Source organism: Hemicordylus capensis, chromosome 1 (assembly GCF_027244095.1).
Source record: "Hemicordylus capensis ecotype Gifberg chromosome 1, rHemCap1.1.pri, whole genome shotgun sequence".
In the NCBI taxonomy this organism is placed as follows: Eukaryota; Metazoa; Chordata; class Lepidosauria; order Squamata; family Cordylidae; genus Hemicordylus; species Hemicordylus capensis.
The window spans coordinates 19,034,369-19,156,264 of NC_069657.1; the positions used below are offsets into that span (position 1 = coordinate 19,034,369).

Here is a 121,896-nt window from a genome sequence, read left to right on the forward strand (position 1 = left end):
ATCTGAGCAGACATTTAAAAAACCTTGTCTGCACATGCACATGCACACACTTTAGATGAAAGACTGGTCCCCAGATGCTATTGGACTACAACTCCCTTCAGCCAGAGTCCCAGTGGCCAAAGGCTGCTGTAGATGATCATAGTTGTAGTCCAACAACATATGGGGTCTCAAGTTTGAGAAGCTCTGCCATATTACAAGACTGCAAGGTTGCTCCTTAACCAAAAGCTGAAATTCCCCCTGCCTTAGTAGAGTGATAAACCTTCAATGTATGTGGCACAGAGGGGAAATGCTTGACTAACAAGCAGAAGGTTGTCTGTTCAAATCCCCATGGATACTATATCGGACAGCAGCAATATAGGAAGATGCTGAAAGGCATCATCTCATACTGCACAGGCGGAGGCAATGGTAAACTCCTCCTGTATTCTACCGAAGAAAACCACAGGGCTCTGTGGGCGCCAGGAGTTGAAATCAACTTGACAGCACCCTTTACTTTACAATTTAAGGAGCACATTCTCATGATCAAACTAATGATCAAAATCAGGAGGAGTATCTGGCCAAGATTCAATCCCCATGCATTGAGGGAGGAGGTGGAGGGGGGAGGAGGAAGAGGAGGAGGAGGTTATGTGCTAGCCCTGATCTGGGTAGGACGGTGGCCAACCCACCTTATGTACCCAGCAGTGTAGCGATGGTGAAGGAGGAGCATGTCTCGCCCTGCCCTGCCCTGCCCTGCCCCGTCCACCTTATTCACATTTGCTGACACACAACCTCAAAAAGCCTGCACACAGCTCAAAAAGGCTGCTGGGTTGACTCTCCTCCTACCCACCGGTCAATTGTGAGAACAAGCCCTATGTTTTCCCCTAGATTACCTTCCTCCTTACTCACACAATGGAGGGAATGCCTCTACCAAGCGGGTTTCTGCTGTGGCATAGAGTTTGCATCATCTAAAGGGGGGGGGAAGAATTCTTTCCCCCTTGAAATTATTTTATTCACATGCTGTTGTATGTAGATTTAACTAGATAAAGAACTGATTAACCTCTTATCATTTGTATGATTAATTGAGCGAGTTTTTTTTTAATTGGGTGACAGTCCTACTACTAACTAGTCTTCCAGTTAATTCATGGGCCAGGTTCCCACATAATGGCAGCAAGGAAGTACAGAACAGTTGTCTGCTCCCATTGGGCATGCACTCCCGCTCCTGCAGCCGTTTCTGTATCATCAGAACCCAAAAATCATCAGAACCCAGTTGCAGGGGAGTAACAGCAGGAGAGCGGGCATGCCCTCAACTCCTGCCTGTGGCTTCAAGTGGCAACTGGTGGGCCACTGTGTGAAACAGGATGCTGGACTAGATGGGCCTTGGGCCTGATCCAGCAGGGCTGTTCTTATGTTCTTATGTTAAATGACGGGTGGAGAATGTTGGGGTTTCAACCTCAGCCCGACATTCACCCAACATTCTTAACTAACATTTGAAGTTGGCTTGACAATGCTGGGCTGAGATGAGTCACCGACATTCTCCATCAGACATTTCTAGGTTCAAATGATATTAAAATGGCAGCAGGAATAAAAGTGTGCTCCCGGTGGAAGCCAGCAGCTCTTCTGTGCTTGCTGCCGTTATGTGGGAACCCGGCCATTTTGGAAGGAGCCAAGTTCTATAGTCAGGCAGCTAAAAGCAAAGGTCATTCTCTGAAGAGGTAAATGGGGTTCTCACGACCATTTTTGGCAGATGGGGAGGGTGCGGGGGGGAGGCAAGATCAAGCCTGCCTTCCCCCAGAAGATTTTGTTGGATGTGTGGGACACACTGCTCATGTGCCCACACAATCTGCGCTGCTCCCAGCAGCACGGATCTCTGGAGGTCATGACAATGAGTCCAGGCCTCCAGGAATCCCACAATGCACCACACGAGCAATGCAGTGCATTAAGCTAATCCCCCTCTAGGCACCTGGCTCTGTGATGGGAACTCAACTGAATGGGGTCAGGCTGCTGGAACACTGAAAAGTTCAGTTTGTCTAAGATGTTGTCTAAGATATTCAGGACTAGAGCTCAGCTGGAAAACACTCAATCTCTGCCAGTCCGGGGAAAGTCAGTCAGTCAAAATCTAGAAGGTTCTAAAACCGGGTTGCACAACCTGGCCCTCCAGCTGTTTTGGGACTACAACTCCCATCATCCCCAGCCACAGTGGCCAATAGTAAGGGATGATGGCAGTTGTAGTCTAACATCTGCTGAAGGGCTGAAGTCATGGAACCCTGTTCCAGAACAATGTTCCAGAGCAATGTTCTAGAACAACAGGCAAAGTTGGGAACTCTCAGTCACTCGAAGAAATTATAGCTTGTGGCTCAGGTTCCTGAACCTACCAGGCCCTCTTACATACACAGAGAGAAATACACTTCCCTGAAGCACCATAGCAACAAAGTTTTTTACACATACAGCTGTAATTTAAAAATCCAAGATGGGGATAAAAATAGCCAAGTTCCACAGACATTTGTGCTACTATGTGGCTGCAGTTCACTCTGAAATCATTTCCAGTGGTGTGAATGATCCCTAATTTTCATTGTCTGTATCTTAGGCATTCAAAACAGCTACATTTCCAAGATCCTCCCACCCTTCAGTATACATTCTCCTCACAACTTGCTGACAACATGAGGAAGTCTTGCACTTACCTGGTGAAGCAAAAAGACAGATGGAAGCAAGGTCATTCAGAAGCAGCCACAGCAAATAGTCTGTTCACTAGGGAAGAGGAAAGCAGGGAAATTTGTTTGCCATGCAGAGTAAATCACCTCATTTCATTCCTTACTGATTGGCAGAACTGAATATTTTTATACTTTGGAGCATGGCTATATCCTCCTTACATAGGAACATAGGAATCTGCCATATACTGAGTCAGACCTTTGGTCTACTTAGCTCAGTATTGTCTTCACAGACTGGCAGTGGCTTCTCCAAGGTAGCAGGCAGGAATCTCTCTCAGCCCTATTTTGGAGATGCTGCCAGGGAGGGAACTTGGAACCTTCTTGCTCTTCCCAGAGTGGCTCCATCCCCTGAGCGGAATATCTGACAGTGCTCACACATCCAGTCTCCCATTCATACGCAACCACAGCAGACCCTGCTTAGCTAAGGGGACAAGTCATACTTGCTACCACAAGACCAGCTCTCCTCTTGTTCCAGGGCATTGTAGGGGGAAATACAGCAGCCACACACACACACACACAAAGGTAGGTCCCACTCATGGAATGCATCCCCCCCCCACAGTGCCTCTGAATTATGCCATGTTCAGGCGATTGCCAAAAACAAAATGGTGGCCACTGGAAAAGGAAGCCTGCCCCCACAGCCTGTTTAAAGGGTAAACAAGATTTTTAAAAGAAAAAAAGCCAGCTGCTGCTTCCGTGCTATAAGTAAGACCCTTTAATGAAAACCAATGTCATTTTAATGCATGAATAACTAAACAAATGTGATTTTAAGAAATGAATAACTAAATAACTTAATTAAGAATGAAGTGCTTAATGATAAAATTGAATGGAGTAATGGGAGATATAAGAGACACAACATGCAAGCATGACAAATGATTTTAACATACAGAGCTTTTAAACTATTTGAGTAACACAACAAACACGTGCTTTCCAAATCCCTATGAACTCCTTTAACTCCAGTGTTTTAGTGGACTGCACATTGCGAGCCAACGGTGTGATGCAGCTGCTAAAAAACCGAATGCAGTCTTAGGTTGCATTAACAGAGGCATGCCAGAGACAGAGGTGTAGGGACTGTGGAGCACGAGGGGATGGCACGCAAGGGTGCTCACTTGCCCCCCCCCTGCACCCAGCAAGCAAACGAAGTGCTCACCAGTTGGGAGTGTGAGGCACACCCTTCTCCTCCCCAGCTACATTTTGACTGAACCGCTGGCTGGGCTGGGGAGAAAAGCCCAGCCAGCCAGCTAGCCAGACTGGGGAGTATACGGACCCTCTCTGCGACAGAGGCCCTGACCCTGCATCGGACGTCGGACACAGGGGCAGGGCCAATAGCAGTGATGGGGCCCATCAGCCCCTGAAGAGCTTCCCCAGTCAGCGGTTCATGGAATCTCTAACTGGGAGCTCCTTTCTCTGCCTCCTCCTCCTTCCCCTGCCTCCTCACTTTCCTGTAGGGTCTGACGGGGCCCCATCCCTGTTATTGCCCCCACATCTGATCTCAGCCACAGGGGGCGTGGCTTGGGGTGCTGCTTGGCGGTGGGGGGGCTGCTGGAGGACTCCATCCTCCAGCTACCAAAGAGCTTCCTACACCCCTGGCCAGAGATCATGAGAAGTAATAGTTCCACTCTCTTCTGCACTGGACAGACCTCACTTGGGAAACTGTGTCACATGCTGGGCACCGCATTTTAGGCAAGACATTGAAGCTAGTCTCAAGATCACTGAAAAGGGAGCTTAGCCCGCTTTCCAGGGATGGTGGGAACCACCGGGCATCGCAGGCGAACCCGGTGCTCCCAAGGCAGCTAGACGAGGTTAATGGAGCAAGCGTTCTGTTAACCTCATCTTTTTGCTTGTGATGTTGCTGCGGCGAGACATGAGTAGACCCCTGACCGGGAGGCTTAAAGCAGCCTCCTGGCCTCGGAGGTCTCTCCAGGATGCCCCGCATGCTCGTGCGGGGCATCCAGGAACTTCCGGGGGCCGCGCAGCCCCCGATCGCCGCAGCCCCCACCCCCGGCTCCATGACAGAGCCGGCAGTCATGTGGGCGGCCAATCCAACTGCCCAGGGCTGCCTCTTGATCATCTGCAGGAAGAGCGGGCTGGGTCCGCTCTCCGCAGAACCCCCTCCGGTGCTTCACACCGATCACGTGAAGCACCTCATTGCTTCATGGGAACTGGTTCAGAGGAATGCAATGAAATGGGAATGGGGCCATAGCTCAGTGCAGAGCATCTGCTTTGCATGCAGAAGGTCCCAGGTTCAGTCCCTGGCATCTCCAGGTAGGGCTGGGAGAGACTGCTTCCTGAAACCCTGGAGAACTGCTGCCAGTCAGAGCAGACAATACTTAACGTGGTGAACCAATGCTCTGACTCAGCAGAAGGCAGCTTCCTATGTACCTATGAGATATAAACGTAACCACAACTTTTCTTAACATACACCGATTCTCTTCTGCAATTTGAATAGATCCCCAAGCATGTTTTTGAGCCTTGCTCTGACTCTTAACCAGAGGTCCAGTCCTCCAAGGTCTAGTGGGGAGGGGCTCCAAATGGGCCAGGGGGAGGCTAGATAGCCCCGCTGTGCCCCACCAAATCTCTCCTGTTTTGTTTTTCAAATTCTTACCATGGCCAAAGGGTGGCTGTAGTGGGGAGTGGAGCAGTCCTTCTCCACTCTCCCCCCTCCCCTGGCAGCAGTGGGGACTGGAGTGACGCTGGGCCCGTCCATTCAGGCCAGCATCTTTTACCAACTGCGAGGTGCACCTGTGCAGTTTTGAGATCGCCGCAACCCTGTGATGTTACGGGCTTGCGACAGTCTTGACTGCGCGGGCACACCTGGCAGTTGGTAAAAGATGCTGGCCCGAACAGATGGGCCCAGTATCACTACGGTCCCCACCTCCGTCGGGGGAGGGGGGAGAGGGCAGAAGGGAGAAGGACTGCTCCGGTCCCCCCGCCCCCGTGGCCACCCCTCGGCCGCAGTAAGAATTTTAAAAAACCGGCGGAGGTTTGGCAGGGCAAGGCCCCCAAAGGAGGTTTCGGGGGGCTTGCACATGTGGGAAGGAGCTCGTGGTTGGGTGTTTTGAGTGCCCAAATTACCTAGGTGCACCCCTGCTCTAAACCCTCCTCACAGAAATCTCCTTCCCCGGCACTAGTGAAATCTGAAATGAAGCCCCTGAGCTCCCATGCTGCTGGGGAAATGACAGAAGAGATCTTTAGGTGAGTATAGCGACACTCTCTTACCCCTGGACTTCGCGTCCGAAGTCCAGGGCCTCCACACGTCCTGGGACCCCGCAAATTAGTCTGTGCTGGGTGGTGTGGTTTGTTCCCACAAGAATCTACGTGTAAAAAAATGGTGCTTAACTTGCAGTAGGGGGGTCTCCAAAGGCCTTAAAGATCGGGCTCCAAAATTACATAGGTGCACCTCTGGGCGAGTACACCTTAGAATACAAGGCACAGAGACACCACACTCAATCCCATATCTACTAATCATAAGCTCTGAGGGAGAGAAACAGTCTATTTAAACTGAGAGGCACCAAGTGGATTTCTAAACAAACTGTTGTGTTTCATTTTAGTTTTCAGATTGCTAATGTGCAAGATAGAAAAATCTCAGAATGATTCCTTTTTCTTTTTTTTTTAGCAAGCATGAGAGAGAGTAAGAGCAACAAGCTGTGGTGATATATTAATTATCTACTTAGAATACAGCATCTCTTCAACGGCTGTCATGTTTAAATCAACAAAGAGTTCAGCCGAAGAAGCCAGGAAAGGAACTGATTGCGACTTGCAAACAGCCGTGATGAAAGAACAAAATTCGCATCGCTATGTAAAGAAGAATAAAACACACCAGAAAGCACAGCTAACAGCCAACATGTAACAAAACACAGGGGTAGGAATGGGGCTTTCTGGTTCGCCAACCTTACAGGTGGTGGGATGTTATCCTTGTTTTAAGAATGGCAGATGTCAGAACAATGGGGAGGTGGATAGGAATGGGGCCATAAGGAAGGGTAGGTGGAGATAGGGTCATAGTTCAGTGACAGCACATCTGCTTTGCAGGCAGAACGTCCCAGGTTCAATCCCTGGCATCTCCAGAAAGACCCTGCCTGAAACTCTGGAGAGCTTCTGCCAGTCGGTGTAGACAATACTTAGATGCACAAATGGACTGATGCATTGGCCCATGGTGACATGACCCAGCTGGACCTCAAGAAGGTCTCCTCCACAGAGCAGAAGGAGGATCTACACTGGGGTGGGGGTCAAACTCTAGCGATCCACCAAAATCCCATGGAGCTGGAGTTTGCCCTTCCTGAGAATGTTCCCCTTGAAAAGCTGGTGGTCCTGGGGGATCTGACCCCCATTTGAACCTCTGACCCCACTCCAAACCCTTCTTCACCACCGCTGAGACTCCAAGAATATCAGCAGTGCAAGATCAGGGGTCCAAGGCTCAGAACTAATGAAGGAGTGCTTTTCAGGCTAGTTTCTTCTTGTTGTCCAAAATCATGGGGCAGAAAAGACTGGGGTGAGGAGAGATGTAAGTACTGATCAGCTGAAATCTGCAGGGGAGATGATCCTGCATATATGGGCTGGGTTTAGTCACAGCACGGAATTGTGGGTCCAATGGACCCGCAGTTCCGCTCTCCCTGCCCCTGCTCTCCCGCCCACGTTCAGACATTGGGGAGAGGGGCCTCTCTGCAGTCAGCAAGACTGCAGAGAGGTGGGGAAGCTGGCTGTGTGGGCTTACTTTGTGACAGAATGACAGCCTGCACAGCGAATTGGGCCCGAGTGAGGGAGGAGCTTCCTCCTTCAACTCCGGTCCCATCGGGCCCAAACTGTGGTGCCAGCATTCAAATGTAGCAGTAGCACCGCAGAAATGGAGTTTATGGTGGTGAAACTCCACTCAGACTGAAGGTTCAGAGTAGAGTTTGATGAGGGAAACCATGGGTCGCTTATCCCCGCAAATTCTATTTCCCTGAATTCAGACATTCGGGTTAGGAAACCGGAGGTGAAAGGACCTCCAGTTTCTTATTTCATCTGAACTTGGCCAATGTCTCACCTAACTCAGTTCCTCACCAGGAAGGAAACTGAAGGGTTGGCCTGGCTCCAGAGAGGCTGGAGGATCCACCTGGGCACACTGGGTTCTGCTCCTTGTTTTGGGGTTGAGGAGTGAGAAAATGAGACTTCTTTAAACAGTGGAGGCCTTTTAAAATGATTTAATCAAGCTAAAGGACCATAAAATACTGTGACACTTTGCTGTCAAGTTCTACACTGGTGGATGAGGGAGAGAAAGTGAGCATGGGCTATATATTTGGGGGAGCAGCCTCTAACCCTTGCTACCTCCTGGAGTTATCTCTGATCCTGGACATGATGTCCAACTCCTGGACTGTCCACGTCAGTCCTGAACATGTGGCAACCCCACCACTACAACACACTGGCTCCCACAGTAAGCATGTGGTCACAGTACACACTGCTTCCACTTTTAACTGTCTCTGAACCCAAAAGTTTTCTAATCTGTTGAACCTTCTTTTTGCATGCTGCAGCTTCATTCTCCTAGTCTGTTTTGTATTAATCTGATCAATTAAAAGGCTCTCTTTTCCCCCTCCGCCATCCATCTCGACAATTTCAATGAATGTGTTTGGGTTTGTTTAGCTGTGGTTCATTGATCACTTTTATCGTTTTAACATTAGAAATGCAAAGCTCTCTTTTTTTTAATTTGAGATTGATTTTAATGAATTTTGTAATTAAAAGATTTTTCACTTTTTTATCACAGGCCTTCCTTCATGCTTGATAGCAAAAAGCCACCCTGTTAATGCAATGTTTATTTATCAAAGTGGCAAATTGCTGATAATGTATGCAGGGTGTTTCTATGCACAATGAGGTTGGTGTCACAGTAACAAATTTTAATTAAGCAGTGATAAGTTAGGGACCGAACGTGTGGTGGTGTAAGCTGTATGAGACCAGTATTTCATTATACTCCTGTCAGTTTTTAATGTCACGAAGTCGCTGAAAATTAAAATCATAAGTGGTTGGGACTCATGCCTCCTCAAAGACGTCAGTTAGATTTGGCTACCATACTAGGAGGTGTCTGTACATGTTCTTATTGGTCTCGGATGGCTTTAAAAGGGACTTAGACAAAGTCATGGAGGACAGGTCTAGCAATGGCTACTAGTCTGGTGTCTATAGGATACCTCCGGCCTCAGAGGCACGATACCTCTGAATACCAGTTTTAGGGGAGCAATAGCAGAAGAGAGGGTATGCCTTCATCTCTTGCCTGTGGGCTTCCCAAGAGAGGAGAGCTAGTCTTGTGATAGCAAGCATGACTTGTCCCCTTACCTAAGCAGGGTCTGCCTTGGTTGCATATGAATGGGAGACTAGAAGCGTGAGCACTGCAAGATATTCCCCTCAGGGGATGAAGCCGCTCTGGGAACAGCAGAAGGTTCCAAGTTCCCTCCCTGGCAGCATCTCCAAGATAGGGCTGAGAGAGATTCCTGCCTGCAACCTTGGAGAAGCCGCTGCCAGTCTGTGAAGACAATACTGAGCTAGATAGACCAATGGTCTGACTCAGTATAAGGCAGCTTCCAATATTGCTATTTTCCAGAGGCATCTGGTGAGCCACCATGAGAGAGAGGATGCTGAACTAGATAGGCTTTGGGCCTGATCCAGCAGGGCTCCTTTTATTTATTTATTTATTGGCAATCAGTCATGAAGGTGGAGAGCCAGTCTTGCAATACTGAACATGAATTGTTCCCTTTGTTGAGCAGAGTTTGTCTGGATGGGGGATGACACGTGAGCACTGTCTGCTATAAGATATTCTCCTTAGGGCAGTGGTTGGCAAGTTTTGGCTCTCCAGCTAATGTTGCCTACAACTCCCATCTTCCCCAATCCCAATTTATTTTGTCCAGGGACTTTGGGAGTTGTATTTCAACTATAACTGGAGAACCAATTTTGCCTACCCCTGCCTTAGGGAATGAGGCTGTAGATCCATGGCAGAGCGTTGGCTTCCTATGCAGAAGGCCCCAGGTTCCCTTCCTGGCGGCATCTCCAGAGGGCTGAGAGAGATTCCTGCCTGCAACCGTGGAGTAGCTGCTGCCAGTTGCTGTCCCCTTTGCTAAGCAGGGTCTGCCCTGGTTTGCATTTGAATGGGAGACTACAAGTGTGAGCACTGTAAGATAACCCCCTCAGGGGATAGAGGCCATTTTGGGAAGAGCACCAGCTGGCTTGCATGCAGGAGGTCCCAAGTTCCCTCCCTGGCTTATCCAAGATCGGGCTGAGAGAGATTCCTGCCTGCAACCTTGGAGAAGCTGCTGCCAGTCTGTGGAGACAATACTGAGCTAGATGGACCAGTGGTTCTTCAGTAGAAGGCAGCTTTCTATGTTTCTATTCATGGGCCAGATTGCAGAATACATCTCCCTAGGAACATAGGAAGCTGCCATATACTGAGTCAGACCTTAGGTCCACCTTGCTCAGTATTGTCTGCACAGACTGGCAGCAGCTTCTCCAAGATTGCAGGCAGGAATCTCTCTCAGTTCTATCTTGGAGAAGCCAAGGAGGGAACTTGGAACCTTCTGCTCTTCCCAGAGCAGCTCCATCCCCTGAGGAGAAGACCTTATGAGCGTGTAGTCTTACAGAAGACCAGCTCAGACACACAGAGAGAAAAGCACACCTCCCCTCCCTACCCACTTAGTGCATCTGCCCTCCCTACCCAGTACACCCAGAGGGGCACCTAGGTAATTTTGGAGCCTGGACCTAAAGTCCTTTGGAGCCCCCTGCTGCAAGTTAAGCATCCTTTTTTAACATGTAGGTTCTTGAGGGCACAAACCACACCACCCAGGACAACCTAAGGAGGATTGGGGGGTCCCAGCGGGTCTGGAGGCCCTGGACCTTAGCCCTGAAGTCCAGGGGTAAGAGTGCCTCTTAGTGCACCTGCTCCCCACCCCCATCTAGTGCTTCTTCCTGCTGTTGCCTACCTTTCCATGGCGCACTTTGCGTTGCCCATAGGAGAGTGCAACTGCTCAGTACAGCCTCCCAGCAAAAACTCCAAATCCCTTCAGTAAGTAGTCTGAAAGAGGAGGCTGGGGTTGCAGTTTCCCAGGACCTGAGGCTTACAGGGACCCCAGGCTCCAGCACAGCAACACAGACTCTTCTAGCTCTGTCAGGGATGCATAGTGGTTAGAGTGCTGGACTAGGACCGGGGAGACCCGAGTTCAAATCCCCATTCAGCCATGAAACTAGCTGGGTTACTCCCTGGGCCAGTCACTTCTCTCTCAGCCTAACCTACTTCACAGGGTTGTTGTGAAAGAGAAACTCAAGTATGTAGTACACTGCTCTGGGCTCCTTGGAGGAAGAGCGGGATATAAATGTAATAATAATAATAATAATAATAATAATAATAATAATAATGCTTATTGATTCATAAGAACATAAGAACAGCCCTGTTGGATCAGGCCCAAGGCCTATCTAGTCCAGCATCCTGTTTCCCTCTTAAAGTCATCCAGGTTGTTGGCTATCACCACATCCTGTGGCAGAGATGTTCCTTGTATGTGCTGAAGTGACAAGCAACTTAAACTGCTTGGCTCTTTAGCAGGACAAGTGGCTATGGAAACCTAGAAGCATGAAAGGGTTATTAATGGTGCCACAAGGTCATGGTGGGACTAAACAAGGGCTAACAATGAAGAGGTGGTAGGGACCAGGTGATGTCTGAGGAGCTAGAAAGCAAAGCTAGAATGAATCAGGAAAAGCTCTGAGAATCAGACACCTCTTTATGTGGATTGTTGCCTTGGTTTGTCTTACTACGCGGAGGATCAAACTGAGCAGAAGGGCAGCATCTGAACAATCCTAAACTCTGAGCAGTCAGCTTGAACTGGGATTTGGAAAGAACCTCTGAACAAATAATATCGTGGAAATATAGTTGGAAATTTCCCTGGAATGCAGTGGAAATATAACTGAGCCAATTCTAGAAACTGCTCAGTAACAGCTGGTGTTTTCCTCCTGAATTCAACATCCTGCCTGCCTCAATTAATTCAAGGAAACATCTTTATTCCACCTCAGAGCACACATTCCCATTGGGTGGTATATTGCATACAATGGACTGGGGTGGATAGAGATTGCTGAAGACCATCTAATAGATGACCTTGGTGTACCTTTGTCTTGAAATTTAGTCTCACCCCCCCCCCTTTTGGTGTTCAGAGGCCCCTCATAATGCGAGGCCCTAAGTTGAAACTTCCTTAGTGTGTTTGTGTCTAAATCCGGCACTGTCTGGGCTGAAGTGAAGGGCTATTGCTAGCTTGTGCAGGGCCAAGGTTGAAAATAGTTTGTGCCCTGTCCAAGATGAATCTTGGACACAAGATTGCCACAAGATGTGGTGACAGCCAACAACCTGGATGGCTTTAAGAGGGGTTTGGATAACTTCATGGAGGAGAGGTCTATCAATGGCTACTATTGGGAGGGCTATAGGCCACCTCCAGCCTCAAAGGCAGGATGCCTCTGAGTATCAGCTGCAGGGGAGTAACAGCAGGAGAGAGGGCATGCCCTCAACTCCTGCCTGTGGCTTCCAGCAGCATCTGGTGGGCCACTGTGCGAAACAGGATGCTGGACTGGATGGGCCTTGGGCCTGATCCAGCAGGGCTGTTCTTATGTTCTTATGTAAGAAACCTGGGGGCAGTTCAGCATTTTTTATCTATTTCCAAATGAGCTTTAAAAGTTATGCTCCTTATGGATATATACTGTAACTGGAACACCTATGAGTGAAAGGGAGGTATCAGCAGATTCAGGATAACCCACAGATATGTCAGTTTCCTTCTAGCTGTTGGAGATGTAATTTGTATGAGGGTACACTTATGCATATGGTTTCTTCCTGACTGGTTCTTGTGCCATTTTGGCTTGGAATCTGTTAACATGACTATGCAGCAATCATTGCCTGTCAAAAATGTTCATGTTCTGTTGGGGTACATCATCATCATCATTATCATCATCATTATTATTAATTTGATTTATTATTATTAATTCGACATCCCCAGCATATGGAATCTAGAATTACTTCAAGAGTTGTGGATTCTTCATGCTTTTGGGGGGGGGGTCATCAAAAGGACTATAATACAGTACTGGAAGGACAAATTTACTCCTGAATTGCAGCTTTGGATAACTGATAAGTGTTCCATCCTTGTCAGCATTTGAACTGGTCTTTTTCCAACAGAAAGGTAAAGAAGAGAAATTTTCAGCAATTTGGTTGAATTTTAATGAATTACTTCTGTTTTGGAGGGGGAAAAATATATATATCCTTAGAAGAAGGTGGGGCTTGTTGTTGTTTTCTCCCCACCACCACCACCACCTTTCCCCCCTTCTTCTTGGTAGGTTGTATTTTATTATGTTAAAGTTATGCTTAAGGGATCCTCCCCACTCCTTTCTTTTCTTTTCCAGTTATACACATATATAATTGTTATCCTTGATTCTGTCATACACACTTCTTTAGTCTTATTAAAAGAAAAGGTGGGGAACAGATATGTAGGCTTCACAAAAATCTAAAGGAAAAAAACTTTAGGGCAAAAACAACAACAACAACCCAAACAGCCCCAACATAACTCAGTGGAGTGGAATGTTTGCAGACTCACAGAGCACTGAAGAGGCAACTGAGCAGGTAGAGCTCAGTGGCAGGGAGAGGAGAAAATGGGCTTGAATGAAAAGAGCAGGAAGGTTCTCAGCTCGAAAAAAATATCCCCTGAAGACAGTCACAAATCTTTCTACTTCTGAAGGGGAAGGGTGTTATACTCTTCAGTTTTCTCACCAGCCACTTCATACCTCTGTGTTTCTGAGGAGGGAGGGGGTCGACACATTTAAACTCTTGGTGGGAGTGGGGGGTTAATCCCATAAAATATCATGAAACATTGTATGTGTGTGAACTCTTTTGAGGAACCCCGCCCAAGGATTCTTCTCCTGAATCTGCTGATCATTGCTTGTGTTCCGATGCACATACAGTCACAATAACCTCACAACATGTAGCATTGGTTTCACATTAGGGATAAACTGCAAGATTTTGCTGTGGGTACATACTTGTTTTCCTCTACAGTTTTCATCATAAGAACATAAGAACATGAACATAAGAACAGCCCTGCTGGATCAGGCCCAAGGCCCATCTCGTCCAGCATTCTGTTTCACACAGTGGCCCACTAGATGCCCCCGGGAAGCCCACAGGCAAGAGGTATGTGCATGCCCTCTCTCCTGCTGTTGCTCCCCTGCAACTGGCATTGAGAGGCATCGTGTCTCTGAGGCTGGAGATGGCCCACAGCCATCAGACTAGTAGCCATTGCTAGATCTGTCCTCCATGCATCCATCTAAGCCCCTTTTAAAGCCATCCAAGCTGGTGGCCATCATCACCAGAACTCAGGTGGTGGCCATCACCACCATCATGATGGCTAGTGGCCATCAACTCAGCTGGTGGCCATCACTACCATAAACTCAGAGAATAAAGACTGTTGATATTCTTTGGGCCATACTTCAAGAACAACTGATGTTCATACTATCCAGGCCACTCTAACTAATATTTGGGGTTGCCATTTCTACTTGTATTGAATGAAACATGTTCCTGACATCAAATAACATTTCCACAGGACACTGGCTGCATTCACACGTAACTCAAGACCGGAGGTTGACAAACGCTTGGTTTCAATTTCAAATCATAACTCACATTGCAGATGTGCGGTCCAGGAACCTCTGGTTTCAAGAGAGGGGAGCCCCTTCCTCTTCCTGGTCCGCCGAGGCTGATCCCAGCAAGCCCCATAGCGCTTGCGTCACCAGACTGTGGGCAAGGCATCAGCAGGTCACCAGAGCAGTTGACCACTGGCCACAATCTTAAAGGGGAGGTTGTCAAGAGTGATCATGCCTTTTCAGAACTGTCCGCCCACCCTCAGCATAGGAAGGGCATTGAAATTCTTTTAAAGGCCATGCCATGACAGCACTCCTTCTGACAGCAATAACACTGTCACCCTCCTAAGAGCCCTGCAACAAAACTGTCCTGCACAAGCATGATTTTGGGGGTTGGGGTCTCTTGGGGAGGCATTAAATCCATGCTACTCGGGAAATGAAATGAAATGAAATATGATGACTTCCTAGGAGGGGATATGTCTATGAGGGAAGGCAAAGGTTCCTGGAGGGATCTGTGGTCTGTGACCTTGAGTGGTCTCCCCCCTCAGGGGCGCATCTAGGTCATTTTGGCACCTGGACTGCCCCTGGCAGGAGGCCTCCCCAGCACGAACCCCCCCCCCACCTACTTTTGGAGGCCTCCTGTGCTCACCCTGCCGCAACGAACATTCATTTTTTACAAAATTTGAGCCGCCACACGGCCAAGGGGTGTCTGCTGGGAGGTGCCAGCAGTCCTCCCCCCCCCCACCGGTGGCGGTGACCAGGGAGTGATGCTGGGCCTGCCGTTCGGCCCAGTGTCTCTAACGAACTGCGAGGCATGTCTGTGCAGTGGTGAGAGCTTTGACAGCTTCTTTGCAGTGGTCACCAAGACAGAGAGAGCTGTTGGTGGGGTACCCACCCCAACTGCTAGTTTGTATAGAGCAACCTGGCTAGGTGGCATCCGCTGTCTTGCCCCCATGGCCTGACACTCTCATAGGAACATAGGAAGCTGCCATATGCTGAGTCAGACCCTTGGTCTATCTAGCTCAGTATTGTCTTCACAGACTGGCAGCGGCTTCTCCAAGGTTGCAGGAAGGAATCTCTCTCAGCCTTATCTTGGAGAAGCCAGGGAGGGAACCTGAAACCTAGATGCTCTTCCCAGAGTGACTCCATCCCCTAAGGGGAATATCTTAAAATGGTCCATAGGAGAAGGGTATTGTTGTTGTTGTTGTTGTTGCACATTACTAGCAATCCTGACCAACATCCCTGCCCCACTGACAGTTCTTCTCAGAGGGTGTCCCCATGGCCGGACACTATCATGAGTAAGTGGTCTGCTCAGGCTCAGCATCCATTGTCATCACATATGTTGAATCACTCCTTTCACTGGGGCAATGCTGACCCTGCTGCCTGGTCCTTCTCATTCTCTATGGACTGCACAATTACACCCCCCCCCCCGGCCACTTCCCCAGCTTATTTGTGAAAAATAAAATAAATAAATAAATTGGCTTTTCAAGAATCCCTGGTTGGGGCTGCCTTTTAAACCCGACCCTGGGTATCCCCACCCTAACATATGTGCCCGTCACAGTGCTGTAATGGGGTGCCCTTGTTATGTTGCCCCCTGGAGTGTTCGTACTTGTAAACATACATAATTGTCACTTCGTTCTTGGGGAGCAAAGCATTTTGTGCCTGTCCTGTAATCCCATCACCTTTCCCTCCTGCTTGCAAGGAGGTGGGAGCAAGGGACAGAGTGGGGAGAGGGAATGCCCCTGTGTGACTTTGTCGTTTGATCGGCTGACAAGCTTGGGATGGGAGGTAGCGGCATCCCTGTTGCCAGGCAACTGCTTTGTTGGATTGGAGACAGGAGGGCCGGGGAGAGTGCTTGGAGGCGCAGCAAGCAAGAAGCCCTACAGGCATGGAGCAGGTGCAACCCTTGGTGGGTCTGTATCACCTTTTCTATGATTGTAGTTCCAACTATCTCATGGTACCACGGCTGTGGTGGCGTCTGCATTTGGACATAATGCTTCCACAGGTCGCTTTCAGCTCAAAACCATGGTTGCACGCATTCGGACATAACGGAGTTCCAACCTTTGCCCCATTTAACTCTGGTTTCATGTTATATCTGAATTCAACCTTTTTCTTTTTGTTCAAATGTATGTCACTTTTATTCTCGCACTCTGACATGTGTAAGTTTGCCAGAAATTCACCATGAATAATTCAGTATTGATCAAAGAGAGAGACAGTCTTCACTCAAGCAAAACCCAGAGCTTTTATTATGCAATCATTTGGAAAGTTAGATCTAAGTATTCCTTCATTCTGTTCCACATATGAGATATCGCCATATTAGAATTTGGGAGAAGAAATGTATGCTTGCCATTTTGCATTTCACATTTTTTCCCAATTTTAAAAAAACCACCATGCTTTTTTTCCCTTAAGAAAATCAACTGCTTTTAACATTGCTCTAATTAAATTTCTAGAGGACTTTCCCCCCCTTTTTGCTTGTGTGAGAGAATTCAATTAGGTTTTAATCTCAGTAATCAAAAATGCACTGGTGCTTTGAGTATTTGATTTTTAATTTAAAAATTTGACATGGCATTCCAATTAAAATGTTCAACAGTTGCATCGTAGCATAAAAGTCTATTACCTCTGGTAATCAGGAGAAGCTGGAGACCATAAAAAAATACAAGTAACATTCTGAGCAACCCCCAGGTAATTGCAACACTTAGCCCATCTGAGGCCATGCTACTACAGCTGCTACAGGATACCTGGAAATGAATCCTATTCACAGGGTTTGAATTATGAACCAGATTATGCGTCTCACTACATCTGGAATGCCCTGATTCATCCACCAATGTTAGGCGGGGATGCATGCCCTAAATTCTGCCACCCACAAGGTTTTTTCAATTCATAGACGAACACAGGAGGAGACCTGGTTGTGTGGTAGCAAGCATGACCTGTCCCATTAGCTAAGCAGGTTGCATATCATTGGGACACTAAATGTATGAGCACTGTAAGATATTCCCCTTAGGGAAGGGAGCCGCTCTGGAAAGAGCATCTAGGTTCCAAGTTCCCTCCCTGGCAGCATCTCCAAGACAGGGCTGAGAGAGATTCCTGCCTGCAACCTTGGAGAAGCCACTGCCAGTCTGTGAAGACAATACTGAGCTAGATAGACCAATGGTCTGACTCAGTATATGGCAGCTTCCTATGTTCTTGTTCCTACAGAAGAGCTCTGTTGGGCCAGGTGAAAAGGCCATCATTCTATTACTAATTGTAGTTGTACAGATTACTTTTGGAAGCTCATGAACAGGGCATAAGGCAATAGCCCTCTTTTGCTATTGCCTGCCACCAGCAGCTGGTATCCAAACTTAGGAATCCATCTGGAGATTTCAATTCCGCTGCCACCAGTATGCATATGACACACACCTCTAACTCTCATCTTCTTCTCAAAACCAAGGAGGCTGCAGAGGCCTTGAAGCAGCGTCCAGAGACGGTAAAGGGTTGGATGTGGCATACAAATAAAAGTTTAATCCAGGCAAGAGAAAAGTGGTGTTGATCTGTAGAAGAGCAAATCCAGCGACAGGTGTCAATTTGTTCTGAACTGAGTAGCACTTTCCTCAAAATATCAGGTTTTTCAAGTGGTGCTTCTGAACCCAGCACTCCTTTTAGATGGTCTCTCTTCATTCCTTGAGAGAGGGCAGATTTGGTTGCAGTCACAGAAGCTTTAGCAGAGATTATTGTAATGCACTATTTGTGGCCCTGTCCTTGAAAAGCATCCAAAAACTTCCACTTATTCAAAATACTGCTGCCAGACTTTAACTGGAACTAGTCCTGTAGAACCCATTACTACACTTTTGTGCCCCCTTTGCATTCATATTTTATCTGTCCATTGGATTCTGGGAGGATTCTAAAGTTTATGCTCTGTTCAAGCGAGACCCTTGTGAGCCTGCTGGGTCTGATAAGAACTAACAGTGGGCCTCAGAGCAAGTCAAATGTGTCCTGTGGCCTCACATTGAAAAGGAAGATAGGTATGGGGTGCACAAGCTATTTTCCTGAGAGCTTCGTCTGCTGCTACTGACCTTCTGAAGAACCCCAGGGTTTCTATGGACACAGTTTGAAAAACACTGTTTTATTGGCCAGCATAAGGTGGTGAGAAATATCAAAAAAACACCCTCCATAAAATGTATGGGTTGGAAATGCAGCCCGAACGAAGAGGCCAGACATCATTCAACGCTGCCAGAAGCGATATCAGAAAGTGCTGACCTTTTCTGTTTACTTACACATGGAGGAAGGCATCATTTTCTGCGCCCATAAAGCGATGCCAGACAATATCTTCCAACCAGGAGATTGCAACCCACTGCATAGCAATCTGATCCATTATCATGCTCTGTTTATTATCCAATTTTCCTGCCTGCTCCAGGCCTGTTGCTAGCCAGGTGATTACTACCTCCTGCATTGAGATATGCAGCTGGATTTGCTTCCAAACAGCTTCAGATCCTGACCTCTGTCTTCCTTACCTACAGCTGTTTCTTTACACATCCAGCTCTGTGATCCAGGCCAGATTGCTAGCTGATGAAAGGCCTCATAGCGCCATTGCCTCTAGTATATCTCTGTTGGCTTACACCAGCTGGAGATCTTATTAAGTATATTTCATTTTGTACCAGCCCTTTAGCAGTCCAGAAGATCATATGCAATAAGAGGCAAAATCGGGGCTACCCTGGAGCAACTAGTTGGGGAGCAAAGAACATTATCGGGGGGAGAGGATTTTGCTGTACACATACAGAAGCAACTTAATTAAAGCTGTTAGTTTATTTACCTTATTAATGAATCTAGGTATGCCTGTTGTGACAAGCAAATCTGCCTACTGCTTTCTTCTAATTAAGACATTTTGACTTTTTCCCCGTACCCATGATAGCAACGTCCCTTTGTTGTAACTGAACTTCCAGTTCCTGTAATTTACACATTGAACCACATTTACTTCTGCTGAGATGAAGTTAGCGGTGTATTCTAACAGACTAAAGAAGCATACAAGCATACAGCTAGCCTGCCTAATTCCCCCGCCCTTTAAATGACGTTAACCGAGCAAGCGCTCCATTAACCTCATCCTTTTGCTCATGTGCCGCCGCAGCGCGCAGTGACACACAAGTAGACCCCCGACCAGGAAGCTGCAGCCAGCCTCCCAGCCTTGGGGTCCCTCTAGAATGCCCCACGCACTTGCACGGGACGTCCTGGGACTTCCTAGGGCCACAGGGCCCTCGATCCCAACAGCCCCCACAGGCTCCATGATGGAGCCAGTAGTCATGTGGGTGGCCGATCCGGCCGCCCAGGGCTGCAGGTACAATCGTCTGTGGGGAGAGCGAGTTAAGCCCGCTCTCCCCACAGACCCGCCAGAAGCTCTTCTCACTGAGTGTGAGAAGAGCTTCAATTGTTTCCCCAGAAGTTTCCTAATAAATGCACATGGTGTATTCACATAGGAGCAGTACTCTCACTTCCACAAGCAATGCCAAAGTGGCAGCAGAATGGTGAAATAGGGCGGGGGGGGGGCAGGTTATAGGGCAGGTTCATCTCACTCAGCATGAGAATGGGGTATGTGGCCACATTCGACCCAGAAATTAACCTTTAAAGAAGGTTAAAGACTAAAGAAGCATACAAGCATACAACAGAAGCCCCTGATTCCTTGAGCCATCTTGTGACAAACGCACACACTAACAACAGGGGCAAAGCCACCACTGGGCGAACGGGTTCAAAGAATCCGGGCCACCACCCCTCAGGGGCCACGCCTCGCGGCCCTGACCCCCTCCCCCCGGCATCTGACATCAGACACGGGGTGGTGGTGGTGCTGGTTTAGCTCCTGAGTGGGGCCGTGGGGTCCTGTTCTGGAGTTAAATGGCCGGTGCTGCGTTTGTGGCGCGGCCAGGAGAGGCTCTTACCTGCCTTTAAGGCAGGGAAGAGCTGCTCCTGACTGTGCTGCAAACGCAGTAATGGCCCCAATCTAGCTCCTGAAGGGGGCCGTGCAGCCCTGTTCGGGAGTTGGACGACTAACGCTGCATTCTCAGCATGGCCAGAAGCCCCTGCCTCCTCCCCTGGCTACGCTGCGAATGCAGCGCCGGCCTGTTTCTAACTCCTGAACGGGGCCGTGCGGCCCCCTTCAGGAGCCAGACCACGCCCCCTGCATCTGACATCTGACACGGGGGTGAGATGAGCAGGGCCACCACAGCGGTCAGGCATGGGCTGACTAACAAGCAGATTATTCTTCCCAGACACCTATCATAGTAGAAGCCCCTCCTACAACTATTATCCTTTCAATTCCCACAGTTCTGTTAAATACACTTTACTACACCCTTAACTGGTCATATGACATGCAGTTCAAAAAATGGCCCAGATTCCTCTTAGAAAAATACTTTCTTTCTGAACTGAGCCAACCTTCCAGTTTGCTTTCCAGGCTAGTTTTTGCTTCAAGACCTCACGGCAGGGATGACTGGGGTGGGGAGCGAGGCCAGTCCCAGGCCAGTAGAAAAATCTGCAGGAGAAATAACCTTTAATGTAAACTGCCCTGAGCCACTTTATGAATGGTAGTATATCAACTGAATGAATAAACTAACTACCTAGGTTAATATTGCCTTAAACTTTTTTATTTATTCTATTTTTTTATTTTATTTTTACATTTATATCCCGCTCTTCCTCCAAGGAGCTCAGAGGAGCCCAGAGTGGTACATGGTTAGGAACATAGGAACATAGGAAGCTGCCATATACTGAGTCAGACCATTGGTCTATCTAGCTCAGTATTGTCTTTACAGACTGGCAGTGGCTTCTCCAAGGTTGCAGGCAGGAATCTCTCTCAGCCCTATCTTGGAGAAGCCAGGGAGGGAACCTGAAACCTTCTGCTCTTCCCAGAGCGGCTTCATCCCCTGAGAGGAATATCTTGCAGTGCTCACACATCATGTCTCCCATTCATATGCAACCAGGGCAGACCCTGCTTAGCTATGGGGACAAGTCATGCTTGCTACCACAAGGCCAGCTCTCCTCTCCTTGTGTTTCTCCTCACAACAATCCTGTGAGGTAGATTAGGCTGAGAGATACATGACTGGCCCAGAATCACCAGTGAGCTTCATGGCTGAATGGGGATTTGAACTCAGGTCTCCCCGGTCCTGGTCCAACACTCTAACCACTACACCACACTGGCTCTCCTTTGTTGTCTGGTGGATGGATAAGCAAAAAGGGGAGCAAGATTTATTTATTTTTAATCACCACTACCCCTTGCTACCCATTTGAGTCATCCTTGGGCAAACCACACATTACGTCTCTGATCTCCCATCACTTTTTTTTTTTTAAACTATGTGGAGCCGGTAGTGTGGAGGGCAGGTTACAATCTGATTGGGAAAGCACTGCAGGCATTCATAGCACTTTCCCCTGTGCCATTTTCACAAACAGAATAGCCCCCTTAAGCTGCTATTGGGTCCATGGGGGGAAACTACAGGCATAAAGGTTAATTTCTGGGTCGAATGTAGCCACATACGCCATTCTCATGCTGAGTGAGATGAACCTGCCCTACAACCTGCCCCCCCTGCCCCATTTCGCCATTCTGCTGCCACTTGTCATTGCTTGTGGAAGTGAGAGTACTGCTCCTATGCCAATATACCATGTGCATTTATTAGGAAACTTCTGGGGGAACAATTGAAGCTCTTCTCACACTCAGTGAGAAGAGCTTCTGGCGGGTCTGTGGGGAGAGCGGGCTTAACTCGCTCTCCCCACAGACGATCATACCTGCAGCCCTGGGCGGCCAGATCGGCCACCCACATGACTACTGGCTCCATCACGGAGCCTGTGGGGGCTGTTGGGATCGAGGGCCGTGTGGCCCTAGGAAGTCCCAGGATGTCCCGTGCAAGTGCGTGGGGCATTCTAGAGGGACCCCAAGGTTGGGAGGCTGGCTGCAGCTTCCTGGTCGGGGGTCTACTTGTGTGTCGCTGCGCGCTGCGGCGGCACATGAGCAAAAGAATGAGGTTAATGGAGCGCTTGCTCGGTTAACGTCATTTAAAGGGAGGGGGAATTAGGCAAGCTAGCTGCCTTGGAACCACCAGGCTCGCCCGCAAACCATGTGGTTCCCACGATCAGTAGAAAGCGGGCTAGGCTCCCTTAGCCTGCTTTCTACTGATCGTGGGAATAGCTTCATTGTGTCCACTATTTTTATTTTCTTTTACAATTGGATTGGCTCAGGAAAATTGGGTTTCATGAACATACCTTGGTTTATTTCTGAGCTTCCCTAACATGAGGGCAGTTCATATGAACTGAATTAGAGTAGACTTCGAGAGCTGTACGTGCTCCTGTTTTCTGGTTTCGTGTTAGATGAAAAAAAGGTTAGAGGTGGCGAGCGTGATCGTCTGCCAAGCCTTAGTTGCGTAGGATGGGCACACCATCCCCAGATCCCATCCCCAGCTTCTGAATGAGTTAGGAAGAAAAATTGTCTTGAACAGATGATCAAGCTCCTCATCTCCCATCTTGTTTTTATCTAACACACGATTGGCAAATGAGAGTGCATACAGCTCTCAGTAGAAATATTTCCCTACCCTAATTCTGATCGTGTGAGCTGCCTTATGCTTCCCTCCCTGGCATCTCCAAGATAGAGCTGAGAGAGATTCCTGCTGGCAACCTTGGAGAAGCTGCTGCCAGTCTGGGTAGACAATTCTGAGTGAGATGGACCAATAGTCTGACTCAGTACATGGCAGCTTCCTCTGTTCCTATGTCTTGATGGAGCTTGCCCATCTTTTTTCAAGGCAGTTCTCTTGATTCTTAAATAGCAACTTGAAAGTCCATCTGTTACTCTTAAGGGGTCAAGATTAGGCATGGGGTGTCCAGTGATTGATCACTAATTTAGGAGGTCTTAATACTAGGAGGAAACCAAGGCGCCATAAAGCCCAACTTAAATCAGAGGAAAATTGCCAAGAAGATTAAATCAAGTCTTTAAAAGGATTGTCAAAAAAATAAAAAATAAAAATAGACCAAGCCAAAGAATCATTTACATGCCTAATTAAGAGGGGGAAAGATATAATCTCAACCTATTAATGAGACAGCAGAAGGAGAAAAGGAAAATGGGTTTATTTCACCACAGGCAAAAATAACAGAGCTGCCCCACTCCAGTTTCTCAGGTTAAATTGCAGATCTTGCTATAGTCAGAATGAGAAAATCGCTCTATGAGCCACCCACATGCTGTCTACCATTTCAGACACAGGAATACAAGGATGTGTGTTTTTAAAGCAAACCACCTCTCAGCGGTTCCCGAAACTTTAATTTCTGAAGGGTGGGGGAAAGAAGGAAAGAATTGTAACGAGTGGCAACAGACGGCAATTTAACGAGCAAGATAGGCAGCTGAGAAATTTGAAAAAGAAACAAAATACAATTCAAATTGCCTTGGGCCATAATTTTCCTCTCAGGTTGGGCACAGAATAGTCAGAGAAAGCTGCCAAGTCAAATTTCTGAAGTGGGTCTGTGTGTGTGTGTGTGTGTGTTTTGCTGTGCATGCCAAAAGAGAGAGGAATCAAGTTCCTACTCCAAGTAAAAATTAATTTAACTGATGGGAGGGGAGGAGGGAGGGTGCTTGCGAGATAAGATCGCACAAAAGAAAACAACTTCATCTTTTATATTACAGTTTGGTTCTTCTGTGTTTTCTTTTGTAAGCACTTGCTAAAAAGGAGAAAGAAAGAAAGAAATGCTCCAAGGGCCTTTGAGATTGTTGTCTCTGTTGGAAGTGATAAGTTTTTCTATTCCAGGAGTGGGAAGAAGGGTTGTTAACTTCTAGTTTCAAAAATACTAGCTCAGTGGGAGGCGTTAGGACTGAAGTGTGGCTAGGCCAAGCAAAGCCAGGTGAGAACTCAATGAGGTCATTCACACAATCGAAAACTGTGTTCTACCCAGGTTTGGGAACTGTGTGTATTCCCAATTTTTGATTGTGTGGAAGCAAGGTTAGAGGAAAACCTGGGTAGCTTTTTCTCCTACCTTGCTTCCACACAATCATTGCTACCCAGGTTTTCCTCTAACCTTGCTTCCACACAATCAAAAATTGGGAGTACACAGAGTTCCCAAACCTGGGTAGAACACAGTTTTTGATTGTGTGAATGACCTCATTGGCACAGGGGGTGAGCCTGGAGCAGCCTGGTAAGTCAGGGGTTCTGAAATTGGGGTCCTCAGATGCTATTGGACTACAACTCCCATCATCTCCAGCCACAATGAACTCCAGCCCGAATGCTACAGACCTGTTCTCAGGTTATTTCCCCCTATGGTCTCTGAATGCAGGAAGGGGAAACAAGAGCCTTCTTATCAGTGGCTACTAGTCTGGTGGCTATAGGCCATCTCCAGCCTCAGAGGCAAGATGCCTCTAAATGCCAGTTGCAGGGGAGCAACAGCAGGATAGGGGGCATGCCCTCACCTCTTGCCTGTGGGCTTCTCAGAGGCAGCTGGTGGGCCACTGTGAAAAACAGGATGCTGAACTAGATAGGCTTTGGGTCTGATCCAGCAGGGCTGTTCTTATATTCTTAAGAGTATGCCCTGGTGCTGATGTGCCCACTGGCCACACATTCAGCATTCTTGTGGAAGCAGCCAGTGGAAACCCTAGATGATGTGGGTTTCTACTTCTGTGGTACACAAGAGTGTGGCCTCTTGGACAAGAACACTGAATGTGTGGCTACTGGATGTGTGTGGCCAGAGGATGTGTTGGTATCAGCAGGGCCAATGGGTACTCTTACTGACTTTGTGTGTTTCTCTTCTAATGGACCAACTTGGCCACCTACACATTTACAATCCAAACAGTGATGCTATGCACAGCCTAGACAAATGTATGAAAAGGGACTTCAGTGGATTCCTCTCTGTTTCACTCCTGTTAACAAAAAAATTACTCTAAAGCAAGACACACACATGGAACTGTTGTGACAGTGATGCATTTAGAAAAGGAACAGATGATTTCCTAAGAAGAGGAGCTGGAGCACACAGTTTTACCTCAACAGATAAAAGTTCAGCCCATGATTATGAGCAATCTGCATCAGAAGCAGGATGCAGAGAAGAGGAAAACTCGATTACACAACAGGAAGACTGATTCCATTAAGAGTAACAATTGTAGCAAACAATGAGAAAAAAAGAACAGTACACTGTTCTTTTAAAAACAATTGAACAATACACTGTTCAATTAAAACAACAACAGTACATTGTTTTACCCACACTGTGTATATACCACAACAGATACAAGATTTCATTCTGGGGAAAAACAGTAGCAATTCTGCCACTAAATTAGTCCATAAATCAGGGCTGCACAACGCCTTCCAACAAAACTGCAACTCCCATCATCCCCAGTCACAGTGGTCAACAGCCAAGGATTATGGGAGTTGTAGTCCAGCCATAGCTGGGAGCCTGAAGTTGTGCGGGTCTGCCATAGACAACGGACCAATCCCTTGGTTGGACCCTTGCATGCTTGGTTTCTCAATCATAAGTAGCAGCTCTGTGGGGCCCTGATCCAGATAGGGACTGTAACATCAGGGAGGGGGCTTTTAATTCTTCCCCCCACATTGAATCTGGATTGTTCTCCCCCCCGCCCCACCACCACATCTGCTATGTGGCAAGAAAGAAAACCTCCCACAGACATCAACAAGACATTCCTCCTGCCCTTGGCCAATAGCAGTGACATGGGGGTGAGTCAGGACTGGAACCATGCTGGGGATAGAGTTGAGAACCTCCTCTTCCACCCTGCAGTCCTGATCTGGATGGATGATAAAAAAGCTGATGTTTATATTTTTAAAAATCAAGAATGCAGGAGCTACACATGTGAAAGGAGTATTTAGTTTGAGCCTTGTATCATTGCTGAATTTGTGCATTTTGTGATCTTGGGAAAGAAAAAAAAGCAAGACTATGAGCCTATTCCCACAATCACTAGGAAGCAGGCTAAGGAAGCCTAGTCTGCTTTCTAGTGATCGTGGGAACCACTGGGCTCGCAATCTTGCCTGGTGCTTCCATGGCGGCTAGCCTGCCTAATTCCCTCTCTCCTTAAACAAGGTTAATGGAGCGAGCGCTCTGTTAACCTTGGGGTTTTTTTAAATCATGTGGTGCAGCGGTGCAATGTGGTCTTTTCAGTCTGACCTTCTCTAATCAAGTCCTTGGGGCATGTGTACAGGGGCCATTCAGATGAACACATGGTAATGGATCGGCCGGGGGTGGGGGCATGTGCCAGAATGTCCATAGAGGATGTCCCAATGGACATCCCAAATGGGATTCTAGTCAGGGGCGTAACTATAATAGCGCAAAGGGAGACAGTTGTCTGGGGGCCCACTGCCTCGGGGGGCCCCCCAGAAGCGAGTCACATGACTGATTCCCCCAGCCGCACACCCGCCCGGGCTTCCTTCAGTTGTATCCATCCTCTGAAATTGATGTGAGTGTTAAGACCTGGAGCTACCAGAACAGCGTGTCTTTCTCTAGTACCATTAAATGGCTTGCATCATCCACAATTTACAAAACCTTTAAAAAAATAATTTTGGATGATGTTCTATTGTGGCACATAGGATGGAGATAGATAGATAGATAGATAGATAGATAGATAGATAGATAGATAGATAGATAGATATAACACACATATATATAGCATAGTAAAAATTTTATATGTGTGTGTGTGTAAATATATATATATATATTTAAACACACACACATATATTTACACACACACACGTGTGTATGTGTGTGTGTGTGTGTGTGTAGATATATATATATAAAATTTTACTATGCTTTTTGTTACCACTATTCGGCCTCATTTAAGATTTCTTTACTTCATGAGCTGAGCTTCAGTGAGGGGGGCGTCAGTTTAAAGTCTTGTTTCTGGGCCCACTCCAACCTTGCTACGCCCCTGACTCTAGTCATGTAGGAAGCATAAGGTAGGAGTGTGCCTTCCCTCCAGCCCACTCCCATATGGTCATGAGAATGAGCCCGTTATGTTTTAGGAATCTACAGAGGTCTGTACATTACTACATGTCTTTGTGTGAATGACTGTACCTGTGTTCATGTTAAATGTGAGCCTGGGTACAGGCACCCTGAAATGCATGATACAGATAGAAAGTGTACTGCTCTACCTGTGTTCAATATAATGTGTCAACAACAGTGCCTGTGTAAGATTTGTACCTGTGTATGCTTTACACTCTTTGTATGAGTGTTGAACATAATGTCTGAATAGGGCTTATGTCACCAAGCTAGTCAGGGCTGGCAGGGGCATTCCTAGTTCAAGTCGGAGGGTAGGAATAAGAGCTGCTTCCCAGCAGGGCAAGGAGGAGCAAATGTGAACAGCATGGCCCACTAGGGTGAAGAAGCATGACAGCAATGAATGGTGGGGTGGTGGCAGTTTGGTGGGGTGGTGGCACAGAATGGTGGGGTGGTGGCACTTGTTGCCCCCTGCACTCCTCCCCTGTTCTGTGCCTGAGGCCACTGCCTCATCCTGCCTCATTGAAGGGCTGCCCCTGTGTAAAGGTGCATTTTTGGAACATAGACTAGATAAGGGGTAGGCAAGCGTGGCTTTCCAACTGCTGTTGAACTGCAATTCCATTAATAATAATAATGGTGGCTTTATAATTCCATTAATAATAATAATGGTGATTCCATTAATTATTATTCCATTATTATTCCATTAATAATAATAATGGTGGCTTAATAATAATGGTTATTAATAGTAATAAATGGTGGCTGGGGAATTATGGGAGTTGTAGTTCAACAGCAGCTGGAGAGTACGGATGTGCACATAACCGACGGGGGCCGGTTCGATGGCAGGGGGGTGGCTCTAAGGGCGGGGGAGGATGCACTTACCGCCCACCACTGCGTTTCCCCTGCTGGCGCACATCTCACTAAAAGCCCATCGGGGTGGTAGCGTCTCTCCTGCCACTCCACTCTGACGTTATCTGTTACACGAGTGACACATGCAGATGCAGTTGCTACTTCTGGTTACTTCTATATTATGTCGGAGCGGGGTGGCAGGGAGGTATGCTTCCGCCCCACGGGCTTTTAGCGAGACATGCACCGGTGAGGAAAATGCAGTGGGGGGAGGGGTAAGTGCATCCTCCTCTGCCCTTAAAGCCACCCCCCCCGCCATTGAACCCTCAAGCCGGGCAACGCTCAAACCGAGAGTCAAGGTTGTCTACTAGGGCTGTGCAAGGTCAGATTGGGAAGGTTGGACATGGCCTGATATTGCCCACTTTGGAGGGTATCCGAGGCAGTCCGACCCTGATCTGGAGAAGCCGCTTTGGGGTTGGAGTTATCTGACTCCATTCAGCTAAGTTTGAAGCATTTCAGAGCTCCAAATGGTAGTGAATTTCAGAGCTCCAAATGGCGGGATCCCGCTTTAAAGAAAAAAAGATTGTGGCTGAGGAAGAAAAAGCCACCTTTTGGCGTCTCTCTGCCTGGCTGCCCATGCATTTATTTCTTAATTTTTAAAAATATTTACCCAAATAGTTTACTTACAATTGAAAAACAACTGTGTCCGATTTCCGGGTTTCCCCTGAGATTCTCTGATGTTTTATTATGTTCTTCCACCTCTCTCTGGTGCAAGTACAATTTCTGGCTTACTTTTAAAAATTATTTAAAAATCAAGAGATAGCCAGATTCACCTGCAATTAAATGTGTGGTGTCTGGCCATCTGTACCTACTTGTGGGGCAACTTTCAGAACACCCTTTTAAGTGGTTCCCCCCAGCAATTCTTTTGCTTTCCCCATAGACCTCTATGGGGATTTTCACCAGAAAAGAATCAATCCTGACCTCGATCCCAACATTCTGAAGGGTCCAAAGGACCCCGCACCAACTGCCATGATTTTGGATTGGATTGGACCCAATTGTATCCAAATTTTGCACTGGTGCACAGGCCTCTTACCTAGCCCTGGCTGATATGGTCCTTGATAAGTCCATTGAATTGCATTAGTTTCCCCCCACTTCCCAGCTGCAACAACTGTGGCAGTTAACTTTGCCACAGAGAAGAAAGAAATGTTGAGTTGAGCTTTATAATGCCATTTACTGTTTTGTTCGACCTCAAATGCATAAGAAGTTATTAATTTTTAAAGCCCCTCAAGGACTTTATAGCAACCACACTTCCTCCCTCCAGTGCTTTTACAGCCTCTGCTGTGCAACATCACTTTGGTTTATGCCTGAAACCAAAACTGACTACAAAATGTTGTCTAAACAAAAGTGAAACAGACTGGATCATTTCAGTGGCGAGGGTTGGGAAAGGCAAACACGGTCGATCTAATGAAAAATAAATTAGGCTGTTAAAGTTCTTTCGCTTTAAATAAACTGAGAGGACCTCTTTAGTAACATAGGTGAAGTTTTTCTTTAATTACATTATGCCCTTGTAATGGTCTGCTGGACCCAAAGGAGATTCTATATATAGCCGTCCATGTCCTGATGTCATTTATGTATATTAGGCCTAGTGACCAAACTGTATTTCTGTCGAGGAATGTACAAAAACTATTGATAGATTCACAGTTTTACTCCCTCCAGCATGTCACTGATGACAATAAGATTCCTGCTTGTGAATGTGTAGGGATCATGGCCAAGTAGGCTGGGAGGTGGGGTTTCAGTTCTGACTGTAAGCATGTCCCAAAGGGGAAGCAGGGAATCACATTCACGGAGAGCACAGGATCCCAGATTCCCAATGCAGATGACCAAGCCCATAAGCTCCAATTTTGTTTGTTTGTTTGGCACATTACTATACTGCCTCATATATAAATCTCTGAGTGGTTTGCATTCCAAAACACACTGATGCACTTGTAATACATAGGGACATAGGAAACTGCCATATACTGAGTCAGACCATTAGTCTATCTAGCTCAGGATTGTCTTCACAGACTGGCAGCAGCTTCTCCAAGGTTGCAGGCAGGAATCTCTCTCAGCCCTATCTTGGAGATGCTGCCAGGGAGGAAACTTGGAACCTATATGCTCTTCCCAGAGCAGCTTCATCCCCTGAGGGGAATATCTTGCAGTGCTCACACATTAAGTCTCCCTTTCATATGCAACCAGGGCGGACCCTGCTTAGCTATGGGGACATGTCATGCTTGCTACCAGAAGACCAGCTCTCCTCTCCTAACCAATTCTTATACCAGGCATTATTGCCCTAGCCTCCCACTCACAATTACAAATGGCTGAAGACTGGATTCCACTCAATACATGCTGCACACACACCACATACGACCTTCACTCACTAAGACACAAAGCACCCACCCACCCACTTGGAGATTTCATTTCTAGAGCCTCTGGGGTGTGAGCTGAATCCTGAAAAGTGAGAACTCTAGCAACTCGGGTGATTGGCTACATTTGGGCAGCTGCCATGAGTTGGGAAGTGAGCTGGAGAGCAGGTCTTGCGGTAGCCAGCATGAATACATACTGGCTACCCCTTTGCTAAGCAGGGTCCATCCTGGTTTGCATTTGAATATGTGTGAGTTCTGTGAGATATTCCCCCTAGGGTATGGGGCCACTCTGGGAAGAGCACCTACGTGCTTACATGCAGAAGGGCACGCCTTTTCTAAGACAGGGCTGAGAAAGACTCCTGCCTACAACCTTGGAGCAGCTGCTGCCAGTCTGTATAGACAATGCTGAGCTAGATGAATCAAGGGAGAGAGGAGAGCTAGTCTTGTGGTAGCAGGAGAGGAGAGCTGGTCTTGTGGTAGCAAGCATGACTTGTCCCCATAGCTAAGCAGGGTCCACCCTGGTTGCATATGAATGGGAGACTCCATGTGTGAGCACTGTAAGATATTCCTTTCAGGAGATGGTTCCCCTCTGGGAAGAGCATAAGATTCCAAGTTCCCTCCCTGGCTTCTCCAAGATAGGGCTGAGAGAGATTCCTGCCTGCAACCTTGGAGAAGCCGCTGCCAGTCTGTGAAGACAATTCTGAGCTAGATAGACCAATGGTCTGACTCAGTATATGGCAGCTTCCTATGTTCCTAAGGGTATGACTTGGTAGGAGGCAGCTTCCTATGTTGCTATGGGTTGTCAGAAAACCATCAGAGAGGCTATTTGGACGATGGGAGAAAATCGGGCTAGCAGAGGCTAGCCCGATTTCCTCCCATCGTGAGAACCACTGGGCTCGGCTGCAAGCCTGGTGGTTCTTAAGCGGGTCACCCACTTAAATAACCCTCCCCTAAGCCCAGGTTAGCGGAGCGAGCTCTCCACTAACCTGGGCTCTATGATCGTGAGCTGCTGTGGCATGGCTCTGCACCACGGCAACTCACGAGTAGACCCCCAACTGGGAGGCTTGAAAGCAGCCTCCCGGCTCGGGGGTCTCTGCAGCATGCCCTGTGTGCTCGCTCAGGGCATGCTGTAGCTTCTGGGGGCCAGGCTGCCCCTGATCCCCCTGCAGACATGTGGGCAGCCAGTTCGGCTTAGTCAGCAGTTGGGTGGGTAGCTGGCTTAGCCCGCTCTCCCCGCTAACCCTGCCGAGGCGGTTCCCACTGATTGTGGGAACCGCCTCAATCTCAGTTCTCACTAGTGCCTCTAATGGAAACAGGGTTTTGTAAACATATCGTAAACATCAGTGCTGTTCACAAGGGGGAAAGCAGGGAGGAAGTCCCGCCCCCCCTCACTCGCCCTCCGTGCCCAATGACCACACTTAAAGCAGTGTTTGAATGTAAGCATGACGGCGGGCAATCCCATGAGTTGAAACCTCCAGCCATCACACTTGCATTTCTGCCCTGTTCAGACAAACAGCTCGTGGGTCGCAGAGTGTGTGTGACAGCAGGTGGTAAGATGTCCTCCCTGTTTCCCCCTCCATGAGCAGCACTCATGCTTATAATCTATGACATCTGAAGAGGGTTTTTGTATTCTAGTTTCTGTTTCTGACTAGGAGTTAGACTCCATTGGGACCCCTGGTTTGTCTCTTGACTTTGCTTCTTATCTGATTCTACTGGCTCCTGACTCTTCCCCTGGCAGACCTTTGGTGTGACTCTGACTACCAGACTCTGAGGCGGGTCTCACGATCTGTGAGACCCGCTTTTTTTAAAACTGCGGGGAGAGCAGGCTAAGCCCGCTCTCCCTGCAGACGAGTGGGCAGGGAGCCCTGGGTGGCCGGATCGGTCGCCCACACGGTTGCCAAGCTGGGGAAGACCCAGTATGCCCTGCGTGAGCACGCAGGGCATACTGGGGAGACCCCCAAGCTGGGAGCCTGCTTTTAAGCCTCCTGGCCAAGGGTCTACTCACGAGTAGCCACGGCTACTCATGAGCAGATAGCCCGGGTTTGCGGAGCGCTTGCTCTGCAAACCCGGGCTAAGGGGCGGGCTACAGGAGCGGGTTAGCCGCTCCAGAACCACCGGGTTCGGCTGCAAGCTCGGTGGTTCTGACGATCCTCAAATATCGGGCTAGGCTTTCCTAGCCCGATTTTTGTGATCGTCAGAATACCCCCTCTGACTGCTCCTGACCCTGCCTCCTGTTGTAACCCTCTGATTCATTGAAGGATCTGGCTGGTGTGTATTGGAACTTTGACTTCTGTCTCAACTACTTGATGTGATCCTTTGCCCCTCTGCACCTGTGTTTTTGGCCCTCTGGACCTTCACCCACAGGTATTGCAGCTCATGGCCCAGCTGCCCTAACGTGAATCCAGGGCCCTCAGAAGAGCCCACTACTGACCCCTGAGCCCACCTCTCTGCCCATAGCCTTTATGTGTGGTGGCAAAGTGACTCACTCGGGGCCCATCTAGTTAGAAAGGGGCCCATGGTTTGTTGAGGGCCCCCTGAAGCCTGAAGCTGACCCCGACAGAACTGCAAGCCATTGGAAATCATTCTGGGATTTTCTAATTGTTGCAAGACATCTTCTGCAGACTCATCGAAATGGCTGTGTTGGCAGGGGCAGAAGTAGAGAGTGGTCTGAATGCAAAGATAGCTAGGAGTCTTCCAGAGTCAGGGTTTTGGAACCAAAACTTTGTATGATCATGCCGTCTGTGTGTGTGTTTTCCAACATGGGACCCACTCTGAAGGAAGGATAGGGTTAACAATTTATTTGAAACTATTTGAAACCTTCTTAGCAAGTTCCTCAAGGCAATGATGATGCCCCCAGATTGAGAAAGCATTCATTGTACTGTAATTGCTAAATCTAATTAAAATCACATACTATTTTAATAATGATCTAAAGTATATTAATGATGCTTCAGTTATTTGGTACCTTGAAGAATACCAGCATGAATCTTCATGGCCTGAAATCATTTTTACCTTGTATAAATTAGTGAGGGTTGCTTTTTGGGTTGTTTTTGGGAGGTTGTGTTTTGTTTTTAAAGATTTGTTTCTTACTAGAGGGTAGGAAGATGAATCAAAATTAGTCATTCAAAAAGTGTCTTCTATTATTTTCCTGGCAATTTGCCAGATCAGATCTGGATGCTATTATCTTAGTTCTGACAACTTACTAAGTTGTTTTTCAAATAATCCTGTTCTGGGAACATGTCCAGCTTTAGGGTGATGGTAATATGTGAAGCATTTACACTACTACACTTAGGGAGGCACAGTACAATTCAGAATGAAGTGTGAAACACAGGTCTGATGGAGAGAGCACCAAAAAACCCCAATATGATTAAATCAAATGGAACTCAATAATTCTGGTTTCTTCACATTCATCAATTAGAACTGAAAACAATATTTCCATTATGTTGTGATTTTTAAAAAATGGTTGGAAGAAGTTATCTTTACGAAAATAAAATCCTGTGAGTTGTTAGCAATAAATAGTTGAATTATTAGAAGAATTATTAGAAGAAATGTGCTGTGTGCTCCTCTCATATATCCAGGGATGTCTAATCCATTTTAGGGATGTGCATAAAATCAGCCTGTCCTGTTTGATTCAAATTCAAACCAGCTTCAAACCAGGGTGGTTAGATTCAGTTTTAGTTTTGCTCACCCCCCTTCCCGTTCAATTCAAATTCGAACCCAATTTGAAATGGTTCTAAAAGATTCTACATAGAGTATAATGAGGACTCAAACTAGCCCATTATTCTCTATGCAGGGCACCTAGGGGCACAAAGCTGGGTTGGGTGGTAGGCACCCAGGGATTTCTACCACTCACCAAACCGCAAAGCAATCGGATACTCCTGTGATATTTAATTGTTTTTGAAGGGGTGTTTTTTTTTTTCCAATTTTTGCATTTCTCCCATAGGGAGTAATGGGGATTTGAGGCAGCCCCATTCCCAACCTTTGGGGGTGTGTTTGGGTACCCCAGATTTGGTTTGGGGGCATGGAAGGTTGTGCCACAATTCCCCCCAGGGAGCCCCAAGCCAGTAGGGTTTATGGATTTCCCCCCAGGATTTTTTTTTCCCGTTTCTGGCCTCTTCACAGTCTGTCTCTATCAGAGTAGATTCTCTGGGGGATGTGTGTGTGTGTGTGTGTGTGTGTGTGTGTGTGTGTGTGTGTACACACACACACACACCACACACATATTTATGAAAAGTTATTCATACGGATTCATTGAGACAACTCATACAGCCACCAGTAATCCAATTTGTGTTTGGACTTACTGTTGTATGAGTTCTCACAGTGACCTAAACTGGAGATGGAAAAGAAAGGGGTGGGGGCTCTTAATGTTTAACAAATACATATATACAAGTATATACAAATCCATCTATATACCTATAGTATTTACACACCAACTAGCTACATAAGTCAAAGCCTCCAAAACACTATCTACACAAAAGAAAGAACCCTCTGACACCCAGTCACCCACACAACAGAAACCTCCACACACGCACACGCATGCACACAGCACTTCTATTCTACACAAGCACATATTTACACCTTTACGGTTTGAAATATTTACAAATCTACATTTTTACAGTCCCCCCTGCTGCCTCCCCGCCGCAAGTCACCTATGTACACATTCAAACATTGATATACTTACAAATCTGCATGTTTACAAATATACATTTTCACAGACCCACATTTTTATAGTCCCCAGCCTGTCACTGCCTTCCAGCCCAAGTCACCTATGTACACATTCAAAAATTTACATACTAACAAATCAACACATTTACAAATATACACAGTGCCACACTGGCACAACTGCCTAGCGTCTGTGTGTGCACCCATGGCCCCCCCGAGTGATGTGGTCAAATGGAACCAGGGGCTTGTTCAGTATCAGGTTATGCCACTGGGTGTGTGTGTGTGTGTGTGTATGTACAATTGTCATGTCACAGTATTAGCAGGCACGCTGCGACATGGCATGGATGAAGGAGGACTGGGGGAGGGGAGGGGTGAGTGGAAGCAGGTGACCAGCACCATGGGCCAACCATGGGTCAATCACTCGCCCAGCTCAATGCCCAGCTCAGGATAGCCTAGCAGGGGGAGGCTGACCTTGAGGAAGACCAACAGCTCAACCAAGCCAGGGTCCAACCGGGACTTAGTGGGTGTTGCCACACCACCAGCATGTGAAAACACCCGCTCGCTCTGGACATTGGTTGGCGGGCAGAAGAGGAGGCGTGCAGCAATCACCACCAGGTCCAACCAGACTTGGCGGTGGCTTGCCCAGAACTGCGCATGGTCCATCTCAGAGTCTTCCTCCACAGATTCCTCCAAGTACTGTGAAACCCATTGCACAGCACTAGTGGGCCTGGCAGGCTGAGCCACCTGAAAACTGGGCAAGGTGCTAAGGCACGGCCGCTTAAACAACCGGGCTCATTTTGTGAGAGGAACTCCCTGTTGTGTTGGCACTGCTGCCTGGGATGCCACGCCATCAGACTGGGAAGAAGAAGGGGTGGGAGCTGAAGGGTCACCTGCACTGCTGCTACTGGGTGTGGGACATGCTCGTGCATGCTCGGGGGCACACCATCACTACCCTCCTGGTCTTTTCTGATCCTAATGACCTCTTCCTCCCTAACTCTATTGACCAGGAGTTTCCTCCACCTGGGCAAGTCATCCATGCAAACGACATTGCCCTTGATGGTCAGGTCCCAGAGACAAGACAGGATGTACTCCTCCCTGACACCCAACTCATCTACCAGCCTGTCGACAATCCCAGTCCTCAGCCTTCCAGCCAGAGTATGCCCCTCTGGCATGGTAAGCGACATCTGGAGTTCACCCATCAGCTTCTACAGGAGGAGAGCTGCTGGCAGGGCCTGGCTCAGAGGAGTGGTATCACCACACAAGCTCTTTGTGGCAAACATGAAGGGCTTGAGTACCGACACCATCTCAGACATGAGCTTCTACTCCACGTTAGATAGGTTGCACATGCCCAAGGCCTTGTTCCTCATCAGGTCATCGAGGGCCACCTCCTGGTCCAGCAGGCGCTGGAACAAGAGGAAGGTGGAGTTCCACCGAGTATCTACATCCATAGGGATGAGATGTTGAGGAAGCCCATGGACGCACTGCCGCTCATGAAGCAGGTACCTGGATTTCTCACTCCGGTGGAAATGAGCTGCAATCTTGTGGGACTTCTCCACAAGTACAGCCGTGGCAACAACAGTACTTACCATGAGGCAGCCATGTTCCCTGGACGCCTTCACCTCCTTGATACCAAGGGCGTCCCTGACAGCCAGGTAGAGCGTGCGTGCCATGCAGCGGATGTTCACTCACTCCAACACTGACTTTACTGCTGCCGTGAAGTTGGAGCCATTGTCTGTCACAATGAAGCCCTGGGTGAAGTGTGGCAACCCATCTATCCACTCCTCGATTTGGCGGCAGCTGCCACCTCCTCCTTGGTGTGCTTGACATCCAAGGTCTCTACATGTCAGATGGCCCAACTGTGCTGAAATGAGGTGTGGGATGCTCTGGAGCCAGAGGCAGCACCGGAGGCCCCCTTGCTCTCCGGGCCCCACCAGTGAGCAGTTAGGGCCAGGAAAGCAGCATGCATTGCACTCACAGTGTTCCACAGATCAGTGGTGAAATGCATGCTGGTGCCAGCCAGTGCTGCATGCAGCATAGGGCGGGGATTAAAAAGCCCTATTCAAAAAAATCTAGTTTAAAAAAAACCTACCCACCCGTGACAATACAATACAATACAATACAATACAATACAATACAATACGGGGGGGGGGGAGACTAAGGGGAACCTGTAAAAACAAGAAACAACCTGTAAAAAAAGACACAGAAAAAATACCTCCCCCAACCCAAACCAGAAAGGAGGCCCTATTTAACAAAAGCTAAGGACAAAGGGGGCATCAAAAAGAAAGCACACACACCCTCAGCATCCTGAAGATCTTCTGCCCCACACAGTGGTCAGGGAGGAAAAAAGCTTTCCTGATCAGTGGCAGCCTGGCAGGTGGGTTCAGGCAGGACAGGGGGAGGGCAGAAAGAGCAGCCTTCTAGCTGCCCACCCACCCAAACAAACAAATTAAAATGAACACTGAATAAAATAAAATAAAAAGCTGGTGGGGAAAGAAGGGCTGTGGGGAATAGGTGAGGGGGGAAGAAAGGGAGAGAAAGAGGACAGAGGGGAGGTGCTGCTGGAGTACTCTGGAGCAGGTGGTGTGCTAAGCACAGCAAGAAAAGGGTTAAAAAAGAAAAGCATCTGCTCCAGAGAAACCAAGTGGGGGGGGGGGACCTGTCCAAAATACCCAAGATAAACTAAAATACTGGCAGCTGATGAGCTGAGGACTCTAATCTTAACTCAGCCAAGATTTAAAAGCAGCAGCCACTACAGGGGCTAAAAGGTGGGGGGACAGTGGGGGTTAGGGGCCAGAGAGGCCTTTCAAGCCAAAGGGTCTGCCCCTCCATCCCAGAGCAGGAGAGCGGGAAGAGACAGTCACTCACTCGCTCTGGGGGCGAAAGACCAGCAGCAGAAGCACACACAGACACAGAGGCTATTCTGACAATCAGGCGAAATTGGGCTAGGAGAGCCTAGCCCGATTTCGCCTGACTGTGTGAGCCACCGGGCTCACAGGCGGTTAACTCTCCTAACTACCCCTCCCCTTAAACCGGGTTTGCAGAGCGAGTGCTCCGCAAACCTGGTTTTCAAAATTGTAAGTAACCGCAGTGCGGCTCCGTGCCATGACTACTCACGAGTAGACCCCCAGCCGGGAGGCTTAAAAGCAGCCTCCTGGCTCGGGGGCCTCTCCAGCACTCACGCAGGGCATACTGGAGCTTCCGTGGGCCACACGGCCCCCGATCCTCCCAGCCCCCGCCGGCTCCATCACAAACTCCCTAGAGGCTCTTCTCTTCAAATGTGAGAAGAGCCTCACAGAGAGAGAGTCATACCAGGGGGGAAAGGTTTAAAACAGAGGGGAGGTGGGGGGGGGAGAGAAACAGGCAGGCAGAGGGTTACTGAAGAGCGGGGGAAACACAGCACATGTCTGCAGGCAGATTTTCACCAGCCAGCAGCACTCAGAAAGTGGGGCAGGACTGCAGCAAGAGTGATTTTTCAGGGATTTTGCCTTTAAGAAGAACTTGAAATTCCCTCCTTTTGGAGTCCCCTTTTTTTTTTTGCCCTCCCCCTGGCCAATAGGGTGCCACTTCTCAAGGAGTAGAGAACTGTAGAGCCTACCAGAGAGCCAGACTCATCTGGGCAATCTGGGAAGCATGAGCTCGGCAAATGAAATCAAGCAACATAAGTGACACAAAATGAAGGATAGCACCTAAAATGGAGGCTCAAGCCGTCGAACCAATTTGAACCGGTTTGAACCGAACCAGGTTCAATTGGTTCAAACTCGGACCAGCACTGCCAATGCAATGCCCTGTTTGGTTCGAATTTGAACCTCCAAACTGAACCAGTTCAAACTCGAACCTGTTTGAACATCCCTAATCCCTTTTTTACTTGAACATTTGTTTAAATGGACAAACATATTGGACATTTTTGAAAAACTGAGAACAGCATCACTCAGCAGATTTCTTCTGATGATTCATCTATTTATTGCTAATGAAAATGTGGTTAACAACGATAGATAGAATCCAAATACAGTCTAAAGCATTGTCTCAGGAATAAAAATGTTCCAAGGCATTCAACAGCACCATCAATAAAACAAGGCCATCAGTTTGAAGGGCAACCTTAAAGCACACTGTAATACAGCCTGTTTGTTTGTTTGACTACATTTACTGAGGGCATGCACATAAGCAGTCCTACCCAGGCATGCACAGCCCTACCTGGTAAGGTCCCTGGTTGTATGAAGGCTTGGATTGCCTGTAGCCTCAGCGTTCATAGAGTTGGGTAGCTAGAGCACCCGTCAGTGGGGAAATCCCCCAATGCATCGCATTCATCGCATGGTGCATTGTGAGATTTCTGGAGGCCGGACTTCTTTCCCCTGGCCTCCAGATGGCCATGCCACTGCCGGCAGCATGGCTCATATGGTGTGCAAGCGGCACAGCCAAAGATACCACAATGATCATCTGGGGAGAAGGTAGGTGCGATCCTGCCCCCCCCCAGCCCTCCCTGCCCCAAGTTTCAAGGTCATGTGAACAACCTTACTGTATATCCTGCTCTTCCTCCAAGGAGCCCAGAGCAAAGTACATGGTTAGGTTTATCCTCACAACAACCCTATGAGGTAGGTTAAGCTGAGAGATAAGTGACTGGCTCAGGGTTACCCAGTGAGTTTCATTCAGGTCTCCTCATCCCTATTGCAGTGCTTTAACCACTATACCACACTGGTAAGTTAATGACCAGAAATAAACTTTAGGGACTTATTATACCAGTCTGAAAGAAGAAGTAATCATTAAAATCCCAAATTCTTCTCTGACTCAGATCAACCAGATAAGAATTCCTTGCTGATTCCCACACACTCAGCCCCACAACCCCCCTCCTTCATCCCTTTGATTTATCAAGCTGGCACTGCAATGGCAACTCTCTGGCCACAAGAAGAGGAGAGAGGAGGGAATGAGGGAGATCATTTGGATAAGGGCCAGGTTCCCAAGAAATCTAAGAACCTTGCACTATTTTTAAATACCAATAACATTTTGCTTGTAGATAATATCTGAAGAGCTGTTATTTGGGCTGTGCATCATGTCAGATCCGAGAGACAGACATGGACCAACATGCCTTCAATCGGGAGTTGTTGGAGGGAATTCACCCACAACAGCAGGGAGACTCTTAACAGTCAGAACTGCTTGGAGGTTCTCTGTTGTCATTGTGGAACTCTGTTGAAGATTCAACATGACTGTTTCCCCCTGTCCCCCATGCTGTCCTCTCCTCCTTTACCTTTAGCCTCAGGGGAGGAAACTACCAATCCCAGAAATATGTGCACAACTCACAAGCAATATGCAACCTGTCTCCTGTCCCCATCCAGTCAAATGTAAAGGAGGAGGAGGAAGAGGATCGGGCAGTGAGGGGATCTGACAGACATGGTGGCTCTCCAACAGGACACACATGACATGACTAGGGACGTGCACGAAATGATTTTTGTGATTTGATTTGAGCTCAAATTGAATCAGCCTGATTTGATTTGAACTTGAATCTGCTTCCCTCAGATCAGGGTAGATTTTATTCTATTCTATTCAAATTCAAATTGCTTTGGATTTGATTTTAATGGGCTAGGGGGGTAGCAGGGTGCCATGGGTGCTGCCTACCTACCACCCAAACCACAAAGTGATCGGGCAAATGGTTGATTCTGAAAGAATTTTGTAGTTTAAAGTGATTTTGTATTTTTCTGCCATAGGGAATAATGGGATTCAAAGTTGACCTATTATATTTTCCATGGGTATGCCTAAGTGCTCAATAGCAGGTTGGGGGGTTGAGTGCCATGGGTGCCAACTACCAGCCAACCTGCAAGGTAGTGGAGCACCCTGGTGATTTTTAGGGAATTTTTATGTATTTTAGAATCTCTGGTATTAACTAACTTTTTCTCAAAATCAACCCCTTTGAAGAAGAAATGTAACATCTGAGAATCTAATGCATTTAGACTCTCGATTCATTATGAGAAAAATTTAGTCTATATTCTTACCCGCTTTGGAGCACCTAGGCACTATCCACGGGGCCGCTTCAAATCCCCATTATTCTCTATGACAGAAAAATACAAAATCATTCTAACTTAAAAAATTCTTAAACCAGAGTGGCACTTAGAGGGACATGATGAAATGGCAATGACTAAGGGGAAGTCATATCTCGAATCAATGTAAATTGAATCTGGGAAGCTTCGATTCGAGGGGTGCCAGGGCAGATTTGTTTAAAGGTTGAATCACTCGAATCGACCAGATTTGAGTTGAATCAATTCAACCTCAAAACAATTTGCACAGCCCTAGACATGACCATTGGGAGGAGCCAATATGACTACTCCCAACAGTGCCGTTGTCATGTCATGTCATGTTGTATTGGAATCTAACTTTTGGGACTTTGAGTGCAAAGGCCTATTATCATTCCTTTGTTCTTTACACTGCATTAACATTCTAAGCATGTATTATTCCTGGTTTTTTTAAAAAAGCATTAAAATCTTCTGAAAACAAAATGATCTCAGTGCTTGTATGAATGCCTTACATTTTCAGTTCCACAAAAGAAAGAAGGAAAGAAATTGTTTGACTTCTCTGTTCTTGCTTTCACCTCCTTATGGATTTGACCATCTGCATCAGTTGGGCTTCCAATTCTTAATAGCTCATTAACCTTGCCATATTTTCAACTTACCAACCACATACTGTATGTAGCAGCTTTAATCATTCTTCTCTCACTCATCATGACTTTCATTTTTTCTTGGCTAATTATTGATCTCTTCATTGGCAACCTCATATTTGAAAGTATTTTTTTTCTCTGTCTCAGGAGAAAAATTTGTTTTTTGGTGAACTGCTATAATGAGGAAAACCTGAATGGAACAGAACTATTCACTGAGCAAATCTGGAGTTGGGGTTTTTAATTTTTTGGTTCACATGTTAATCCTGCACTTGTGCAAGAATGTTTCATATGTGCCGCCCTCGGGGACAAATTTTCGGGTTTAGCAGAGGGAAAAGAGATTGGTGGAAATCACTCTTCCTACACTAATCACACAAAACATTCCGATACATATGTGACAGTAGTCAACGGCCTGGTTCACACAATCATTCGAATCCAGAAGTAGTGTAAGTAGGTTTGTTCACATAGTAAGGATGTGCACAAAACCAACCAGGCCAGTTCAGTTTGAAACCGGGCCAGATTTGGATCGACCCAACCTGGCTTGGTTTCGGCACCAGTCAAACCAGACCAGGTCCAGTCTGACCGCCAAATCGGCTCGAACTGGCTTGGCACTCTACTGATAAAGGGGAATCCAGTGAGGTTTCCCCTTTACCAGTAAAGGGGCAGGGGTTTCCCTAAACCTAGAGTGGGTGGGAGGGGAGTAATTTAGTACTTACAGTGCAAGCTGCAGTTCCCCAAGCCCTGCCGACCTGCCCCAGAGTAGACCTTCTTTGGTTTGGTTTGGGCTTCTGCACTCACGTGACGGCCATTTTAGTGACCTCTGTGCATGTGCAGAGGTCATTTGTGTGACCACACGTGATTGCGTGGCCAATCACACTAATGTCCATAACCCAGATTGGCCATCTCCAAACTGTCCTAATTGTTATCAAGGAGATGTGTGTGTGAGATGTCAGAAACATCTCACACACAGCACCAGCTTTGATAAAGGTCCGAAATCAGCAAGAACATGAACTCTAGCAGTCCCTATTTACCAAGGACAGTCCCTATTGTCCAGTGCTTGGTGAATCAACATCCCCATTCCCTATGTTTGCCATTGAGGGATACCTTATTAAAACTGTGTCACTCTGTGATGCCAGAGTTGTCATTCTTCATGGTTCAGCTCCTTCCCCAGTGTCTACAGAAATTACATCGGTGGGATGTGTGTGTGTGCATTTTGTCTCTAGAGAGCAAGGTATGTGGAGAAACCATCTGAGAAAATCCTCACATGTTTCCATGGAAGAACCCCAACATTCTCTTCAAATTTTCATAATTTTAGCACTAGTGTGCATACATGTAAGTGCATGCACTTGAGCTCTAAGGCGATAGGCAGGGTATAGCCTGCCAATCACTTACTGCAGCAGCAAGACATTGATCTGCTAGTGCTGTAGTATAGGACAAGCATACTTTTCTAAAACAAAAACATCCTCTTGCCTTTTAAATTAGTGGAGGACAGGCACACAGTGCAAATGCATGCAGTATACAGCGCTAGATCCTTTAGCACTCCGTAACTATAGTGCTAGGTGGTCTTGAGCATGATCACTGATACAAGAACAAGGATGTTACACAGAATGGATCTTACACATATTTCCTGTGAAATGTTGGAGGTTATGCAAAAGATATTCAGCTTTACACAAAGATGAAAGCCCCAAATTCCTGCTGTCTATATACCATATTTACCTAAATCCAAGACTAATATTTCTTTGATATTAGAAACGGAGGGATCGTCATAAATTCAGAGTCCTCTCCCTTTTGGGTAAATACAGGCATAACCTGTATTTAACCTGTATTTTTAAAAGGGGGGGGTTAAGGGGGTTAGAAATATTTTTTTAAGTAGGCCCTTATGACTCAGTTAAGACTCAGATATCAACAATTTTTAAATGCTGGTTTTGTATTGTTCTGTTGTGCTGCTTCTGTTGTTTTGTTGGCCTTGTTTCTGTTATGATTGGATTTGTTGTTTTAGGTTCTTTTAAAAATGTAAATCGGTTTGGAGAAAAGTGGTTTACATGTCCCACAGTGTAATACGGTGATGGTGCTGCTCAAGATGGCAGCAGTAGAAATCCTAACCGCTTGAGCATATGATTTCCATTGCATATCCACATTGCATATGATTTCCATTATTCCCAGTGGAAGTCACATGTGATATTTGAGCGCGCAAGCAGTCAGACATTCCAGGACTGCTGTTTTGTACAGCACCATTGCAGCTTAAGTTAGAGCCCTAATCAGAGGCAGAGCCACCACTGTGCAAACAGGTTCAAAGCACCTTGGCCGCCAATGGAAAGGGCCACCAAAGCCCGCATCTATTTCCCTTCCATTCCCTCGCTAGAGGGAGAGAAAGGGAAATAAATCGTTGTCAGGCAGAAAATACTGCCTGTAAAGGACAAAGAAGAGCTTGCTTGGGGCTCTCTAGAGCTCGAGTGTAGGTGGGGGAGAATTTGCTTGGGTCTCTTCTGGAGCCCGAGCCATACCCCGTGCGCATGATGTCACACTCACAGGACATTGCTAAAGGGGCTGCTGGGAGGGGCCGGACCCAAACCACCATTTGGCTGGCTCCGCATTTGGCCTCAAAGCAGCACAGGTGGGGCTGCAATGCCCATGTTATGCTGTAGGATATGTAAGCCAATATTTTTAGCAAAGTACTGTAGAGATATTTTAAATAAATACATGCTCTCCCTCCCTCCGTCCCTCCCTCCCTCCCATTCCAGTCATTGGTGCCCAACCCAGACCTTAAGATCTTGTTCGGAGGCCCTTCTCTGGGTGCCCTTGCCAAACAAGGTGAAGTGGATGGCTACTAGAGAGAGGGCCTTTTCAGTGGTTGCACCCTGTTTATGGAATAGCCTCCCCAGTGCAGTTCACCTGGCTTCATCGCTTTGTTCTTTTAGACCAGGCCTGCTCAACTTAGGCCCCCCAGCTGTTTTTGGACTACAACTCCCATAATTCCCAGCCACAGTGGCCAATAGCCAGGGATTATGGGAGTTGTAGGCCAACATCTGCAGGAGGGCCGAAGTTGAGCAGGCCTGTTTTAGACCCAGCCAGGTAAAGACCTTTTTGTTCACTCAGGCCTTTTAACTTCTAAAATTTTAAATTTTGATCTGATTTTAACTAATTTCAAAAGAAATGTCTTTTAAATTGTTTTCTATTGTATTTTGTACTCCCCCCCCGCTTTTGGGGGGATTGTTATGATTTAATGTGTTGTGTGTTTATTATTTCATGTTTTAATCTCCTGTTGTAAGCCACCCAGAGAACAATTTGTTATTGGGTGGCTAACAAAGTTGTTGATGTTGTTATTCCCTCCCCCCCTCTCTCCCCTCTGCCCTCTGTTTGTCTAGCTGGTATTCATCTGCATCTGGTCTTCATCTGCATCTGGTCTTCATCTTCAACTCTTTTAGTAATAAAGCATCAGTTGAGAAGGCAGGAAAGCTCTCCTACAGAAATACTCTTGGATGAAGTCAGTGCAGGACTCAGAATGCTAGTTCATAGATTTCTTTACAAAGTTTCACACATTAAAGAGATGGATATGTAAGCATAAATATGTGAGCGAATGTGCAAAATGAAAATAGAAAGCGGAAAAGTCCGACGATTGTCTGGATCATTCTTGGTGAGATCTATTAGAAAGGGGGCTTTTGCAGACACTGAAATAATCCCATGCTGGTTGTTTCTGCAATGCTTGGAGATTGAATTCCATCAGTTCAGTGTAAAAAATTGTGTTCTCCCCCATAACAGAGCTGTGCTCAGAATACAGGGTCAACACTTACTGGAATAGGCAGCAAAAGACAGTATCAATGTTCCATTTGGTACTGCGGTTTTGAATTGGCGCTAAAATACATAATACTGATTAGACAGCTTGGTGGACTTTCTACAGCAGTCAGTAATATTCCTCGTAGGCTCCCATTTCATTTCCTTCCTCCTTTTTCTATCTGTCTGTGAAGTCTACAGACAATGCAGCTGTAGTGTTGGGGTGGAGTTATAATTGTGCGCACGGGTCCCAGGAAGAGCTATGCTCAGAATACAGAGCCAGCACTTACTGTAATAGACTGCAAAAGACAGTATCTATGTCCTGCCATTTTAAATTTGGGCTAAAATACATAATACTGATTGTGTGTATGGGTTCCAAGAACTTGCGTGCAGCTGCCATCGGGGCTGCCACACTCACTGTGTTGGGCACCCGATGGGAGCCCCCCCCTGTGCCCCTCCCTCCTTACAGCACGTGGGTCACCCCTTTTCTCCTGCTCTCTCTGCTCAACCACCACCACTGCTGACAATGTGGTGGGGAGAGAAGAGGTGCTGTGGGGGCATTGTGGTGAGCATGGTGGCCCCCACAGCACATGGAGGAGAGGAGAGGAGAGGAGAGGCCCTGGGGGCCACCACCAGGATGGGGGGGTTGGCAGCCTGAATATGGGCCGCCTATGCCTTCCCTATGTCACTGTTGTAAGTGTCATTTTAATTTCGATTGCTTCTTTTTATCAGGCCAAAGACCAGGCATCACCCACAACAGCACACATACACAGCATACAGGCCAGGGTGCATATAACCTCTCTATTATCATGCCATGGCAGCCAAAATTATTCCTCAGCTTAATTACCATCAGTCCAAAGACTTTCACGAAAAGCTAAGTTTAGGGCACTTGCCAGAAGATCAGCAATAAATGGAATATGCGGATCTCTCAGGGGTAGCCCAGGGTATCATGATACCTGAGGCAAGGGATATAATGCTGCCTTGCCCCATGCCTGTGGTGGGGCCCGTCCTCTTTCAAAACCATCTCTTGCAAGCATTGAAAATGGGACAGGGGTAGGAAGGAGGGCAAGCCACTAACAGCCTCCTCTTCTCTCTGTGTGCTTTTTGTAGACTCTATAAGGAGTGTGAGGAGAGGTGCCCCTTGAGGGTGAGAGTGGTGCCAAAGAACTGCTCTGATGGTGATGATGGGGAGCACCTTTCCCCTCTGCTAGCACCCCAATTATTTGCTGTCTGTCTGAGGCAACTGCCTCACATTGCCTCATGAAAGGGCTGCCCCCGAGTAGGGGTGTTCAAGCTGGGCTCGGTGTTGAACCAGCTCAGCTCTACACATTCAGGGTCGAACTGGACCGGGCCCGGTTCGAACCAACTGGTTCAGAACTCTACTGGAAAAGGGGAATCTGGTGAGGATTCCGCTTTACCAGTAAAGGGGTGGGGGATTCCCTAAGGACAGAGTGGGTGAGAGGGGAGTCCCATTGGCATTGGCTGCCATGAGGGTGGAGTGGAGGTGCAGTGGAGGCAGTGGCTCCCCACAAACCCGCCAGCTTCCTCCAGTGTTGGGCATTCTCTGACTCAGTTTTGGCCTCTGCACACGTGTGGAGGCCATTTTAGTGGCCATGCACAGAGGCCATTTGTATGAGCATGCAATTTGTGTGGTCACACAGATGGTCTCTGTGCATGCATGGAGGTCACTAAAATGGCCTCCATACGTGTGTAAAGGCCTGAACCAGGCCAGAGAAGGCCCAACCCATGCTGCTACCAGCCCTGGCTATTCTGGAGTGTGGTGGGTGGAGCCACCACCACCACCACCACCCCACCACAGTGGCCACCACCAATGTGACCTGTAAGTAGTAACTGACTCCCCTTCCACCCACTCTTCTCTTAGGAAAGCCCCACTCCCCCTTTATTGGTAAAGGGGAATTGTAACCAGATTCCCTTTTATCAGTAGAGCTCTGTACCGGTTAGACCTGGTTTGGCGGTCGAACCAGTTTGACCAGATCTGAACTGAGATGGTTCAAATCTAGTTCAGATTCAAACCAAACTGGTAAAACCAGTTTAGTGCATATCCCTACCCCTGAGGCCTCTTTGGGGTGGGTGCTTAGCACAACACGGTCAAAAGGGTCCCAATGGACATCACCACCAACTACATTTTGGATGGCAAGAGAATAGTTAGCAAGGTAGAGTTGAGCTGGTCTTGTGGTAGCAAGCATGACTTGTCCCCTTCGCTAAGCAGGACCTTTTCTTATGAATGGGAGACTCGAAGTGTGAGTACTGTAAGATATTCCCCTCAGGGGATGGAGCTGCTCTGGGAAGAACAGAAGGTTCCAAGTTCCCTCCCTGGCACCTCCAAGATAGGGCTGAGAGAGATTCCTGCCTGCAACCTTGGAGAAGCCGCTGCCAGTCTGTGAAGACAATACTGAGCTAGATGGACCAATGGTCTGACTCAGTATATGGCAACTTCCTAGGATCCTATGTTCCTAAGGCCTTTGTCTTTTAACAAAGTCTCAAGGAAGACTTGTATAAAGAATGTGGCCCTTAAGACATTCTGGTCCCAGACTGTTTAGGGCTATACAGGTGAAACTCGGAAAATTAGAATATCGTGCAAAAGTCCATTAATTTCAGTAATGCAAATTAAAAGGTGAAACTGATATATGAAACAGACGCATTACATGCAAAGCGAGATAAGTCAAGCCTTAATTTGTTATAATTGTGATGATCATGGCGTACAGCTCATGAAAACCCCAAATCCACAATCTCAGAAAATTAGAATATTACATGGAACCAAGAAGACAAGGATTGAAGAATAGAACAATATCGGACCTCTGAAAAGTATAAGCATGGATATGTATTCAGTACTTGGTTTGGGCCCCTTTTGCAGCAATTACTGCCTCAATGCGGCGTGGCATGGATGCTATCAGCCTGTGGCACTGATGAGGTATTATGGAAGACCAGGATGCTTCATTAGCGGCCTTCAGCAATTCTGCATTGTTTGGTCTCATGTCTCTCATCCTTCTCTTGGCAATGCCCCATAGATTCTCTATGGGGTCAGGTCAGGCGAGTTTGCTGGCCAATCAAGCACAGTACACTGTATACTTTTCAGAGGTCCGATATTGTTCTGTTCTTCAATCCTTGTCTTCTTGGTTCCATGTAATATTCTAATTTTCTGGGATTGTGGATTTGGGGTTTTCATGAGCTGTACGCCATGATCATCACAATTATAATAAATTAAGGCTTGACTTCTCTCGCTTTGCATGTAATGCGTCTGTCTCATATATCAGTTTCACCTTTTAATTTGCATTACTGAAATTAATGGACTTTTGCACGATATTCTAATTTTCCGAGTTTCACCTGTAAATCAGAGTTTTTCCAAAGTGAAATTTGAAAGAGCATTTCAGGGTGTTTTCTAAGGCAAAACTGAAATTCAAAGAGAATATTCAAGTGTTTCTCCTTGGAAGAGAAATACTGGGATATTTTCTTGGATGGTTTCTCTACTGCCTGTCACTCCAATTTCACCAATTTCAGTTCTTGCAAAAATTGTCTGTCTCAGTGTTATTTCAACTCTGCTGTTTCAAAGTAAATAAAAAATACTTCAACTAGATTATCTCAATGGCCTTCTTCAAAACCATGTCCAGGCGGTTTAGTCTTGCCTTAATGGGTGACCTAACCCATGTACCTCTTAGATACTTAAACCCTAAAGGCAAAGCATTATTAATGAAGATGCTTAACAGTGAGACCTGACTTCATTTTGTGATTCCACAAATATGGGGGGGGGGGGGACTGCTTTTATAAGACAGGTTGTTTTTACTCTGAGAAATAAAAACAGAATGTCAGCAGTTTTTATTATTATAGCTCTGGGGAACTAAATTGGAATCTTTTAAGGTAAAGGCATCGGACCATTAAAGCGTATCTGTTTATGGTTATAGAAAAGTGGAATTGAGGATCTTTAGCATATACTGTATTCATAGTGTCATCAAAATGTTCATTTCAGGTCCGGGAGGTTTATTAAGTTGCCTTTATGAGTTAAGGGTGCCTAGACAGGTCTGAGAAACAAGGTCATTTGGGAAGCCAGATTGCTCTGTGAAGGAAGCACAGCTCTCCAAAACCAAGCTTTTGGAAAGATTATAGCATTGTTGGTTTTTTCCTCCATGTATTGCTATGGTCTGGAGCAACAATCCTCAGGGTGGTTATGGAAACAGTGGAGATACCACCATATTCTACCTCAATACCCAAGTGAATGTGATTGGATGTTTCTGCGTGGATAAAACATCCTAGGAATTTCAAAGGAAGCAAAACCCAGAGGCTATTCACACGAGCATGCAAAGCAGGGCTAAGGGAGCCCAGCCCAGTTTTGCACGCTCATGTAAACCACTGAGATCGTGCCCAATCCCAGTGGCTACACAGCGGCAAACCCGCCTAAGAAGCCTCCTGCTAAAATGAGGTTAAGGCAGTGAGTGCTAACTTCATTATTTTATCGTGTGCCAGCCGCGGCTTCTTGCAGCCGCGACTGGCACACTCGGGGTGTGTGTGTGTGTGTGTGTGTGTGTGTGTGTGTGTGTGTGCAATCACGCAGTGCACTATTGGGGTTCTGGGGGTGGGGTAACATGTAGCAGCACGTCCCAGCACCCCGACCCTGGGAGCTGCAGAGGATTGACAACCAATTGTATGCGGGGAAGGTAAGCTTAACCCTCCTTCCCTGCCGACAGCCCATGAGCTCTTCTCACTGATCATGAGAAGAGCTCTCCAGTTTTGATAGACTAGCAGACATTCTCAGGGGACTTCTGCACTTGCGTCTATTTCTGAATTGCCATCGTTTGAAGTGAAATTTCAAGGAGAGTTGAAGATTTCTGCTCAGCCAAAATGTTAGAGAAACCTTGAGGGAATCAAAACACATTCCCACAAGTAGCATCATTACTCAGGACAAGGTGGGCAATGGATTCTGCCCAGCACATTCCCAGGCTGCCCATCATGACTCACGCTTAATTGAGAACTTGAAGATAGCAGATGGCCAAACAAAGTTCGGATGCAAGATTTGCTGGCAAGCTCAGTTCTGGTTCTCACCTGGGTTAAGGTGCTCACCTGTTCCTTTGGTGGGTGTATGGGTATACCGCCTCCAGCCTGCTCAGAATGCTTCATGAGAGTACCATGAAGAGAGTGAGTTGTACGCTTCTGTTTTCTGAATATATCAACACCCAGGGGCAGCACCCACATCATTCGGTATTTATTTGAATCAACTATGACAGTGAGGTGCTTCACACGATCCATGTGAAGCTTCAGATGGTGTTGGGTGGGGAGAGCGGACTTAGCCCTGGGAGGCCAGAGCAGCCACCCATATGACTACCGACTCTGTAACTGAGCCGGTAGGGGCTGTAGGGATCGGGGGCCGCCCGGCCTCCAAAAGTCCCAGGATGCCCTGCAGTAGTGCACGGGGCATCCCGGGGAGACCACCGAGACTGGGAGGCTTGTTTTAGCCTCCCAGAGGGAGTCTCCTCATGAGTCGCCATGGCACAGAGCCATGCCGTAGTGACGCACAATCGTCAAAATGGGGTTAGCAGAGCACTCAATCAGCTAAGCTCATATAAGGGGAGGGCTACATTGGTGGGCTAGCAGCCAGAGAACCATCGGGCTCACCCATGAGCCTGGTGGTTCTCACGATGGGGGATAACTGGGCTGGGCTCCTTTAGCCCAGTCCCCCCCCCTTGTGAGAAGAGGCTCATTGAATTTAAGACTATCCATTTGAAAATTAAAGGATAAATACGGATTATAACTTCATGTACCTGAAAGGAACAGGACTCTGAATTTAAGACGGCCTATTGATCTCTAATATCAAAAAACTTGGTAAAAACCTAGGCTTGGATTCATGTAAATAAAGTAGATTACAGAGATGGAAGTGGACATGCCTGTCTGTTCCTTCACCGCAAGAACGGGATCTTCAGCAAGGAGCAGAACTTGAACTGGATCTAAGATTATTCACAAGATTCAAAAATGCACTCAGATAAAGAAAATTATTTTGCTGATCTACTATCAACTGAGAATCATATTCCATGTGTTTTACTGGCTCAGCTGGTATGCTGAAAATAACAGTTCTCAATTCAGAAGCATGACTTGTCTGTGGTTGTGGTATTGCAAACCTTTATTTGAAACAGGATTTTACTGCTCTCTCAAGCAGCCTTCGCAAATACACAAAGTGCCAAATATGTCCATGTGCATAATGAACATCTGCAGTTAAAACAACTTTATTATGGTTTCTTTGGAGCAGTTTGTGACATGTTTGCAGCTCTTGGAAAGGCATTAATGAGAAGATTGCTGGTCTAGAGAGGAGAGCTGGTCTTGTGGTAGCAAGAATGACTTGTCCCCTTAGCTAAACAGGGTCTGCCCTGGTTGCACCTGAATGGGAGACTAGAAGTGTGAGCACTGTAAGATATTCCCCTCAGGGGATGGAGCTGCTCTGGGAGGAGCAGAAGGTTACAAGTTCCCTTCCTGGCAGCATCTCCAAGATAGGGCTGAGAGAGATTCCTGCCTGCAACCTTGGAGAAGCCGCTGCCAGTCTGCGTAGACAATACTGAGCGAGATGGACCAATGGTCTCACAGACTCAGTATATGGCAGCTTCCTATGTTCCTATGTTTATTTGAAGTCATCTGCTAAATAAACTTGTCTGTGTCCAGCTAAGAACATCAGAAGCTCAAAAGTTCCAAATAGAGGTGTGCACAAAACTGGATTGTCCAGTCTGGTTTGAGTCTGGACTGGACTCGAACCAGACTGGACATGTTCAGTTTTGTGCACCCTGAACCCTCCCAAACCCTGTCCTCCATGGTGGTGGCCTGACCCAGGCCATGCAGAGGACCATCGGGCATGTACTACAGCCTCCCAAATGGCCACCAATGGATAGGGCAGGCCCGGAATGGGCTGAAGACCACCCAAACCGGGCAGTTTGGATTTAAGTTTTTGTATATGTTTTTAACTTGTTTTATGCTATTGTTAACTGCCCAGAGACGAAAGTTTGGGCTGGTGTACAAATTTAAATAAATAAATAAATAAATAAATAAATAAATAAATAAATAATAATGGAGGCTGGCGAGGGGAGGGGGAACCTCCAGAGACACGCACACCCCACACAGTCTGGGTGAAGCCCCCCCGCCCCCCGGAGTGGCGGAAGTGAGTTATTTTTCTTTTTTTTTAAAGAAAAAAGAAAGAAAAGCTTTCAATACCATTGACCATTTTATCATTTGGGATAGGCTGGCTGAGTTGAGTGTGGGAGGCACTGCTTGGAGGTGGTTCTTCTCCTACCTTGAGCCCTTTTTCAAAAAGATGGCCCCTTGGCAGTTAAGCAATGGGGTTCCTCAAGGTTCCATTCTTTCCCCTATGCTGCTAAACATCTACATGAAACTACTTGGAGAGGTCATCTGGAGATTTGCCCTGAGTTGTCATCAGTATGCCGATGACACTCAGTTGTATCTCTCTTTTTCATCAGATGCAGGTGAGGCAGTGATTGTCCTGAATTGTCCTGGGTGCACTAATGGACTGGACAGGCGTGGCTCATGAACGCGCCTCAGGGCGGCGGCGGGGGGCTTCTTTAATGTAAACTGAGCCGGTGCTCTGTGCCGCCCAGCAGCCTCCGTGGCGGGGAATCGCCTCCACCACTCACCTGGCTCCAGGTGAGTGGCGGAGGCGATTCCCCTCCATGGGGGGTGCTGGGCGGCACGGAGCATCATCTCCATTTACCTTAAAGAAGCCGCCCGCTGCCCCACAGGAGGAGAGTTCATGAGCCATGCCTGGGACTGGATGAGGGTGAACAAATTGAGACTCAATCCAGACAGGATAGAAGTAGTGTTGGTCAATGGTTCCTCTGCACAGGTGAAGGATGTTCAACCTGTTCTGGATGGAGTTGCACTGCCCCTGAAGGACAGGTTCACAGACTGGGGGTGCTCATTGATCCAGCACTGTCACTAGAGGCTCAAGTGTGGCTCTGAATCCCTTTCATTATCCACAGTGAGTCATGTTCTGGTGACCTCTCACTTAGATTACGTCAATGTGTTAAATGTGGGGCTGCCTTCCAAAACGGTCCAGAAATTGCAGTTGGTACAACATAGGGCTAAGAGATTATTAACTGGGACTGAGCACTTTGATCATATCATGCCAGTGCTTCATCAACTGCACTGGCTCCCAGTCCGTTTCCAGGCCCAATTCAAAGTGCTGGTTTTAAAGTCCTAAATGGCTTGAGACCAGGTTACCCAAGAGAGCGCCTTGCTCCATATGTCCCAACTTGTACCTTAAGATCTTCTCAGGTAAGAACTGGAACCCATCCTCTCTCTTGAACAAATCTGCTATGAAAGGGTTACAGAACATCTCAAAGAATTTCCAGAAAAAGTTCCTTGGGTGGGGGGGTGGACAACCAACCCACCAAAGATAAGCACCTGGCATTCTCAGACAGCAGGCTTTCTGTTAAGTATGTGACAGAAAATTCACTGCTTGAGGTAAGGAAGATAGAGAGTCTTCTAAATTATGTTCCCCATGAGTGTTGCTAAGGCATACTTACACATATTATATGAGGTAGAAAATTAGTACTTTAAATTGTTATGGTTACATATGCAGTAAAGTGTAAGTGTTTGCAGTTTTTCAGAAGTTTGCCTATGGTTTGCCACATAGTTCACCCACTGAGAAGAAAATTTACCTGCTGTAAAAATGATGAAGCAGCTCGGGGTTAGAAGGAAACTGCTGCTCGCTCTTCTCTCCACACCTCTGAAATTTCCTGGTACATCAACAAGGCTGATGTACCTGGCAGCATCAACATTATCTATCTTTCTCCTTCTCTGTTTCTAGGGTAAACATGATGGGAGAAAGAACCAACGAGGAAAGCCAATCAGTGTGAGAAAATGATTTATTGGAAATCTGGCTTAGCAATGTCTCCAAAATTCTCCATGCGTTTTACAAACATCTGCAGCTTTCCTCAGGATAAACAAATCTCCCCCACACCATCACCACCACTTATTCTTGCAACTCCTTTCATCATTTCTTTCCAGTTTGCAAATACTGTAGTGCGTTTTTTAAAAAATTATTTATTTATTTATTCATTCATTCTTTCGATTTCTATACCACCCTTCCAGAAATGGCTCAGGGTGGTTTACATTAAAAAGAAAAAAAAATTAAAATCAATTCACAGTTAAAAAGAGACATTTCTAAGGCAATTTTGCAATAAATGCTACTCTTGCCTCACGTGGCTTCGTTTTCTTGTCATGCTTATGCAGTTAGGTGCAACCCTCCTTCTGCTTGCTGTAAAGTTTAAACTGCGGGGCGGGGGGGGGGCTCCCTTTCCCCTGCAAGTGATATCAGCATGAATTCATGCATTCGGAGTATCAACTTGGATGTGGAATCGAATCAGAATTAGGCAGATAATTACTATGCCCCTAGCCAAGGGATTTTCAGACTTTCTTCTTTTCAGTCTTCAAGAAATCTTGGTTCCGATCCTAGAAGGTATCATGACCCCACAGCCTTAGCAGGGGTTAGGGTTCTCACATTGGATAATGCACCCAGTCAGCAAAGGAGAACATACTAGCCATTTTCAAATAGCTGAAAGCACCTCATAAGGGGAACACTTTTTCATCTGGTCCATGGAAAACAGAACTATAATCAGGAAGGCAGTTTTAGGTTAAACAAGTATGGACCCATAATGCAATGAGGTCATTAATACAATCAAAAACTGAAGCTCTTCTCAGGACAAGTGAGAAAAGCTTTGGGCAGTTCTGCGGAGATAGTGGATTAACTTACCCCTCCCCGAAGACGATCGCCAAGCTGTCTCTCGGCGGCAGAGGCGTAACTAGGGAAAATGGCGCCCGGGGCAAGCACTGAAATTGCGCCCCCCCGCCGCGCCCCCCACCGCCCCCCCCAGCATACATCTGACTGACACACGTTTCAGAAAACTTTTTTTAAAAATTTAAAAAATTACAAAAATTACCAAAAATTTCAAAATGCGATAAATAACCAGAAATGCGATAAATAACCAGAAATGCAATAAATAACCAGAAATATATAACAACAAACAACAGAATTATGATGCAATGATGATACATACTACATTATACTTAGGTTTTTCCTCACAACAACCCTGTGAAGTTGGCAGAGTTGGTGCCATGTTCTTTATGACTACCAACCGGTGTTTCAGCAGCATCTCTGCTTGAACTTTTTGTTGTGGAAAAGAAGATATTTATGTAAGTAAGCCTCTGCATTGCATAGCTACTCGTGAGAAAATACCGTTGCTTGCATTCGGGAAGACTTCTGAGTCAACTTACATCCGATCGCCCGGGTCGTGTAATTGACAAGTAAGCCTCACTTTAACAACAAAAGCAAAACTGATCTGCAATTTGCATAAAAGTGTTTTGTGCAATTATTAATCGCCCCCATCCTTTTAAAAAAAATAAATAAGGAAAAGAGACTATGGCTAGGTAGTAGGTAGTAGGTAAGTAGGTGGCGCTTTTATTTCAGGGTGGGGAAGAAACCAAATAATCATCTGGCAGGTTTAGTGGGGAGAGAGGGAACCTAGCAATCCTATGCAATGCAAACTGTGGATTGCCCTGTGTGCAAACACGCTTTGGCGATTTCCCCCCACGTGCTGAAGAGCGGAGCGTGGATTGTGCGGATCTTGCCCTGCATCCCAAATCCCAGCAGGAAACGCTCCTTGGAGGTGAAGGAAAGCGCGCGAGAGAAATCACAGCACCCAAGCCCTGTCTCTAGATTTATGGTTGCATAAGGGCTTGATCATTTCCATATATTGAAATGTGGTGTCCTTTGCACGCATCGCCCAAGCCAGGCGCGTAACAACAATCGGGCAAGGGGAGACAGTTGTCTGGGGGCCCCACTGCCTGGAGGGGCCCCCCAGAGGCACCTCACGTGACTCCCCATTGCCCCCTGCCCAGCCCCATGGCCTCTCAGCCACTTGCCCTCTTCGCCGTCTCTCCTGCTTGTTCTGCTGGCCCGCAATCGAAGCAGCAGCCCAGCTACCAAGAGCTCCTTTTCTCCCGCCTCTCAGCTGATCGGCGGGTGGGCGGGGCTTCCACGGAGGCCTGGTGTAGGCCTCTGTGAAGCCTGAACTCCAGTAGGGCCCAAGCCAGCGAGGAAGGAGGAGGCAGCCAGAGAGGCCTCCACTGTTCTCTGCAGCAGAAGACCCCTTGCTGCCAGGTAGAGTGTGAACTCCTTTTTGTGGCTACCTTCCCCACCCACCCCCATATATAGGCATCTGCTTGCCATAGGGCTTTGATATGGGGGGGAGGGACTGAGAAGTCTCTGAATATTTATTTTTAAACAGCTTGGAAAATTTGCTGGCTTAAAAAAAAACTATCTAAAAAGTCCTATAAGTGGCTTGTTTCATGGCAGAAAATTACAAAAACTTCTGGAAGAAACAGTATTATATTTATTTTATTCATTCATTCATTTATAAATGCACTTATGTTCAAGTTGTTTTGCAACCCAGAAGGTCTGAGTGAGAACTGTGAAGCATGTCTTGTGCTTTTATTTTATTTTATTTTTCTTGTGTGTGAACTGCTCCCCAATAACTTGCAGGGACTTCAGGGTAAATCTGGCCAACATGTGAATGCAGCACCTCCATTCCAGAGGAGAAGATGTGTCTTAAAGGGCTTTAAAAGCCTCCTGTGAAAAACCTCCTGCAATCAAACTTGACTGAATTTGTTCAGAATTCTGAGAAAACAAACATAGGCTCACCCTGCATGGTTGAAAGTCTCCTTTGCTAATCTGCAGCGAGGGGCCCATTTTAATCATTCATCTTTCTAGTGTGTTCTAGGCATTAGAAGTAAAACAAATGTATAGTACTCAATGTATATCACTATATATTGTGACGTGTGCGTGTGTGTATTCAGTGAAATGTATTTGCAGGCAGCATACTTATTTTGGAATATCAGACTTAAATCCTTGGGGGCCTGGGGTGTGCGGAGGCCCTGGACTTTGAGTGTGGGGGGGGGCATTTTAAAATCTCGTTTCTGGGCCCACTCCAACCTTGCTACGCCCCTGGCCCAAGCCCTTGGAAAAAAAGGAGCGGGGGGGCGGGGCGGGGCGGGAAGGATACGGCAGTGGTTGGGATGGCGGGGAGAGACGTTGGATTCCGGCTTGATCAATGCTGACTGTGAAGCCAAGCCAGGGGAATTGGAAACGTTTTTGAAAAACACACACCTTGTTGTGACCACCTCCACGCTTCTTTACGTGAGCACGACTCTCGTCCACCCGCTGCCCGCCCGCCGAATCCTGGCTGTCCGTGCGCCGGGTCAGTGTCCGTGTGTCCTGCTGCTCCTTCCTGCGCAGCTGCGCCTGCTGCCCGGGAGTTAATCATTGACAAGAAACCTTGCCTTGCCTTGGCTGGCAAGGCGCTTGCTGCACGGCAGGCACCTCCCGCGCCCTCTCACCCCGGCCCCGCCTTCTTCAATTGCTGGCAAGCACCCGCTGCAACAATGAGCGGGCCCCGGGAGCTGCTCGCCAGGGGGCTGAGGGAGGACAGAGGGATGGCTGCATGGGGAGCATGCAAGAGGCTCTTCTCCTTCTCCCTCCTCGTCCTCTGCATATGCAGCCAGCCTCTGAGTCCCGCCATTGTGTTGCACTCCCTCCTCCTTCTCCGGAGATGAAACAAAAACAGGTAGGCAGGACTCTGATTCCTCACCTCGGCCCCCGAGGAGTGGGGAGGAAGGCAAGAAAGAAAGAAAAAGTACCCATTCGGGAGCTCTGCGCCAATCAGGGGCCAGGACTTTCAGCGTGACTAGCAGAGTGAGCATTAAAGGTGCCCACCGTGGCGCCCACCGCCAAGCCAGCAGCCAGGCCAGCAGCAATGCCAATGGGGGGGAGGACCGCTCGTGGGGGGAGGGAGGGGGCACCGACACGCTCCATTGACTGCTGCTGCGGCTGAGCCGCAGAAATTTGTATTTTTTTAAAAAAAATTAAAAAAAATTTTTTTAATCGGTGAGGGTCATGGCGGCGCCCCCCACGTGACCCGCAACGATGGCGCCTGGGGCACGTGCCCCCCTGCCCCCCTATCGTTACGCCTCTGCTCGGCGGCCGGATCGGCCACCCACACAATTACTGCTCCATCACGGAGCTGGTTAGGAAAGCTGAGATCAGGGGCCTCCCGGCCCCCGGAAGTTCCACAATGCCCCGTGCAAGTGCATGGGGCATTCAGGAGAGCCCCCTGACTCCAGGAGGCTTGTTGCAGCCTCCCAGTTGGGGGTCTCCTCATGAGGTACCACACCACGGTGCCTCAAGATAAAAAAGGGGGGGGGGTTAACAGAGCAATACAGATGTCCCTGCTGTAACCTGGATCTTCTTTCATATGTAATCTTTACTGTTTTCAGGGTTGGGGTTGGGGGGGGGGGACACTGTCCAAGCTCCTTTCCATCCAGTTTTTATTGTCCTCGGGGAGTATTCTCAAGAGATTTCCCACTCCTGTAGTTCAGACCCTCCTTCCCTCCTCCTTGCCACTGAGTTCCATTCGCTCTACCCACCTGGTTGTCTGTTAACTGCCCTTGGGGTCCATAAACATTCTGCTCCACTGAGTTACACTGGGGCAGTAATGCTTTTTTTGGACCCCCCTCCTTTTTAAAACTCTAGATATGTGTGAAGCCAATATATCTGCTGGTTACCCCAAGTCTATAGGTACTATCGTCTCACCCACAACTGCTCCATTATGCATCCACAAGGATCATCACATTTTAAATACTTTTGGAAATAGATATAAGATGGTGTTAAGAACTTCTTACTTTCTACCTATAGGAAAAATTAAGCAACTCAGTTTCAAGCTACTTAATAATAATAAGGGCCCTGATGAGATAGATCAGCCCAGCATCTTGTTTCCCATGGGGGGGCAACCAGATGCCTCTAGGAAGCCTACAAACATAAGATGAAAACATTCATCACCTAACGCTCCATCCTAGCAAGTTTAATAGAGATGCTGCAATTCCATTTCAATCTGCCATATATTCTCTGTGTTTTGGCTCATGTGATTTCTATCCAGAGCTATAAGGACAGTAAAGTTTAGAATTAAAGACCTCTCAGTTATGCAATAAGTGTTCTGCAATAAACGGTATACTTGGTTAAGCACCAGTGCTTGGCTCATCTGAATACGGGATCCAAATAAACTTCTGCATTATCCAATGTTTCACTGTCCACCAGGCAAATTCTTATGTCTCTGCATGTGATGTGCTTTACGCTGCACTCTGTCCCTTAGTGGAACTCCCCTTCTGGCCCTTACCAACTGGTTCTTGAGAGGAGAGCTGATCTTATGGAAGCAAGCATGACTTGTCCCCTTAGCTAAGCAGGGTCCACCCTAGTTGCATATGAATGGGAGACTTGATGTGTGAGCACTGTGAGATATTCCCCTTACAGGATGAAGGCACTCAGGAAAGAGCATCTGATGTTCCAAGTTCCCTCCCTGACATCTCCAAGATAGGGCTGAGAGAGATTCCTGCCTGCAACCTTGAAGAAGCTGCTGCCAGTCTGTGTAGACAATACTGAGCTAGATGGACCCGTGGTCTGTCTCTGTGCGGCTATTCCCACGATTAACAAAAATCTGGCTAGGAGACCCTAGCCCGATTTTTGTTAATCGTAAGAACCACCGGGCTCGCAAGCGAGCCCAGTGGTACTTGAGCCGCTAACCCACTCAAGTAGCCTGCCCCTTAGCCTGGGTTTTTGGAGCGAGTGACTGGGAGGCAAAAAGTGCAGGACATACTGGGGCTTCCGGGGGCCACGCGGCCCCCGCTCCCCCCAGCCCCCGCCGGCTCTGTCACAGAGCCGGTAACCATGTGGGCAGCCGAACCTGCCGCCCAGGGCTCCCTGCTCAGTCGTCTGTGAGGAGAGCGAGCCCACTCTCCCTGCAGTTTTGCAGAAACCGTAATGCAGTTTTTCAATAAAAATGTCCTCCAAGCAGCTTATGTAGCAAAGGTAGGGAAATGGTCCCCTTTCCCAAAATGGCTCACAACCTAAACAAAAAGGTATCTCGTCTCATCTCCCTCTTTATGAGGATGTAGTCATAATGCCATTATTATTGTATACGTTTTTTCAACAAAACAGTTATCAAAGCGGTTTACGTAGCAAAGGTATGAGAAATAGGCATGGGGAGATCCCCACTTGAGAGATGCTGTGATGGGGATAGTCGCTCTCCCCCTGCTACATCAGGGGGCTTTTTAGTTTAGCAAAAAGATGGCTGCGGGGAGACATGATAGAGGTCTATAAAATCGTGCATGGTGTGGAGAGAGTGGGTAGAGAGAAATTCTTCTCCCTCTCCCATAACACTAGAACCAGTGGTCATCCCATGAAATTGATTGCAGGGAAATTAAGGACCAACAAATGGAAGTACTTTTTCATACAACACATAATCAACTTGTGGAATTCTCTGCCACAAGATGTGGTGACAGCCAACCACCTGGATGGCTTGAAGTTCATGGAGGAGATGGCTATCAAGGGCTACTAGTCGGAGGGCTATAGGCCACCTCCAGCCTCAGAGGCAGGATGCCTCTGAGTGCCAGTTGCAGGGGAGTAACAGCAGGGGAGCGGGCATGCCCTCGACTCCTCTCTGTGGCTTCCAGTGGCATCTGGTGGGCCACTGTGCGAAACCAGATGCTGGACTAGATGGGCCTTGGGCCTGATCCAGCAGAGCTGTTCTTATGAGGGGGATTTGTTCCATGTGCTGACATTGAGAGAGGCTAAATTGTTGTGCATGCAGGACAGGGCCTCCTCTGTTGTTGCCCCCAGGATCTGGAATGTCCTCCTAGTGAACATCCACTCTTTGACATCTGTGGCTGCGTTTAAAAAAGAGCAACCAAAGACTTGTTTATTTGTTCAGGCTTTAGGGGCTGCCAGATCTCTCAGCTCTCCTGCGTCTGTCTGTCTTTTTAACGGTGGTTGTTTTTTGGCGTTTTATGGTTTTTACTTTTTAACTGATTTTAAGGTTTTAAATCTGATTCTTATGGAGTTTCATTGTATTTTAACGGTTTGTAAACTGCCTTGGGATGCCATATGAAAGGCAGTATAAAAATAGAACAATCAATCAATCAATAAGAGGTGCCTCTTTGCCCAATTAGCAGGGATTATAGTCCTTTAACCTTAAAAACTATATTGTGAGATAGATTAAAAGGAGAATAACAGGCCCAGGGTCGCCCAGGGAGTTTAATAGCTACTACCTGACCCTGCACAGAGCATCTGTGCACTCTTTGGGGCCGGCTACCCCACACACCTTCTGCCCCAGTCTCTGGCCGGCCCGGGCTGGGCCCAGGCTGCCGGTCTGAGTGCTGCCACCAGGGCTGGCCGCCCAGCCACCTCACCTCCGTGGCCGGGCCCACCACTACCTCCACCTCACCTCTGTGGCCGGGCCTGCCACGGCGACCAATTCTCCTGGGTGTGCCTCAGCCAATCTGGTGCCTCCACCGCCCAGCGAATCAGCTGGGCACCAGGATGCACATTCCAAGGCTCACCCAGGAGAATTAAATATATAGATGAACCTGAGTCACCCCAGCTAGAGTCTACATCCCAACATATGGCTTTGCCTGTGGATTGCATCACAGTTAGATCAGACTCAGTAGCATTGGCTTAAACTGGCTTGAACCCTAACCATTAGCTGCCTTACACAACATGTTACACATCTTACACATCCCCTGTAACTTGGCAAAGATGCACCTTTTAATGTGGTGATTCTCTCCCGTGACAGTTGCTGGTGTCTATCTTGCGTTTCTTTTTAGATTGTGAGCCCTTTGGGGACAGGGAGCCATCTCATTTATCTATTACTTCTCTGCGTAAACTGCCCTGAGCCATTTTTGGAAGGGCGGTATAGAAATCAAATAAATAAATAAATAAATAAATAAATAAATAAATAAATAAGACAGACTCACCATGAGGCTGACTACAGCTTCTGCCCATCAGCCATGTATGGTGGCCCACCAGGGAATGTATAAGCTTCCTATTTGTACTGCCTGGGACTGCAAAACTGAAATTGTGAAGCACCTGGCAGCACATAATCAGAGTCATAGGAAGCTATCTTATATACCGAGTCGGACCACTGGTCCATCTTGCTCAATATTGTCTGCTTCCACTGGCAGCAGCACTTCAGGTTTTCCAAGGGATATTTCCCATCATTTTTGTTAGGAAATAAGAAGTCTTCAAGATGGACCTGCAACAAAATGTTGCAGTATATCCCTGGTGTGCATGTGTTACCTGAGACTGCAGCTGAGCATAGTGAAAAAATGAACATTTGCAACAAAGGCAGGAGTCCATGCTATAACTTGGGGATAACTTCCTATGCAGATTTGGGTTTTTTCCCCCCTGATTTCTGGGTGTTTTTGTGTATTGGGGACACTGGTGTTCATTCCCAGCTCCTTTTTAAGCCCATTCCCCCTCAGAAACACAAACCTGTGAAATGGCTAGTGCGAAAATGAAAGAGTTTAACACACATTTCCCGCTTAGAAGCAGAGTGGGTTGCAACTGTTTTGTTGAAATATTTTTTAAACAAGATATATAGATGCCTTTATGATCTATTCCTGCTCTTTTTGTTCAATCCCAATTCCACACCTTCTCACCACAGAGTTCCGTTCACTCAACCCACCTGCTTGTCTGTTAACTGCAATCTGAGCCCATGGACATTCCTCCCCTTTGACTAACATGGGGGAAGTTTGGAGGATAGGGTTGTTGTTATTTTTCCCCCTTGGGTTTTCCCCCTTCATATTTTTTTAACACCAACATATCTGCAAGTCACCCCTAGTCCACCAATACCGCCTACTTGCTCTCAGACACTCTGGTTATCTGTCCATAAGGATCATAACATTTTCAGTTCTCTTATACACACACACACACACACACACACACACACACACACACCCTAGTCGAAGCATTAATTGCAAGTAGCATGGAATGTTTTAATAGCATCTCTCATTAAATGCTTTTGAACGTTCTTTAATGACATGTTTAGTCTGTAGGTGGAAATCCCAACCTGTAAGTGGATTTGTTTTTTCCTAGGCACCCAGCAGAGGGGGTGGGGAGTCTCTTTATAGAGTCCTAATAGTAGCATCCCCCTTGATGGAGGTGGAAGATGATGTCTAACATGCACAAAACAAGATATTTTATGGGGTAATGTCATTTGCAGAAACAGAGAGGTGAGAAGTGGGTCCCTTATTTCCATATAAAAATAGTCTGAAGGCACATGTGGGAATGTGTTAAGGAGATAACAATGCCCAGGGGGGTGTTTGAGTTCCAGTGATACTTATTCCACAGCTGAGAAATGCCCCCAGAATTGAACATCTCCTTTTATGGCAGCAGTACAAGAGGAAATCCATCTCAGCAAACAGAGAACAGAGATGAGAAAATGAGGGCAAGGCGTTTAAGAAGGCAGACCAGTTGGGCTTCTCTTTGTTTTGCAAGTGGACGCTGTGAAAGGTCAGCTCATTATGGCATCTATCGATTTGTCAAACAGCCAGTTCCCAACACTCGGTTCCACTCTCCTGTCACACTCTAATGTGACCAAGAAACAGATGCCTCCGCAATGCAAAAGACAGAATGGTGCTTTGCAGATGGCAACCGGTAGGATTCTTAGTATCTCTAACTAAATTCTCTGTGTGATCAGAAAGCTGTTATCAATGAGGACAGCAAAGGAGAGCAGGAGGAGAGCTGGTCTTGTGGTAGCAAGCATAAATTGCCCCCTTTGCTAAGCAGGGTCCACACTGGTTTGCATTTGAATGGGCGATGTAAGATATTCCCCTCCCGGGATGAGGCAGAGCATTGCATGCTTGCATGAAGAAGGTTCCAAGTTCCCTCCCTGGCATCTCCAAGATAGGGCTGAGAGAGATTCCTGCCTGCAACCATGGAGAAGCCGCTGCCAGTCTGTGTAGACAACACTGAGCTAGATAGACCAATGGTCTGACTCTGTATAAGGCAGCTTCTTATGTTCCTATGAGAATGACTTATTAAAAGCATACAGTAATACAAATAAATGAAGCCAATTTATTTTTACTGCGAATGGTTCACAAAGGCTGGCGGATACGCTATACGCTGACGGAGTCCTCCAGGTGTCTTCTCCTGCTGGTCCAGTGAGGTGAGGAGACAACAGCCTAGAGGTATCTCAGAAAGGATCCCCCCAAAACTAGAAATGTTGCAGAAGAGGGCAAGCAAGGTGAACAGGGCCTACACAGCACCTTCCTGATGAGGTAAGGTGACAAGATTTGGGGCTTTTTAGTTTAGGGGGGAAAGCAACTAAGTGGAGACATGATAAAAGGTTTATAAAGTTGTGAATGGTGTAGAAAGGTCTCTCCTTCCCTCACATCACTAGAAGTGAGGGTCATCCCATGAAACTGCCTGCTAGGAAATTTAGGACAGACAGAAGCAAGTTCTCTTTCACACAGCACATAATTCATCTGTGGAATTATCGGTCATGGAATGTGGTGATGGCCACCAGCTTGGATGGCTTTAAAAGGGGATTAGACAAATTCATGAAGAACACATCTATCATCAGCTACTGTTCTGGATGGCTATAGATCAGGGATCCTCAATGTTGGGCCCCCAGATTTTATTGGACTTCAACTCCAATAATCCCCAACCAAAGGCCACTGGGGCTTGGGATTATGGAAGTTGAAGTCCATAATCCACCTTGGGAAGTCCATAATCCAGTTTGGGATTATGTTAGTTGAAGTCCACTAACATCTGGGGGCCCAACGTTGAGGATCCCTGCTTATAGATGATCTTCAGGTTCAGAGGCAAGATGCCTCCGAATACCAGTTGCAAGGGAGCAATGGCAGGAGAGAGGGCATGCCTTCATCTCCTGTTTGTGGGCTTCCCAGAGGTATCTGGTAGGCTGATGTGGGAAACAAGATGTTGGACTAGATAAGCCTTGATATCACCATGGGCACAGGGGCAAGCTCAGCCCTTACTAGGGATGTGCAAACAGGTTTGACTGTTCGGGGTCAAACCGAACCATCCCCTGTTCAGTCTGACCCCGGACTGAATCCCCCACCCCAACCTCCGTTCGGGTGATTCACGATTTTAAAAAACCGAAAAGAACTTACCCCCTCCGGGGGAGTTGCTCAAGGTGGCGGGGGTGGGTGGGTGGGTGGGGTCCGTGGAGGTTCACCCTCCCCTTCCGGCCTCCCTGCCTAAATCGGCCCATTTGGCTGACTCTTTGACCCATTTGCGCCTCCCCCCTCTGGTCTGGTGGCCATTTTGGAGGCCGCCGCACCTTTGCAATTGGCCTCTGTGTGGCCTGGCATGACCCAGGATATGCAGGGGCCAATTGTGCAGGCATGGCAGCCTCGAAAATGGCAGCCGTGCCAGAGGGGGAAGGCCCGAACGAGCTGAAGAGCCGATCGAATGGGCCGGTTTGGGCAATAAAGGAGGCTGGTGGGGGGAGGGACAACCTCCGCGGACCCCACTGCCACCTTAAGCAACTCCCCCAGAGGGGGTAAGTTAAATTTTTTAAAAAGTGATACCCCCCTGGACCGGACTGGGGTGGGGGCGTTGAGTGGGTGCCAGACCAAACTGGCCTGGTCCGGTTCGGGTCCAGTTCAGACTCGAACCAAACCAGACCAGTTGGTTCCATGCACACTCCTAGCCTTTACCTGGATGATGCCCATGAGTACACTCGTTTACTTTCTCCTTCTAGTAAGTAACTGGCCCATCCACCCCCAGCACAATACCTCCAGTGACTGTTGCTGGTGTCTATCGTATGTTTCTTTTTAGATTGTGAGCCCTTTGGGGACAGGGATCCATCTTATTTATTTATTATTTATCTATGTAAACCACCCTGAGCCATTTCTGGAAGGGCAGTATAGAAATTAAATAAAATAATAATAATAATAATAATAATAATAATAATAATAATAATAATAATAATAATAATAGAAGATGCTACAGCATCTCCAACAGATGGCTGTCTAGCCTCTGCAGTGAAAGAGAGCCCTTCATTTCCTGAGATGAAGGAAGGAAGGAAGGAAGGAAGGAAGGGCCATTTTACCATCCGTGACTGAGCAGTTGAATTTCCACCCAAGGGATACAGAATGTGTCTCTTTGGATTCAAATGTGTCCCCTTGAGCCATTCGTAAAGTATACAGGCTCACGGACTACACATCATATGCCTCATAATGAGGGCTATTTCACCAGCCAACAATAAAAACATTCCCTATTTGGGATCAAAAAAGAATGGGGGTCAGTTGTTAGGTTGCCATGTTCAATACTCCAAAGCCAAGCCATTAACTGAACACAAAGGGTCCTTGTTACCTCTCTCACTGTTGCTGTTGTTGTCTCCTAATACAATTTTGAATATTATTGCTTTCCAGCCATTACTGTTTACACTGGGACACCAGCGAGCTCATTAATGTGAATGAATGCCAGGAGATGACATCATTTCCATTTAATTGTCTTGTTTATCAGCAATGTCTGTACAGTTGTTTTAATAAAAGGGCAACAAAAGATAAAAGGGTGCATTTGCATTCTCAGAAGAGCTTCTGACAAGGGTCTAGGAGGTGGCTGACACTTATTGTTTGCAAACAAGATAATCAAATAACATTTCTATTTGCAATTCTTGTGAGCCTCCCCCCCCCCCCCCGCACCCATCCCATTAGCAATCATGCATTTATTTAGTGGCGGGCGGGCGGCAACCAATCTGGAGCATTAATGGAAGTGTAACTTAAGCTCGGTCTTTCCACTACTTCTGGCTTTGATTCAGAAAACCTCTTCAGTGCAACTCCAACTATGAATGGTTGGAGAAACCAGCGGTGAGCCGTTACTGCTATTAGTATTATTATTACCATTCATGACAGTGCCAAATGCTATAGTGCCTCAGGATCCCACCATAGATAAAGAGAGGTAATTGTACAAAGGTACAATAAAGTATAATGATTCACAGATCAGGAGCCAAAGATATTGAGGCTATTCTTACGATCACAAAAATCGGGCTAGGAAAATCCAAGCCTCTCGGCTCGGAGGGTCTCCCCAGTATGCCCTGCACGCTCGCGCAGGGCATACCGGGGCTTCCGGGGGACGCACGGCCCCCGAGCTCCCCAGCCCCCACCGGCTCCATCTCGGAGCCGGCCATTGTGTGGGCGGCCGATCCGGCCGCCGAGGGCTCCCTGCCCACTCATGAGCGGAGAGAGCGGGCTTAGCCTGCTCTTCCCGCTCACGGCTAGGAACCGGGTCTCACTGATCGTGAGACCCGGTCTATTATCATATAGGGGTAGAATGACATGGAACCTCCTCCTCCTCCTCCTCCTCACCCAAGAAACATGAAGTAAACATAATGCTTGATGTGATTCATATTTATTCGAAACACATCTATCCCACCATTCAACTTCATAGCCTCCAAGGTGGCTTCACTGTTGTAGCTATTCTTTCCTCCCCTTCCTCTTTCATCACATAGGAAGCTGCCTTATACTGAGGTGAGTCACACAAGCAGTGTGCTGTGCCAAAAGGAGGTCTGCAAGGAGAGCAGGCTTAGCCCACTCTCCTCGCAGATGATCCAAAGGCAGCCATGGGTGGCCAGATCGGCCGCCCATACGATTGCCGGTTCCATCATGGAGCCAGTGGGGGCTGCAGAGATCGGGGGCCTTGTGGCCCCCAGAAGTTCCAGGATGCCCCTCGCAAGCATACGGGGCATCCTGGAGAGACCCCCAAGCCCGGGAGGCTGCTTGCAGCCTCCCGGCAGAGGTCTCCTCATGTGCCACCATGGCACGGAGCCATGCCATGGTGGCACACGACCAAAAAGATGAGGTTAACAGAGCTCTCGCTTTGTTAACCTTGTCTAAAGGGAGGGGTATTTATGGAGGTTTGCTGACTGGAGCCGCGTGGCTCCTGTTGCAGCACATGATCGGTCAAAAGCGGGCTAGGCTCCCTTAGCCCGCTTTTGGGCGATCGTGAGAATAGCCTCACTGAGTCAGACCATTGGTCCATCTAGCACAGTATTGCCTGCACTGACTGGCAGCAGCTTTCCTGTGTTTCAGGCAGGAGTCTCTCCCAGCCGTACCTGGAATTCCAGGGCTTGAAGCACATGCTGTGCCACTGAGCTATGGCCCCATCCGCAAAGGAGGGGGAGCTTCCAAAATGGCCAAAAAGTAAACCACAAAGTAGAACCTCAATCAAAAACCAAGATACAAACAAACGTATGGAAAGGGATCTATATTTACCCTACAAACCAGGCTCGGACTGGCCCACCGGGTACCAGGGCATTTTCCCGGTGCGCCCTCACCTGGTGCACCCTGCCACGTTTGCTGGGCACTCCCCACACCAGCTTCCTGCTCACCTTTCCCCTCTCTCCCTGTCTGGAGAGCCCGACCTCCTCTCCTTCTGATTAGTCATGAGAAACAACTGCAAATGCCCATGTGGACTCCTTCTTGCTGCAGCAGCCCTATATGTCTGCGTATGTCTGAGTTTGTCTATTCACGCAAGAATCCTTATATATTTGATAAAGTATCAAAACAAGTTGTTATTTGGAAAGCTCATCATATCTATATCGTTATGTGTACTGTATGTATTGGCCATTGCAGTTGTGTTTGCATTTTGCAAATACAACTGCATGGTATTGCAAACACACATGCCTTTTCTATTTGTAGTTTTAGTTGTTTGTAGTATTACTACAAATCTCTTTCTATTTATTTGTTTGCACAGGCAAACCTCGCTAATTGCAGACCCAAGATCTGCAGTTTCTCATATCTGTAGTCGGGTAATTGCTACCTGACCTTGGTATATGCAATAAAATCCAGCAATTAAAGGGTTAACACTCATGTATCCATGGGTCAGGGATGGGCAGAAATGACCTCTGAGGTAATTTCAGCCCACCATTTTGAGGACAGGAGCCATTTTGTGGTTCCTTTTTGTGGGGGGGGGATTTTTAAAGGATGCAATTTTCATGGGGGGGGAAACCACGATTTTGGACTTTGGGGGGGAATTGCTGGACAGCTTAGGAGACACAGAGCACGGTAGGAACCTAACCCCCCAATTCCCATTGCCCTAATGCCCCCATTACCCGCAGTTTCACTATCCATGCCCACCCCTGTGGAACCCCCGCAGATAACAGGGTACTCCTGTATATTGGTTTCAGAGCAATGTTTCAGTTTGTGGTTTTTCCACAGTGGCAATCACTGGACCCGGGGGCGCTTCTCCCCATTATTTGGAATGCTGGCATCACCCATTGTACCAAATATTTATTTATTTGTTTGTTTGTTTGTTTAATATATATATTTATTTATATATACTAGCCGACCCCACACAGAGCATTTGTGCGCTCTTTGGGGCTGGCGGTTACCTCTTTCCCCCACCTTCTGCCCCAGTCTCTGCTTCCGGGACCAGCCACCTCTCCTCCCCACTGCCACTTCTGCCACCCCTCACTTTCTTTCCTCCCTCCTGGGCCTTGCCTCCACAGCTGGGCCCGTCACCACATCTGGCCTCCATGGCCAGGCCAAGCCCGCCACCGCCTCCACGTCCTGGGTGAGCCTCAGCCAATCAGGCGCATCCGCCACCCAGCCAATCAGCTAGGCGCTGGGACACACATTCCAAGGTACACCTAGGAGAAATATATATATATATATATACTAGCCGACCCCGCACAGAGCAGAGCATCTGTGCGCTCTTGGGGGCCACGGTTACCTCTTCCCCCCCACCTTCTGCCCCAGTCTCCACTTCCAGGCCTAGCCTCCTCTCCGCCCCACTTATTCTTCGGCCCCCCCCTTCTCCGCCCTCCTCCTGGGCCTTGCCTCCGCGACTGGGCCCTCCGCTTCCTCTGGCCTCTGTGGCCAGGCCTGCCTGCTGCTGCCACAGCGACCAATCCTCCTGGGTGCGCCTCAGCCAATCAGGTCCCTCAGCCGCCTAGCCAATCAGCTGGGTGCTGGGACGCACATTCCAAGGCACACCCAGGAGAATTAATATTAATTAATTAATTAATTCTATTTAATTAAAACATTTATACCTTGCCCCTCCAGTACATTACTGCTGCTCAGGACATACCCCCCTGTACCAGGTACACTGTACCCATTTGCAGAACAATTGACCGGTGCTGCTAAATAAACACAGCCGGAATGTGGATAAATACAGCCTGTGGATAAACAGAGCCTGAATGCTGAAGAGGAGCCTCCCATGCCCTAGGTAGACCCAGAGGCCACAATACAAAATGAACAAATCAATATCAGTTCCCACCCACAAGAAGCAAAGAGCAGAGACTGCAGCTATTTTGAATGTTGCAGATGCATGCAGTTACTAGAACACCTCCCACCAGCCCCTCCTTGCTTAGTACACATGTACGCACCACACAGCTTGTATGCACCATGCAATTGAATGTAAATTTGTGTATATGTACCCAGGCATTTACAAATCTACTTGCCGCTTCCCAAGAGGCAAGTGCCCCGAGTCCTCTGGTGAGCAGGATACCCAACCACCCACCTCACAGATCTCTTCCCCAGAGGTCTCATTTCCACAGCCATTTTTGAGAACATACGAAACAGCAGGAACATACAAAACAGCAGGAGCCCCTGGTGGCGCAGTGGTAAAACTGCCGCCCTGTAACCAGAAGGTTACAAGTTCGATCCTGGCCAGGGGCTCAAGGTTGACTCAGCCTTCCATCCTTCCGAGGTTGGTAAAATGAGTACCCAGAATGTTGGGGGCAATATGCTAAATCATTGTAAACCGCTTAGAGAGCTGTGGCTATAGAGCAGTACATAAATGTAAGTGCTATTGCTATTGCTAATCCTTTCTGAGCAGTAGAAGAGAGTTCACACTGTATTTTACCATCTTCATATCCCGGTACAAATGATGGAAGAGCCCCTTCTCTCCTAAGACCTCTTATCGGTGCACCAGAAAGGGATCTGAGGGAACAGATGAAATTGGTGGTGACCAAAAATAATGGCTGGCTAGTGAGCTAAGCCTGAATTTGTGGATCACTTGTATATGCATTAATTTATATCTAAACATTTGTTTATTGTGGAAAGAAACTGAGGAAAACAGAGAAAGGGTTGTGTCTGTGTGGACCCAGTTCTTCAGATTAGAGATGTGCACAAAATGAATTTTTTCATTCATTTTGAATTTGCATCAAATTCTGAAAATTCATTTTGAATTTGAATATAGTTTGAAATTTCAATTTGAATTCAAATCAATTTGAATTTGAATCAATTTGATCTTGTTTTGGTGCCTTTTTTGACCAATCCAGGGGCCTAACTGGCTTTAAAAAGGTGCCAAATTGCCCTCAAATAAAATTTGAATAGATTCAAGCCAAATTTCAGAGATTCAATTCAAAATTGAATCAAATTACGCTTTCAAGGTGTGATCCGGTTCAAATTTGAAACACTTGAATCACCCAGATTCTAGTTGAGTTGATTCAGATTCGAATAGATTTGCACATCCCTACCTCAGATGGTGTAGTGATACTGCTCTGGCTGGTCCTATGAAGCATTTGCAACAGAGAACGCAGAATGCAAAGCCCTTTGTTTAAAATGTTTTGGGTCTAATAAACTGCACATTCTGGATGTACCTGGGAAGTCTCCTTTTCTACTGTCACTGGAGCTCATCTAAAGTGGAATTCAAAGTAAAGTTGGTTCTTAGGTAAAACAGTCTGAGGAGTGTCAAGAGCTTCAAAAGCATTTCAAAAAGAAAGAAAGAGAGAAAAACTAAGAACATGTCTCAGGGGTGTTCTCACACATTCCCCCTCATAGCCACTGGTAGATCTAGTCCTTCATAGATATGTCTAATCCTTTTTTTTTATTTTTTAAACCAATTTAAGCTAGTGACTGTCATGATGTCACCCACACCTTGCGTTTTCTGTCTCATGCAGAAACACATCTAATCTCGATCAAGGTTCCCTCTGAGCACATGCAATGCTGTAAATAACCCACTGCTGCAGCTCTGATGGGTATTGGTGGGCAGAGGGAAGAATTGTGATGGAGAGTCAGCTTCCCATATGACAAGCTGTAAACATGAGAAATTACTGCTCAGGTATGGCAAGGAGTTTTAAATGTCGATCTTATCTAGCGGACTCTTAATGAAATGGAGAGCTCCTGGAAAGCAACCTTTATGTTCTTTTGCCTGCTCGATATTGACTTTCTTAAGCTTTCCATAAATTAAATCAAGTGTATATGAATGTTCGACATGCACAGAAGAGACAGCTCCTGATTCATAATTATTGGAACTGAATTGATATTTGCAACTACATGAACCAAGTTCAAAGAATATCATCATAAGCTACCAGTCTGCATTGAAACTGTTGCTTTCACATTCATGGTAAGGATATGTCAACATGGTGGCCTCCTATATATGGAATTAGAGACACTCTCCCTCCAAATTGCCTAGGAGACAGTGGCCCAATCCAGTTGAAGTTATGGTACCCACTGTGAGTGGGGGGCAGTTGAAATCAACCATGTGTTCCTGCACTTCCCTATCCAGAATTCTTCTCTCCTTGTGGAAAGTGTCACAAATGCCAGCTTGACCACTTCAAGGACATAAAAATAGCCTTGCTGGATCAGTATTCAGGTGCAAGGTCTATCTAGTCCAGCATCCTTTCACATAGTGGCCCACCAGATGCCTCTGGGAAGCCCGCACGTAAGAGGCAAAGGCATACCTTCTCCTCTGCCATTGCTCCCCTGGAATGGGTATTTCGAGGGAAGTGGCTATACCCATCAGACCTGTCCTCCATGAATTTGTCCAAGCCCCCTATAAAGTGATCCAAGCTCGTGCTCATCACCACATCCCATGGCAGAGAATTCCATAGATTATTTAATTATTTGTTTATTACATTTCTACACCACCCAATCCAATGGCTCTGGGTGGTTTACAAACTTAAAACAAAATCATTCAAAAATCAAAAGTAAAACCAAAAAACCTGAGCAATTAAAACAGTTTAAAACAATTAAAACCAGTTTAAAAACCCTGGAAGACCAGACCAAACAAATACATCTTAAGGACTCTCCTAAAGGCCGATAATGTATTTAAACCACAAATTTCTGTGGGGAGTGCATTCGACAACCTTGGAGCAGCTACAGAGAAAGCCCGGTCCTGAGTCGCCATCAGACACACTGGTGGCAGCTGGGGACGGACCTCTCCAGATGACCTCAACCTATGGTGGGGATCATTCCTTCTAGTCATGTGCACAGACCGGTTCAGAGGCCATTCTAAAGGCCTCCAGACCGGTCCGGACATGGGGTGGTTTTGGTTCGGGTGGGGGGTTCCAATAAAGACAGGGGGGGCTTTACTTACCCCCCCAAGAACGGCACCGTATTTTTTGTAGCACTCGGGCAGCAGGATATCTCCCCGCCACCCGCTTCAATCTCCGCTCGGCGCAGCTCCTCCATTGCTATACATAATCGGGCGGCAGGATAGCTCCCAGTCCCTGCCGCCCCCTTCAAACTAAGCCCCGCTCGGCTGGCGGCCGCCCCCTGCAGCTCTCAAGAGGACCCCTCCCGCCCCTTTCTTGCTAAATGTCCCCCCATTGCAAGAAGGACGGCAGGAGAACTCCCTGCCGTCCCCTTCCCCTTTGCCAGCTGGGCTGCAAATGGCTTCTAGGAAGCCTTTCGTGCACGTGCGCAAAAGTCTGAATTCGGAATACAAAGTGCTAGTTACAACTTACAAAGCCCTAAATGGCTTAGGCCCTGGGTACCTAAGAGAGCGTCTTCTTCATTATGAGCCCCACCGCCCATTGAGGTCATCTGAGGAGGTCTGTCTCCAGTTACCGCCAACTCGTTTGGTGGCTACACAGAGACGGGCCTTCTCGGTCACTGCCCCGAGGTTGTGGAATGCGCTCCCTGCTGAGATACGATCCTCCCCATCTCTGGCAATTTTCAAGAAACACCTGAAAACCTTTCTTTTCACCCAAGCTTTCTCAGCTTCCTAAATTGTGGGGGGTTTAATTTCTGGTTTATTTTAAAATTCAAAAACCAATTTTGGGGTTTTTAATCACTGTAATTGTTTAATTGTTGTTTTAAAATGTTTTTAAATTGTTAATTGTTATATTGTTTTTAATTTGTTTTAGCTCTTTACTGTTTTAGTGGTTTGTTTTAATTGTAAACTGCCCTGAGCCATTTTGGAAGGGTGGTATACAAATCAAATCAAGTCAAATCAAATCAAATCAATCAATCAATCATACAGAAGAAGGCATTCTCTAAGGTAACTTGGACCTAAGCCATTCTGTGCTTTAAAGGTAATAACCAGTACTTTGTATTTTGCCCGGAAATGTATTGGCAGCCAGTATAGACATAATATCTAAGTATAGGCATAATATGGTTTCTCTGGGTTGCCCCAGAGACTAACCTGGCAGCCACATTTTGAACTAACTGAAGGTCCTTGAGCAGGACCACTGCTCAAGGATATTTATAATAAGGATCACCCACCTACCTACCAGCAGTGTTACAGCTTGCTGAAGCCTCTGCTGTGCCTGCTGGGTGCTGAGTTCATATCTTCTGCAATTGCCTGTTCTGTTTGTGATAAAAGAATAAAGTTACATTAGGGGGGGAAAGAGTGCTAGAGAAAGGCAGGTTATCTCTGTGTTGGACACACTCGGTTATGTCTAATAAATGGACTACAATTTGAAAGGGGGCCAGTTTTGCTAGATGCCTTCAGTAACCCCACAAGTTCATTGTAGGCATCTAGGTCATCCTGCAGTCCTATAGAGCAATGGCTTATCAAGAATCAGATGCAGATATCAGGCACATTGGTCTTTATCCCTCAGCTCCTAGGTTAGGTGGACACTTGATATAATTCATTGAAGAGCTTTCTTAAGGTTTTGGGAGTCCAGGAACCACATCCATGCTGCATTAGCCAGCACAGTTCTCGGAATCCTGTAGAGATAAAGGGCTGGGAGAATGGAGAGTTTTGTAATCCCCAGGCACAATTGATAATGTTACAAGCACTGCAATTATAGCCGATGGACGAGCTAAACCATACTCCTCAGATAGATGGGGAGCCTGGGGTATAGTAGAATTCAGCTTTTTCTTCCTCCTGAAATCCCGAGGCTCTAGCGGAAATCTTAAAAGAAGCTTGAGCTCTTCTCTGAGCTGTGTTTAAGTGAGCCTGAGGAAATGAGAGAAGGGAAGGCCTGCAGTCATCTTCAAAATGATACACTTAGAAAGAAGTAACTTTAACTACAGGCTTCCTTCAAGCAAAAGGGTGCTAATGGGCCTTTCAGTTCACAGAAGATTCCAAAGTGGACTGTAATGTGTGTCTTTGAAGGAGTGAAAGGAGAATGTGGAATGCAAGATTGTTTATTGTTGGCTTGGGTCCCTTGTCTAGAGATTTCACTTAAGTTTATTTAGGATGCATTCTAAACATAGCTCTCAAATGCTGGCTTAATTACTGTGCAGCGGGGAAGCAACCTGCCCAGAGAGCGGGAGACTGTTGGTTCAAATCTCCGCTGGTGTGCTTCTCAGAATATGGGAAACTCCTATATCAGGCAGCAGCGATATAGAAAGGTGCTGAAAGGCATCATCATCTCATACTGTGCAGGAGATGGCAATGGTATACCACTCCTCCTGTATTCTACCAAGAAAACCACATGGCTCTGTGGTTGCCAGGTGTCGATGCCGACTCGATGGCACAACCAACCTAACTACCCACTGGCTCTTTGTTTAGCATGAACACACAAGGCTCATTCACACAATGAGGCTCTTCTCACGATCAGTGAGAAGAGCCTGGAGTGGGTTAGCAGGGAGAACAGCTGCCCACACGACTGCTAGCTCCATTATGGAGCTGGTAGGGGCTGGGAGGATCAGGGGCCACATGGCCCCCAGAAGCTCCAGCATGCCCTGAGCAAGCGCAAGCGCGCAGGGCATGCTGGAGAGACCCCCGAGCAGGGAGGCTACTTTTCAGCCTCCCGGTCAGGGGTCTACTCGTGAGTTGCCATGTTGCGGAGCTGTGCCACAGCAACGCACGATCGTAGAGCCCAGGTTAGCGGAGCACTCGTTCTGCTAACCTGGGCTTAGGGATCAGTTACTTTAGTGGGTTAACCGCTTGGAGGCTACCGGGCTCGCCTAGCCCGATTTCTCCTGATCGTGGGGAAAGCTTCAATGATTATTAGAGTAGGACAAACATCCTACCCTAGCTTTCAGGAGTTCAGGAGCTGTATGTGCTCCAATTTTGTGATCATGTGTGAGCGGGGAAAGGAAGTTGGAAGGGGAGGAAGTGATCATCTGGCAGAGAGGAGCTGGGTTGGAGGGCATTTCCTCCTACCTCTGTAAAGTGCTAGGTATGGGAGCTGGGTTGAAAGGTGCCTTCTGAATTCTTCTCCTCTTACCTTGCTTTTTCCCTCATACACAATCACAAAACAGGAGCTCACAGAGCTCCCCAACTGGGGTAGGGCATTTGTCCTACCCTAATCATAATCAGGTGAATGAGCCTACAGGTGAGCCTAGTCTACATTGTATGGTTTTCCTTCTAGTTCATGACATCTGACAAAGTGGCATGAGATTCATGTGAAATGGAAAGTCTTCCCCATTGGATCCCTGCTATCTGTCTGTCTGTCTGTCTGTCTATCTATCTATCTATCTATCTATCTATCTATCTATCTATCTATCTATCTATCTGGCCATTCACACAACCTACTGGGCAGATGGGCGGGTGGGGGGCAGGTGGGAGGAAGGCTTCTCAAACCTTGCCATCCCCCCAGATGATCATGCTGTGCTCAGTGGGAACGCAGAGTGCACTCCCACATGATCAGCGCTGCTCCATGCAGCACGGAACAGGGTGGATTGCTCTGACGCCAGGACTCATTGTCCTACATGCAGTGCATGGGGGGTTGATTTCCCCACGGGACGAGAGCTCTAGGCCCTCGTCTCTGTGTCAGCATGAGCTGCAAGCAGCTCACACTGACAGTGACACACAATCCCGTCAGCCGGGTTAAGGGCTGGCTTGCATCCTTAAACTAGACTAAGAGCCAGGCTTTGGCACTGCCAGGATCCACATGCATCCAGGTGGTTCTCATGGGCACCCAAGCCCAGGCTTGACTGCCTATGCCTGGGCTTGGCTGCTCGTGAGAAACCTCCATGTTGGAGAGCCCAGTGCTAGTGCAACGCCCTTCTGTAAGCACTTCATTAGGATGTCAACAACTGAATTTTAGAGTCAGAAGAGACCCTGGAAACAGCTCTTAACAGTTGAGAAATCCCTCCTAATGTCTAGCCTGAATTTGCTTCCTTGTAATTTCAACCCATCGGTTCTAGTCCTTCCCTCAGAGCAACTGAGATCAAGTCCATGCCTTCTTCTGTGAAACAATCCTTCATATATTTGAAGAAGGCTACCATATTCTTTTCTCATCCAGGCTATACATACCCAGCTCCTTCAACCATTCCTCGCAGGCAGTGTTCCCTCTAACAGGAATTCCCAGATGTTGTTGACTACAATTCACAGACTCCCCAGCTGCAATGGCTTTTGTTTGGGGCCCTTCCTCAGTGAGGCATTTATGATGTCAACTAGGCCATCGCCAACAGGCTCCCTGCTAGATGTTATAGGCCATTTTGGGCATGGGTCCAAAAGACAGATGGTAGGCCAAACACTTCCATGCTCCTTGTCCACATCCTCAGGAGTCACAATTTGAAATTGATCCATGCGAATTGAGCCAGAGGAGTTACTGGACACCTCTACAACTGACCCCACCATAACGGTCAAGTCCAAGTTGGCTTGAATGTGAGAGATTTTATCTGCACAGAAGTGTTAAAAGCCTCCCAGTGGGAAAATGAGAAATCCAGATCTAAGTTCAGAGAGGAGGGAACCTGAGTCAATCCCCTCACAACTCTGAATACAGTAACTCCACTAGATGTGAATACTTACATATATTGTGGATGCAACACATACAGAATAGAATCATTTCTTTGCTGCATGTATTTCCACAGAAAAAGCCTTCCAATGGGCTTTGTGCCATGTCTTATTGGATTCAAGTTGACTCTTCTTCCACTTATGCTCTAGTGTCCTCCCTTGCCACTTCAGCTCCTGTAGCTGTTCAGTATACTATGGAGCTAGTTTTGAAGCAGAATGGAAAAGGTACTTAGGGGTGATAGCATCTACTGCCAGGAAGCTCCCTATTCCAGATCTCCACCAGTGCTCCCTCTAACAGGGATTCCCAGATGTTGTTGACTACAACTCCCAGCATCCCCAGCTGCAATGGCTTTTGCTTGAGGATTATGGGAGTTGTAGTCAACATCATCTGGAAATCCCTGTTAGAGGGAACACTGGTCTCCACCAGGACATCAACAGAATTACTGTCAGAACCAACCCTAAAACCCTCCAAGGCCTCTTGGAATCCTATAGGATCCAACAGCCTCCTTGAGCAGACCATCCTATTAGGTCCTGCAACCCTGAAGAAATGGATTGTGGCCACAAAACTAACCTTTACCAGATGGTGGTCTGTCCATGACAATGGAGACATTCTAGGAGTCTCTACCAATGGAACACCACTCTGATCTGAGCAAAAGACCAAATCAAGAGTGTTACCAGCAGTGTGTGTTGAGCCTGTGATAGGCTCATAGTTGTCATGGCTGCTATGAACTCCTGAGCTGCACCAGACAAGCCAGCCCCAAAGTGAACATTGAAGTCACCCATCACCAAAAGCCTAGACAACACCAACTCCGCAAACAGATCTGTCAGCTCCGTTAAGGACTCTATTGGGCAACCAGGTGCTTGCTAGAATAGAATCCCCAGTCTATACTGAGTGCCCAGGCCAAGATGCACACACTCAATATGGTCCAGTTCTCTCACAGGGATTCTGGTGAGGGATATGTTATTCCAATAGATCACTCCACCCTGCCCACCCCCTTCCCCTAACCTGTTCCACCACGGAGTACTCAGCAGAGAGGAGCTGAGCCTATACCAGACCACTTAGCTCCCCCAACCAGATCTCAGTTATACAAGCCAAGTCAGCTCCCTCATCCATGATCAAATCATGGATGATCTCCGTCTTGTTTTGAACTGACCTGGCATTGCAAAGGTCAGGTTCTGAGGGTCGATGGAACTACACACTGAGGCCTGAGAGTGGACAGGACAGCCAGAAGGGGAAACAGCTATTAAATTTCTGGTCTCCCTTCCCCTGTAATGACCTGGTGTGCAAAAGGAAAAAGTGTGCTGCCGCTGGCGGGGGGTGGGGAGGGTTTGCCGCCATCATCATTATCACTGCTCCCCCTCCACCAGAGTAGGGAGACACTGTCACTGCTACCCATGGGCCATCAAAGCCCTCACTATGCCACTGAGAATGATTAATCAGTAATGATCTACATTAACATGCATACTTCTATGCACAATTTTCCTAGCTTGCACTTCTCTAATGATTAGAGGTGTGGCATAATTGTTTTTATTCACGGTGGAGATGTATAGTATGTAGTAAAAATACTTCATAATTACTCTTGAGAAGTTTTTCCAGATCATGTATTATATCTTTATGATCTGGTTTTTATGGTCTTTTGGCATTATACCCCCTGAAGAGTTGTGGGAAGACATGCATTGAGCTATGCCACTCACCCTGCTTCAGAGAGATCTTGACTGTGTTCTGACTTGATGCCAAAAGAAAATGTCCCACTCTTGCTCCACATCATTGATTGCTGATGGTAAGGGGCAGGAAGCTGTGGAATATCAGGACATCATAACATGAGGTCAGGGCTACTAAACCTCATGGGAGTGGGAGCTAAATGTATGGTGGCCATTTTCAGCAGCAGTTATACCTTTTCTGTAACATGTTTGGGCCTCAATTACTGACTACATTTCATGTTTTGCTCTTGGTGGATTCCAATCAATTGCCCCCAAGTCAGGGCGAATCGATTTGCACACAAATCGAATTGCACACCCCTACTTACACATGTAGGCTCCCATTCAACTGCAAACCAGGGCAGACCCTGCTTAGTAAAGGGGACAATTCATGTTTGCTACCACAAGACCAGCTCTCCCCCCACTGATTTTTTTTTTAACTGAAGAACAATGCTTAAGTATTTTTTAATTAAATAAAAATCAGTGACTTCTTTGTTAATTATTTTTTTCTTAGTTTACTTCATTCTGGACTACTTTTTTTACTGTTCTAAGCCAGCTCTGGCCAAACCCCAACAATGTGCCACATATAGGGTGGCGTCACACATCACACCAACCTGGAGTCCCAGGAAAGTGTGCATGCCCTACTTCCGGTCTCGGGAAGGATATGCTGAGATTGGGGATGTCCTATGAACCCACCAATCTTGGCATAGTCTGCTCTACTTGCAGCACCGAACCCAACATCTGTTGCTACAACTACGAATATTTACATACCACTTTTCAACAAAAGTTCTCAGAGCAATTTATATAGAAATATATAAATAGAAATAAGATCTGTCCCTCGCTTCAATTCTTATTCATAGATGTCAGGTTCCATACCATAAGTAGGACAAAATATGCTGAGATAGATGGGTTCATACGACACATCCAGTCTCAGCATATCCTTCCCAAGACCAGAAGTAGGGCATGCACATGTTCCTGGGACTCTGGTTGCTCCACCAAACCACTGGTTTGGCATAATAACACAACACAACACAAAACACACCACACACGGCACAAGAAAAGCCCTGCTGGATCAGGTGCAAAACCTATTTAATCCAGCATCCTCTTTCCCACAGTGGTCTAGCAAATGCTCTGAAAAACCCACAGGCAATAGATGAGGGCATGCCCTCTCTCCTGCTGTTGCTTCCCTGCAACTGGTATTCGGAGGCATCGTGCCTCTGAGGCTGGCTGGAGGCCTATAGCCACCAGACTAGTAGCCATTGATAGACCTCTCCTCCCTGAATCTGTCTAAGCCTCTTTTAAAGCCATCCAGGCTGGTGGCCATCATCACATCCTGTAGCAGATGATGATGTGTGAAGCCATCCCTTAGTATATACCGCCATGTGATTTTATAATTTGGCAGTAGAAAAGTGTAATACATAAATAAGAAATACACAAACATGGCCACTTTAAGAAAGCATGATCAATAATCATGCCTATACGTATGAGAAAGATTGCTTGTGCACACAAGTGATATACAAAGAGGTCTCTGCGGAGATAATTTCCTGTGTGGCAGCATCAAGAGGTCACATGTCCCTTTGGAGGAAAAAAAAAGGCTTATGCATTGATTCATTCAAGGCCAAGAATTAGTCATTGGGTAAATTAGATTAAACTCGCTTGAAATGGAATTAGAATGATGGAAAACTGCTGAATATAGTTTTTGTAACAATTAGAGTTAGTGTATGCCCATTAATGAAAAGCTCCATCTTCATCAACTTGTAGTCCTGTCAGAGTCTCTCTTTGTCACTCCCTATTGTCATTTAAATAGATAATCTTCTTCCCTCTGCCTGGTGAAGCTTCTTTCTTTTCTTAAGGTCAGCTTGCCTTCTTGATTGGGTTCCAAGTCCTACAAGACTGAATGAAATAGTCCGAAGCCCCAATAGCTTTAAATTTCCTGTGGCTGAGGAAAGGCAGATATGCTCATGGCACGTATAAAATAGATCAGAAGGAGTTTGATGCCATTTTCACTCAATTACATTCATCCAAATAGCCATTTCCCTGCCACTGTTATTTATAATACATTCAATTTATGATTCTGTGTTTCATCCACATGGCAGTCATCACTGATCCCAGCAAGACCTTCTGAGGGTATATTTATTCTATCAACTTAAATCAGGTTTTTAACAGTTTAATTGTTATTGTTCTTGCAAAGAATCCTGCAAAATGTAGGTTAGTGGAAGGGCTGACAACTCTCCTCTCAAAGAACAGTTCCCAGGTTACTCCGCTGTCTTCTTTTCCCCAGAACTTCTAGAGGAAATTATTGGCCAATATATGATGCAGCATAATGCAGGTAAGCCTGCCTCTTTACCATTGGGACCAATGACTGAGCCAGCTGACATAGGGAAGGCATGCAAGTCAAAGGGCAGGGCAAGGCAGGCTGGGATAGCATCACTGGGAGGCACAGACAAGGCAGGCTGGGATAGCATCACAGGAAGGCACAGACAAGGAAGGCTGGGATAGTATCACTGGGAGGTATATCACTGGGTCAAGTCAACTACTTCCAACAAACTGAGATACTCTGGATGCATTCGCACGTAATGTGGAGCACAGTTGAATGAGCCTGAGGTTCTGCAGATGTTACATCCAAATGCGGGCAACCCTGGTTGCATGTGGTGATGAAACCGAGGGTTCAGATTTGGAACTCAAATCTGAACCATTGGGTTGCAGTGAGTTTCATCACCACAACCCGAGGTTCCAGGCAGCCTGTAGTCTGTACAAATTCGGAACCAGGCTTCTGCCCCTGGAACCGGATGAAGTTCCTCTCTCAACTCCGGCATGATTGGCTGTGTGGGCTTTCCTTCAGTAAAGAAGGAAGGCTGCATAGCCAGCTCCCCTGCCTCTCTGCAGTCTCACTGACTGCGGAAAGATTGTTCTCCTGTATGTCTGAATTCGGAAAAGAAAGCAGGGGGAGGGGGCATGGAACCATGGGTCTGTTGGACCCGCAGTTCCACATTACATGCAAATGCGGCCTGTATGTGACCAACTGCAGTGCAGATGGTCACTCCAATTCTTCATGTCCCCTCCCTAAACTGCAGGTTCCCCACTATGTGTGAACCTGATCTCTAATTGCTACTCATGCCACTGAGTTCCCACCCAGAAACCCCGTTCACACATACACATGGACATACACTTTCCTCTTTCCTCTTCCATTTTATGTTTGGTTTTGGTTTTTCCTGTCTTCTTCCTATAGTGATTTGATTTCCATATTGCTGGTGCTATCCATTTGTAGGCTTTCCTAGGAAAGTTCACTCTGTCCAAATTCAGTTTATTCTCAAGATACTTTTTTACTTCTTGTATCTCTTTTATTGGCTGTCAGTTCCTACACCTTATTTTTAAAACAAAGCTTGATTGTTTCCAGATCCGTATCTTCAATAAAATCTTTCCTTTGAGTTTTATCATATGACATCTCTCTGTGTTTGCCTGCATTTCTCAGCTCAGTATCCCATTATATCATTCCTCTTCCTTCTCTCTCTCTCTCTCTTTTTTTTTTTTTTGAGACAATTAAGAAATCCATGCTCAAGATATCTATCTGTGAAAGGTTTGTGTGCAGTGGAAATATCTGAGAAACTCAAAGCCCAAAAGAAACATTATTATAATGTATCATCATATTACCCAGCCTTATACACCACACAGGTCCTATAAAGTATATAGTTTCCTGTTTTTAAAAAGGTTATTTACACATAACCTTCCCTGACACAGGGATCAATTTCCATGTATTTCACAATACAGAAGCAGCTGTTTTCCATGTTCAACATTTGTTCAACAGCCAAGTGTTGACTTTTTTTGCATGTGTGTGTGTACTGAGCTCTCCCCTCCCTCCCTCTCATTCATCTGTATCTATAGCCCTCTTCAGACATTATAACTTCACCCACTGTAGCCATTTACACCAAGGTGAAGGGAGAGGAAGTCCCACTCCCACCACATCCCTCTCACACGTACCCTGCTGCTCACGGCTATGAGGGGCTTGATGAGGCTGCCATGATGGTGGACAGTCTCATGATTGTGAGACTGGATCAATTCAGGGCACAGTTATCACATCTGAAGAGGGCTCTTATCTATATGGCACAGTCAGATTGTTTGGTTCGTAATTCTCTATATTGTGTTGGGCAGGAAAAAGCAGAAGAATAAAATACGGTGGTCATATTTGTATGTAATACAGAACCACAGGTCCAATGGACTTGCAGTTCTGCTCCCCACCCCACCCCGCTCTCTGGTCCACATTTGGACAAAATGGACAGGAGGCTCTCTGCAGTCTGGGAGGCTGCAGAGAGGAGGGGGGACTGCCTGTGCGGGCTTCCTTCTTGCATCAAGGACAACCATCACAGCTGGAAAGAGGGAAGAGCTTCCTCTCTCAACTCCAGTTTCAGCCAGCCCAGCTTGCAGTTCCACATTTGGACGTACTGAAGGCAGCTGAAAACCTCAGGTACTAGTGGCAACACTCACTACAACCCGAAGTTTCAAATTGAAGTTTGGCGAGCAAAACCTCGGGTCGCTTTTCATACGGACCAGGGTTGCATGCATTCAGACATTCAGATTTGGCAACCTCTGGCCCCTTCAACTCCAGTTTCCTGTTACATGGAAATGGGGCCAGTGTCTGACATACAGAGCAAGGATGCCCCACTGCAGTGAGAGAGCAGCCTACATTTGATTTTAGCCAAAAGCCCAAGAGATTAGCCTAACAGAACATCTCAATAAACTTGCACTGGTGCAATAGGGAAGGGACAATTTTTGATACCCTTCCCATCCCCAGAAAGCTCTCTGTTCCACCTGAAAATAGGTTTCTGAGGGTTGTGTAGCCCTGCAGCAATGCAATAGTATTATGTGTTCTCAGATCAGTCCTGTTCAGAGGAAAGTGAAGGTTTAACTCTCACCTAGAACAACAAACAAATGAGACGAAGGTTGGAGGCTGCTCTTAACACAGCCAGAAGCTTTCCCAGGACCACAATGCTTCCCTAATACCACAACAATGGCTGACATTCTGACTAATGAAGCAAGAACACAGCAGGAGGCCTCCCCTGTACCACAGTGCAGGTGTGTGAGGGAAGTTTGCTGATCTTTCTTGCCTCCATAAGCCTTCTGTGCCTTTCAAAAAATATGTCCCTGAGGTCCGCATGACCCTCAGGGACATATTTTTGGAAGGCACCGAGGGCTTCTGGAGGCAGGAAATCTCAACAAAAATCATCCTGACTCACTGACTCACTTCATTAGTTAGTCATTAGCAAGATGGTGACAATGTCTGAAATGTCTGGATTCTACAAAGAATAGCGCACCCAGGATACGATCTACCCCAGTTGTCTAGATGAGGGTTTTGAGACTATTAATTACAAAACAATGATGACTGAGGCCTAAATATTAACTAACTAACTAACTAAAACAACAACAACAACAACAACAACAACTTTATTTGTAAGGCTTCCCCATAACAATTGTTCTCTGGGAGGCTCATGAATTTGACTTTCCCTAAAATGAAATTCTTAATCTGGACATTAAAAATAACAGGATGTGAGATTTTTACTGTACTTGTTTGATTAAGACAGTGTTCTTGCCCCCACCACACACATCATTTTTCACTCCCACCTCGAACCTCACACACAACAATTTCCCCATTCTAGTCCAAGAAAACAGCCTTTTACATATCAAATTGATTTGTTATGCCTCAGAGATATGATTGCAAAATCAAGCAATGAAAATCAGCAATTTGCATCTAGCAGGCATATCAGTCAATACGTTCACACTGAAACCCTTCCGACACGCTCATAACAATGCTTCATTTTTATCAGCTTCCTCCCAGATCAATGTTTATCATATTATTCAGACATCTGCAATCTCAGAATGGTAATGGCCGCTGGTGTCCCAAGCCAAAGGCCTCTGCTAATTTGGCAAAGAGGCCCTTTGTACCCAGACCCCAGCCCAAGAAGACACAGAGACATTTTTTAATGGGAGAAACGGGCCACGCTTTATTAATATAACAACATTTGTGGCGGACTGGAAACAAGGTGATTAATCACCAACATAAAAACAGTGCGGGCACCTAGGCGTGGGCTAGGATTCAAAACGTCCTACCCATCGCCTGCAAGGGCGACACACCCTGGCTCAGGAAAGAGGCAGGTAGCTCCCGCCCAATTCCTTCAAAGCCAACCACCCCTTTTAGAAGAGGGGATCTGGACAGCTTCAGATCTTTACCTCCCCGGACCGCACAGCCCAAAGGTAGGTGAAGTCCTGAAGCAGGTTTCTTGGCAATGTAATTCTTCCCGTGCCGCACAGGCCACAAGGAAGCAATTGACCAATCCACCTTAAAATGTCCAAGGGTGCTCACCGAAATCTAGACCTCCTTACCCACAGCCCGCACTGTTACCGCCAACGTGGCCAACCTAGAACCTAACTACCAACTGACTGCAGAACAGAGTAGGCGAAAAAACCCCCAACAACAGCCAATAAGTTGAGAGCAAAAAATTCCTACTCGGCCCATAGGCGACCAGTCACTAGACCCGCTCTGCAACAGGGAGGGAGGGAGGGGGAAACAAACAGCCGACTGAGAGGCCAGAGCGGGGAAACGCTCGGCCTCTCAGCAAGCCCCGCCCACCACGAGCCAGCCAACCAATCAGGCTCCTTCTTGGGCTCGTGAGTCCCGGGCTGGGACAAACACCCTCCCACTTGCACGAGGCAAGGAGAGGGGGATTGTACCCAGACCCCAGCCCAAGAAGACACAGAGACATTTTTTAATGGGAGAAACGGGCCACGCTTTATTAATATAACAACATTTGTGGCGGACTGGAAACAAGGTGATTAATCACCAACATAAAAACAGTGCGGGCACCTAGGCGTGGGCTAGGATTCAAAACGTCCTACCCATCGCCTGCAAGGGCGACACACCCTGGCTCAGGAAAGAGGCAGGTAGCTCCCGCCCAATTCCTTCAAAGCCAACCACCCCTTTTAGAAGAGGGGATCTGGACAGCTTCAGATCTTTACCTCCCCGGACCGCACAGCCCAAAGGTAGGTGAAGTCCTGAAGCAGGTTTCTTGGCAATGTAATTCTTCCCGTGCCGCACAGGCCACAAGGAAGCAATTGACCAATCCACCTTAAAATGTCCAAGGGTGCTCACCGAAATCTAGACCTCCTTACCCACAGCCCGCACTGTTACCGCCACCCAGGAAGGTTAGCCCTCGCTTGACCTTCCTGCCCCACCCCCTCCAAACCTTCAGCAATCACTTCCCGGATATTATGCAGATACAAATCACAACCTTTCTCAGACAGGTGGACCCCGTCAGGGCGGAATAACTCGGGAAAGCGAGCAGCTATATCTGGCTGCCGCACCACAGACCCCCCAGCCGCCAAAACCAATTTACCTATTGCGGCTGAAATCTTCCTGCGTGCCTTTTCCAAGCTAAGGCAAGAATGAGCACCCCGCCACACCCTGCGCTGGAGCCAATTAACCCATATTATGCGCACGCCAGGCATCCAGCTGTGCAAAATAGACAAATCCGAGGAGGCTTGCTGAAGGATGGCGAGGCCAGGCCGCCGGCCCAAATCATTCTCCCCTAAATGAAGAACCAGGATGTCGGGAATGGGAAACCTATCTAAATGCTCCCTCAATGCTGGAAGCAACTGATTCCAGAGCATGCCCCTCATGCCCAACCAATAAACTGAAGCCTTGCTTCCTAAACCCAACTGGGATCCCCAGCGGGTGGTGCTGGCCCGCTTGAAAGCCCAGAAGACCAACGAATGGCCACACATCAGGACTCGGACCGGGACCGCCGCCCCGCCAGCACCTGCCAAAAGAAAGCAACAGGTCAGTAGAGCCCACACCTGTCCGCTGTCAGCGCACATAACGCCTGACCGCCACGGACCTCCAACGTCCAATCCTCTGAACTTCGACCTCCTGAAGCCCCATACGTGTAGCGGTGGTGGCCGCACCAATACGAAATGAATGTAGAGTAAGCCCCTGGAGCGCAACCCCCGCGGCCAACAGAGCCTTCCTCACCACCGCCAAGAATTGATACTGCGTCAGAGGAGTCTGATTGCTGTGGGTAAAAAGACATCCCCCCGAAAAGGGGCCCAGCCCAGCGTACTGCCTCAGGGCCACCACGGGGCATACATTGATATTCCTGGCCGCCGCGAGGCGAACCGTCTGGCCTCTGCCCCTCTGATCCGTCTTGGAGCGACGAAGGAGCAAACGCACCTCCCCGTCACCGAAAGATAAATCAGAATATTGCAAGCAGCGGTCCCTGGGGGAAGACCCGCTGCGGGGAAGCAACTCCCCTGGACGGAAGGCCCCAAAAAAGGCAACCAACAGTGCAGCCCTAAACAGCGACACCTCCCATGGGCCAGAGCAGCACCCCACTAGTTGGCCCAGCGTTGAAGCCACCAACTCCAGAGTAAAAGGGCGTCTGGGGTCCCTAGTCCTAGGCTCCCCCCTAGCCCAACCCTCCAACATGCGCCGCACCCGCGGGTCGGTGGAGGAATCACCAACCCCACGAACCTGGGCTTCAAAAGCTAACGCGGCAAGATAGCCCCCCAAAGTGGATACCGCACGCCCCGCCCTGCGGAGGAAGACCAAAAACTGCTGAAGTTGCTCTACAGGGACCGGCCACACCTCCGCCAAACCTTCAGGCTTTCGAAAAAGAGAGAAAGCCTCAAGCTTGGCTGTGTAGCTCACTCTGGTGCTAGGCGCCAGAGATGCCGCTATGGCCCGCTGTGCCTCCGCCTGCCAAGTTCCCACAGAAAAGCTGGCATGGGTTCCGGGTGAAGGGCGGCCTCGGGCGCTAACGCTCTGAACCTGTTTAACTGAAAACGAGACAAAGCGTCAGCTATGTCATTCCGGATACCCGGAACATGGCGGGACCGGAAAAGGATGTTAGCCCGCAGACACTGCAATACCAATGCCCTAACCAAAACCATGACCCTCGGGGACTGGGAAGTCTGACTATTGACAATCTGGACAACTGCCAGATTGTCACACCAAAACACAACTGAGGAGTTGGCAAACTCAGCGGACCAAATATGCACGGCCACCACAATTGGAAAGAGCTCTAGGAAAGTCAGGTCCCGGGAAACCCCCTGCCTGAACCAGTCCTCGGGCCACCTGGCGGAACACCAACGTCCCCTGAAATAAACCCCGAAACCTATTCCACCTGCAGCGTCAGAGTGGACCTGCAGGTCGGTTTCCAGAAGTCTAACATCCCGCCAGAAAGACACCCCATTAAAATCAGTGAGAAATGCTTCCCAAAGAGCCAGGTCGGCCCGGGCACCCTCCGTAATTCGTACTCTGTGATGGGGAGCCCTAACGCCCACAGTCAGGTCACATAACCGGCGCAAAAAGGCCCGGCCCGGAGCCACCACTTTGCAGGCAAAATTGAGGTGACCCAAAACAACCTGGAGATCCCTAAGGGAGACCTTACGGGCGCGACCAAGGGACCTAACCATGTCCAATAAAACCCGCAGCTTGGCCTGAGGCAGCCTGGAGCAACCGGCAACAGTGTCCAACTCAATCCCCAAAAAGGCGAGGCACGTGACCGGCCCCTCCGTCTTATCCCGTGCCAAAGGGACACCTAGCCGGTCTGTTAGCTCCATGAAGGAGCGAAGTAAATGGTGGCACTCCCTCGAATTCCCCCGCCTGTAAAAAGAAAATCATCTAAATAATGAGCCGTGTAGGGAAGACCCGCCTGGCGCCTAACTGCCCACTCCAAAAAGGAGCTGAATGTTTCGAATGCTGCGCAGGAAATCGAGCAGCCCATAGGCAAAGCCCTATCAAAATAAAATTGGCCAGCAAATGCAAAGCCCAGCAGCTCGAAGTCATTTGGATGTACTGGCAACAGGCGAAAGGCGGATTCAATATCACACTTCGCCAAAAGGGCCCCGGGGCCCCTACCCCTGACCACTTCCACGGCCTCATCAAATGAGGTATAACGTACAGAGCATAAGCTATCAGGGATGCCATCATTTACTGAGGACCCCCTGGGATGAGAAAGGTGGTGAATCAACCTAAATTCACCAGGAACCTTTTTAGGGACCACCCCTAATGGGGAGACCCTAAGGCTGGGGAAGGGGAGACTGGCAAAAGGCCCCATCACCCTGCCCGCAGCCACCTCCTTACCAATTTTCCTAACAACGACTTCCTCCTTACCAACCACTGATCTCAGATTGCGAGAACTGCCTAATCCCCTACGGGCCGAAGAGGGAATTCTGAAACCATCCCGGAAGCCACATAACAAATAAGAAGCTGCTGACTGGTCAGGATAGTCCAGCAACAGCTGCTCAAGCACCTTCACCTTGATAGGGCTAGGACCCTTTATTCGGAGCGGGTGGAGGAGGGCCACCCTTTTTACTGCTCCCCTGCCTATACTTAGCCCCGGAACCCCCAAACTTGGCCCTGGGGCAGGAGGAACTGGGGTGCCTCGCCCCACAGACCCCGCAGGCATGCTTAAACCGACAAGGGGAACGGGAGCACTTGCCATTGGAGTTAAACTCCCAGCAAACAAGGTGGGGTTGAACCCACTGTTGCCCAGGACTCCCTGAGGGCAAAACCCCCGATGGTTTAGAAAGCAAATGCCCACTGTCAGACCTATCTCCCTCTATGGGCCGGGCTGGAGACATAGTAACCAGCCACAACTCCTGCAACGGAGCATCCCAGGGCAATGTGGGGTCAAGGGCAGCCCTCATTCTAAAACTCTCATCGTACCGTACCCAGGAAGATCCAGCAAAGTCGGAGACCGCCCTGTGAATTATATCCATGTATTTTAACAGGGCAGGGCCCCTTGCGGGCTGGGCTTGGACAATAACCCCCATATAAATCGTGAAGCCAGAAAGCCAATTATTCCAAGTCTTTTCGACCGGCTTTCTCTTGGTGGCTTCGTGCTCCTTACAAGATTCCCCCTCTTTATGCTTAACCTCAGGTTCCCTGAACAACAAGCTAAAAATGTCCACATATTCACCCTTAAGGATTTTTTCTTTTGTAGAAGGGAGTAAGTGATCCCCTAACGGGAGGCCCATGCTACCATAGGGCGCATGCTGAGGTGACGGCAGAATCCCCATCGGATAATAACCCGCCTGCACCCCCGTGGCAGATCCAGCAGAGGAGGCCACCCCCGGGAGTGGGAGCGACCCGCTGGAGGGCCGGTTGCCCAACCAGACCTGCTCCGCAGCGCCTTGTAAGCCTGCAATAACTCCAGGAAAAACCGGCGGGGAACCCGCCACCCAAGGTTGTGTATATGGGGGCCAGTAAGAAGCTGGGCCCCATCCACCCATGGCAGGCATCGGCCAGGGACAAAGCCACTGGCCGGTGACGCCGGGCGGTGTAGGTGCTGCTGGCTCACCCTGGGCCAAAGGAGTAGCCGTATCCACTGGAGGCTGAACAACTGGTGCCGCAGGCGGAGGTAGCAATGGTGAAGGCGACTCCGGAACTGGAGACTCAGGTTCAGGAAGCGGTAACGCAGGAGCAGAAGGGCCCGGTCCAGCAGGGTTCAGCCCTTCTTCAAGCGCAGCCAGCCTACTAGAGAGAGAAGTTAGCAGCTGGCTTTTCACAGAACCCCTGGTCCTCCGAGGGACCTTAGGAGGAGGCACCCCCCCCACACCTGAAGGACCCGCACCTTTGTCGGAGGGGGCTGCTTTTGCTTTCTCTAAAGCTTCCATCCTATTAATTAACCCCCGTATCAGAGTCATCTCCTCCTCCTCCTCCTCCGAGGAGGACTGCGGGGGAGCAGGCCTCTTGGGCTGCTTAACAGGGCGCCCCCCTTTCTTGCCCTTGGCCTTCCCCAGCATACTGCCTCCAAATAGTGGGATTCCAAAAGGGGTTGGAGGAAAAAAGCGCCAACCACGCACAGAATGAAGGTAGCAAGGATATAGAACAAAAGCCAAGCCCTTGTCCTGAATCAAAAACAATACTCAATCCTATCCAGGAAAGCACCAGAGCCCCCCACCCAAGGAGAAGGCTTGAAAAGGCCTTTTGACTCTCAACCAGGCCAGGCCCACCAGGGCACTGATGAGCACAAACACCCACCTGCTACCCACCAAACAAATAAAAGAATGTTGGCATCAAAAGTAGTGCTCCAGGGAACGGAAAAGGGGCCGCTGCCCAGCCACCCAGGCTGATGGAAACCCCCCAAATACCCCACAAACCAAAAGGGCAAACGCCCAGAAGGAGAACCACGCCCAGGAAGCCGAGTGCCGACGCCGCGCTGAAGAGGCCCAAAGACGCTGCTGCTGCAGCTGCAACCCAGCCGGGAGCAGTCCCGGGAGTAACCCCCTACCAGCGGGGCCACCGCTGACACTATGGCCCCCTCGACGGAACGCCGCCGAATGCTGCCTCGCCCGCTTGTCGGGCGCACCCCCCCAACTAAGGCCTTCGAGGAAGGAGCTCCCGGACCGAGCTCCTTCCTGATCGGAAACAAACAGCCGACTGAGAGGCCAGAGCGGGGAAACGCTCGGCCTCTCAGCAAGCCCCGCCCACCACGAGCCAGCCAACCAATCAGGCTCCTTCTTGGGCTCGTGAGTCCCGGGCTGGGACAAACACCCTCCCACTTGCACGAGGCAAGGAGAGGGGGATTTTAACCTGGTGATTCTCTTTATTTAGCAGAGGGAGAATAACTGGCCCTCTCCACCCCCACCCCCAGCACAGTACCTCCAGTGACTGTTGCTGGTGTCTATCTTATGTTTCTTTTTAGATTGTGAGCCCTTTGGGGACAGGGAGCCATCTTATTTATTTGTTATTTCTCTGTGTAAACTTCCCTGAGCCATTTTTGGAAGGGCTGTATAGAAATCGAATGAATGAATAAATAAATAAAAGGGAGCAGAAGAAATGACTGGTGTTCGAATATGTTTTGTATATTGGTGGTATTTACAGTGTTTTCCTTAAACAATGTTTTCATGAGCAGAAGTTAAAATAGCAGCTTCTGAAGCCTTGAGAGCCAATTTGCACAAACAGCAGAATTGGACAGGTTCATTCAGCACTGATCCTATGAACCAGGTGGGAAGGGATAATAGTCATGCAGGTATGCTTTCTCTTGTTCAGACTCTTACCATTCATGTTTCTCACAAGTAAACTAGGTCATAAGCATGGAGCAGTTAAAAAAATCCCTTGTCAGATTTGTCTGAATTCCAACCTGCAATAGTCCATACTGGAAATGAGAGTGAATTTTGCTTTGTCAAGAACAAAGGAGAGCTGGTCTTGTGGTAGCAAGCATTAGTTGTCCCCTTAGCTAAGCAAGATCTGCCCTGGTTGCATATGAATGGGAGACTAGAAGTGTGAGCACTGTAAGATATTCCCCTTAGGGGATGGAGCTGCTCTGGGAATTGCCGAAGGTTCCAAGTTCCCTCCCTGGAATCTCCGATATAGGGCTGAGAAAGATTCCTGCCTACAACCTTGGAGAAGTTGCCACCAGTCTGTGAAGACAATACTGAGCTAGAAAGATCAATCGTCTGACTCAGCATATGACAGCTTCCTATGTTCCTTCCTTCCTATGTTCCTAACCTGAATCAATCTATTAGATAAAACTGGGACAATGTTCTGCTGAGACCCAACGAGATGAATGAGATCATCTTCCTCAGTAAGGACACCGTGTATACTTACCAATGCTGGTAAGTGTCAGTCTCCTCTCCAGTTCCTCACAGCTTCATCAGATTGACCTTCACAGGCTTTAGTGAATTCTGTTGTGTCAGAGGAATGATGTATAGCTGCATTTGTTTGCTTAAAGGGAATAAGTAGAATCACTAGGGCCATTCACACGACCTACTGGGCGGGCAGGTGAGGGGAAGGCTCCACAAACCTTGCCTTCCCCCAGATGATTTATTTTTCTTTGGTTGGTGGGTGTATGGAACACATGCCCACACGCTCAGCACTGCTCTGTGTCATGTGGAGCAGGGCGGATCATGCTGAGGCAAGGACTCGTCTAAGCCTCAGGAAATCCCACAGTGCACTGCACACTGAGCGCAATTCACTGTGGGATTCTTCCAGGAGATGAACATTCTAAGCACCCATTTCTGTGTCAGCTGAAAGCATTTTGCACTGACACGCAATCCCTGGTAGCCGGGTGAAGGGGGTGTTTACTCCCTCAACCTTTGTGAAGAGATGGGCTTCGGTGCTAGGTTTGGCAGTGAGGCACCACTGGGATCATAGGAACATAGGGAGCTGCCATATACTGAGTCAGACCATTGGTCTATCTAACTCAGTATTGTCTTCACAGACTGGCAGCGGCTTCTCCAAGGTTGCAGGCAGGAGTCTCTCTCAGCCCTATCTTGGAGATGCGGTCAGGGAGGGAACTTGGAACCTTCTGCTCTTCCCAGAGTGGCTCCATCCCCTGAGGGGAATATCTGACAGTGTTCACACTTCTAGTCTCCCATTCATATGCAACCAGGGTGGACCCTGCTTAGCTAACAGGACAAGTCATGCTTGCTACCACAAGACCAGCTCTCCTCCACATGGATATCAGCAGTTCTCAAGGGCAGCCAAGCCCAGGCTTGCTTGCCTGAACCTTGGCTGCTTGTGAGAACAGCCTCACTGAGTGGTTAGAGCAAGGAGGTGGCAAATGTTCTTGGGCTGAGAGATGCACAGTCCCTCACCCTCTCCAGCCAGCGAGTGCTTTGTTCACCAGTTGGACGCTTCCTTTTTCAGCAGGGAATGATGCAAGTTGTGGCTGAACAGCAACTGCAGAGCTTCAGGTTTGCCACACCATTCTAATGTTACAGGAGAGGGAGAAAAATATCCTCTCTGTCTGATGGATTGACATAGAAGCCACCAACAATTCTACTTATTAAAAGAAGGCTCTCAACAAATCAGCCACCTACTGCATGCTCTATAGATAATGGACGGATGAAATAAATGTTTTCATCACCAGGGTGTTTGTCAGAACAGAGGCACACAGCTTCTAGGTGAAAACCATGGTAATTTTTCACACTGCTAACTCATTTGTATTTATATATCGGATGTGTCACATGTCGAATAGCATTTCTCTTCCTGTTTTGTTATGGATAGTTGTCTTGTTTTGATTTAGCAAGAAATACCCCCCCCCCCCATACACACACACATTTGTTCCCACAAATATCTGGGAACTCTCAGGGGCTATTCTCTGTGGTTCTCGAGCGAGTAACCCGCTCAAGTACCCCTCCTCTTAGCCCGGGTTTGCGAAGCGAGTGCTCTGCAAACCCGGGCTATCTGGTCATGAGTAGTCATGGCGCAGCTGTGCACTGCAGCTACTTGCGAGTAGACCCCCGAGGGGAGGCAAAAAGCTGCCTCCCGGCTCCGGGGGTCTCCCCAGTATGCCCTGCGCGCTCGCACAGGGCATACTGGGGCTTCCAGGGGCCATGCGGCCCCCGCTCCCCCCCAACCCCCGCCGGCTCCGTCATGGAGCCGGCAATCGTGTGGGCAGCCAATCCGGCCACCCAAGGCTCCCTCCCCGCTCACCCTGCAAAACTCTCAGTGTTTATTCTGGATTTAGACTAGTGAAGAGATTCTGGCAAAGATGCTATGCTTAGCCGTGACTGAAGAGAACCTTCCTAAATGGTCTGTGCACCGTTTTTATAGCTATGCAGCAAGTGGATAGCTACCGATTCCCTTCACAGTGGTGTGATGTTTGCACACAGATGTAAGATGGATAGACGCATTGCAGGGTTCTCGTCAGCAGTCAGGCAGAAGCAGTAGAGAAATCTAGCTAACTAGCTGCTTGGTGCTAACTTACTGACTGACTGAAGCTCTTCTCACGATCCAGTGAGAAGGGTTACCCTCTTCTGCGGGGAGGAAGCAAGCAAATTTGGCCAGTGCTGCGTTTGCAACACAGCCGTGAGTGCTGGCTAAGCTTCTCAAAAACGGAGCCACATGGCAACTGCATCTGACGTCAGATGCAGGGGGTGTGGCTGGAGCGCCAGGTGTGGCCCCTGAGCACAGTGGCTCGGATTCTTTGAACCCCACCCCATGCAAGAAGGCTGCTCCACCCACTCTCACCAGGAGAGTGGCTTGTTTAGCTAAGGAACCTAACCCTATTTTTTGGTTAGTTCAAGTACTCCAATATTTCAGTTTCTGCCCTCCGCAATATTGGAGGACCTCCTGGGTTTCATTTCTTGAAATGAACTTTCCTAGCAGTGTAATCTACAAAAAAATGTCTTTTCAAAATGATGGGCCTCACCTACTAATTGAAAATATTCCTAGATGGCTTTTCCAAAAATGCATTTATCCAAAAGAGATTACATTAAAATACATTTAGTACATTTATATCATTCTCTGTCCTGATGTGTGGGTACACAATCAAAACAGGCTGCTGAGCATTATGCAGAGAGGAGATACATTTCATCAGACTATAAATCATGAATGTTGAATAGCATCCGTCTGGTGACCTTCTGAGTAATGCACACCTCACTAAAGAACAGGCACCAAATGATGCAATACTGGGAACAGTAATGATGCATTAGTGAGATCATCTCTGATGATGGAATGTGCATGAGATGGAAAAGAGCAAATTAAGGGCAATGAAGCAGTTGTTCTGCTAATAATCAGAATTAGCCCCACTGAAATGGGCAGGAAGGAAGAAGAAGAAAAGACCCAAATGTGATTTTGTAGCTTCATAGGTCTATCAACTGATTAGAGAGTTTTAAGATAGTTAACCACCTGCTTCAACCAACTAATTAAATTAAATAAATCTGCATATTATTAACATATAATCATGCATGGGGCCATAGCTCAGTGGTAGAGCATCTGCTTTGCAAGACCAGGAGAGCTGGGCTTGTGGTAGCAAGCATGAATTGTCCTCTTTGCAAAACAGGGTCTGCCCTGGTTTGCATTTGAATGGGCGACTACATGTGAGCACTAATGGTCACGCAGAGGCCCACCGGGAGTGCATGGCAGCCTCCAAAATAGTCAACGTGATGGGGGTGAGGCATGGAATGGGAAAAGGCCACCCGAACAGGGCAATTCAAAACTTAATGGAAGCTGGTGCGGGGAGGGGGAACCTCCAGAGACCCCCTGAGGCCTTGGAAAAGCCCCCTGGAGGAGGTAAGCCCCCCAGAGGAGCCCCTGTGGCCTTGAAAAAGCCCCCAATAGGAGGTAAGTTTAATGTATATATAGCAACCCCTGCCCCAAATGGCTGGAGGTTCCATGTTGAACCTGTTTGACACTACTGAACCAGTTCACACATCCCTACCTGTAATTTTGAGAAGTCGCTGCCAGTCCCTGTATACAATACTGAGCTAGATGGACCAATGGTCTGACTCGACAGAAGGCAGCAGCTTCCTATGTTCCTACTCCTAATATGTCCCTGAATGTTGTGCAGCCATCGAAGATACATTTAAGAGTGTTAAAGTTTGCTTCTAGGAGAAGAGGAGATTGGCAAAAATTGTCCTCCTGCCTATACCATGGGTGTTTAGGAACATAGGAAGCTGCCATATACTGAGTCAGACCATTGGTCTATCTAGCTCAGTATTGTCTTCACAGACTGGCAGCAGCTTCTCCAAGGTTGCAGGCAGGAATCTCTCTCAGCCCTATCTTGGAGAGGCCAGGGAGGGAACTTGAAACCTTCTGCTCTTCCCAGAGCGGCTCCATCCCCTGAGGGAAATACCTTGCAGTGCTCACACTTCTAGTCTCCCATTCAGATGCAACCAGGGCAGACCCTGCTTAGCTAACAGGACAAGTCATGCTTGCTACCACAAGATCAGCTCTCCTCTCCCAAATTACCAAATTAGTGTTTGAATTACCAAACACTACTGAGGCACTTTTGGTTCATTATCTCCGCACAATAAGTTGGGATGTCAGCCATTATGAATTACTTGTATTCATTAATTTGTTTCTTTATGGCCTCAAAAAGAACCATCTCTGCCTTGAGCTCTTTAGTTACCTTTAGACAAGCAACTCTTTGTCATATCAGGATAAGATCTACCTTACAGGGTTGTTGTAAGGGTTGCAACAAGATAATATATTTGGAGCACTCAAAAGACTAGACAACTTCTCTGTGTTATTAAGTAATGTTATACAGTATGTCAGCCAGGATTTTTTTTTAAAAAAAATTAAAATGGAATAAACATGTAAATTGGGCTTGGGGAAAATTACGAAGCACAGATGCTTTGAGTAACAGTTTGGAAAACGCCTCCCTACTAAGGGAATCCAAATCTCTGCTAGACTTCTTTTAATCCATTTCTTGCTGTCCTCATCTCTAACAAGATCCGGTGTGAGTAATAGGAACTCACAGAGAAATCACGCTGTGTACCAAATGCAAATTATAATGCCATGCTCTCAAATCCTGGGAAACACTTCACCTAAAGTTATAGCCTCTGCAGATACCAAAAAAAAAAAAAATCACTATCAAAGATTGAATCCCAAGTAACAACAGGGACCCTTGCTAGTTCATCTTTCCCCCTCCTCTCCCTGGGCTTTACAGCTGTGTTACGGGCCATCAAAGCATTAATTTGGGGAGTAGGGAGGGGCCAATTCACTGCTCCTCAGTGCTGAGCTGAGCTTTGAATTAGCTTAAATATGAATCAGATCAACCTGCCAGTCTCATGCCAGAGGAGGATTAGCCCAACTGTGATCCAGGCTTTAAGGAGGATGCCATGTCCCTCGGATTAACCAGCTACTCTAGAAATGTGACAGGCACCAATCAAGAGGCTGATGATGGAGGAGGCGGAGGGCGGGGGACCCGCACATCAATGTAAAGTTATGCTCACTGCGAGTTGGCTCTTTGAGCAGTCAGGTCTCTTATCCCTCAGGAGAGAAGATTAGGGTTCCATCCAGCGAGTCGGCCTGATGCTATCTGCTTGGGATACTGTAAACAGGATTTCTCGAGAAAGAAAGCATTAGATGGCTATCTGCCATGCCGCACGCCAACAAGCCTGATGAATATGAATGTGGCCAGACTGAGGAAGCACAAGAGACAGAGAGAGGGAGAGAGAAGGAGAAGAAGGGGAAGAGAGCAAGAGTCTATTGTCAAACCCTGAAACATATTTCTGCTGAAAGCCAGTGGCACAAGTGAACAGAGCTTGCGCGTGATCTCTCTCCCAAACATAAAGGTTTATTACCTCATAATGGAAGGAAAGGATTAATTTTGAATAGGTCTGCAGACACTTCCTCGTAAAAGTCCATTCCATTTTAATAATTTATACTAATGGAATATGCTATGTGGTGTTCCGAGGGTTATTCCGCAGGTATCCTTGTAGAGGACGGAGCCACTTTCTCTTCCCTTCTTTTCCTGTGTGGCACAGATTTGCAGACAGGAAACACTGGGGTACCTGGAAGAGGGAATGTTGGGATATCTGACCAACATCCCCACAACTCCTGACCTCAGTAAATGACAGTTGATGGGTCAAGCGTGCAAGCGTGCAGGGCATACTGGAGAGACCCCAGGAGCCGGGAAGCGGCTTTTCGCCTCCCCTCCGGGAGTGTACTCATGAGTAGCCGTGGCACGGAGCCACGCCGCAGCTACTCACAATCTGAAAAACCAGGTTTGGGTAGGGTGCTTAGGCAGGTTAACCGCCGGGAGGCAACCGGGCTCAGCTGTGAGCCCGGTGGTTCCCACGATCATCCGAAATTGGGCTAGGCTCCCCTAGCCCAATTTCAGCTGATCATGTGAATAGCCTCCTTCTGTAGCATTCTAAATACAATTGCTAAGGGGGGATGGGGGGGTAACAAAAAGTAGGGAGGGCAGGGCCTTTCTGGTCCCTTTATAATTTGAGCACTAGAGTATGTTGCAATTGGAGTACTAGTGTGAGGTATCCCAGACTGGGGGAGTTTGTCCTCTGAACTCCCCCAATCAAAATTTTGCCTCTATCAATTCAGGGAGTTTAAGGCAATTTGTTTTCATTAGTTAGCAAGGTGTGTAGCATTATGGTTCCATAACACTGCACCCCAGGCCTGTTGTGGGCTTCTAAGGCATGCCCGATGCTATTTGGAAGCATCAGATGAGGTAGGAGCATTGTGGAAGGAGCGTTGCAAATGGATCTATGATAATGGGGAAACCTGCAGAAACGCTCCTCTACATCTGCTGCTTCTGAACAGCAATGGGGCTTTCTTAGACGTCACGACAAAAAACGAACCCTACTTATATGGACTTCTTATTTGTGCAACTTGACTCGAGCTCGAAACAGGTCATTTCAAGTGTTTTTAGCTTGAAACAAATTGCCCTTAAAATAAAGGGCCTGTTTTTAGATGAAAATGAAACAGTCCCAATTCGACTTAAATCTTCCGGGTGTTTTGAGCACCATTTTAAGACCTGTTTTTCCGGGGAGAGCTTGTCTACCAATTGGGGTCAGTGGGTAGACCAATCCTCTGAGGCAGGCCAATGCACTAAGTCCGGAGAGGAGGGCTGGTCTATCTGCCAACCCCAATCGGTAGACTAGCTCTCCCTGTTTTTCTGGGGAGAGCTGGTCTACTGATTGGGGTTGGCAGGTAGACCAATCCTCTGCTCCAGACTTAGCGAGTAGGCCCACCTCAAAAGACTAGTCTACCCAGTAGACCAGTCTTCTGAGGCAGGGCTGGTCTACCCACCAACCCCAATTGGTATACCAGCTCTCCCCGGAAAAACAGGCCTCAAAATGGTGCTCAAAACACTCAAAATATGATTCGTCAAAACAGTCGGCTTTGTCCACTGTTTTGATGGATCAGTCTGAGGAGTGTTGCTATTTGTTTTGAGTTTCAAATGAATAACAAAATCCATTTCATGCACAACCCTACTTAGATGTCCACAACAGCCCCGGGGTGCAACATTATGGAGTCATAACACTGTGCAGCATGTTAGCTCTGGTCTTCAATGGGACATGACAACTTCGACACTTTGAGTCTATCAATCTTGTGCATCAGTCTGTGCCCAGATCAGGCTCACACAAATTATGAGCTGAACACAGCCCTGCAGCCATGGATGGTGGCTTCAGAGGGTATCAGTAAACCTCCTGCTTTTGCAGCCTGCCTAGGCCAGAGAGAGACAGTATACTATAGTGGTTATAAGGTTGCACTAGTAGCCACCTGGGGAAATGACTTGACTAGCAAGCCAGAGGTTGCCAGTTTGAATAATCTCATACTGCACGGGCTGAGCATCATCTCATAATGTACAGGAGGAGGCAATGGTAAACCCCTCCTGTATTCTACCCACAGGGTTCTGTGGTCACCTGGAGTCGACACCGACTCGACGGCACACTTTACCTTTAGGACTGGGGAGTCCTGAGTTCAAATCCCCACTGAGCCATAAAATTCACTTGGTAACTCTGGGCCAGTCGCTTATCTCTCAGCCTAACCTACCTCACAGGGTTATTGTGATGAGAGAGAGAGAGAGAGAGAGAGAGAGAGAGAGAGAGCACAAAACACACCACTCAGAGCTGCTGGGGGGAAGAGCGGGATATAAATATAAGGAATAATAAATAAAATTTCAAGCACCAGGCTGTATTCCACCATTCTGCTGAAATGTTTCAATTCGTTGAATCAAGGCTTTTAACCGACTGTCGCCGTTCTAATGATTTGCATTCATGTCTAGTTATTTTGATATATTTATTCAAAATTTTAAAAAATAGTTTTCATGGCAATTAGTTATTTTTATTTTGCCTCAAGCAATTGCTCATTGAACAGGTGGCCTATCAATACCACAAACAAACAAACAAGCAAACAAACAAACTTGACAGCTCATGATACAGAAGATGAACGATGGGCCTATTTTATTCCCTTTGGCTGGTTTTTGTTTTTGTTTAAATAGCCATTAAGATCTGACCTCTCTTTTACAGAGTACTCCAACCCTATTCACTTCATTACGCCGAGCACATTTTTCTTTCATAACTATTTACATATGTAATTACTATAGGCACTTCAGGAATTGTTTGCTAACGGCTCTGTGTAAATACTAATTATCAGTAATTAAAAAACCTCCGCTATTAGAAAGATACTGATAGGGCTAAAATGCTGCTTAGGAAGCAAGTAATGTTTGTTGAGGCAAAATTAAACATCAAATAACCTTCTCTCCATATAATTATACCATGTGCGTCGTTTGCCTGCTGTGGAAATGAAAGAGCTGAAGGGAGAGGCAGGTAATTTTTTTTCCTCCGCACATATCTCCACTGTCGCAAAATGGTGCTATCTCAGAAATAAGTAGGCAGCAGAGAATATTTCAAGGCCTAATGCTAATGCAGAAAAGCGCCAGATGCTCAGAATGCATTTTTTTTCTCCTCACGACACGTTAAAAATAATGTGCCTACCAAATGATACTTTGGTGAGTTAATGCCATAGGTTATAAAACACAATAGGTTATAAAACACAATGGGAATCTGTCTTATTTCAAACAAATGACAATAAATTATCCAAGTTTCTTCCCCTCCCTAACCCACATAGACAAGGAATAGTCATAGATCCATCGTATCTTAAAAGTACTACAAGTTGTTGTTGTTTAGATTGCCATTACTGGAATTTTAAGGTATTTATTTATTATTTATTTATTACATTTATAAACCGCCCGATCCAAAGGCTCTGGGCAGTGAACAACAGGTATTTTAAAAGACATTAAAACAAACACTGTCTAAAACACACTGCTTAAAACAACGTAGAAACTATTTTAAAACAATTCAAAACCATTTAAAACCAATTAAAATACCCCCAAAAAACAATTTAAAAGCCTTGGAAGGCCAGGCCAAACAAATAAGTTTTCAGGGCCAAACAGGTAAGTTTTCAGGGCTCTCTTAAAGGCCAACAGCGTGTCTAAACTGAAGCTATCTGCCAGGAGTGCATTCCATAGGCCAGGAGCAGCTACAGAGAAGGCCCAGTTCTGAGTCGCCACCAGATGTACCGGTGGTAACTGGAGACGGACCTCTCCAGATGACCTCAACGTGAGATGGGGAACATACAGAAGAAGATGCTCTCTAAGGTAACCCAGACCCAAACCATTCAGGGCTTTAAAGGTAATAACCAGCACTTTGTATTTTGCCTGGAAACATATTGGCAGCCAGTGCAACTGTTTCAAAACTGTCATAATATGGTCTTTCCGGGTTACCCTAGAGACCAGTCTAGCTGCTGCATTTTGAACTAATTGAAGTTTCCAAACTATGTACAAAGGCAGCCCCATGTAGAGTGCATTGCAATAGTCAAGCCTGGAGGTTACCAGCTGATGCACTGTTTTGAGATGATTCTCTTAAAGGAATGGACACAGCTGTCGAATCAGCCGAAGTTGATAGAAAGCGCTCCTGGCCATAGCCTCCACCTGAGAGACCAGGGTGAAGCCTGGATCCAAGAGCACTGGATCCAAGCTGCATACCTGTTCCTTCTGGGGGAGTGTAATGCAATCTAGCACAGGAAGGTCTAACTCATCCCTCAAATGCCAATCCCCCACAATGAGCACCTCCGTCTTGCTTGGATTCAGCATCAATTTGTTATCCCTCATCCAGCCCATTACTGCCCGTAGGCAGGCATTTAAGGAGTGAATGACATTACCTGATGATGATGATGAGGAGGAGGAGGAGGAGAAGAAGAAGAAGAAATAGATTTGGGTGTCATCAGCATACTGATAACACCCTGCACCAAATCTCCTGATGACCTCACCCGGAGGTTTCATGTAGATGTTAAAAAGTATTGGTGACAAAATGGAGCCCTGAGGGACTCTATATAATAATTCCTGTTTTGAAGAGCAACCGTCACCAAGCTCCACCATCTGGAATCTGCTTGAGAGACCAGAGCGGAACCACTGCAAATCAGTGCCTCCTATCCCCAACTCCCCCAGGTGACCCAGAAGGATATGATGGTTGATGGTATCAAATGCCACTGAGAGATCCAAAAGAACCAACAGAGTCACACTCGCTCTGTCAATTCCCTGGTAAAGGTCATCCATCAGGCCAAGCAAGGCAGACTCAACCCCATAGCCTGCTCTAAAGCCATTTTGGAATGGGTCTAATGCCTGGAGCTGGTTAGCCACCACTCTCTCAATCACTTGACCAAGCATGGGAGAGTGGAGACCAGCCTATAACTATCCATCATCTAGGGAAGGCTTCTTAAGAAGTGGTCTAATCATTGCCTCCTTCAAACAAGGAGGCATCCTACGCTCTCTCAGTGATGAGTTAATGATATTAACTTGGCAATCTCCAACACTTTCCCTGCTAGATAGAAGCAGCCAAGTTGGGCAAGGATCCAGAGAACGTGGTAGGCCACACCACCCCAAGCAGCTTGTCCACGTCCTTAGGCATCACAGATTGAAACTGATCCAATCTAATACTGCAAGAGAGATTGCTGGACACCACCTTAATAGACTCTGCAAAAACAGTGGAATCCAAGCCGGCCCATATACAAGAGATTTTGTCCGCAAAGAACTCATTAAAAGCATTGCAGCAGAACAAAGTCTCTGGAAACTGGTTTGAAATGGAAGGAACCTGAATCAAACTCCTCACAACCCGGGACAGCTCTGCTGAACGTGAACCTGCAGAAGCAATGCATGCAGACCAGAATTGGGTTTTTTGCTGCATGCACCACTTCCACATAAACCTTCAAATGGGCCCTGTGCTGTGTCCTGTCAATTTTGAGCCAAGTTTTCCTCCACTTGCCTACCTTGCTGCTTCAGACCCCACAACTCCTCTGTATACCAAGGGGCCACTTTTAAAGCAGGTCAGAAGGGATGCTTATGAGAGATTGTATCTACTGCCCTGATGAGTTCCCTATTCCAGGTTCCCACCAGGGCATCGACAGAATCACTGGCAGGATCAACATTAAAGCCCTCCGAGGCTTTTTGGAATCCTACTGGGTCCAGCAGCCATCTCAGGCGGACCATCTGAATAGGTCCTTCAGGGAAGCTTTTCGCTGCATCCTTAGGGAGAAGGAAAAGCATCAATATTTTGGGCCAATGATGCAGATGATTGGTTTGGCTCATGCAACCGAGCCAATCAAGGGCAGACAAGGCCACATTGATCTAAAGCAACCACACTGCCTCAAAGCTGTAAACTACTAGTGAGGCGATGACCAGGCCATCTAGTTTCTAAGAGGGCATCTTAAGCAGGTCCCCAACAGTAGGATTTCTTTGTTCCCATTCATTAGTAAAAGCCTGACCAAAGATCAGCCCACACTGGATGTGAGGTGCTATGAGGCTGGGTCCTTAGCTCCACAGCAGAGCATCTGCTTTGCATGCTGAAGGTCCCAGGTTCAATCCCTGGCATCTCAAAGTAGGGCTGGGAAAGACTCCTGCCTGGAATCTTGGAGAAGCCGCTGCCAGTCAGTGTAGACAGTACTGAGCTCGGCGCACCAATGGTCTGACTCAATGCAAGACAGCTAAACTCCTGGAGCGGCCCTTCCACGAGGCAGGGTAAGGCAGTCAGGCAGAGGGGGCAGCATGCCCTAGGCCCCTCCATCAGAGATGCTACCCTGCTGTCCACTGCAACTGTCATTTCTTCGTTTGCTGATCATTTTCCCCTCCTCATCCCGCTGGGGTATGTGGTGTTTTTGTTTAATCCATTCCTTGATCCAGGCCAGCTTTTGAATGGGGCTTTAGTTACTTGTATTCCAGTCCTGGAGGAGAGGTGGTGCTAACAGCCAGCAGCAAGAGCCCTGAAATGCAGTCTGCACTTGCCTCTCTGTACACAATATCTATTTCATTAAACTATTAATATGCCTGATTCCACTCCACTGCCTTAGCCTTGCACACCACAACTCTTTTCCTTGGATTCTACAGGGTGTACCTCTCCTTTTGCCCTCTCCAGACTTGAGTGAAGAATCCTCCTTGGATTGCTCCTGCACACCCGCTTTACAAAATATTGCTCCACCTTTTCCAATGGCAGTACCTCTGCTGTTCCCCATCAATGCTCCTTCTCCTCTGCTCCTCCCTGAATTTAAAAGGGGGAGGGGATGGAGCAGAAGAGGATGTGTGGAGGAGAGGAGTGGTGGGCTAGAGTGTCTCCTGGGAGGAAGCTGATGATGCATAAAGGCCAACACAAAGTATGTGGCTTGTGAATGGCAAATGCCATTATTAGTGTGCCATTAGGTAAAGTGTGCCATCAAGTCGATTTTGACTCCTGGCGCCCACAGAGCCCTGTGGTTTTCTTTGGTAGAATACAGGAGGGGTTTACCATTGCCTCCTCCCGCACAGTATGAGATGATGCCTTTCAGTATCTTCCTATATCGCTGCTGCCCGATATAGTAGCAGCGGGGATTTGAACCGGCAACTTTCTACTTGTTAGTCAAGCATTTCCCCGCTGTGCCATTAGGTGGCTTATTACTTACTACTGACCACAATTATATTTATTATCATTCAGTATGGGTCAGTGGTCTGATTCAGGGCAAGGTAGCTTTGTATTAGTTTTTCATTGCAGGAAAGAACTTCTCTGTAGAGCAGGATTAGGCAGCCTTGGCTCTCCAGCTGTTGGGGAATGACAACTCCCATCATCTCCAGCCACAATTTTTGGGCTAGGGGTGATGGGAGTTGTAGTTCAACAATAGCTGGAGGGCCAGGGTTACCTACACCTGGCTCCCATGGCATGAGGTTTATGTGAGAAGGAACATCTAGAATTGCCACCACATTTGGCTAAGTGAAATCTGGTTGGGAATGTGCTGGCGAACTGAGCCATCTAGGCCCATATTGTCTGCAATGACTGGCAACAGCTTTCCAAGAATGCATGCAGAAGTCTTTCTGACCCAATCCCTGGCATTTGCAGGCCAGGTGGGGAAAGACCCCTGTTTGAAACCCTGGAAAGCTGCTGGCAATCAGCACAGACAATACTGAGCTAAATGGACATAGGAAGCTGCCTGTTACAGAGTCCAATCATTGGTCCATCTGTCTCTGTATTGCCACCCCCACCCCCACCCCCAGCTATTTTTGGACTACAACTCTCATAATCCTCAGCCACAGTAGCCAATAGCCAGGGATTATGGAAGTTACATAAGAACAGCCCTGCTGGATCAGGCCCAAGGCCCATCTAGTCCAGCATCCTGTTTCACACAGTGGCCCACCAGATGCCACTGGAAGCCTACAGGCAGGAGTCGAGGGCATGCCCTCTCTCCTGCTGTTACTCCCCTGCAACTGGTACTCAAAGACATCCTGCCCTTGAGGCTGGAGGTGGCCTCAAAGTTGTAGACGAACATGGAGTTGTAGGCCAACATCTGCAGGAGGCCCAAAGTTAAGCAGCCCTGGTCTATCTTGACTGTGACAATGGCTCTACAAGGTTCCAGGTAGGAATCTTTCCCAGCCCTACCTGGAGATTCTGCCAGGGACTGAACCTGGGTCCTTCTGCATGCAAGCAGATGCTCGTCCACTGAGCAACAGCCCATGTTGTCATATGCAGTCACCCATCCAAATGCAAACCAATGTGAAGCCTGCTTAGCACAGAGGACAATTTTTGCTCCTTACCACAGGACTGGCTCTCCACTCCAGTGCCAAGTCAGGGCCGATTACTTGACTTGGTATAAGCAGCTTCCAAGGTAGATTGCAGCTGCCTCTTATTTTATTGATTCATTAAACTTCTATACCGCATTTCCAATAATGCCCAAAGCGCTGAGTGGGCCACTCGTGGCCCTGTTTGGCGCTGGCTGGCTCTCAGTACATGCACAAAATGCTCAGACATGCACAGCTAGTTCCCTTAAAACAGTTCCCGTGCTTCTGGAACTGTTGTTACAATGTGAAAGAAGATCTTGGTTTTCAAAAGCACCCCAAACCGAGACCAAGTCATCTGACCTTTTTTCCAACTCAGCAAGACTCTGGGTTGGAAAAAACACAAAAAAGCAAGTGCCTTGGAGACTTCTGGTATTTCCAGCTTCAGAATGAGCTGGGAAATACTATGAGCTCATCTTTTCCTGTGAGATTAATACTTCTGGCACTCCCCCATGAGGAAAGGCAGGCCTGAAAATAAGGGATTAAAGGAAACTAATGACCATGCTTCTTTTAAAAAAGCAAAATTGGGGTTGTATGTAAGTTCAATTCAAGTTCAGGTTGAGTTCTGAGCACATCATAGCCTGAAATGTATTAATTCCTCTCTGCAATGCAGCCAGCATTTCTGAGCTGTAGAGAAGTGACTCAATAATTTTACACAAGGGAAATCAAGATATGGATACATGATCTACCTATCTTTTTTCCTAAAAGGCAAGAAGTCTGCTGAAGATCAGGAAACAAAACTCAGGCCACATTTGCACGTAATGTGGAACCGTGAATCCAACGGACCCGCGGATCCACTCCCTGCTCCCCACACACACACACTCTCCCATCCAATTTCACACGTTCAGGAGAGCTCCCTCTCTGCAGTCTTGCTGACTGCAGAGAGTAGGGGGGAACTGGTAGCCTGGGTTTCCTTCTTGACTGAAGGACAGCCCACATTCAGATGTACAGATGCCCATATCTGGACATAAAGATTTTTAAACCAGAGGTCCCTTCACCTCCGATTTTGCAATATGTACGAATGTGGCCTCAGGGTCCATTGTGTGGAGTACTATGATATTCAGCTAACTCCCACAGCTTTCAGTTTCACTCCTACTGCTTAGAATGGGATGACAAGGAAAGCGATTGAGTCCTTCAAAGTTGTTTGGACTGATTACACACCCCTCACTCACACAGTCATCAGCCCATTTAATTTGTATAGCAGAAACGTTGTGACACTTTTAAAAGTGAAATTCTTGGGGCAGTAATTTTTTAAAAAAACTGTGACATTTATACCAAGCTCACACATAACATGGCACCATGGGTTCACATGAGGTACTGCAGCCCCCAAAGCACACCCTGCCTCTACTTGTAGTGTAGACTCCAATATGCCAAGATTGGTTGTGTCATATGAATCCACCAGTCTTGGCATATCCTGCCCTACATGCAGGGAACCTGACATCTCTAACTTAGATTTGAAGTGAGGGACAGATGTTGGGTTCCCTGCAGCAAGGAGGTCAGGCCATGCTGAGATTAGGAACATAGGAAGCTGCCTTATACTGAGTCAGACCATTGGTCCATCTAGCTCAGTATTGTCTTCACAGACTGGCAGCGGCTTCTCCAAGGTTGCAGTCAGGAATCTCTCTCAGCCCTATCTTGGGGATACCAGGAAGGAAATTTGGAACCTTCTGCATGCAAGCATGCAGATGCTCTTCCCAGAGTGGTCTCATTCCCTATGGGGACTATCTTACAGTGCTCACACTCATAGTCTCCCATTCAAATGGACACCAGGGTAGACCCTGCTTAACAAAGGGGACAATGTGTGCCTGCTACCACAAGACCAGCTCTCCTCCCTGCATCTTGGCATATCATAACCTACACCGGAAGAAGGGGTGGTTCACATTCCCAGAATCGTGACACCTCACATGAACCTGAAGATAGCTTTCTCCGCTTTGAATTTGCCGAAATGCTAACACCTAATAGAGAGACCATTCTCTGTGTCCTGCCAAATTCCAAAGCTTGCCTGGCAGGAACATGGAAGAGAACGCCTTCTTGACAATCTCAAATAGACTGTGGAAACCCCTCCCTAGAGGGATTGCCTTATTCTCTTCTGTGTTAAATTTTTACCCACCATGTAAAAACTAGGGCTGTGCAGTTGTCTCAGTCCAACAGACATGTGGGACCAACATGCCTTCTGTCAGACATTGTTAGAGGAAGTTCCACCATGAAAGCCTCTAGCATTCAGAAGTGTGGGAGGCTCCTTGCTTTCATGGTGGAACTCAATTGAAATTCCTACATATCTTTTAGAAGAATAACCTCCTCATTGTCCTCTCCTCCATATCTTTTACTGGCTGAGGGCAGGGATTAGGGCTCCATGTTGTTTGACCTTCACTTGTAGGGAGTACATACACTCCTTCCAAGGCCTGAGTTTAAAAGGCATGTTCTTCCCTTTCCTTTACCTTTCCTTCTACTGGTCTTTTAGTGGTGCAAGTGCATCTGGGACTGGCAGTTTTTTCTGAGGCTGCAGGCATGGCTGTGGCCTCAGTGACAAAAATTCATTCCACATAAGCACTTGCACCTCTCAAGGGGTGGGGAAAGATACTTTCCTTTCAGTCCTTGAGAAGTGCAGAAATTTGGCCTGGCTGCAGCCTTAGAAAAAACCACCAGTCCCAAATGCACATGTGCTACTAAAGGACCCGGCTGAACCTGAAGGAAGAGGAGACCACAAGCTTGCATTTCTCTCCTAAAGAAGATATCAAGCAAGGAAACACAGGAAGGAAATCAATCAATCAGTCACTCACTCAATCAATCAATCAATCACCAGGAAAAGAAAAGGGAAAGGAGAAGCTAAGCTTGTTAGGGCTGGTAATTTTCTAGTTTTGGATTTCTAGCTGGTTGGAAGTAAATGTAATAGAGGCATCCTACTCCCAGGCTGACAGTGCTTCTGATGTCATGGAGAGTGAAGGTCTCAGGGAAGGAGTACATCGGTCTGAGGAAGAGGGAAACGCTCCCTTAGCAGGTACCCCTTCCTCGAGTGATGTGCCCATATCCTCTTGCACAGAGGATACTCCTCCAGGGGGTAGCAGCCTCCTAGTAGTGGGTGATTAGAGCATTAGAGGCATAGAGAGATGGGTCTGTGACCCCTGTGTAGACCACGCCTTGCCTTCCTGGTGCAAAGGTTGCGGACATCACACTGCGTCTATGTAGACTGTTGTTGTTGTTACTGTTAGGCAGTACTGGGGAGGAGTCAGCTGTTGTGGTGCACGTTGGCACCAGCGATGTTGGGAAATGCAGTCAGGAGGTCCTGGAAACCAAATTTAGGCTGCTAGGTAGCATATTAAAGTCCAGGAGCCCCAGGGTAGCATCCTCTGAAGTGCTACCTGTTCCACATGCAGGGGCAGCGAGACAGGCAGAGCTGAGGGATCTCAATGTATGGATGAGATGGTGGTGCCAGGAGGAGGGGTTTAGATTTGTTAGGCATTGGGATACATTTTGGGGAAATCAAAGTCTGTACAAAAGGGATGGGCTCCACTTGAACCAAGATAGAACCGGACTGCTGGAGCTTAAAATCAGAAGGTCGCAGAGCAGCTTTTAAAATGATGCCTGGGGAATTGTCGACAGAAACTCAGAGGTATCTGGTTTGGCCAGCAAAATCCCCTAAGGTTGAGGGGTGAAAATGTTTTGGATAAACCAGAAGGGGACAGTGTAGAGCCAGGAGTGGAGCAGAAGGAAACGCATGACAGCTTGGCAAAAGGTCCAAGGCTGGTAAGGGGAATAGCACACAGCAATACCAGGCAAGGTACTTGGCGTATAGGTGTCACATACTAATGTCAGAAGCCTTTGAGTGAAGATGGGTGAGTTGGAGTGCTTGGTTACTAATGAAAACATAGATATAGTGAGTGTAATGGCAACCTGGTGGAATGGTGAGAACCAGTGGGACATGGTTATTCTTGGATACAAACTCTACAGAAGGGTCAGGGAGGGCAGGATTGGGGGAGGAGAAGCACTGTATATCAAAGAAGGGATAGATTCCAATAAGCTAGAAAACCTAGGTGGACTGGAGTCCTCCACAGAATCATTATGGTTACATTATGAGGACTGAAAGGAAATGTGTTACTAGGGAGGTGCTATCATCCTCAAAGCACTGAGAGTGACCTGGAGTTAGAGAAGCAAATCAGAGAGGCATTAAAGAGAAACAAGACAGAAATAATGGGTAGGGATGTGTGAACTGATTCGGCGGTTCGGATCCGAACCGAACCACCCCCGGTTCGGATTCGAACCGAACGGGGGTAGGTTTGGTTAGGACTGGTTCAGACTGTTTTGGACACCCAAAAATTGGTAGGATGCTAGCTAGCACCCACGGGTACCTGTCACCCAAACCCCAAAGCAATCAGACACTTGTACGATTTTTTATGAATTTTTGAAATTTTTTTCTTATAGGATATAATGGGACTTGAACCAGGCCATTATTCCTTATTGTGGAGCACCCATGGGTGCCAACAACCATGCAAACCCTGAATCAATCAGACACCCCTATGATTTTTTTATGAATATTTGAAATATTTTTAATTATTTTTCTCATAGAGTATAATGGGACCCGAACCAGTCCATATCACCTATTGTGGAGCACCTAGGGGCACAAAAGTGGGGTGGGTGGTAGACAGACAGGGGTGCCTACCACCCAAAAAATCCCAAGGCAATTGGACACTCCTCTGATTATTGGTGAATTGTTAAAGTATTTTTGAATTCCTCATAGAGAATAATTAGGATTGCAGAAAATGTATAGCTTCACGTCGGGGGGAAAGGGGTGTCATAGAGTGCAGTGTGGTGGGTGGTAGTTCCTAGGGTGGGCAAGGAAGCTACCTGAATTATTTGAAAGGAATTGGACAAAGGGGTGCTTTTTAAGTGATTTTTGAAGTTTACGCGTCTTTAAGGTTTTTCTCCATAAAGAAGCATGGAGGTGTCAGCAAATGTATAGCTTCACGTCGGGGGCAAAGGGGTGGCCTAGAGCAGTGTGGGGTTGGTGGTAGTGCCAGGTAGGGGCAAGGAAGCTACCTGAATTTTTTCAAAGGATTTGGGCAGAGGGCTGATTTTTGGTTAATTGTTGAAGGTTACGCGTCTTTAAGGTTTTTCCTCATAATAAGTTATAATGGAGCTTTCAGCAACCCCATAAGTGCACATGGGGGGTGCTGGGGTGGCCCAGAGCGAGTGGTTCTATGATTCTATGATAGCATATTAGAGTGGATTCATTGTGTCTCATTGAAAATCTCATTTGCTATCATAAAATCCACCCTCAATACCTCAGAAACAAGAGAACCCTGTACCCCATGAAACCCATGGGGGTGGTTGGCACCCTATGTGCACTACACCACCACTCGCTCTGGGCCACCCCAGCACCCCCCAAGTGCACTTATGGGGCTGCTGAAAGCTCCATTATAACTTATTATGAGGAAAAACCTCATGGGTGCTCCACAATAAGGAATAATGGCCTGGTTCGAGTCCCATTATATCCTATGAGGAAAAAATAAAAATAATTTTCAAAAATTCATAAAAGATCGTACGAGTGTCCGATTGCTTTGGGGCTTGGGTGACAGGTACCCCTGGGTGCCAGCTACCATCCTACCAATTTTCGGGTGTTAGAACCGATCTGAACCGGTCCGAACTGAACCACCCCCGGTTCGGTTCGAATCCGAACCGAACCAGGGGGTGGTTCAAACAAAACCAAAACCAAACCACCTCCTCCTGGTTCAGACCCGGTTCGGATCCGAACCGAACCGGGTGAACCGGTTTTGTGCACATCCCTAATAATGGGTGACTTCAACTACCCACACATAGACTGGGTAAATTCACATTCAGGTAATGACAGAGAGGCCAGATTTCTAGACATGCTAAATGACTGTGCCATAGAACAGTTAGTCATGGAATCAGACAGAGAGATTGCAACCTTGGACTTTATCCTGAGTGGTGCCTGGGACCTAGTGCAAGATGTCAGAGTTGCAAAACCACTGCATAGCAGTGACCATAATGTGATCCAATTTAACATATATGCAAGTGGAGAATTTTCAAGGAAATCCAACACAGATGCATTGGATTTCAGAAGAGGACACTTCTCAAAAATGAGGGGAGTGGTAAGAAGGAAGTTGAAAGCGAAAGTCAGGAGGGTCAAATTACTCCAGAAAGCATGGAACTTTAAAAACCACAATACTAAAAGCTCAATTGGAATGTATACCAAGCAGGAGGAAAGGTACCACCAGGTTCAGGAGGATGCCAGCGTGGCTAACAAGTAGAGACAGGGAAGCTATAAAATAGAAGAAGACTTCCTTCGAAAATCCTGCCCAAATGAAGAGAACAGGAAGGAACATAAACTTTGGCAAAAGAAATGCGCGAAGACAATAAGGGATGCAAAGAGAGAGTTTGAGGAGCATACAGCTAGAAGTGTAAAGGGGAATAACAAAAACTTCTTTAAATATATCAGAAGTAGAAAACCTGCCAGGGATCTGGTGGGCCACTGTGTGAAACAGGATGCTGGACTAGATGGGCATTGGACCTGATCCAGCAGGGCTGTTCTTATATTCTTATGAGGTGGCTGGCCCCTTAAATGATGAGGACATGAAAGGGATTATTAAGGAGGATAAGGAGATTGCAGAGAAGCTGAATGAATTCTTTGCATCTGTCTTCACGGCTGAGGATACCTATCATATACCCTTTCCGGAATTGAGCTTTTCAGGTTTAGCGGCTGAAGAATTGTCACCAATTTGAGGTGACAAGAAAAGATGTTCCAAACTGTCTAGAAAAACTAAAAATTAACAAATAGCCAGGGCCAGATAGCATCCACCCAAGAGTTCTGAAGGAACTAAAATATGAAACTGCCGATTTCCTAGCAAAAATATGTCACTTGTCCCTGCAATATGGCTCTGTACCAGAGGACTGGAAAGTAGCCAATGTGACTCCATTTTAAAAAAAAGGAAATTCAGCGGAGATCCAGGAAATTACAGGTCGGTCAGCTTAACTTCAGTGCCACGTATATTGATGGAAAGCATACTTAAGGACAAAATTGTTAAGCATATAGAAGAGCAGGCCTTGATGAAGGAGAACCAGCATGCCTTCTGCAAGGGCAAGTCCTGCCTCACTGACCTTTTGGAGTTCTTTGAGAGTGTCAACAGGCATGTGGATAAAGGTGATTTGGTGGACATAGTATACTTGGACTTCCAAAAAGCTTTTGACAAAGTTCCCCACCATAGGCTCTAGAGTAAACTTATTAGTCATGGAATAAGGGGACAGGTTCATGTGTGGATTGGTAACTGTTTGAAGGACAGGGAACAAAGGGTAAGGATAAATTGACAGTTTTCACAATGGAGGGAAGTAGGAGGATCGGTACTGGAACCAGTGCTGTTTAACCTGTTCATAAATGATGTAGAAGTTGGGGTAAGCAGTGAAGTGGCCAGATTTGCAGATGACACTAAACTATTTAGGGTAGTGAAATCCACAACAGATTGTGTGGAGCTCCAAAAAGATCTCTCCAAACTGGGTGAGAGGGTGAAAAAATGGCAAATGTGATTCAATGTAAGCAAATGTAAAGTGATGCACGTTGGGGCAAAAAACACCAGCTTCACATATACACTGATGGGATCTGAGCTGTCAGTAACTGACAGGAGAGAGATCTTGGGGTCATGGCAGACGGTTCATTGGAAATGTTGTCTCTGTGCGCAGCAGCTGTGAAAAAGGCTAATTCTGTGCTAGGAGTCATTAGGAAGGGATTGAAAATAAAAATGCTAATATTATAATGCCCTTATACAAATCTATGGTGCGGCCACATCTAGAGTACTGTGTACAGCTTTGATCACCATATCTTAAGAAGGATATTGTAGAACTGGAAAAGGTGCAGAAGATGGCAACCAAGATGATCAGGGGCCTGGAGCACCTTCCTTATGAGGCTAGGCTACAGCATCTGGGGTTCTTTACCTTGGAAAAGAGGCAACTAAGGGGAGACATGATCAAGGTGTATAAAATTGTGCATGAAGTGGCGAGGGTGGACAGAGAGAAATTTCTTCCTCACACACACAACACTAGAACCAGGGGTCATCCTATGAAAATGAAGGTCGGGAAATTTAGGACTGACAAGAGGAAGTACTTTTTCCACACCACGCATAATTAATCTATGGAATTCTTTGCCATGGGATGTGGTAATGGCCACCAGCCTGGATGGCTTTAAATGGGGCTTAGACAAATTCATGGAGGATAGGTCTATCAATGGCTACTAATCTAGTGACTGTGGGGCACCTCCAGCCTCAGAGGCAAGATGCCTCTCAATCCCAGTTGCAGGGGAGCAACAGCAGGAGAGAGGGCATGCACATACCTCTTGCCTATGGGCTCCTCAAAGGCAACTGGTGGGCCACTGCACGAAACAGGATTCTGGACTAGATAGGCCTTGGGCCTGATCCACCAGGGCTGTTCTTATGTTCTTATGACCCCTAGAAGGAATGTTTAAGGAAAAAAACATGCCTTTTAAACTCAAGATTCAGAAGGGATTTGTGTGCTCCCTTCAAACAAAGATCAAACAAAGATCCCTGTTTCTTGCCCCCACTTAGTAAAATGTGAGGAGTAGAGAGAGAGGGCAGTGAGGGGTGGGGGGTGTCCAACAGTCATGCTAATATAATAGTGGGTGGGCACTATCATGTTAACACAGCCCCTCCTGACAGTGTCACTTTCCTGTCTTGGAAATGTCTTGGAATCTGACATTTTGGGCTGTGTACAGATCTAGTAAAAAAACCTTCTTATCCTTCCAAGTTTTTAACTTACCTGATGGCTGCTGTTTTCTTTCTGATGTTTTAAATGAAGTTTTCTATCTACTATTTGGATTATTTTAACCATTGTTCTCATTTACAGAATGATGTTGTCATGGATCAATATTTCTAGGTGCCTTGAGCTTTATTATAATAATGGAAAGGCGGGGTATTGTTAATACAGATAATAAATCAATAAATGCACACTCCTCAGCTCCACATATGGGGAACATATCACTGCTTACTTCCCAGGGAAAACAAAAGTAAAACCTTGTTACTGCTTTTTCTTGCTTTTATTATCTATTGATTCTGAGCATTGATTATGTTTCAATTTGTTACTTCATTTTGAATCTAAACAGAGGAGTGATCTGTGTTTAATTTTTTTAGTGTGATCTGTTTTGAAAGATAGTGTTCCCACCCTTATTTTGCAAAATAACTGTTTATAGTAAGCATACTGGAATGACTCTTTTTAAATTTTATTTCAAGGAAAATGCTGGACTGGTTCAGAAGTCACATGGAACTTTGGTTAGAACTGGGCTCTGTGCAACGTCCCTGAGTCTTGGGAACACACAGTCCCATCTCCTATCCTCCATAAGTGTTAAAATAAACTGAGATTGGACGTGTCATCAACCCACCTGTCTCCACCAGTGTGAGACTGGGATTCCCAGATGTTGTTAACTACAAGCCACTGCAGCTGGGGATGATGGGAGATGTTAGGGCCGTATCTATGGTGGGGCAGGTAGGGCACATGCCCCGGGCACCACTTGAAGGGGCACGCCATTTTTTAAAATTAAAAGAAAATGGATGGCTGCCGAAAACAAAATGGCCACCATGCATGCTCAAATGGCCTCTGTGAGGCCCTAGGCCATGCCAGGCCTCACAGAGGCCATTTGAGCATGTGCAGAAGCTATTTTGTTTTCAGTGGCCATTTAAATAAAATTAATGGCCACCGCACATGCTCAAATGGTCCCTGTGAGGCCCTAGGCCTTGCCAGGCCATGCAGAGGCCATTTGAGCATGAGTGGTGGCCTCCAAAATGGCCACCATGCCAATATTTGCAGGCCTGAACAGGCCCGGAAATCAGCCTGGGATGGGCTGCAGCGGTGAATTAAGAGGCCAGCGGGGGAGGGGAAGCTTTGTAGGGCCCCCCACAGCCTTTAGGAAGCATCATTTACAGCATCAAGAAGGCTGGTGGAGGAGAATGTTGTCCGCTTGGATGTCTCTCTTCTTCTTTTCCATTGCAGAGCCCACAGCTTACATCTTTACCAGCTCAGCTTCCAGCTAGAAGATTGTAACTTCTACTTGTAACTCGGACCTTCCCCCCACCCACCCCTACACTGGTATCTCTGCGTTGACAAGATGTTTTATGGCTGGTAATTAAACTTACTGTTTTGTATTTCACTCTTCGGAATCCTTTTGCGATCCTTTTTTTACAAGGAGGGGATACTCTTTATTTTATTTTGGACTCTGAGAATCATAATTCAACATCAGAGAGTGGACAGAATAAATTGGAATGGAAAGGGAGACTCAAGACTTTTCACATTTTCCCATGCGTAAGCTTTTGCATGGAGCAAGTTCTGGCATATTATGTCTTTGGCAGAATACCTTATCTCTAGGCCAAGAATGCTCTCAAAAATTTTCAAGTTAATCCTTTATTGACTTTTGAGTGTCTCTCTATTGTTTTGTTTTCAATGCAGCATAAGAAATACCTTAGAAACAAATAATATGTCCCCCCCTCTTTTCTTTTCTTTTTAAAATAGATATGAGATCCCTGATTTCCTTAGATTTGCTTTAAGATAAACATGTATTTTAAAAAAGGTATTGAAGTAACCAGGTTGAAACCATAAGGATTTTTTAAAAATTCTTTCTTATTGTATTCCCTGTAGTATTTTATAATAGAGGTTATGGAAACTAGTTTAAACACTCATATATATCATGACTGCTGTTGCAATGTTGTTTTGAATTTGGAATTATTCTCTGCTCATTGAAGAATTGTTTTTACATTCCCTGTTATGTAACTGCTTTTATCAAAAAAATTGTGTAGAGGGAAATCTTTAAACTAATAGCCTATTTTTCATATATATTTTTTCATATATATATTTTCATTCATATATATAATATATATATGGTAAAATTGGAAATAGGATTTGATAGTATTGTATAAGGTTGTGGTCAAGAAAATCTTAGTTGGTCTTTATAATGATGAGAGAGTCCCCAGCTAGTTACTTTATTTTATTAGTCATCCTGCCCCTTTCTATTAACTATCTTTCACCTTCTGTGTTTTGTTTTTGCACACCTGGCTTTGGATACCAGTCATGAATATATGTTAAATTGTTATATAATTGGCGTGTAAGTGCTGGGATAGATCATAGCTCTGTGCTATTGGAAAGAAAAATTTACATCCAAATACTATGTTTCGGCATCTTCTCTCTCTATGAGCAAACTTTTCTTTACTTTACCATTCTAATATTTAGATACTTTGGGGAGTTAGAAGAGAGGTTCAAAATTATTTTCCCAACCCCTTTATATACTAGATAGATATGTATCCTTCTATACACTGGACTCCAGACTTATTTTGACCTTTTGGTTTTAATGAGATCTTTACAGTTGAGAATTGAAATGTTTTCTTTGCATTATTACGTTGTCATAGACTTTTTTTGTGGAGTAATGTCACCTAGGGAGGAGAGCCAAATACGAAGTGATAATAGATATATGTGAAGATTTGTTGCATGATTCAGTGTTGAGCGTTACATTTTGGCAGATTCTTGCTCTGCTTTGAGGGACCCTTCTAAGTACTTTGATGGAGATATAAAAATATATTTTCATATTATTATAAAAATAATATTATTTATTCTTTTTATACTATTACTTTGGAGTTCTGATCTAGAACTCATGGCTTTTAGATATCTGTATAGAACTAATAGCTTTTACAAGTCAGGTAATAACTAATGGTCTCTTCATTTTTGTTTATATAACATAACACTGAAATCCTATCTAGGAATCTCCCCCCACCCCTACTTTTTTATCTGACATCATAGGCCTATTGAATTTACCGTTCCTTTTAGGAGAAGCTGTCCACTGTTCTTGTATCAGTAGGTATGGATCTGGAAAAGATTTTAAAAAATAATCTTCCTGGTTTTTTCATGGATGTTAGATTGTATCCATCTAGTAGGGATATAACTGGTATCATCTAGCTGTTGATTTTTCCTTTTGTTTGGGATTACATGCTAATCAGAAGAACCAGGATGGGAAAGACCAGAAAGAGACCTGTGCATTTAAAACTTTATTTTGGGAAAGCTTCTGGATGATTTTTTTACAGGCTTTTGGATTAAAAGAAGGATAATATTTATGTAGGGAAACCATATTTACTGAAGTCATGAATCTCAGTGAGTTACATTCATGAAGATTCTATTTTTTGCAGGGTCTTAATTTTTCTTTCTATTTTCTCTCCTGGCTAATCATAAGATTTTATTGATATAATATTAATTAATAATATGTTTATTAACATCTTTTTAGGTACGGGATGGGACCCCTGCAGTGGAAGTTTTGCTCTGCCTGAATTAACCTTAATACCTTAATACTCATAACCTTAACTTTAATACTCATGTATATGTTCCTGCCTTGTTCCTTTTTGTTTTTGCTCGTTTCGGCTCTCCCCTCTGTACTCTGTTTAACTGTTAGATTTGTAATTTTACTGATGGTAAGACTGAGTCCTATGTTAACATTTCCTATTCTATAATTATACACACACACACACACACACATATATAAATATATACAATCACCATTGTATCTTGCATATAGAGGAGTTTTGTTTATGCTGGATAAGCTTCTGTGTGTAATCATGTATACTCTCAGAGATGTAACCTTTCCCCCTTTTTAACTTAAACTTCAATAAATGTACTATAAATTGTGAAAGAAAGAAAAAGGAAATTTGTAGTTTTCCAGCATTTTTTTGGTCTGGCTACATCCACTGCTAAATAGTTTTTGAAATATTAAAAGATTAACGAGCTTGAATTGTATTTTTGAGCTGATACTATGGTAAAATTATCTGAAAGATGGGTATCAGATGTTTGGACAGAGGGCACAATTTCAGTGCTTGCCCTAGGTGCTATTTTCCCTAGATACGCCTCTGGGAGATGTAGTCAACAACATCTGGGAATCCCTGCTACCAAGACCAACACTGGTCTTGGCTTATTCCAACCTTCTTGCTTCAAATAGCCCGAGATGTGTAACTCACTTCAAACCTTGGGTACAGATCTTGGGTTATTTGAAGGAAGAAGGTTCAAATAAGCAAAGTCTGGTGAGTTCAGAAGACATGACTGATCTCAACCTATTTTATCCTGAATGGGAAGTAGACAGGGGAGTTACTTCCCCACTGCAAACCAGCCCATTATTTTAAATCTGGTAAGAACATCTGGCGGGCAACTTGATACTGAGGGTGGAGCCATAGCTCAGTGGTAGAACATTTTGCTTTGCATTCAGAAGGTCCCAGGTTCAATCCCTGGCATCTCCAGGTAGGGCTGGGAAAGTCTCCTGACTGGAACCTTGGAGAGCCACTGCCAGTGTGTGTAGACAATACTGAGCAAGATGGATCAATGCTCTGACACAATATAAGGCTATACAGTGTTCCTATTTTCCTATTGACACTCCTCTGTCACTTGGCAGTGGGAGCTAAAAACATTCATGGCTCTCTCTTTATTTCAGTCTCCATATATATATATATGGACTGCTAAAGAGAACCTGGGGAAAAACGACTCAGCAAATAGAAACAGACAGTACAAAGAAGAGTTAAAAACATATCAGTTGAATTAGTGGTCATGTGAGATCTCCTTTGCCTACAACATGAACACAGATGCTCCTTTTTAATAGCTGTGTGTGTGTGTGTGTGTGTGTGTGTGTGTGTGTGTGTGTGTGTGGTTGCATGAAAAGAACATGAAGTGGAACAAATGAGATTGTTGTTATACTTTTATAGCCTGACATTGTGGATGGAGCCCTTAAAATAATAATTTAAAAAGCCCTCTCACAAACACCTTTGGCAACTTTAACATATTTAACACTTGAAAACTTTGGCAACTTTGACAAGACAACCTTGTCTTTTTGCTATAGGTGGGACTCATGCATACTGCACAGCGCCTCACTGATAGGGCCATTGTCCAGTGGTAGAGCATTTGCTTTACATGCAGAAGGTCCCAGGTTCAATCCCTGGCCTCTCCAGGTAGGGCTGGGAGAGACTCATCCCTCAAACCCTGAAGAGCTGTTGCCAGAGGTGTAGCTTTAATTGAGCGGATGGGTTCAAAGAACCCGGTGCCCCCCGCCCCAGCTCCACCCCTACCTATTTTCTTCATTATCTCCCTCACTCCAAGGAGCGGCCAGAGAGAGGGGTGAACACAGGCCCCCTCTCCCCTAGCTACTCTCCTGGCTGCCAGTCAATGTAAACAATACTGAGCAAGATGAACCAGTGGTCTGACTCGGTATATGCCATGGGCAGCAGTCATTAGTGGCACAAGTCCAAAGCCAGGACTGAGAGAGCCAGAGGCACACCTGGGATCAAGTCAGGTAGACAGTGGTATAGTGCTGCAGGGACAGGCAGGGATGGAGTCCCGGTACTTTTTTCCAGGGTCTCAGTAGGGATGGAAAACCTTTGGCTTTCTACATGGAAGTAATGTGGTGCTCTTGCTATTCCAACCACATATTATCATTCTTCCTGTCTTAGGAACATAGGAAGTAGGGATGTGCATAAATCGATTGTTTCAATTCGATTTGTAACCGAACTGAATCACCCCCGATATGTTTTGTATCTTAATCTGCCCCCCCCATCACTTTGGCACAAAAAGGGGGTTCTGGGGGCAAATTTGGCACAAAATTTGGCACAAAAAGGTTCAA

The 121,896-nt window shown here is 47.0% G+C and overlaps 1 protein-coding gene and 1 long non-coding RNA gene across 3 annotated transcripts; one reads left to right on the top strand and one right to left on the bottom strand.

Annotated features, from left to right (window-relative positions):
- The first annotated feature begins 56,601 nt into the window (after nt 1–56,601).
- On the top strand, nt 56,602–119,880 carry LOC128339916 (uncharacterized). Its single transcript, XR_008313319.1, has 4 exons — nt 56,602–56,673; nt 72,272–72,432; nt 117,255–117,383; nt 119,527–119,880. It is a non-coding gene; the product is annotated as an uncharacterized LOC128339916 (long non-coding RNA).
- LOC128339913 (uncharacterized) lies at nt 74,828–92,508 on the bottom strand. 2 transcript variants are annotated; one of them, XM_053284449.1, is made up of 2 exons: nt 91,281–92,508; nt 74,828–74,903 (listed from the first exon to the last, which is right to left on the bottom strand). In XM_053284449.1, the coding sequence occupies exons 1-2, from the start codon at nt 91,723–91,725 to the stop codon at nt 74,836–74,838; spliced, it is 513 nt and encodes a 170-aa protein (XP_053140424.1). In that variant the 5' UTR covers nt 91,726–92,508; the 3' UTR covers nt 74,828–74,835. The 2 variants fall into 2 exon arrangements, with proteins under 2 accessions (XP_053140424.1, XP_053140423.1); XM_053284448.1 differs by lacking the exon at nt 74,828–74,903 and adding an exon at nt 85,904–87,737 and having other exon boundaries at nt 91,281–92,503.
- Nucleotides 119,881–121,896: the final 2,016 nt, after the last annotated feature.

What these genes read in the sequence shown, in the direction of transcription:
- LOC128339913 (XM_053284448.1), bottom strand. Translation starts at nt 91,725, where the DNA reads ATGCTGGGGAAGGCCAAGGGCAAGAAAGGGGGGCGCCCTGTTAAGCAG. An exon ending in GGCTACTCCTTTGGCCCAGG is followed by an intron (nt 87,738 to 91,280) that starts GTGAGCCAGCAG and finishes TTCTTTTGGCAG; the next exon opens with GTGCTGGCGGGGCGGCGGTC.